General features: G+C 40.3%; 2 protein-coding genes and 2 pseudogenes across 3 annotated transcripts; 3 read left to right on the plus strand and 1 right to left on the minus strand.

Moving 5' to 3' along the window:
- Positions 1-8064: 8064 nt before the first annotated feature.
- LOC115900740 (zinc finger protein 729-like) lies at positions 8065-19966 on the plus strand. Its single transcript, XM_030942333.1, is given in 7 exon segments — positions 8065-8122; positions 15982-16077; positions 16403-18097; positions 18100-19131; positions 19207-19359; positions 19362-19455; positions 19834-19966. Coding segments are annotated over 7 exon segments (3261 nt in total).
- Positions 19967-54641: 34675 nt separating this feature from the next.
- Positions 54642-95130, minus strand: LOC104673841 (zinc finger protein 98-like). The gene is made up of 6 exons (XM_030942590.1): positions 95076-95130; positions 66712-66838; positions 66122-66217; positions 56110-56706; positions 54922-56025; positions 54642-54667 (listed from the first exon to the last, which is right to left on the minus strand). The coding sequence occupies exons 1-6, from the start codon at positions 95103-95105 to the stop codon at positions 54642-54644; spliced, it is 1980 nt and encodes a 659-aa protein (XP_030798450.1). The 5' UTR covers positions 95106-95130.
- Positions 95131-108433: 13303 nt separating this feature from the next.
- LOC115892229 lies at positions 108434-109095 on the plus strand (annotated as a pseudogene). Its single transcript, XR_004052118.1, has one exon. The product of XR_004052118.1 is annotated as a cysteine-rich hydrophobic domain-containing protein 2 pseudogene (transcript).
- A 2091-nt stretch (positions 109096-111186) lies between these two features.
- On the plus strand, positions 111187-121609 carry LOC115900741 (annotated as a pseudogene).
- Positions 121610-122878: the final 1269 nt, after the last annotated feature.

Consider the following 122878-nt stretch of genomic DNA (forward strand, 5'->3'; position numbering starts at 1 on the left):
AATGTCTTTTATTTTATCTCTTGTCTGATTGCTCTGGCCAGGACTTCCAATTCTCTTAAATAGGAGTGGTGAGAGAAAGTATGCCAGTTTTCAAACAGAAATGCTTTCAGCTTGTGTCCATTCACTATGTTTGCTTTGGATTTGTCATAGATAACTCATTATTTTGAAGTACGTACCTTGAAAGCCTAGTTTGTTGAGGATTTTAAACATGAAGGGTGATAAATTTTATTGAAATCTTTTTCTGCATCTATTGACATAATTTTTTTGGTTATCTTTAGTTCTCTTTATGCGATGAATAACATTTTTTAATTGTTGCATGTTGAACCAACCTTGCATCCTACTTGATCATAGTGGAGTAGCTTCTTGATGTGCTGCTGGATTTGGTTTGCCAGCATTTTGTTGAGGATTTTTTCATCAGTGTTCATCAGGAATATTGGCCGGAAGTTTTCTATTTTTTGTTTTATCTCTGCCAGGTTTTGGTATCAGAATGTTGCTGTTTATATGCAATGAGCTGAGGAGGAGTTCCTTCTTCTCAATTTTGGAATAGTTTTAGTAGGAATGGTACAGGCTCTTCATCTTACATCTGATAGAATTCAGCTGTGAATTTGTCTAACCCTGGGCTTTATTTTGGTTGGTAGGCTATTACTTACTCAGTTTTGGAATTTGTTACTGGTCTATTCAGGAATTTAATTTCTTTTTTGTTCAGTCTTTCGAGAATGTATTTGTCCAGAAATTTATGTATTTCTATTAGGTTTTTTAGTTTGTGTGCAGACAGGTGTTCATAGTGGACTTCAGTAGTTATTTGTATTTTGTATTTTTGTGGGGTCCGTGATAATTTCTCTTTTGTCATTAACTGTTTATTTGAATCTTCTCTTTATTCTTCATTAGTCTAGCTAGTTATTTACCGTATTTATTTCTTTCAAAGATGTATCTCTTGGATTCCTTGTTCTTTTGTATAATTTTTCATATCTAAATCTTCAGTTCTGATGTAATTTTGGTTATTTTTTTATATGCTGCTAGCTTAGGAGTTGCTTTACTCTTGCTTCTCTCATTCTTTTATTTATGATGTTAGGTTGTTAAGTTGAGATGTTTTTGATGTGACCATTTAATGCTGTTAATTTCCCTGTTAACACTGTCTTAGCTGTGTTGCAGAGATTCTGCAATGTTGTATCTTTGTTTCAAAAACTTTTAAATCTCTGCCTTAATTTTATTATTTACCCAAAAGTCATTCAAGTGCAGGTTGTTTAATTTCCATGTGATTGTATGGTTTCAAGTGGTTTTCTGTGTATTGAATTGTATTTTTATCAAGCTGTGGTCTTTGTGATTGGTATGATTTGAGGATTTTTGAATTTGCTGAAGATTGTTTGATTTCTGGCTGTGTGGTCAATTTGAGAGTATGTGCCATGTGGTGATAAGGGTGTATATTATGATGTTTTTAGATGGAGAGTCCTGTAGATGTCTACTAGGACTCTTTGGTCAAGTGCTGAATTTAGGTTTAAATATTTTTGTTTATTTCTGCCTAAATAATCTAATAGTCTCTGTGAGGTCTTTTAGCCTCCTACTATTGTTGTGTCAGAATCTACATCTCTTCATAGGTCTCTAAGAACTTTTTCTATTTATGTGTACCAGTACATTTTTTATAACACCTTTTTCTCGTCTGCTATTTTTTTTCCATACACATTTTTTCAAGTGTGTACAGTGTGCCCAAGGATACTCCTTAGATTTTCAGTGTCTGCTGAAATTCAGATGTCTAACAATTTAAGAATATGTCAAGAGATTGACTTTTGTAAGAGAAAATATAAATTAGAAATAAGAGGCTTTACTTATCCACCATGATCAAGTGGGCTTCATCCCTGGGATGCAAGGCTGGTTCAACATTCGCAAATCAATAAACGTAATCCAGCATATAAACAGAACCAAAGACAAGAACCACATGATTGTCTCAATAGATGCAGAAAAGGCTTTTGACAAAATTCAACAGCCCTTCATGCTAAAAACGCTCAATAAATTCGGTATTGATGGAACGTACCTCAAAATAATAAGAGCTATTTATGACAAACCCACAGCTAATATCATACTGAATGGGCAAAAACTGGAAAAATTCCCTTTGAAAACTGGCACAAGACAGGGATGCCCTCTCTCACCACTCCTATTCAACATAGTGTTGGAAGTTCTGGCTCGGGCAATCAGGCAAGAGAAAGAAATCAAGGGTATCCAGTTAGGAAAAGAAGAAGTCAAATTGTCCCTGTTTGCAGATGACATGATTGTATATTTAGAAAACCCCATCGTCTCAGCCCAAAATCTCCTTAAGCTGATAAGAAACTTCAGCAAAGTCTCAGGATACAAAATTAATGTGCAAAAATCACAAGCATTCTTATACACCAGTAACAGACAAGCAGAGAGCCAAATCAGGAATGAACTTCCATTCACAATTGCTTCAAAGAGAATAAAATACCTAGGAATCCAACTTACAAGGGATGTAAAGGACCTCTTCAAGGAGAACTACAAACCACTGCTCAGTGAAATAAAAGAGGACACAAACAAATGGAAGAACATACCATGCTCATGGATAGGAAGAATCAATATCGTGAAAATGGCCATACTCCCCAAGGTTATTTATAGATTCAATGCCATCCCCATCAAGCTACCAATGAGTTTCTTCACAGAATTGGAAAAAACTGCTTTAAAGTTCATATGGAACCAAAAAAGAGCCCGCATTGCCAAGACAATCCTAAGTCAAAAGGACAAAGCTGGAGGCGTCACGCTACCTGACTTCAAACTATACTACAAGGCTGCAGTAACCAAAACAGCATGGTACTGGTACCAAAACAGAGATATAGATCAATGGAACAGAACAGAGTCCTCAGAAATAATACCACACATCTACAGCCATCTGATCTTTGACAAACCTGAGAGAAACAAGAAATGGGGAAAGGATTCCCTATTTAATAAATGGTGCTGGGAAAATTGGCTAGCCATAAGTAGAAAGCTGAAACTGGATCCTTTCCTTACCCCTTATACGAAGATTAATTCAAGATGGATTAGAGACTTAAATGTTAGACCTAATACCATAAAAACCCTAGAAGAAAATCTAGGTAGTACCATTCAGGACATAGGCATGGGTAAGGACTTCATGTCTAAAACACCAAAAGCAACGGCAGCAAAAGCAAAAATTGACAAATGGGATCTAATTAAACTAAAGAGCTTTTGCACAGCAAAAGAAACTACCATCAGAGTGAACAGGCAACCTACAGAATGGGAGAAAATTTTTGCAACCTACTCATCTGACAAAGGGCTAATATCCAGAATCTACAAAGAACTCAAACAAATATACGAGAAAAAAACAAACAACCCCATCAAAAAGTGGGGAAAGGATATGAACAGACATTTCTCAAAAGAAGATATTCATACAGCCAACAGACACATGAAAAAATGCTCATCATCACTCGCCATCAGAGAAATGCAAATCAAAACCACAATGAGATACCATCTCACACCAGTTAGAATGGCAATCATTAAGAAGTCAGGAAACAACAGGTGTTGGAGAGGATGTGGAGAAATAGGAACACTTTTACACTGTTGGTGGGATTGTAAACTAGTTCAACCATTATGGAAAACAGTATGGCAATTCCTCAAGGATCTAGAACTAGATGTACCATATGACCCAGCCATCCCACTACTGGGTATATACCCAAAGGATTATAAATTATTCTACTACAAAGACACATGTACACGTATGTTTATTGCGGCACTATTCACAATAGCAAAGACTTGGAATCAACCCAAATGTCCATCTGTGACAGACTGGATTAAGAAAATGTGGCACATATACACCATGGAATACTATGCAGCCATAAAAAAAGGATGAGTTTGCGTCCTTTGTAGGGACATGGATGCAGCTGGAAACCATCATTCTTAGCAAACTATCACAAGAACAGAAAACCAAACACCGCATGTTCTCACTCATAGGTGGGAACTGAACAATGAGATCACTTGGATTCGGGAAGGGGAACATCACACACAGGGGCCTATCATGGGGAGGGGGGAGGGGGGAGGAGGGAGGGCTTGCATTGGGGAGTTATACAAGATATAAATGATGAATTGATGGGTGCTGACGAGTTGATGGGTGCAGCACACCAACATGGCATAAGTATACATATGTAACAAACCTGCACGTTATGCACATGTACCCTAGAACTTAAAGCATAATAATAAAAAAAAAAAAAAAAAAAAAAAAAAAAAGAAATAAGAGGCTTTATTCTCTTACCTGAAAATAAGAAAATATATGTTGTTTCTCTCTGTTTTAAAGCATTTAGATTATATGTAGATATTTTTCTCTACTTTTTTGAAGTATATATAAACCATATTAAAACAAAATGAACCTCATCATTCTTTGTGACTCAGGACTATTTTTATGTAGATTCATTACTTTGCTTTTGCTTTGGTGTAGGTATATATACATAAAAATATATAGTCTTTAAAGGAGACAAAGATTTGTTTAGATTAAAGTTCATATTAAAAACACATAAGGCTGGGTGTGGTGGCTCACGCCTGTAATCCCAGCACTTTGGGAGGCCTAGTCGGGCAGATCACCTGAGGTCAGGAGTTTGAGACCAACCTGACCAACATGGAGAAACTCCGTGTCTACTAAAAATATAAAAAATTAGCTCGGCGTGGTGGTGCATGCCTGTAATCTCAACTACTCGGTAGGCTGAGGCCAGAGAATTGCTTGAACCCAGGAGGCAGAGGTTGCAGTGAGCCGAGATTGCCCATTGCACTCTGGCCTGGGCAACAAAAGCAAAACTCCATCTCAAAAACAAAACAAAACAAAACAAAAAACACAAAACGTTGAGCACAAAGATAGAATGAAATTTATCAAAACAGAATGATAAAGCTAAAAAATACTGAGTACGTTTCTTTGACAGAAAACTGATTGTATAAAGTAATAATCTAATATTTGCATGCCGAAGCACTTACACTGCAAAAGCAAGAACAGTTCAGTGTGTAAACTGAACAGTAAAGTCTATAGTTGTACTTCAGTTTTATTACTTTAGAACAATTAGCATAGTTATGTGTAGTGTTTGTAGACAACCTGCATTCATATAAATTAAACAGCATTTTCTTAGTAGTATGAATATAAGGCCAAAATGTTTACTTTGATTGAATACTCAGTCATTTTAATATGGATGTTCATACTTTTGAAACATATAAAGTGTGTGTATATATATATATATATATATATATATATACACACACACACACATATAAATATATAAAGTGTTTTAACTGAATTATGGCTACAGACATTTTAAAAATTCTTACATGCCTTATAACTATAAAGTTATTTATAGTTAGATATTTATTTCTGATATCCAAATAAAATTTACTACCGAATTGTTAAAGTAGATATTGGTCTGACACAATTATTAATTTATCTAATAGGGATAACTATAGGAAAGCATAATTATAGTGTCTTTTTTTTTTTTTTTTTTTTTTTGAGACAGAGTTTCGCTCTTGTCTCCCCAGCTAGAGTGCAATGGCATGGGCTCGGCTCACTACATCCTCCACCTCCCTGGTTCAAGCAATTCTCCTGCCTCAGCCTCCCAAGTAGCTGGGACTATAGGCTCATGCCACTTCCTGACCTCGTGATCTGCCCACCTTGGCCTCCCAAAGTGCTGGGATTACAGGCGTAAGCCACCACACCTGGCCTAAAATGAGTTTTTACTTAAAATGCATTTAACTTTTTTTTTTCTCTCAGCATAATCTTGCTCAGATTGAGAGCTGTTTTTCTGTCCAATGCTTTGGGTGTCTGCACTATTAAGTATTCCCTGGTGTCTGTGAATGAGGTGGGCTGTCACAGTGAGAACTTTTGGAGCTATCTGTACTTGGACTCATCTTGGAAATCCAGCAGTAGTTTTTCCATGTCATCATTGTAAATACAAACTGAGGCTGAATTACTGTTCCAATTTCCATTATTATGAAGGTGCAGTTCTCCCCAGGAGGTCTGCAGGCTCTCCTCCTGCAGCTCAGGCTTCCCTCTCTGGGGTGACACTGGAGTGCTGTTGTGGCAGTTGTGGTTTATGTAAGATGTGAGCTTTCAGCTGTGAGCCCTATGCAGTGGGCTTGGCCTCAATGGCAGATGGGTAGTGGTCAAGAGAGGACACTAGCTAACAGGAGAAGGCAAGCAAGAGAGTTGTAGCCAAGTGCTCAGGGAGTAGAGAGCCATTGTTTTAAAGTGTAAATAGCCAAAAAGATAGCACCCTATTCAGCCATTTTTGTAGGAGATTAACAGCCTACTTTCAGCAGGCACCTGGCTTCAAGTTGCAAAATTACCTCCTTTCATGAAGATGTGAAAAGTTTATTTTGTCATTGAACACAACTGATTAGCCTACATGGCTAGCCTTCCCAATTACCAGGTGAATTTAGGATGAACTGTCTATGACATAGTGCTATACTAACTTGTGAACTAATTATGGTTACTGTCTTTCTATCTTTGCAATCTCTTAAGCAGATTGACTGTGATGCCTGTCACATTCAGGTTTAATTGTGTAATAAAACAGTTTTATGTCTGTTCTATTGTGGAGTTTCTCTGGGGCTGAAGAAAACTTATCTTTTAATTATGTTTCACAAAAACTGTCTAAAATTATCCTGCAGATCCAGTAGTTTCTCCACAAGTCACAAACAAGTAAATATAAACAAAATTAGAGTTTTAAAATTACATTAAACTCTTCTGTATTCCTCTCATCTGTCTATATTTAGCTTCTATTCTATACATTTTTAAAAAATCAGTGACAGAGAAACAAAAGATTTCTTTTAGATACAGGCTGTATCCTGTATCTAAATCCTAGGAATTATTAAACACTTAGTACCAACTCCCAGGGTGTTATGAGGATTAAGTCACATAATGTGTTATTCCCAGCACAGTGCTCTGTAACATCCTCTTGAGCACATAGTACCTGCTTAGTAAACATTGAACAGTGGAAGTGTACATGTCGTTTTTCAAATGCAGACCTATTCAGACATTGCTGCCTTCTGTTTAGTTTGTAAACTTTAAAGAGCCAGGAAAAAAATATAATACTTTATGATGGAGATTGGTTGTCTTTATTTGTACCAGAAGTATTTGTGTTGTGATAAGAGTGCTGATTGTAAGGGACTCTGAGCTGTGCCTGCTTTCTCTAACTAATGCTAAAGATGAGGCCAGGGGAAGAAACATCAGCATTGACAGGGAACTTGTTTAAAACACTCGTTTATGGACCCTTTCAAAACCTGCAGAATCACATTACATAGAGTGGGGTCAAAATTACTAAGTGATTTATAAGCTCGTTAAAGTTTCAGAGGCAATGCTTAGCTAAGTGGTTATGAGCTCAGGCTTCTAATTAAAAGGACATGGTCACTGGGTGCGGTGGCTCAAGCCTGTAATCCCAGCACTTTGGGAGGCTGAGACGGGCGGATCACGAGGTCAGGAGATCAAGACCATCCTGGCTAACACGGTGAAACCCCATCTCTACTAAAAAACACAAAAAACTAGCCGGGCGAGGTGGTCGCACCTGTAGTCCCAGCTGCTCTGGAGGCTGAGGCAGGAGAATGGCATAAACCCGGGAGGCAGACTTTGCAGTGAGCTGAGATCCGGCCACTGTACTCCAGCCTGGGCAACAGGGCGAGACTCCATCTCAAAAAAAAAAAAAAAACAAAAACAAAAAGTACATGATCAATTTGCAGAAATCTCCAGTTGTGCCCTCCCCACAGATTCTATTTATTGCCCTGAAAGCATCCATATTGTTGTAATTAAGGGCCTCTTGTGACTCTATGGTGAGGCCAGAGTCGAGTTTGAGATGTTTAAAATACATTCATGGAAGTTAAGTTCCTCTTTTTCACTAAAGGGTGGTCACAGGGCCTGAAGTGTTTGGGTTTGGTAGGGACAGGACAGTGTGGCCCATATTTCAATTACGTAGCAAAAATTGCTCATGTCTGTGACAGGGGAGGGCCCCTGAGGACAGGAAAGGAGAAACATTTTTAACTCCATAGGGCAGCTCATAGTTCTGGAATCTCTTACAGAGGAAAGAAATGGATGGACTTTCTCTGCAGGTCTTGGTCCTTCTGCCTGTGAGTGTGATGGTAGCAGGTAAGGAGGTGGTGCTGATACCTTTAAAGGCATGTTCTCTCAAGGTGCAGGTGTAATTTGTCCAGAGAATCTTATCTGAGAAGGAATCCCAGAGAAAGAGGAGAAAGAGAAAAAAAAATGGCTTTTTTTCAGCTAAACATATCTCAGATGAAGAGCTGTGTCTATTCTGCCTCCTGGAATGCCATGCGTTTAGTCCTTGCCAACCTTTACATCTCTACTTGTACTTTTCATCCCTAATGAGTTTGTTTTAACTACCTTTTAAAATTCTTATGATAGTCAAGAATCTCTGAAAAATATTTCTTTCCTATATACCAGAGCCGTCTCTATATTCTCTACATCCTGGATTTTATATGCCATGCAGGATTCTCATGATGAATTTATGGTCTACAGTATTAAAAATGTTTCACTTGTGGTTGTTGAACATGGCAAGGTGTGGATACTCAAGATTCCTATTGGGGAAAAGCTGGGATCCTTAGTGAAAAAGAAGAACATGTAGTGTTGAGTTTCCGTCTGTGTTCTCCATTAGCTCTATGCCGAAGAGCATTAAGTAAATGCTTTTTTAAGGCTAGTCGCTGTGGCTCACGCCTGTAATCCCAGCACTTCGGGAGGCCGAGGTGGGTGGATCACATGAGCAGGAGTTCGAGACCATCCTGGCCAGCATGGTGAAATCCCGTCTCTACTAAATATACAAAAAATAGCCAGGCATCGTGGTGGGCACCTATAATTCCAGCTTCTCAGGAGGCTGAGTCAGGAGAATTGCTTGAACCTGCGAGGCGGAGGTTGCAGTGAGCCAAGTTTGCACCATTGCACTCCTGCCTGGGTGACACAGCAAGACTTTGTCTCAAAAAAAAAATTTTTTTTTTAAAAACAGGATGGCAATGGCTATTAAAAATTACACAAAATGGGAATTACCTGTGTTTTGGCTTTTGCATAAAACTGATGTTTCTTTGTGGCTAAATTCAGACTATACTTTTGAGGGGGCAATATCACAGACATGCTGAGTTAGAAGACACCTCTCAAATTTTAGTGTGTACAATTAAGTGGAGATCTTGTTATGCACAGCGGTGACCGTGTGTCCTGTGTGCAGCAGCACATCATAAAAATTTGTCATGAAGGGCTGTTGAATTTTGTCAAAGGCCTTTCTGTGTCTATTGAGATAGTCATGTGGTTTCTGTCTTTGGTTCTGTTTATATGCTGGATCATGTTTATTGATTTGCGTATGTTGAAGCAACCTTGCATCCCAGGGATGAAGCTCACTTGATCATGGTGGATAAGCTTTTTGATGTGCTGCTGGATTTGGTTTGCCAGTATTTTATTGGGGATTTTTGCATCAATGTTCATCAGGGATATTGGTCTAAAATTCTCTTTTTTTGCTGTGTCTCTGCCAGGCTTTGGTATCAGGATGATGCTGGCCTCATAAAATGAGTTAGGGAGGATTCCCTCTTTTTCTATTGATTGGAATAGTTTCAGAAGGAATGGTACCAGCTCCTCCTTGTACCTCTGGTAGAATTCGGCTGTGAATCCATCTGGTCCTGGACTTTTTTTGGTTGGCAAGCTATTAATTATTGCCTCAATTTCAGAGCCTATTATTGGTCTATTCAGAGATTCAGCTTCTTCCTGGTTTAGTCTTGGGAGGGTGTATGTGTCCAGGAATTTATCCATTTCTTGTAGGTTTTCTAGTTAATTTGTGTAGAGGTGTTTATAGTATTCTCTGATGGTACTTTGTATTTCTGTGGAATCAGTGGTGATATCCCCTTTATCTTTTTTTTTTTTTAATGTGTCTATTTGATTCTTCTCTCTTATTGCTCTTACTAGCAGTCTATCAATTTTGTTGATCTTTTCAAAAAACCAGCTCCTGGATTCACTGATTTTTTTGAAGGGTTTTTTGTGTCTCTACCTCCTTCAGTTCTGCTCTGATCTTAGTTATTTCTTGCCTTCTGCTAGCTTTTGAATGTGTTCGCTCTTGCTTCTCTAGTTCTTTTAATTGTGATGTTAGGGTGTCAATTTTAGATCTTTCCAGCTTTCTCTTGTGGGCATTTAGTGCTATAAATTTCCCTGTACACACTGCTTTAAATGTGTCCCAGAGATTCTGGTATGTTGTGTCTTTGTTCTCATTGGTTTCAAAGAACATCTTTATATCTGCCTTCATTTCGTTATGTACCCAGTAGTCATTCAGGAGCAGGTTGTTCAGTTTCCATGTAGTTGAGTGGTTTAGAGTGAGTTTCTTAATCCTGAGTTCTAGTTTGATTACACTGTGGTCTGAGAGACAGTTTGTTATAATTTCTGTTCTTTTACATTTGCTGAGGAGTTCTTTACTTCCAGCTATGTGGACAGTTTTGGAATAAGTGTGATGTGGTGCTGAGAAGAATGCATATTCTGTTGATTTCAGGTGAAGAGTTCTGTAGATGTCTATTAGGTCCACTTGGTGCAGAGCTGAGTTCAATTCCTAGATATCCTTGTTAATTTTCTTTCTTGTTGATCTGTCTAATGTTGACAGTGGGGTGTTAAAGTCTCCCATTACTATTGTAAGGGAGTCTAAGTTTCTTTGTAGGTGTCTAAGGACTTGCTTTATGAATCTGGGTGCTCCTGTATTGGGAGCACTCATGCCTGTAATCCCAGCACTTTGGGAGACCAAAGCGGGCAGATCACAAAGTCAGGAGTTCAAGACCAGCCTGGCCAACATAGTGATACCCCATCTCTACTAAAAATACAAACATTAGCCTGGCATGGTGGCGTGCTACTCGGGAGGCTGAGGCAGGAGAATCAGTTGAACCCGGAGGCACAGGTTGTGGTGTGCTGAGATCATGCCCCTGCTCACCAGCCTGGGCAACAGAGCAAGACTCCATCTCAAAAAAAAAATAAAATAAAATAAAATTACATACCAGTTTCATTGTTATGTTTTTTTTTTTTTTTTTTTGAGACGGAGTCTCGCTCTGTCGCCCAGGCTGGAGTGCAGTGGCCACATCTCAGCTCACTGCAAGCTCCGCCTACCGGGTTTATGCCATTCTCCCGCCTCAGCCTCCGGAGTAGCTGGGACTACAGGCGCCCGCCACCTCGCCCAGCTAGTTTTTTGTATTTTTTTAGTAGAAACGGGGTTTCACCATGTTAGCCAGGATGGTCTCGATCTCCTGACCTCGTGATCCGCCCGCCTCGGCCTTCCAAAGTGCTGGGATTACAGCCTTGAGCCACCGCGCCCAGCCTTCATTGTTATGTTTTATATGGTTTTTTTTAAACATATTTTTTCTCATTTCTTGTTTCACTATTTTTTGTTTAATTCTGTAGTGGCACGCTTTGCTTATTTTATTTTGTTTTGCGTAGTTTCTATAAAATTTTTGTAGTTATCTTGGAAAATGGACATTATGTAAAATATCTTAAGATTAAATCAATATGTTTTAATTTCATAACTTCAGTTGAACAAAAGACTATATATTTTCCAGGTTGCTATTAATATTATAAATTATTATAATTTAAATAAATTACAAATTGTTTCATGTTGTGTATTCAGATTTATGCAGATTTATATTTTGTTTTTATATTCTATAGAAGAATTTTAAGGGTTTTATGCACTATTATTTTAGTAAGAAATTTTATATGTAGCTGTATATTTACCTTTAACAGAAAACTATATATTTATATGTTTTCTGATGGTATCTACCATCATTTTATTTTCAACTTAAAAGACTCATTTTAGCATTTCTTTTTTTTGTTTGTTTGTGTCATCTGTGATTTCTTTTAGCAGTGTTTTGTAGTTTTCCTTGTAGAGGTCTTTACCTGCCTGGTTAGGTATATTTGTAAGTTTTTGGGTTTTTTTTTTCACAGCTATTGTAAAAGGGGTTGAGTTCTTGATTTGACTCTCTGCTTGGTCGCTGTGGTGTATAGACGAGCTACTGATTTGTATACATTAATTTTGTATCTGAAAACTTTGCTGAATTATCACTTCTAGGAGCTTTCTTGAAAAGTCTAGGGTTTTCAAAGTAAACAGTCATATCATCAGCAAACAGTGACAGCTTTACTTCCTCTTTACCAATTTTGATGCCGTTTATTTCTTTCTCTTTTCTCCGTGCTCTGGCTAAGACTTCGAGTACTCTGTTGAAGAAGCATGTCAAGAGTGGATATCCTTGTCTTGTTCCAGTTCTCAGAGGGAATGCTTTCAACTTCTCCTCATTCAGTATTATGTTGGCTCTGGGTTTGTCATAGATGGCTTTTATTACATTGATGTATGTCCATTGTATGCCAGTTTTGTTAAGAGTTTTAATCATAAAGGGATTTTGTTGAATGCTTTTTCTGCATCTATTGAGATGATCATGTGATTTTTGTTTTTATTTCTTTCTATGTGGTATGTCACGTTTATTGACTTGCATTTGTTAAACCATCCCTGCACCACTGGTATTAAACCCCTTGATCATGGATTCTCTTTTTGATATGTTGGATTCAGTTAGCTAGTGTTTTGTTAAGGCTTTTAGCATCTGTTTTCATCAGGGACATTAGTCTGTTGTTTTCTTTTTTGGTTAATGCCCTTTTCTGGCTTTAGGGTGATGCTGGCTTCACAGAATGAATTAGGAAGGGCTCCCTTTTCCTCTATCTTGTGGAATAGTGTCAATAGCATTGGTACCAATCCTTCTTTGTTTTTCTTTTTTTTTCTTTTTCTTCTTTTTTTTGAGACAGAGTCTTCCTCTGTCACCCAGGCTGGAGTGCAGTGGCGCGATCTCGGCTCACTGCAAGCTCCGCCTCCCGGGTTCACGCCATTCTCCTGCCTCAGCCTCCTGAGTAGCTGGGACTACAGGCGCCCAGCACCGTGCCCGGCCAATTTTTTGCATTTTTAGTAGAGACGGGGTTTCACTGTGTTAGCCAGGATGGTCTCGATCTCCTGACCTCGTGATCTGCCCGCCTCGGCCTCCCAAAGTGCTGGGATGACAAGCCTGAGCCACCGGGCCCGGCCTTTCCAATATTTCTTTGAATGTCTGGTATAATTCTGCTAAATTCTGCCTGGTCCTAGGCTTTTTTTGTTGGTAACTTTTAAATTACCTTTGCAATCTCACTGCTTGTTATTGGTCTGATCATGGTATCTAATTCTTCCTGATTTAAGCTGGTTGGGTTGCATTTTTCCAGAAATTTACCCATTTCTTTTAGGTTTTCTTTTTTTCTTTTTTTTGAGACGGAGTTTCGCTGTGTCACCCAGGCTGGAGTGCAGTGGCGCGATCTCGGCTCACTACAAGTTCCGCCTCCCGGGTTCCCGCCATTCTCCCGCCTCAGCCTCCGGATTAGCTAGGACTACAGGCGCCCGCCACCTCGCCCGGCTAGTTTTTTGTATTTTTAGTAGAGACGGGGTTTCACCGTGTTAGCCAGGAGGGTCTCGATCTCCTGACCTCGTGATCCACCCGCCTCGGCCTCCCAAAGTGCTGGGATTAGAGCCTTGAGCCACCGCGCCCGGCCTTTCTTTTTGGTTTTCTAGTTAGTATACTTACAGGTGTTCATAGTAGCCTTGAATGACATTTTGTATTTCCGTGGTGTCAGATGTAATATCTCCTGTTTCCTTTCTTATCGAGTTTATTTGGATTTTCTTTTTTTCTTGGTTAATCTTGCTAATAGTCTGTCAATTGCATTTATCTTTTTAAAGAGCCAGGTTTTTCTTTTGGTTTTTGTCTGTTTATTTCAATTTCCTTTCATTCTGCGCTGATTTTTTTTTTTTTTTTTTTTTTTTCTTCTTCTGGGTTTGGGTTTGGTTTGTCCTAGTGTCTCTAGTTCTTTGAGGTGTGAACTTAGAGTGTCAGTTTGTGCTCTTTCAGATGTTTTGATGTTTAGGGCGTTTAGGGCTATGAACTTTCCTCTTAGCATTGCCTTTGCTGTATCCTAGAGGTTTTGATAGGTTGTGTCACTTGTGTTGTTGAGTTTGAAGAATTTTTTAAATTTTCATTTTGATTTCATATTTGACCCCATGATTATTGAGGAGCAGGTTTTTAAATTTACATGTATTTGCATGGTTTTGAAGGTTCCTTTTGGAGTTGAATTCCACTTTTATTCCACGGTGGTCTGAGAGAGTGCTTGATATAATTTCAATTCTCTTAAATGTCTTGTTCATTTTGGGGCCTATCATATAGTCTATTTGGAGAAAGTTTCGTGTGCTGTTGAATAGAATGTATATTCTGCAGTTGTTGGATGGAATGTTCTGTATATATTTGTTAAGTCCATTTGATCCAAGGTATAGTATAAATCCATTGTTTATTTGTTGACTTTCAGTCTTGATGGCCTGTCTGGTGATGTTAGTGGAGTATTGAAGTCCTCACTATTATTTTGTTGGTGTCTATCTCATTTATTAGGTCTACTAGTAATTGTTTTATAAATTTGGGAACGCCAGTGTTAGGAGCATATATGTTTAGGACTGTGATATGTTCCTGTTGGACAAGGCCTTTTACCATTGTATAATGTCTCTCTTTGTCTTTTTTAACTGCTGTTGCTTTAAAGTTTATTTTGTCTTATATAAGAATAGCCCTTATGAACCTCTTGTTTAGCGTGATATTGTGGGGTTCTCTGGCTTAGGTGAATAGCAAGCCATTTTCATGAATTACCTCACGCCATTAGGGGAAGAGGTATCCTCATTTTTTTCAATTTTTTATAGCGGTCTGTGTTCCTGTTTCATTCACTGTTATAATTTATTTGAAAATTTTAAAATTAATTTATTAATCTTCATTGTTTTATGGTTGCTTTCTAAAAATTTTATAGTTTTTTTGATTGGGCCACGTTGTCCTAATATTCTATATACATTGTAATCGTTGATTAAAATTTGTACATCAAAAAAGCTACCTGTTGCAATCTTCATAATGTAGCCTTGTCCTGGAATAGTCTGAAGCCAGTTGTCTTGGCTAGAGATTCTGGGAGTCTGTCAAACATGTTCTTAGAATGCATCTTGTCTGAAATTGTGTGTGTGTGTTATTTTCTTGTTTGTTTGTTTTGATGAAAAGCGTTATTCATGTATTCATGTTTCTTCTCAGTAGTAATCACTTGCTACATCTATTTTTTTGTGTGTGGTACTATATTTGCTGCTATAACATCTAACTTTGGTCTCAGCAGACTCAAGCTATCATTTTAAAGTATGCCACCATTTCTTTCAGCACTTTATGTCATGAGAGACAAAAACCGGTGTCTAGAAAGGCCCCTAGAAGCCAGAAATAAATATGTATGTGCCACTGTTTTATTTGTCTTTAAAGAGTAAACCAGGAGTTGGCAATTTACTTTTTTTTTTTTTTTCTTTTTTTGAGACAGAGTCTCACTCTGTCACGCAGGCTGGAGTGCACTAGCATAATCTCATCTCACTGCAATCTCTACATCCCAAGTTCAAGTGATTGCCTCAGCCTCCTGAGTAGCTGGGACTACAGATGTGTGCCACCACAGCTGGCTAATTTTTGAATTTTTAGTAGAGATGAAGTTTTTCCGTTTTGGCCAGGCTGGTCTTGAACTCTTGATCTCAGGTAATCCACTTACCTTGGCCTCCAAAAGTGCTGGAATTACAGGAGTGAGCTGCCATTCCCAGCCATCAGTTAACTTCTAAAGTCCCTATGTTATTTTGGGGATCAGGAAGAGCTGCATTGGGAAACTGTAACAGACTTCTCTTTCCTTCTGTGTGGTTCTTTGCACTGTACTGACTTGGGGTACTCTATACACTTAACTCATTTATAACTTTTCCACAAATGTATTTTGGTTAGTGTGTTTTTGTTACATTTATATGTCTATGAAGAAATTAGGGCCTGTCTTATTTTGCTGTGCCATCTTGCTTTTGTGGTTTTTATAATTTTATAGGTTAGATTTGTAAAGTATATTTGAGTCTAGCAAGTGGAATAATTTGTTACTTTTATTTCTTCCAGTTATGCGTTCTCATTTTACACAAGACCTTTGGCCAGATCAGAGCATGAAAGATTGTTTCCAAGAAGTAATACTGAGAACATATACAAGATGTGGACTTAAGACTTTACAATTAAGAGGCCGGGCGCGGTGGCTCAAGCTTGCAATCCCAGCACTTTGGGAGGCCGAGACGGGCGGATCACGAGGTCAGGAGATCGAGACCATCCTGGCTAACACGGTGAAACCCCGTCTCTACTAAAAACTACAAAAAACTAGCCGGGCGACGTGGCGGCGCCTGTAGTCCCAGCTACCCGGGAGGCTGAGACAGGAGAATGGCGTGAACCCGGGAGGCGGAGCTTGCAGTGAGCTGAGATCCAGCCACAGCACTCCAGCCTGGGTGACAGAGCGAGACTCCGTCTCAAAAAAAAAAAAAAAAAAAAAAAAAAAAGAATTTACAATTAAGAAAATATTGTAAAAGTGCCAATGAGTGTAAGATGCATCAAGAAGGTTATAATAAACTTAACTATTGTAGGACAACTGCCCAGAGAAAAATATTTCAGTGTAACAAATACATGAAAGTCTTTCATAAATATTCAAATTCAAATAGAAATAAGGTTAGACACACTAAAAAGAAAACTTTCAAATGTATAAAATGTAACAAATCATTTCTCATGCTTTCACACTTAATTCAACATAAGAGAATTCATACTAGAGAGAATATCTACAAATGTGAAGAACGTGGCAAAGCCTTTAAATGGTTCTCAACCCTTATTAAACATAAGGTAATTCATACTGAAGACAGACCCTACAAATGTAAGAAATGTGGCAAAGCCTTTAACTTCTCTTCAGCGTTCACTAAACATAAGATAATTCATACTGGAGAGACATTCTTCAGATGTGAAGAATGTGGCAAACCTTTTAACCAGTCCTCAAATCTTACTGACCATAAGAGAATGCATACTGGAGAGAAAATCTACAAACGTGAAGAATGTAGCAGAGCTTTTAAGGGGTCCTCAAATTTTAATGAACGTAAGGTAATTCATACTGCAGAGAAACCCTACAAATGTGAAGATTGTGGCAAAACTTTTAACCATTTCTCAGCCCTTAGAAACCATGAGAAAATTCTTACTGGAGAGAAACCCTACAAATGTGAAGAATGTGGTAAAGCTTTTAAGTGGTCCTCAAAACTTACTATACATATGGTAGTTCATACTGGAGGGAAACCCTGCAAATGTGAAGAATGTGGCAAAGCTGTTAGCCAGTCCTCAACACTTAAAAAACATAAGATAATTAATACTGGAAAGAAACCCTACAAATGTGAAGAATGTGGCAAAGCTTTTAATAGTTCCTCAACCCTTATGAAACATAAGATAATTCATACTGGGAAGAAACCATACAAATGTGAAGAATGTGGCAAAGCTTTCAGGCAATCCTCACACCTTACTGGACATAAAGCAATTCATACTGGAGAGAAACCTTACAAATGTGAAGAATGTGGCAAAGCTTTTAAGCATTTCTCAACCCTTAGAAGACATAAGATAATTCACACTGGAAAGAAACCCTACAAATGTGAAGAATGTGGCAAAGCTTTCAGCCAGTCCTCAACCCTTAGAAAACATGTGATAATTCACAGTGGAGAGAAACCCTACAAATGTGAAGAATGTGGTAAAGCTTTTAAGTAGTCCTCAAAACGTACTGTACATAAGGTAATTCATACTGCAGAGAAACCCTGCAAATGTGAAGAATGCGGCAAAGCTTTTAAGCATTTCTCAGCCCTTAGAAAACATAAGATAATTCATACTGGAAAGAAACCCTACAAATGTGAAGAATGTGGCAAAGCTTTTAACAATTCCTCAACCCTTATGAAACATAAGATAATTCATACTGGAGAGAAACCCTACAAATGTGAAGAATGTGGCAAAGCTTTTAACAATTCCTCAACCCTTATGAAACATAAGATAATTCATACTGGGGAGAAACCCTACAAATGTGAAGAATGTGGCAAAGCTTTTAACAATTTCTCAACCCTTATGAAACACAAGATAATTCATACTGGGGAGAAACCCTACAAATGTGAAGAATGTGGCAAAACTTTTAAGCATTTCTCAGCCCTTAGAAAACATAAGGTAATTCATCTGGAAAGAAACCCTGCAAATATGAAGAATCTGGCAAAGCTTTTAGCCAGTCCTCAACCCTTAGAAAACATGAGATAATTCATAGTGGAGAGAAACCCTACAAATGTGAGGAATGTGGTAAAGCTTTTAAGGGGTTGTCAAAACTTACTGTACATAAGATAATGCACACTGGAGAGAAACCCTGCAAATGTGAAGAATGTGGCAAAGCTTTTAAGCATTTCTCAGCCCTTAGAAGACATAAGATAATTCATACTGCAAAGAAACCCTACAAATGTGAAGAATGTGGCAAAGCTTTTAAGCAGTCCTCACACCTTACGAGACATAAAGTAATTCATACTGGGGAGAAACCCTACAAATGTGAAGAATGTGGCAAAGATTTTAACAATCCCTCAACCGTTAAGAAACATAAGCTAATTCATACTAGAGAGAAATTGTACAAATGTGAAGAATGTGGCAAAGCTTTTAACAATTTCTCAGCCCTTCTGAAACATAAGATAATTCATACCGGGGAGAAACCCTACAAATGTGAAGAACGTGGTAAAGCTTTTAAGTGGTCCTCAAAACTTACGGAACATAAGGTAATTCATACTGGTGAGAAACCCTGCAAATGTGAAGAATGCGGCAAAGCTTTTAAGCATTTTTCAGCCCTTAGAAAACATAATATAATTCATACTGGAAAGAAACCCTACAAATGTGAAGAATGTGGCAAAGCTTTTAACAATTCCTCAACCCTTATGAAACATAAGATAATTCATACTGGGGAGAAACCCTACAAGTGTGAAGAATGTGGCAAAGCTTTTAACAATATCTCAACCCTTAGGAAACACAAGAGAATTCATACTGGGGAGAAACCCTACAAATGTGAAGAATGTGGCAAAGCTTTTAACAATTTCTCAACCCTTACTAAACATAAGATAATTCATTCTGTAGAGAAACCCTACAAATGTGAAGAATGTGGCAAAGCATTTAACCAGTCTTCACACCTTACTAGACACAAAACAATTCATACTGGAGAGAAACCCTACAAAGGTGAAGAAAGTACCAAAGCTTTTAAGGAATCCTCACCCCTTACTAGGCAAAATAATACTAGAGAGAAACCCTACAAATATGAAGAATGTGGCAAGGCTTTTAACCATCCTTCAACCCTTACTAAACATAAGATAATTCATACTGGGGAGAAACCCTAAAAATGTGAATAATGTGGCAGAGCTTTCAACCATTTTACAAACCTTAATACACGTAAGATAATTTATACTAGAGAAGACCCTGCATGTGTGAAGCATGTGGCAAAACTTTTAACCAGTCCTCAAGCCTTACTAGACATAAAACAATTCATACTGGAGAGAAACCCTACAAATGTAAAGAAAGTGGCAAAACTCTTTTTTATACTTTAAGTTCTAGGGTACATGTGCACAACATGCAGGTTTGTTACAAAGGTATACATGTGCCATGTTGGTTTGCTGCACCCGTCAACTCATCATTTACATTAGGTATTTCTCCTAACGCTATCCCTCCCCAGCCCCCCACCCACTGACAGGCCCCAGGGTGTGATGTTCCCCGCCGTGTGTCCAAGTGTTCTCATTGTTCAATTTCCACCTATGAGTGAGAACATGTGGTGTTTGGTTTTCTGTTTTTATGATAGTTTGCTGAGAATGATGGTTTCTAGCTTCATCCATGTCCATCCAAAGTACATGAACTTACCCTTTTTTATGGCTACATTGTATTCCACGGTGTATATGTGGAATGTGGCAAAACTTTTAACCAATCCTCAAAGCTTACTAGACAGAAAACCATTCATACTGAAGAGAAACCCATCAAATATGAAGAATGTGGAAAAGCCTTTAACCAGTCCTCACACCTTAAATACACGTAATTGATACTGGAGGAAAACCCTACAAATGTAATAAATGTGGCAAAGCTTCTAACCATTGCTCAGCTCTTACTCAAACTGAGAGAATTCCTAAAGAAGATAAACTCCACAAATGTCAGTAATATAGCAAAGCTTTTAACCGGTCCTCAAATCTTACCAAACGTAAGATAATTCATACGGAAGAAGAACCCTTCAAATGTGAGGAGTGTGGCAAAGCTTTTAGTCCTCAAATCTTACTGAACATAAGATAATTCATACTAGATACAAACTGCAAATGTGAAGAATGGGCAAAGCTTTTAACCAGTTCTCAAACCTTACTCAATGTATACTGGAGAGGAATGCCACAAATGCAAAGAATTTGGCAAAACTTTAAAGTGTTTCTCAAAACTTACTGCGTGCAAAGTAATTCGTACTAGAGAGATACTTTACAAATGTGAAGAATGTGGCAAAACTTCTAACGGGTTCTCAAATCTTACTGAATATAAGATAATTTATATTAGAGAGAAACCCTACAAATGTGAAGAACGTGGCAAAGCTTTTAACTGGTAATTAAACCTTACTGAACCTAAGATAATTAATACTAAAGAGAAAACCTACAAATATAAAAAATGTGACAAAGCTTTTAACTGGTTTTCAGACCTTACTGAACATAAGATAGTTTATACTGAAGACAAACTCTATAAATGTGAAGAATGTGACAATGCTTTTAATCAATTCTGAAACTTGACTAGACATAAGGAAATTCATACCAGAGAAAAACCCTACAAATGTGAAGAAAGTGGGAACACTTAGCCAGTCCTCAACTCTTACTAAACAAGATAATTCAATGGGGGAGAAACCCTACAAATGTGAAATGAATAATGTTATAACCATTCTTCAATTCTTAATAAACAATTATACTGTAGAGAAACCCTGCAAACGTGAAGAATGTTGCAAAGCTTTTAACTGGTCCTCAATCCTTACTGAACATAAGATAATTCATAATGGAAACTAGCCCTACAAATGTGAAGAACGTGGCAAAACCTGTAACCATTTCTCACATTTTTCCACACATCAGATAACTCATACTGAAGAAAAACCCTACAAATGTGAAGAATGTAACAAAGTCTTTAACTGGGCCGGGCGCGGTGGCTCAAGCCTGTAATTCCAGCACTTTGGGAGGCTGAGACGGGCGGATCACGAGGTCAGGAGATCGAGACCATCCTGGCTAACACGGTGAACCCTGTCTCTACTAAAAAATACAAAAATCTAGCCAGGCGAGGTGGCGGGCGCCTGTAGTCCCAGCTATTCCAGAGGCTGAGGCAGGAGAATGGTGTAAACCCGGGGGGCGGAGCTTGCAGTGAGCTGAGATCCGGCCAGTGCACTCCAGCCTGGGTGACAGAGCGAGACTCCATCTCAAAAAAAAAAAAAAAAAAAAAAAAAAAAAAAAAAAAAAGTCTCTAACTGGTCTTCAACTCTTACTAAGCATAAGATAATTCATACAGAAGTTACATTTCATAAATATGAAGAATGTGACAACAGCTTTAAAAACATTTCAACCCTTATTACACATGAGATAATTTATGCTGCAGAGAAGTTCTACAAATGTGAAGAATGTGACAAAGTTTTTAATAAGTTTTCAAATCATACTAGAGATAAACTACAAATCCAAAAGACATGACAGTGCTCTTGAGAACACCTTAAACTTCTCTAAACATAAACCATAGTGTCAAGAAACCCTAGACGTGAGTAATGTCACAAAGCCTTTAAATGGTAGTCACATTTGATTACAAGATAATTTATACTGGAGAAAACTCCTTAATGGAGAATGTGACAAAACATTTAGCCAAGACACCTTATCACATAGGAAAGCATTTATACTTGAAAAAAAAGTACACCTATAAAGAATGTGGAAAAGCCATTAATATCTGCTCACATCTTCACAGTTTATACTTAATCAAAACATTAAAAATGCAATTACTGTCAGAATATCTTTTAGAAAATATATGTCGTATTTCTTTTGAGGACAAACATTACAAATATAAAGAGGGTTGTAGTACTATATTTGTATCACAGATCTAAATATTGTGCATATTTTGTACTATAGAAAAACCCTAAAGTTGCTCAAACTTTGTTTAATATCAGGGAATTTATATTGGAGGAAAAACCCTGCAAATGTAATAAATTTGGGCAAAAATTTATAAACTACAGCTTAGAAAAAATCAGAGTATGCTAAGATATATACTTTTTGTAGATGCAGTAAATATGAAAAATATTTAATCCAAAATTATGTACATATCAGAGAATTCACAGTAGAAATAAGGTATTGGCACTTCAGACGTTACACTAAATCAGTGTGTTGAGTGTAAAAAATATCAAACTAAAATTGTTAGATAAGTTGTTGCATATAACTTTAAAAAGAGATGGTTTTCTGGAGAATTGTAAATATATTTGAAGTATACTTTTTATATATTTCAATTATCAAAAAACTTTTAACATTGTAATACTGAAAAAAATTACTCTTTGAAAAAGAAATAAGGATGTAATTCAACTCAAATTCATCATCTTCATTCCTATTTTATTTACATGTGAAAGCATGTGATCAATTGTTGCTGCATCAGAGATATGAGATTCTTTTTTATTAGGTGGGCATTATTCATGACCTTTCTCTTAAAAGAGAAAGGATATTAAAATATAAAATGCATGATAAAAATCTAAGTGGAGAGGCTTTTTCTGGTTAACTTACAATATTGGGTGATGTATGAGGTAGGTGTTCTGCGTAATAAATTCTTGTGCATTATAGTGAAAAAAACTTTAAAATTTTAGTTAAATTAGTAGTATATTATTTTAATTGTGTTTTATGTAATGTAGTACATTCATAAATTTTTAGATTATATGTGAACTTAATTTTTTTAAAACATTTTTTGACATGTTAAGTCTATTGTACATTCAATGAAGTGTTATTATGCCACTCACTTTGACCTATTCTACCTTACTCAAGGGTGTAGTTAAGAAATGGTCACAGTTACTATTTGGTAACAGTGGCATAACATCTGTAGTCGTCTCTTTTTTCAGTGTATTTAACTTGCACATAAGTTAAAGAATATTGTTCTCATAGGTTAATTTTTATAGTTTTAATCTTATTTAAACTTTTTTTTTTTTTGCCTTGACAAACTTAAACTTTTTCTTAACTATGGTGGATACATAGTGTATATATATATTTCTGCCATATATGGCATATTTTTGATACCAGGATAAAATATGTAATGATCACATCAGGGTAAATGAGAGATTCACCATCTTCAACATTTATTCTTTGAATTACAAGCAATCCAAATCTACACTTTTAATTATTTTGAAATGTACATTTAAATTGTTGTTTATTATAAGGTCATTTTTGTGGTCATAATAAAAATCGTACAGGAATGTAAATAAAAATGTGTTACATATTTTTCTTTGAACATGTGGCCACTATGCCTGCAAACAGATACATACAGACTTTTAGTTTTGATTTACATATGGTTAAATATACACATATGTCACTCTAAAGGTATTTAGGTGCAAGAAAATTATGAAGTAGGTGTGTTTGCGTAATTCTGAGTTTATACCTATTTTCAGAAAATAAAAGTATTAGAACAAAAATTATTATAATAAAGTGACTAATTTACTAGAAAACCAAAAACCTAAAAAATGTGGAAAGCAAATCTTTACTCTCTGGTTTGCATTGAATTCATTATTGTAAAATCTTACATCTTATGGTTAAGAATCTCCCCTTGCCGGGCGCGGTGGCTCAAGCCTGTAATCCCAGCACTTTGGGAGGCCGAGACGGGCGGATCACAAGGTCAGGAGATCGAGACCATGGTGAAACCCCGTCTCTACTAAAAATACAAAAAAATGAGCCGGGCGCAGTGGCGGGTGCCTGTAGTCCCAGCTACTCGGGAGGCTGAGGCAGGAGAATGGCGTGAACCCGGGAGGAGGAGCTTGCAGTGAGCCGAGATCGCGCCACTGCACTCCAGCCTGGGCGACAGAGCGAGACTCCATCTCAAAAAAAAAAAAAAAAAAAAAAAAAAAAGAATCTCCCCTTGAAATTTCTTTGGTTTTACTTGGCTGGTACTCATGCCAGACACATACTTTTCTTTTTTCTTATTTTTTTTTTTGTTTTATAATTTATGAAGTATACATTATGTCATGGATTGTAAGAATAATTTTTATGAAATTTAGTAGTGTACACAAAACGATCTTTAGATGTAATTCCACAATTAGTGTATTAAGTTATATTTTATTTAGTTAGAAGATTCCATTTGTTTCTTTTACTTGGAGAACCCCATATAAGCTCACTTTTACTTAGTTATTGTTCCTCTGCATTTTTAAAATTGTCATAAGCTAATTTATTTATTTACTGAGCAAATTTGTTCAGGTAAGTACTAGGGAGGCTTCCATAAGTCAAGAGGATGTTTTTGTGTATAAATGCAGCAAGCAAATATGGCAGTGCTTGCTGTGTAGCAGATGCTTCATGATAAGCCGTAAGTATTCCTTCTGAAGTTAGTTTGCAACTTTAAGTCAGAATGGAAAATATGAATGGAGAAGAAATTACATTGATTCCTCATGTTGAGAGGACATTTTTATTTCCAGGATGCAAAGCTCACTCTTGCTGAATTTAAAGAGATATTCTGCTTCTTTATTTTTTAATTATCTTCAGTTTTGTTTGTCTTACGTTCATTTCAAGGATGTATGCATCACAGCTTTTCTCCTTTTTCTGTGTTACAGCTACAGTTTTCTCACTTGTCTTCCTACCATGTTATTTTACATAGTACTTTGTAGGTTCTGATGAAAAAGTTGGTGGGTTTTTGGTTTTTTTGAGACAGAGTCTCACTCTGTCACCCAGGCTGGAGTGCAGTGGCATGATCTCAGCTCACTGCAACCTCCGCCTCCTGGATTCAAGCAATTATCCTGCCTCAGTCTCCCAAGTAGCTGGGACTACAGGCACGCACCACTATGCCGGGCTAACTTTTGTATTTTTAGTGGAGACGGGGTTTCACCGTGTTGGCCAGGCTGGTCTCGAACTCCTGAACTCGTAATCTGCCCCCTCGGCCTCCCAAAGTGCTGAGATTACAGGTATGAGTCACTGTGCCTGGCCAAAAGTTGGTATTTTTCATGTGCTTAAAAAAATAGTTTTGAGTGGAGAATTTGCTTACCAATATAACTTTGAGATTAGTTAACTAATCTGAGAGGCATACACTGTCCACATTTGAAAAAGTTAAATCAGTTAGCATTGTTTTTCTTTGTTTGTAAAAGAAGAATCTTATTGAATTCTTACATAAAGTGTGGCAAGCATAAAATTTGTTACAAAATGTATCTTAGAAATTATAAGAGAGTTAATGGTAAGTAAAAATTCTAAATTTAATTTTCTTTTTTTTTTCTTTTTTTTTTCCTTTTTTTTTTTTTATTTTTTTGAGACGGAGTCTTGCTCTGTCACCCAGGCTGGAGTGCAGTGACCGGATCTCAGCTCACTACAAGCTCCTCCTCTCGGGTTCAATCGATTCTCCTGCCTCAGCCTCCTGAGTAGCTGGGACTACAGGCGCCCACCACCTCGCCCGGCTAATTTTTTGTATTTTTTAGTAGAGACGGGGTTTCACCGTGTTAGCCAGGATGGTCTCGATCTCCTGACCTCGTGTTCCACCCGTCTCGGCCTCCCAAAGTGCTGGGATTACAGGCTTGAGCCACCGCGCCCGGCCATTTAAATTTAATTTTCTATGACATAACACAGCTTACCTTTTTTTTTTTTTTTTTTGAGATGAAGTCTCACTCTATCACCCAGGCTGGAGTGCAGTGCTGCTATCTTGGCTCACTGCAACCTCTGCTGCCCAGGTTCAACCCATTCTCCTGCCTCAGCCTCCAAGCAGCTGGAATAACAGGTGCCTGCCACCATGACTGCCTAATTTTTGTATTTTTTTTTTTTTTTTTTTAGATGGAGTCTGGCTCTGTGGCCCAGGCTGGAGTGTAGTGGCGTGATCTCAGCTCACTGCAAGCTCCACCTCCCGGGCTCCCGCAATTCTCCCGCCTCAGCCTCCGAGTAGCTGGGACTACAGGCGCCGCCGCCACGCCCGGCTAGTTTTTTTTGTATTTTTAGTAGACACGGGGTTTCACCGTGTTAGCCAGGATGGTCTTGATCTCCTGACCTTGTGATCCACCCGCCTCGGCCTCCCAAAGTGCTGGGATTACAGGCTTGAGCCACCGCGCCCCGCCTAATTTTTGTATTTTTAGTAGAGATGAGGTTTCACCATCTTGGCCAGGCTGGTCTTGAACTGACCTCGTGATCCACCTGCCTCGGCCTCCTAAAATGCTGGGATTACAGGCGTGAGCCACTGCCCCCAGCCTACAACTTACATTTTCATACAGATTCCTATTTTTAAGTGTAAATGTTAAATGTTGCAAAATAATAAAATGTACTCTGGTGATGAGAAATTTGAAATAACTTTTTCATATTGATATTATAATTTGGAGACATTTTTCACTCATATAATTTTTGAAGTGGGTGAAGTTCAGTGTACAGTTTTATTTTTATTCACCTCGCTGTAGGCAACTCTTTGGTCATTTTCCCTGGAAAAATTTTGGAGATGAGGTTATAACAGCTTTCGGATTAAAACATTTCCTGTTATTTTACATGCAAACTTGTTTACTGTGTTCAAACAGTGGCTAGTCTTGAGACCATAAACAACACCTGCCCTTTTAATGTCTTTCATACCATTACGATTAGCACCAGAACCTCCTGCTATCTTAAGCTTAAAATAAAAGCCCTAATGTACATTGGCTCTTCCCATGCACTGTACTGAGTTCAGAACATGCTGTTAAATGTCAGAGCTCCTATGGTTATGACTCAAACATTAAATGACAAGACAGCACAAAACTATATTTTTGACACTATTTAGCCAAGTTAATGACAAAGACAGTATTTGAAAAAATCAATATCCTTCTATATAATGTTTTAAATATATATTTTTCAACTTGACAGATAAAGCATGTATTCTGTAAAACATGATGTTTTGAAGTATATGTATACATTGTCAAATGCTTAATTTTAGGTAATTAATGCTTTACCTCACATAGTGAACATTTTTATGGTCAGAGCACATGACATTATTCTAGCATTATTCAAAATTACATTATTATTAACTATAGACACCATGCTGTACAATAAGTCTTTTGAATATATTACTTCTATCTAACTATAATTTTGTATTCTTTCACAAACATCTTTCTAAAGCCCTCTTTTAAATATCTTGGTGTCTGGCGGTTACAAATTTATTTTCTACTTCAGTGAATTTAAGTTTTATATAATTCATGTTTAGGTGAAATCATAAAATTTTCTTTCTGTTCCTGGCTTTTTAAAAGATAAATAGTATTCCATTGTATATATACACTACATTGTTGGCATTTACTCATTAGATGTTGAACTGTTGATTCTATATTCTGGCTATTATGAAGAGTGTTGCAAACAACATAGAAGTGCAAATGTTTCTCATTCCGATTTCATTTGTTTTTAAATACATATATCCAATAGTGAAATGGCTGTATTATATGGTAGTTTTATTTTAAATTTATTGAGAAATCTCTGTTTTGGTATTCATAATGGCTGTCCTCATTTACACTCAAACCAGCAGTGTGCAAGCATTCTTTTTACTTCCAGTCTTTACCAACACTTTTTTCTTTTTAATAAGAGTCATTCTAATATGAGTGACTTTATATCTCATAGATTTTTTGGCTTGCCTTTCTCTGATAATAAGAGACATTGAGCATTTAAAAATATCTCTTGGCCATATGTATGTATGTCTTTTAAAAAATATATTTAAGCTTTTTGCTCATTTTTCATAGTAATTTTTTTATTGTATAGTCACTTTCTTACATAATCTTGACATTCACCCCTTGTCACACGTATGATTTGCAAAAATCTCCCATTTGTCTTGTTGATTGTATCAGATTCTGTGCAGCAACTTTTTAATTTGAAGTAATCTGACTCATCAATTTTTCCTTTAGTTCCCTGGGATTTTGAAGTTAAGTAAAAAAAGTCACTGCCCAAACCAATGTTATGGGGTTTTCAGTCTATATTTTTTGTAGTAGTTTCAGAGTTTCAGGCCTTACATTTAAGTATTTAATATATTTTGAGTTTATTTATATATATGGAGTAAGATGAGAGACTCATTGCTCTGCATGTGCCATAGTCTTCTCAACACTACTTATTGAAGATACTCTTATTTTCCTAAGAAATTGTCACCTATATAAAAAATCAGTTAGCTTTAATTTAAATACATGGATATACTTCCCATCTCTTTTGTGCTCCATTGGCCTATGTGACTTATTTTGTTCAAGTACCATATTGTTTGCATTACTATAGCTATGCAGTATATTTCAAAGTCAGGTAGGATGATACATTTAGCCATTCTTTTTTGCTTGAATGCTTCTGCTATTCAGGGTCTTTTGTTGTACCATGTAAATTTTAGGGTTTTTGTTTTGTTTTGTTTTGTTTTAGACAGAGTTTACTCTTGTCACCCAGGCTGGAGTACAGTTGCACAGTCTCAGCTCACTGCAACCTCTGTCCTCAGGTTCAAGTGATTCTCCTGCCTCAGCCTCCTGAGTAACTGGGATTAAAGGCACGCACCACCATCCTTGGTTAATTTTTGTATTTTTAGTGGAGATGGGGTTTCACTATGTTGGCCAGACTGGTCTTGAACCCACCTCTGACTCCCAAAGTGCTGGGATTACAGGTGTGAGCCAGTGTCCAGCCTTGAGCACACTTTTATTAGTTTTTCTCTTTAACTAGTCCTTATGTTTGTTTCTATTTTAAGAAGAATTGTAATTTCTACCTAAAATTACTAATTTGAACCCAAAGTGTCTGAGACAACACAGTGTCAGGAGGTTGTGACAATGCGTGCCCCAGGTTGTTGGGGCACGTGTTAGTTTTATACATTTTAGGGAGACAGGAGACATCCATCACTATATGTAAGAGGTACATTGTCCAGTAACGGACAACACGAAGTAGGGCGGGAGCTTCCAGGTCATAGGTAGATAAAGGACAACTGGTTGCAATTTCTCTGAGCTTCTGATTTCCCTTTTATTGGTTTTTTTCCAGGTCTGTCTTTCCTAAGCCTCCAAGTTTCTCTGCAGTCAAGAGAAACTTGACTCCACATTTGTAGAATTTTAATCTATTTTGGCCAATTTTATGTCTATAACATACAACAGGTAATTTAACCAAAACCCTTATGGTTTTCTAGCACAACTATAAGCCATGCATGTATTCTTAGCAAGGCAAAAACAACAGAAACCATGATGGTTACAATAACAACCCTTCTGTGCATGAATAGCCCTTTAGCTGGTGGCATCACACCCCACCGTAGAGTTTCTGAATCCTACACCCGAAGGCAGTCAAAAGTTGGAAAATTGACTTGCACACACAGATCTGGTCCACAGGTAGGTTGGTGACTCCCACACTATGATTCAGCACACCCATGAAATGGTGACTTTACTAAGAAGTTTACAGCAGAATAGAGGCTCTGATCAATGCACTGTTGAACTTGTGGCTCATGTACTTAGACTCAACATTCAGGACATGTTGACTCTTATACCTAAAAGTGGGACATGTATGGAATTGTTAATCTCGCCCCCGGATCTTCCTGCAGATGTTATTGTGGCATACACCTCTCCCAGCACCTGAGTGATTTGACTCTGTTGGGACCCAGCTGACACATGTGATTGTGGCATATCACTGGACCCAGCACCTAGGTGATGTGACACTATTCTTCTGTCTTGGCACTGCCTACCTGGGGCTTTGTGACATGTCTGTGCTCATAACAAAGGTGATGTGATTCCCTTCTCTTGCCTGATACCTGCTCACATGGGAGACAATGACATATCACCAGGCCCAATACCAAAGTGGCATTGCTTTTTTACCGTGACCCTCTTCTCAGAAAACATTGTGACGCATTGTTGGGGCACAGTCAATGTGACATGAGTCTCCTGCTTGAACCCTGACCACAGAGACCATTGTGACATAATCTCTGGAAGCTCAACTATTTGAAGCGATTACCTTGTTATACCTGCTCTTCGCCCATAGAGGAGAATGTGACATATCTCTGGGCCCAGGACTTAGTTGATGTAACTCTGCTCTCCTGCCTGGGCTATGCCTACAGAAGAAAGAGTTACTTATCTCTGGGCCCAGCACTCAGGTGATGTGATTCTACTGCCTTGATCCTTACATACTTTTGGACTCTTCTGCTAGATGATGTGTGTCTCCTTTTCTGTCCACAGAGGAGACTGTGACATATCACTTGACCCAGCACCTACATGATGTGCCTCATGCCTTGGCTTTTCCCACTGGGCTGATTGTGACATATAGCTGGGCACAGCTTCTAGGTGATTTAACTCTTCTTCCTGAGTCCTACCCACAGGGGGCATTGTAATATATCTCTAAGCACTTCACCTAGGTAATATAACTTTCCTGGAACCTCTGCTAATACAGTATTATGACATATTTCTGGACCAGCACCTAGGTGATGTTACTCTTTTCTCCTACCTGTTACCTGTTACTGGAAGTGAATTCACATGGGTATGAGTCTGCAGGAACCTCAATTCTTGCCTCAGAAGAAACAACTTGACTGAGGGGCATAAAGCAGGAGAGACAGAAGCAAGTTTTAGAGCAGCAGTAAAAGTTTATTAGAAAGCTACAGAATGGAAACAAAAGGAAGGAAAGTACACTTGGAAGAGGGCCAAGTGGGTGACTTTAAAGGCAAGTGCACGGTGTGACCTTTGGACTAGGGGTTTTGTATGTTGGCATACATCTGGGGTCTTGCGTTAACTTCCCCCGACTCACCCAACTCCTGAGATCTTATGGGGAAGCTGCTGATCACTAGTAGGTGATCCGCTAGTTACCCACTTGAGAACAGAGGAGATACTGGAGTGAACTGTGGCCCCCTCTTCATCCTTGGGGTTTGAGTCTTACCACGCCCACCTAACTTTTGATCTCTGTTTTATGGGTCTCTTACACCGTGGCTTTGGCCCAGCCTACATCATTGACTCCATTGATCTCTAGTGACTCTTGCTAAGAGCATTCTAGCAACAAAAAAAGTATTTCTCTTCTCAGATTTCCACTTCCCATGTTCTTTTAGTAGATGTGAAGCCTGTTTTTCAGCTAACTGCCAAAACGGGGCTAGACATCCCTCCCACTACTTTCTTTCCTATATGACCTTCAAGGTCTTGATGCATATTGAGAAGGACAGGAAAGTAATTAGAAAAATGGAGGCTACAGAAGAAAGTGAATGGAAGCAAGAGGAATACTCATGGGAAGCCTTCATATGCTCAACAAAACAGCAGCACTTGGATTTAAGAGGGTAATGTTCATCCAAAGCAGGTGGACAAACTGCTTCAAAAGTCATGGAGAAACTCATTCCGAAATAGTAATGAATAGTATTCATAGATATACTATGATATTCATAGATATAGCATAATAGAAATGAAAAGTATACGATAAGTCATAAGCTGGCAGAGCCAGAGTTGGAATTCATGTGGATTAGTGGAATTAGATTAGAGGTTTATGTCTGGACCCTACCTACAAGGAAATTGTGACATATCTTTGCGTTCATCAGCAAAAAAGTAGTGACTCTTCTTTTTTCTACTGGGAAGATTGTAACGTATTACTGGGCACAGAAAACAGGTGACATGCCTCTCCTGCCTGGGCCTTGCCCACAGAAAGTTTTGGGATATAACACGGCCCAGCACCCAGGTGATGCGACTCTGCTACCTGTGCCCTGCTTTCAGGAGGGGATTGTAACATATTCCTAGCTAAGCATCAAGGTGATGTGACTCCCCTGCCTCATCTTTGCCCTCCCAAAAGATTGTGACTTATTGCTGGGCCAGTGCCTAGGTGATGTAACTCTCTTACTCATTCCCTAAACACAGGAGGGATGTTGATATATATATTTGCCGAGATCACTGATATGATGATGACATTTATACCCCCCAAAAGTTATACCACTCCCTCACATACAGTATAAAGCTGTCAAGTGGTACAAACTGTCATCACAGAACACAGCACAAATATGAGATTGTTTTTGTATGCACAACCTGCCAACCTTTAAAATTGTCATCCTCACACATGGACAGGGTCCAATTGAGGTCCTGAAACTCACAAGTAGACAATCCAAAGTTAAAATTGTGACTGTCACATGTGAACATCTGGCCACTGTTGGGTTAGTGACTCTTTAATAAACCCAGCTTATAGGCAGGTAAAAACTTTCCAATCTGGACTCTCCCAATTGAAGAGATGTTGGCTCATACCTGGGCTTAGGGCCACGGGTACAATCATAGGTCTGTATCAGTACAAATATGTCAGAGCAGATTGTGACTTTTGTACATAATGTATAAAGCCGTCGGGTGGTACAGAATGTCCTAATAGGACCAAGAACACCGGTGAGAATATGACACTCATATGCACACTCACCCAACAGTCGATTGTCATATTTCCACATGAACACAGCCCACAGCTGAGGAACTGAATCTCAGGAGGCAGTCAAAGGGTGGACTTGCACATGTGAATCCAGTCAAAAGGAGGACTGGTGACTTTTGGACCATGACTCGGCACACCTGTAAGGCTGTGACTATGGAGACATGGTGGACAGTTCCAGTCCATCATTCAGATTGTGACTCCCGTATTTAGACATAACATACAAGAGGTGTTGACTCTTGTACCTAGAACCAAGACGTGTTAAATTTTTTTCTTTCTTTTTTTTGTTTTTTCTTTTTGAGGCAGTCTTGCTCTGTCGCCCAGGCTGGAGTGCAACGGCATAATCTCTACTCACTGCAACCTCTGCCTCCCAGGTTCAAGCAATCCTCCTGCCTCGGCCTCCCAAGTAGCTGTGATTATTGGTGCACACCACCACAACCTGCTAATTTTTTGTACTTTTAGTCGAGGTGTGGTTTCGTCATGTTGGTCAGGCTGGTATTGAACTCCTGACCTCAGGTGATCCCTCCCTTGGTTTCCCAAAGTGCTGGAATTACAGGCATGAACCACCACGCCCGGCAACTAAATTCTTATCTCTTCACTAGACCTTCCTATAGGTGACAGTGTGACATATGCACTTGGCCACCACCTGAGTGATTTGAGTTTTCTGCCTGGGCTCAAAGGTAAAACTGAGATATCTCTGGACTCAGTGTCTAACTGATGTGACTATTCTGCTTTGTCTGTAACCACAGGTGACATTGTGACATATTTCTGGGCCTTGTACCCAGGTGATGTGACTCTCCTCTCGCATCTTGGCAATGCCCCAGAGGGCACTGTGACATATTACTGGACCCTATATCCCAGATATTTGGCTCTCCTGCCTGTGCCCTGCCCACATGGGCCATTGAGACCTATTGCTGAGTCCCAACACCCATGTGATGTAACTCTCCTGCTTGGGCTCTTGTTTTTTTTTTTTTTTTTTTTTTTTTTTTTTTGAGACAGAGTCTTGCTCTGTCACCCGGGCTGGAGTGCAGTGGCCGGATCTCAGCTCACTGCAAGCTCCGCCTCCCGGGTTTATGCCATTCTCCTGCCTCAGCCTCTGGAGTAGCTGGGACTACAGGCGCCCGCCACCTTGCCCGGATAGTTTTTTGTATTTGTAGTAGAGACAGGGTTCACCGTGTTAGCCAGGATGGTCTCGATCTCCTGACCTCGTGATCCACCCGTCTCGGCCTCCCAAAGTGCTGGGATTACAAGCTTGAGCCACCGCACCCGGCCTGGGCTCTTTCTACAAGAGGCATTTGACCTATCTCTGCCTATAATCCAGGTGATGTGACTCTTTTCTCCAGCCTGGTCTCAGTCTACAGGAAAAATTGTGACATATATCTGAGACTAGCTGCTAGCTGATGTGACTTTTCCCTTTTTCCTAGCTTCTGCCCACCGGGGAGATTGAAACATGTCCCTTGTCCCAGCACTATGTTGATGTTACTCTTTTGCTTTCACACTGCAATCACAAGACATTGTGACATATTTCTGGGCCCAGCGCCAAGGTGATGTGAGTCTCCTGCCTGGATCTTGCCCACAAGGAGTATTTTGGCATATCTTTGGACCCATCAACTCATTGATGAGACCTTCTCTCCCATGAGCTTTGCCCTGGACCATCTGCACAAAATAGAGAGTGATTTATCATTGAGCCCAGCACACAGATAATGTAACTCTCCTGCCAATTCCCTGCCCTCAGAAATGATTGTGACATATTCCTGGAGAAGGAACCAGATGATGTGATTCTCCTGCTTGCTCCCTACCCACAAGTAGGATTGTGACATATAGCTTTGCTCAGTTTACAGGTGTGATGATGACTTTTATACTTCAAACTAGCCAATATGGGTAACATTGTGGGTCTTCACTTTGTTCGAAGGTAATAGAGGGTTACCACTTGGTTGTATATCATATAACGACCCTGGGTGGTACAGAGAGTCAACACAAAGCCCAGCACACAGGTGAAATTGTGTTTTACATACACACACCCTGGCAACCATTTCATTAATCACATTCATACATGGACAAAGCCCACTGGTGAAGTTTTAAAACACACAGGAATGCCGCTTACAATTGGAATTATGACTCACATATGTGAAGATTTGGCCACACTTGGAATGGCAACTCATTTCTAAATCCACTCATAGGCAGGACTTTCCTATCTGGACTGAGCCAACTGGAGTGATGTTGACTCTCGTATCTTGGCTTAGGGCCACGGGTACAATCATTGGTCCATACCAGCATGAATGTCTCAGAGTGAATGGTGACACTAATGCACACTGTATAATGCCATCATTAGATGTGTTCACAGAGAATGTGTTCACAGAGCCCAGCAGACAGATGGGATTGTGACCCTCATGAAAACCCAGCTGAAAGTAAAGATGGCCAAGTAAAGATGTAAGTCATACATACATCAACACAGTGCACTGTTGAGGTTCTAAATCTCACACCCAGAGACAGTCAGATTTATTTTTTAAAGGCTCTTGTACATAAACATGGTCCACAGGTGGGTTGGTGACTCTCAGACCAGGATTCAGCACACCAACAAGGCAGGGACTCCACTAAGTCAACACAATCTGCAATAGGAATTGAGGCTATGATGCATAGATCCAGTTCACTGATGAGATGTGCCTCATGTAGTTGGCCACAACATTCAGGATGTGTTGACTCATACCTAAAACTGGGATATGTGCAGGATTGTTAATCTCGTCCCTGGACCTACCTGCAGGTGTGACTGACATATCATGTGCTCAGCACCCAGCTTGATTTGAAATCTCCCACCTGGGCCCAGCTCACAGATGAAATTGTGACATATCACTGGACCCAGAACATAGGTGATGTTATTCCATTCTTCTGCCTTGGCCCTGCCTACATGGAGCATTGTCACATGTTTCTAGGCCGCTCACTCCGCACTCAGGTTATATATCTCTTCTGCCTCTGCCCAGCCCGTGTGGGTCCATTGTGACATACTTTTGGGGCTGACATCCATGTTATGTAAGCCTCCTGCTGGGAGTCTGCCTGTAGGGAGCATTTTGACAAATCTATGTGCCAATCGCACAGATGATATGAACTTTTTCTAATGCCTGGTTTCTGCTCACAGGGAAGATTATGTCCTGTCAGTAGGCCAACAGGTAATTGGTGTAACTCTTTTTCTCAGGTTCTGCCCACAGGGGAGATTGTGACATATTGCTGGGCTCAGCACCAAGGTGATTTGAGTCTCCTGCCTGGACCCTGCCTTGTAAGAGCACTGTGACATAGCTCTGAGCCAATCACCTAGTTAATGTGAACCTCTTCTTCTCTTACCCGAACTGTGCCCATAGGATAGATTGTGGCATATCTCTAGGACCAGCACCTAGGTGATGTGTCTCTCCTCTCTTGCCTGGTCATGCCCACAGAAGGCAGTTACTTAAGACTGGGCCCAGCACACAGGTGACAGGGGTCTTGGAGACATATCTCTCAGCCCATCACCTGGATGATGTGACTCTTCTTTTCTTCACAGGGCCTGTCCACATGAGGAATGCGACATATTGCTGGGCCCGGCATCTATGTGATACATCACTCCTCTCGTGCCTTGTCTCTTTCAACTGGAGTGATTGTGACATGAAGCTGGGCCCAGCCCCTAAGTTATGTGACTCTTCTTTTCTTTCTGAGCCCTCCCCACAGGGGGCATTGCAACATATTTTTGAGACCCTCGCCTAGGTGGTGTGACTTTCATGTGTGAGCCGTCCACTCAGTTGGTATTGTGACATATTTTTGTACACAGCACTGAGGTGATGTGACTCTCCTCTACTGCTTGGGCTCTGTCCAAGGAGGTGTTGTGATATACCACTGGGTCCAGCACCTAGGTTATTTGACTTCCCTCTACTGCCTGGGCCCTGCATACATTGTGTATCGTGACATATGGCTGTGTCCAAAACATAGGGGATGCAACTCTCCTCCATTGGCTTTGCTCATAGAGGTATTAGAAAAGATGAGTAAAAGAGAATAAAATTTCTAATTATTCATCTAGGTGATTTGACTCTTCTTTTCTGCCTGAGCATTGCACACAGCTGAGACTGGGACGGTGATATACACACCCACCCAGCAGTAACACAGCTCACTGTTGAGGTTCTGAATCTCACACCCAAAGCCAGTCAAAAGTAGTGAATTGACTCTCACAGGCAGATTTGGTTCACATTTGGGTTTCTGACTCTCCAACCAACATTCAGCAAAGCTGTGAGTCTGTCACTCTACTAAGAAGGCAGTCCACAGGACAGACTGATGCTGTCATGCATGGATCCAGTACACCATTGAGATCGTGACTCATGTACTTATACCCAGCATGACATTTCACTGGGCCCAGCACCAGACCGATGTCACTCCTCTATTATCCAGGTTCTGACTCCAGAGAAGATTGTGAAATATTGCTGGGCCTTTCACCTAGTTGATGCAACTGTCTTACCTGTGCTCTTTCGTCGAGGGATATGGTGACATATTACTCGACCCAGCACCTAGTTGATGTGACTCTTTTCTGCTCCTAGGACTCATAATCCTAAAAAAGAATTGTGTTGTACTGTTGGGCTTAGCACCAAGGTGACAATACTGTTAGCTGTGTCTGCATATCAAAGTCATAATCTCACCTGTGTGCTGTCCCCTGTAATAGAACTCTGTACCGCCAGGATGCATTATACAATATGCATAAGTTTCATAATCTGCCATAATTTTCATGCAGGTAGGAGACTCAGGACCCAACCAGTTTCCTTAATCCTAGCTATAAGGGTCAACATGTATTTTATTGTCTGGTTCTAGTTATAAGAGTCATCATTGTGCCTGTGAGCTAATATCACACCTGTGGCTGGATCTACATATGACAGTCAAAATTCCAACTGTGGACTGTGTCCATGTACAAGATGCAGGACCTTACTAGAGGTCTCTGTCCATGTGTGAGAGTGACACTCATAACTGTTGACTGGATGAGCATACAAGAGTCACAGTCTCATCTGTGTGCTGGGTGCACTTAATATGTCAAAATGCCACTTGTAGAAAAGAAGCTAAGAGAGCCACATATTTTAAGTGCTGAGCTAAAGATATGTTACAATATTCCGCTGTGGGCAGGGCCCAGGAAGGAGAGTTAAATTATCTGCATGCTGTGACCAGTGATATGTCACAATGCCTTCTATGGGCATGGCCCAGGCAGGAATTTCACATTATCTTTGTGCTGTCTCAAAGATATGTTTCAATCCCCCTCCATTGGCATGGCTTAGAGAGAACAGAAGAGTCACAGCACCTAAATTATGGCCACAGAGATAAATCACAATACCTCCTGTGGGCAGGGCCTAGGATAGAAGATTATATTACCTGCATCTGGGCTTGCTAAAATAATCCAGCCTCTTGTTGCCATGACCCAAGCAGAAGAGAAGAATCGTATCACCTAAGTACTTGGGCCTGTGGTATGTCACAGTCCATTTTCAAGGGGCAGAATGCAGGCAAAAGAAAAAAGTCACATCACCTAGGTAATGAGTTCATAGGTATGTCACAATACCTACTGTGGGCAGGGCCCAGGCAGTACAGTCACATCACTGAGGTGCTGGGCTCAGCGATATCTCACAAAGGCTCCCAGGCTAATGACAAGAGTCAGAAGACCCAAGTGCTAGGCCCAGTAATATTTCACAACACCCTCTGTGGGCAGGGTTCAAGCAAGAGTCACATCACCTAGGTGCTTGACCCAGGTATATGTCACAATCTCCCCTGAGGGCTGTGCCCAGGCAGGAAAGTAAAATCACTCAGGTGTTACACAAAAGTATATGTCACAATCATACTTGTGGGAAGGTCCAGGGATAAGATTCACAATTCCACATATGTTCCAGCCTCAGGTGGGAAAGTCAACACCTCCCGTGAATTGCATCCAAATACATGAGTCATAGTCTCAAGGAGGGACCAGATTCATGCATGAGACCCTCAATTTTACCTGTAGACTGTGTACTGGTATCAGAGTCAAAGCCTCACAGGTGTAATGAATCCTGGTCCTAGAGTTACCGTCTACCTGTAGATAAAATCTACATGTAAGGATTATAATTCCAACTTTCTTTCTTTCTTTTTTTTTTTTTTGAGACGGAGCCTCACTCTGTCGCCCAGGCTGGAGTGCAGTGGCTGCATCTCAGCTCACTGCAAGTTCCGTCTCCCAGGTTTATGCCATTCTCCTGCCTCAGCCTCCCGAGTAGCTGGGACTACAGGCACTCGCCACCTTGCCCAGCTAGTTTTTTGTATTTTTTAGTAGAGACAGGGTTTCACCATGTTAGCCAGGATGTTCTCGATCTCCTGACCTCGTGATCCGCCTGTCTCAGCCTCCTAAAGTGCTGGGATTACAGGCTTGAGCCACCACACCCAGCCTAATCCCAACTTTCAACTGTGTCCAGGTATGAGATTCAGAAGCTCAAAAGTTGTCTCTATTCATGTTGGAGGATGACAATTTTTACTGTGGGCTGAAAGTGTATATGAGAATCACAATCTCAGCTGTGTTCTGGGTCCTCTTATGACACTCTCTGTACCACCAGAGGGCTTTACATTGTTTGGGTGAGACTCACAATCCCCCGTGAGACAGTATTGCTGTATAAACACACGATGTTACCTGTTGCCCCACGCCCAGGTATGAGAGTCAACATCTCTCATATTAGCTGGGTCCAGGTATAAAAGTCATTACTCTGCCTCTTAGTTGGGTTCAGATATGAGTCACCATCCCACCGATGGCTAGATGCACACATGACATTAAAAATTCCATCTGCGGATTGCATCTGTTTATAAAATTCAGGACCCCACCAGTGGGTTCTGTCCACGTGTATGAATGGCAATTCTTACTGTTGGCTGAATGTGCATCTGAGAGTCACAATCTGAACTTTGTGCCGAGTTATATAATGGCACTTTCTTTACAACCCTGGGGGCATCATTATACAATATAAGTGAGTGTGATAATCCTCTGTGACATTTATACAAGTAGAAAACCCAAAACCTTACCTGTTGACCTAAGCCTAGGTACAAGAGTCAAAATCTATTGGCCAGGTTCATTGTGCAAGTGAGTTGGGTACAGAAATTGTCACCATCCATCCTGTGACTGGATCCATATATGACAGTCACAATTTCAATGGTGGAATGGGTTCATGTGTAAGATTTAGGACCTCACCAGTAGGCTCGGTCTATGTATAAGCATGGCAATTCAAACTGTTGGCTAGGTGTGTATAAAAGAGTCACAATTACACCTGTGAACTGGGCCCTACAATGACACTCAGTATTTCCCAAGATCTTTTATACAACATATGTGAGTGTCATAATCTTCTGTTACTTTCCTACAAGTAAAGGACCCAGACCCCGAAGCCTAGTTACCAGAGTCAATATCTCTCTTATTAGTGGGTCCAGGTATGAATCATCACCATTCCTGTGAGCTGAATCCAGAGTGAGTCACTATCTCACTTCTGACAATGTCTCAGCACCCAGTTATATGTTACAACCTCGTATGTGAGCTGGGTCCAGGCAGTAGAGTCAAATCACTCAGGTGCTGGACTGCGACATACGTAACAATAACACCTACAGGAAGGTCCAGGGTTGAGACAAACAATCTCACACAAGTCTCAGTTCTAAGTATGAGTCAATTTCTGTATGGTCATTCTAAGTACAGAAGTCACAATCCCATTGGTCCACAGGATCTATGTTTGAGAGCCCTATTCCTTCTGGGGATTGTGTTTTTTTTTTTTTTTTTTTTTTTTTTTTTTTGAGGTGGAGTCTCGCTCTGTCGCCCGGGCTGGAGTGCAGTGACCGGATCTCAGCTCACTGCAAGCTCCGCCTCCCGGGTTTACGCCATTCTCCTGCTTCAGCCTCCCGAGTAGCTGGGACTACAGGCGCCCGCCACCTCGCCTGGCTATTTTTTTTGTATTTTTAGTAGAGACGGGGTTTCACCGTGTTCGCCAGGATGGTCTCAATCTCCTGACCTCGTGATCTGCCCGTCTCGGCCTCCCAAAGTGCTGGGATTACAGGCTTGAGCCACCGCGCCCGGCCTTGGGATTGTGTTTTTTAAGTAGAGTCAGCCTCACAGGTTTGCTGAACTTAATCTGAATGTCATGAACCCACTTGTGGAACAAATTCATGTATGAGAGTCAAGTTTGCAACTTTTAGCCACCTCAGAGGGTGAGATTCAGAACCTCAAGAGTGGGCTGTGTTCATGTGGGACAATGACAATCTTTACTCTCGCCTGGGTGTGCAGATGAGAGTTACAATCTCACTTGTGTGCTAGGCCCTGTTAGAACACTCTCCATACCACTTGAGGGCTTTATTAAATATGCATGAGAGCCAAAATTTGCTCTGAAACCTCCATGTTAGAAAGGACCTTTGATCGTGCCTGTGGCCCTAAGCCCAGGTGTGAGAGTCAACATCTTTCTTATTGACTGTGTGCAGATAGGAGAGTCTTCACCTGCCTATAAGCTGGGTTTAAAAATGAGTAACCATTCCAACTGTGGCTTGACATTCAGATATGAAAGTTGCAATATAAACTGTGGACTGACTGCATTTGCATGTGAGATTCAAAACATCACCAGTAGGCTCTGTCAATGGGAGAGGGTAGAAATTCTAATGGTTTGTGGACCGTGCACACAAGAGCACAATCTCACTCATGTTCTGGGATTTGTTATGACACTGTAGTACCCAGATGCTTTATGTGATATGTGAGAGTGGTAACTTTCTATAACCTTCATACAAAGAGGAGACACAGGGTCTTACTCATTTTTCCAAGCCAAAATATGAGACTCAGTGTCTCTTCTATTGGCTGGTTCAACTCACAAGGTATGACAGTCATTATTGCACCTGTGAGCCGAACCAAGATATATGTCACAATGCCATGTCTCAGTAGGGAGCGAACAGGAGAGCCACATCACTTAGGCACTAGGCCATGGATATGTCACAGTCTTTTCTGAAAGCAGGGACGAGGCTGGAGAGTCACATCATTAGCATGCTTAGACAAAAATATTTTAAAACCTTCCCCTGAAAGCAATGCAACAGGAACAGAATCACCTCACCTGGCTGCTGGGCCCAGCAATATGTCACAACGCTCTCTCTGGGAAAATCCTAGGCAGGAGAGACACATCAACTGATTGCTGGGTGCAGAAATATATCACAATTTTCCTTGTTGACAAAGTTCAGGCAAAAAAAGAGTCAGAATTCTTAGGTCATGGATGCAGACATATGTCACAAGACTCACTGCAGGCCGGGCTTAGGAACCTCACATCACCTAGGTTCTGGGTCTAAAAATGTGTCATGGTACCCAAAATATGTTGGGCAAAGAAAAAGAGGAGAGTTACATCATCTGGAATCAAGGTAAAGTGATATGTCAATTTTTTTTTTTTTTTTTTTTTGGCAGTGCCCTGACAAAAGAAGAGTCACTTCACCTTGGTTCTGGGTCCAGGAATACATCACAATCCCTTCTGAGCCCAAACAGCAGAAGAAAGTCAAATCACTTAGGTCTTGGGTTTGGAAATATGTCACAATACCCTATAAGGAGAGTACCCAGGTAAGAGAGTCAAATCACTCAGGTACTGGGCAAAGAAATATGTCACAGTCACACCTGCGGAAAAGTCCAGGGATAAAATTAACAATCACGCACATGGCCCAGTTCTAGGTATAAGAGTCAACACGTTCTGTATGTTGGGTCTCAGTACACGAGTTACAATCTCAACAGTGGACAGGATCCTTGCATGACAGCCGCAATCCCTCCCATGCACTGTATTATTTTCAAAGGGGCACAGCTTCATAGGTGTGCCGAATCTTGATCAGGTGGGTTGATGACTCTCCACATATGACAGTCAGTTTTCCAACTTTTGACTGCCTGCGGGCATGAGATTCAGGACTTTAACACTGGTTGTGTTCATATGGTTGGAGGACAATCTTTACCGTTGGCTGGGTGTGCATTTGAGTGTCACAATCTCATTTGTGTGCTTGGCCCTGTAAGGACCCTCTCTTTCTTACTGAGGGCATTACACAGTATGCATGAGAGCTGCAATTCGTTCTGAAACCTTTGTGCTTGTGTGAACCGACAATTTTACCTGTGATTCTAAGCCCAGATATGAGAGTGAACATCTTTAAGAATGGCTGAGTTTAGTTAGAAGGGTCTTCACCTGTCTATGAGCTGGGTTTAGAAATGAGTCACCATTCCAACTGTAGCCAGGTGTTCACATATGCAGTCGCAATTTCAACTGTGAACTGCATCCACGAGTTAGATTCAGGACCTCACCAGTGGGCTCTGTTTATGTGTGAGGGAGACAAGGCTAATGGTTGGCTGGGCGTGCATAAAATAAGAAAAATTTATATTCCGTGCTGGACACACTCTCTGTATCAGCTGCACTTACACTCTCTATATCACCCAAGGGCTTTATACAATATGGGAGGAAGTGGTAATTTTTTAAGATCTTTGTACAAAGAGGAGACCCAGAATCTTACCTGTTTCTCAGCCTGGCCAGGACAGACAATATCTTTTTTACTGGCTAATTTGATATATGGACCCACCAATAGGGGAGATTTTGTCTTTTTATTTTAGGCTTGGGGCAATGGATAAAGTTCTGGGTCTCCTATGTGAGGAAAGATCACATAAGATTATGACACTCAAGCTTATCCTATAAAGCTTTTGTGTTACATTGAGAGTATAATAACAGGATCCACTACACAGGTGAGATTGTTACTCTCATGGGCACACCCAGCTGAAAATTAGGATTGTTACCCTCACACATAAGAATAGCCCGCTGGTGAGGTCCTGAATCTCATGGGCGCTCTACAATTAGATTTGTGACAGTCATATGTGGGTCCCGGGACAATTGGTTTGCTGACTTTTTTTTTGGAGCCAGCTTACAGACACTTTGATGACTATATCTGTCATACCTATATCTGGCCAATAAGAGAGATGTGACTCTCATACCTGGGCATAGTGCAGTGGGTACAATCATTGGTTCATTCCAGCATGAAGGTCTCAAAGTAGATTGCAACTGCCACTTATACCATATAAAGCCCATGGGTAGCACAGAGAGTGTCATAACACAACCAAGAACACAGGTGAAATTGTGACTCTCCTGTGCACACTCAGCCAACAGTAAACATTGTCACTGTCACACATGGAAACCGTCCACTGTTGAGGCTGTGGATCTCACACATGGAGGCAGTTGAAAGTTGGAATTGTGACTCTCATACATGGATCTGCTTAACAGGTAGAATGGTGACTCAAAGACTAGGATTCAGAACACTGTGAAGCTGTGACTCATAGATTCAGAAGTAGTTTGCATTTGGAATTGGGGCTCTCTTGCAGGGACTGAGCCCACCATTAAGATTGTGACTCATGTATTTGGAGCCAACTCAAATGAGGTCTCTTGACTCTCATACCTGAAGTCATAAAATGTGTGGAATTTTGAATCTCATTTCTCAACCTTCTTGCTAGTGTGATTGTGACATATACCTTTGCCCAGCTCCTAAGTGATCTGATTATCTGGCCTGGGTAAAGCACAAAAATAAAATTGTGATGTGTACCTGGGCCAAGCATTTATTTTACTTTCCTGCATAGGCCCTGTCCTCAGGGGAAATTGTGACATATCTTTGGGCCCATAACCTAGGTTATATAATCATCCTCTCCTGCTTGGGTCCTGCCAACAGAGATAGTTGTAGCATCATGATGTGACTTTACTCTTTTGCGTGGGCTTTGCCGCAGTGTGGGTTGTGATATGTCACTGAGCCATACACATAAATGATATGATTCTCCTGCCTTGGCTTCTCCTAAAGGAGGCATTGTGACCTATCAATGGGCCCATCAACTGGGTATTGTGACTCTCCTCTCTTATCCAAGCCCTGTACACAGGGTCACATATTGCTGTGCCCTGCATGCAGATAATGTGTCTTTCCTGCATGAACCCTGCTCACAGATGGCATTGTGACATACTGCTGGGCCCAGTACCCAGGTTATGTGACTTTTGTGTCACAGCCCTCCCCAGAAAGCAGATAGCAACATGTTTTTGGTCCAGCATTCAGGTGACGTGATTCTCTTTTCTGGTTTATTCACACAGGCTAAGTTTTGACACAGTTTTTCCCAGCTCACAGGCATTACGATTACACTCATATGAGAACCCAGACAATAGGAATGATTTTGACGCTTTTAGCTAGACTTTAGGCAGTAGGCAGTCCTGGGTTTCCTACTTTAAGAAGGGTCACAGAGATGTATAAAATTTATGCATACCTTATAAATACTTTGTGTGCTACAGAGAATGTAATAGGACTCAGCACACAGGTGAGACTGTGACTCTCACAGGCCTACCAAACCAACAATTGGGATTGTCACTTCCAAACATCAAAGAAGGACACTGGTGAGCTTCTGAACCTCACACACAGATGCAGTCCACAGTCAAAAGTCTGACTGTCATGTGTACATCTGGAAACAGGTTGAATATTGACCGATTTCTGGACCCAGCTCAGAGGCACAGTGATTAGCTACATACCTGGATCTAGCCAATAGGAGATATGTTGACTCTCATATCTTAGCTACATACCTGGATCTAGCCAATAGGAGATATGTTGACTCTCATAGGTAGCCTTCAAGCAATGGGCAAGCTCCTGGGCTTTCTACTTGTGTGAAGGTCACAGAAGATTACAAAACTCACACTGTTTTTTGTAACCAAAAAAAAAAAAAGAAGAGATATTGTATGATCCCTTCCGATGACACAGAGAGTGTCATAACAGATTCCAGCACAAAGTTAAAATTGTGATTCTCATAGGTGCACTCAGACAACAGTGAGAACTGTCACTCCCACATGTGGACAGAGACCACTGGTGAGGTCCTGAGTATCACATTTGGATACCACCCATGGTTGAAATTGTGACTGTCACATGTGGATCTGGCCACAGGTGGGATAGTGACTTCTTTCTGCAGCCAACTCACAGGCACAGTGAGAACTCTCATATCTGACCCTAGCTAATAAGAGAGATGTTAGCTCTCATTCCTGGGCTTAGAAAAATGGGTAAGATCATGAGTTCATACCAGCATGTAGATCTAAGTGTGGATTGTGGGTTTCAGGCACACCATAGAAAGCTCTTGGGTGGCACCAAGACTGTGATAACAGGGCCTAGTGCACAGGTGAGATAGTGACCCTCATATGCACTCCCAGTTCACAGTAAGAATTTTCACCCTGTTAAATAGCCATGGCCCACTGTTGAGTTTCTGAATCTCACACTCAGAGGTTGCTAAAAGTTGGCATTCTGAGTCTCATACATGAATCAGGTCCACAGATGAGATAATTACTCTTGGACAAAGATTTATCACACCTCTGAGGCTGTGACTACTACCAGAACACAATCTGAAGGTTGAATGGAGACTCTCAGGCCCAAATCCAGCCCAGCATCCAGATTCTGACTTGCACACTCGGACTGAACACACAGGAGGTGTTGACTGTTCTCCCTAGAGCTGGGCATGTTAGGGATTGTGTATCTCATCCCTGGACTTTTCTGCAGGTGTGATTGTGACGTGTGCTTTTGCCCATACCCTGAGTGATTTTCATTTTCTTCCTGGGCCCAACCCTCACATGAAACTGTGACATATCCTAAGGCCAAGGACCAAGATAATATGACTCTCCTTTTCTGCCTGAATCCATTACTTGGAAGTGATTGTTACATATTTCTAAATTCAACACCTAGGTAATGTGACTCTCCTCTTGTGCCAAAGCTTTGATTACACAGAAAATTGTGACATATCACTGGGCCCAGCACCTAGATGATGTGTTATTCTGCCTTAATTCTCCCCACATGGGACATTATGACATATTTCTTAGTCAAACACCTAGGTGAAGTGACTCTTCTGTCCTGCCTGGGTCTCTGCTTCAGAAGAATGAACACGTGACATATTGCTGCACCCAGCAACTAGGTGATCTGAGTCCTCTGCTGCCTGATCTTTGCCAACAGTGGGGATTGTGAACGATTGCTTAACCCAGCAGTTAAATTTTGTGACCGACTTCTTTTGCAAAGTTCTGCTAACAGTGGGAGTTGTAACATATTGTGGAACCAGCAAATAGGTGACCTGACTCTCCTCTCTTGCCTGGGCTCTGCCCCATTGGGCATTGTTACATATTGCTGGGCTCATCACCTAAGTGATGTTACTGTTCTCTTCTGCTTGGGACCTGCCCACATGAAGGATTGTGGAATATCACTAGGCCCAGAACCCAGCCAAAATGACTCTTCTTCCTTGATCCTGCTCATACTGAGGACTGACATATTCCTGTCCTAGGATCCAGGTGATGTGACTTTTCTGCCTGGTCCCTGTGTACAGGTGGGATTGTGACATACACCTGGGCTCAGCTCACTGGTGCAAAGATGACAATCATACCTGAACCCAGCAAATAAGAGAGAGATTGATTCTCTTTGCTAGGCTTAGGGCAATGAGTGACGTCTGGGTGTGTTTCTTATACGAAGGTCAGAGAAAATTACAATACTCATGCATATTGTATAAGGCTTTCAGTTGGTATAGAGAGTGTCTAACAGGGCTCAGCACACAGGTGAGACTGTGACTGTCACATGCACACCCAGCTGACAGTTAGGATTTTAACTTACACACATTAAGATCACAAATTTCACATGTAAATGCAGTTTTCAGTTAGAATTGTGACTTATATGTGGATCCAGCCACAGGTAGGATGGTGACTCACTTCTGAATCCAGCTGGCAGGCACAGTGCTGATTCTCATTCCTCGATCCAGCAAATTAGACAGAGGTTGACTCTCATACCTGGGCTTAGGGCATCAGGTAAAATCATGGCTCATACCAGCACAAAACTCTCAGAGCAGACTGTGACTCTCATGCATATCATATAAAGCCTTTGGCTGATACAGAAAATGTCATAAGGGTGCCAATCACACAGGTGAGACTGCGATCCTTAAATGCACACCCACCCAAAAATAAGAGTTGTCACTCTCCCACATGGACACAGCTCACTTTTGAAGTTCTGAATCTGACTTCCAGGGAAGTTGACAGTTGAAATCGTGACTCTCCTTTGGGAGGCCGAGCAAGGCGGATCACAGGTGAGGAGATCGAGACCATCCTGGCGAACACGGTGAAACCCCGTCTCTACTAAAAATCCAAAAAAATTAGCCAGGCGAGGTGGCAGGTGCCTGTAGTCCCAGCTTCTCGGGAGGCTGAGGCAGGAGAATGGCGTGAACCCAGGAGGCAGCGGAGCTTGCAGTGAGCCGAGATCGCGCCACTGCACTGCAGCCTGGGCAACAGAACGAGACTCTGTCTCAAAAAAAAAAAAAAAAAAAATTCGTGACTCTCATACATGGATCCCTTCCACAGGTGGGGTGGTGACTCGGGTCAGAATTCAGCACACCCATGAGCCTGTTACTTTCATACCAGGACACAGCCCCTGGGTGGGGTTGGGACCCTTGTGCACGGATCCAATTTACTATTGAGATGATGAGTCCTGTACCTGCCCGTAACTCACAGGAAGTGTTGACTCTCATACCTAAAGCTGGGACATGTGCAGAGTTGTAAATCTAATCACTGGACCTTTTTGGAGGTGTGATTTTAACGTATACATTTGCTGAGCACTTGACGAATTCCACTTGCCTGGGTAGGCCAAGACTACAGTGATATTAATTAAATCAAGCATCTAGGTGACGTAACTCTCCTTCCTGGGCACTGCCCTCAAGGGAGATTTTGAAGTATTTCTGGGCCCAGCAAATGAGTGATGTGATTTTTCTCCTGCCTGACTCCTGCACACTGGGGGCATTGTAACGTATCACTGAGCCCAACACCTAGGTGATATGACTCTCTTCTCATGTCTGGGACCTGCCCATTTTAGGGCTTGTGACATAGCACTGGGCCTAGCACCCAGTGAAGTAAATATCCTTTTCTGTTTGGGTTCTGTATACAGGGGCATGGTAATACAATGCAGTACCCATCACTAAGGTGATGTGACCTTACTTCATGGGCAATGTCCACAGAGAGCATTGTGACATATCTCTGGACTCAGCACCTAGATGATATGACTCCCTTCTGCCTGGGACCTGCATATACGGGGAATTATGTCATATTGCTCAGAGGGGCATTTTGACATATCTTTGGGTTCATCACCTAGATGATGTGACTCTTTTCTTCTGCCTGTGCTTTGCCCACAGGAAAGCCTGGACCATATCACTGGGCTGAGCACCCAGGTAATGTGACTCTCTTTCCTGGGCCTTGCCCACAGGGGGCATTGTGACATTTCACTGGGCCCAGCACTGAGGCGATGCGACTTTCTTGCCTGGGTCCCGCTCATAGAGAAAATTGTGACATATTCCTGGACCAGCACCCAGGGAATGTGATGATCCAGCTTCATCCCTGCTCCCAGCTAACAGGGATGACTCTTGTAACTGAACTCAGCTCACAGGAGAGATGGTTACTTTCATAGCCAAGATTAGGGCAGCCAGTGAGGTCCTTAGTTTCCTAATTTTATGAAGATCACAAAGGATCACATCACTCATGCATAATATATAAATCACTTGAGTGGTACAGAGAGTATCAAAACAAGGCTAGGCACACAGTTGAGATTGTGACTCTCCTATGCACACCCAGGCCACAGTTATAACTGTCACTCTCATACCACTGAACTCAGAACCTAGGTGATGAAACTTTTTTCCTGTGCCTTACATACAAAAAAATTACAAAATATCACAGGGCCCCAGACCTATGTGAGGTGACTCTCCTCTACTACCCAGGCCTTGCCCAAAAGGGGTTGGTGGATCACGAGGAGTTGCAGACCAGCCTGGCCAACATGGTGAAACTCCGTCTCTACAAAAATACAAAAATTAGCCAGGCATGATGGCAGGTAGTCCCAGCTACTTGGGAGGCTGAGGCAGAAGGACTGCTTGAATACGGAAGACGTAGGTTGCAGCGAGCCCAGATTGTGCCACTGTACTCCAGTCGGGGTGACAGAGTGAGACTGTCTTGAAAAACAATAATTTAACATGGTTCACTTAACATAAACTCTCTAAAATTCTAATTTCTACATTTTCTAGCAAATTTTATATGTCACTCTTTGGGTAAGAATCTAGTAAGACTTTTTCTTTCTTTTTTGTTTTGAGACAGAGTCTTGCTCTGTCGCCCGGGCTGGAGTGCAGTGGCCGGATCTCAGCTCACTGCAAGCTCCACCTCCCGGATTTACACCATTTTCCTGCCTCAGCCTCCGAGTAGCTGGGACTACAAGCGCCCGCCACCTCGCCCGGCTAGTTTTTTGTATTTTTTAGTAGAGACGGGGTTTCCCCATATTAGCCAGGGTGGTCTCGATCTCCTGACCTCGTGATCCTCCCGTCTCGGCCTCCCAAAGTGCTGGGATTACAGGCTTAAGCCACCGTGCCCGGCCAAGACTTTCTTTTTCAAACAATATTTTTTTCTTTTTACAAAGAAAGCAGCACCATAGTAACTGAGTTAATCCTCTCACCTGTGGACATGTATGCCTTTTGTCTTAATTAACTAATCTGAAAGTTATATTGATAAGCACACTCTCCAGTTAAAACCAATTTTTCAGTGCATTAAAAAATACCAAAGTTCTCATCAAAACCCAAAAATATCATGTGAAATAACATGGCATGAAGAAAGCAGTGGGAAAACTCTAGCCGTAACAGAAAAAGAAGGGCTATGATGCATACACGGGTGGAATACACATGAAAAGACAAACAAGGCTTAAGACAATTAGAAAATAAATGAAGCAGAATATTTATTTATTTTTTTGAAACACAGTCTCACTCTGTCACCCAGGCTAGAATGCAGTGGCCTGATCTCGGCTCACTGCAAGCTCTGCCTCCCAGCTTCACACCATTCTCCTGCCTCAGCCTCCCGAGTAGCTGGGACTACAGGCACCCGCCACCATGCCCAGCTAATTTTTTGTATTTTTAGTAGAGGTGGGGTTTCAACTGTGTTAGCCAGGACAGTCTCAATCTCCTGACCTCGTGATCTGCCCACCTCAGCCTCCCAAAGTGCTGGGATTACAGTCGTGAGCCACCGCGCCTGGCAGAATTTTTTAAATTCAGCAAAATTCAGCTTTGCAGCCTGAAAAAAAAATCCTCTCCACATGAAGAATCAATGTTGTTTACCTTTGATATTTTCCACCTGACTTGAAGTTGCAAGTTTCACAGGAATATTTATGCCTTATTATGGAACATCTGTTACACAGCAAGTGCTGTAGTGTTTGTTTGCTACATTTATGTATAAAAGCATTCTCATGACTTAAGAAGTTTCCCTAGTACTTACCTGAACAAATTGCCCAATTAATAAATTTACTCATATCCATCATAAAAAGTGAAAAAAAATAACATAATCAGGCTTATTTATATAGACTTATCCAATTAAAAGAACAAAATGGAAGTTTCCAACTAAATATAACGCACTAATTTTAGAATTACAGTTAAACATTACTTGGTAATGAATAAATTTATTTTATTTTGAGATGGAGCCTTGCTCTGTCTCCCAGGCTGGAGTGCAGTGGCACAATCTTGGCTCACTGAAACCTCTGTCTCCTGGGTTAAAGCTATTCTGCCTCAGTCTCCCAGTAGCCTGGGATTATAGGAGCATGCCACCATGCCTGGCTAATTTTTGTATTTTTAGTCGAGATGAGGTTTCACCATGTTGGCCAGGTTGATCTTGAACTCCTGACATCAAGTGATCCACCCACCTCGGCCTCCCGAAGTTTTGGGATTACAGGCATGAGCCACCACACCCGGCCCGTGACTAAATTTCATTAAAATCATTCTTATAATCACAGAACAGCTCACATAATGATACTTCATGAACTATAAAACAACAAATATATATAAGAAAAGGAAGTTATGGGTCTAGCATGAGTATCAGGCAAGCAAAAACAGAGAATTTGCATGGCAAGATTCTGAACCGTAAGTCTTAAGATTGTACAGTAAAATTCACTACAAAGCAGAGTATAGATTTGCATTCATTTTTGGGGATTTTTGTTTTCTAGAAAACTAGACACCACACCTGACCAGGCGTGGTGGCTCACGCCTGTAATCCTAGTACTTTGGAAGATTGAGGCGGGTGGATCACCTGAGGTCAGGAGTTCAAGACTACCTGACCAAAATGATGAAACCCCATCTGTACTAAAAATACAAATATTATCTGGGCATAGTGGCCTGTACCTGGAGTCCTAGCTACTAGGGAGGCTGAGACAGGAGAATTGCTTGAACCCAGGAGGCGGAGGTTGCAGTGAGCTGAGATCACGCCACTGCACTCCAGCCTAGGCAACAAAGTGAGAATCTGCCTCAAAAAAAAAAAAAAAAAAAAAAAAAAAAAAAAAAAAAAACAAGAAAGTAAAGAAAATTAAACACCTGGCCGGGCGTGGTGGCTCAAGCCTGTAATCCCAGCACTTTGGGATGCTGAGACGGGCAGATCGTGAGGTCAGGAGATTGAGTCCATCCTGGCTAACACAGTGAAACCCCGTATCTACTAAAAAAATACAAAAAACTAGCCGGGCGATGTGGCGGGCGCCTGTAGTCCCAGCTACGTGGGAGGCTGAGGCAGGAGAATGGCGTGAACCCAGGAGGCAGAGCTTGCAGTGAGCTGAGATTCGGCCACTGCACTCCAGCCTGGTTGACAGAGCAAGACTCCGTCTCAAAAAAAAAAAAAAAAAAAAAAAAAAGAAAGAAAATTAAACACCTTATTAAAATGATTTGTCTTGTTCCAATATTGAATATTCTGAAAACAGTCATAAACTCCTACTCAAACACACTTAATCCATAATCTTCTTACACCTAAGGTTTTTATTTAGATTAATAGATATGCATATTTAACTCTATGTAAATCCAAAGTAAAAGTCTGTGTTTGCAAGCAGAGAGGCAACAGAGTCAAAGAAAAATATACAAGAAATTATTTTTAAGTATTCAGGACTCAGAAATGTAAATTTTGTACTTGTATATAATTTTTATTATTATTATAAAAATAACCCTGCAGTCAACAATTGTATATTTTAAAATAACTAAAACTGTACAATTGAACTGTTCATAATACAAAAAATAAATTCTAAAGGTGATGGATATCTCATTTACCCTAATGTGATCATTATATATTGTATGCCTCTATCAGAATATGCCATATATAACATAAACATTTTGTGCCTGAAAAAATTAACAAAAGTAAATTTAAATGGGAAAAAAAATACAAATTTTGCCTACAGCAACAATATTCCTTATTTGCAGTTTAAAGCCACTGGAAAAAAGATTAGTACTAGAGATGTTAGTCCATTATTTTACCAAATAGTGCATTGTTAGCATTTTTTTTTTTTTTTTTTTTTTGAGACTGAGTTTCACTCTTGTTGCCCATTCTGCAGTGCAATGGCATGATCTCGGCTTACCGCAACCTCTGCCTCCTGGGTTCAAGGGATTCTCCTGCCTCAGCCTCCTGAGTAGCTGGGATCACAGGCATGCACCACCACACCTGGCTAATTTTGTATTTTTAGTAGAGATGGGGTTTCTCCATGTTGGTCAGGCTGGTCTTGAACTCCTGACCTCAAGTGATCTGCCCGCCTTGGCCTCCCAAAGTGCTGGGATTGCAGGCGTGAGCCACCGCGCCCGGCCTTGTTACCACCTTTTATCTACACCCTTGAGTAAGGTGGACTAGATTAAAGTAAGTGGAATAATGTGATTTGATTGAATGCACAATATTTAAACTGTTAAAAATGTTGAATTAAGAAATTAAGTTCAGACATAATCTAAAATTTTTAACATGTACTGCATTTTTTTCATAAAAGTACAACTAGTAAAATATACTAATTTATTTTTAATTTTGATTAAAACTAAAATATATATTTGTCTCTCAATATAATGCAGAATATTACTCTGAACACCTACCTCATGCATCACTCAATACTGTAAGTGAATCACAAAGAACCTCTTTACTTAGATTTTCATCATGCATCTCACATTTTAATGTTCTTACTCTTTCACAGGTCATAAATGCTCACCTAATAAAAAATAATCTATCATATCTTTTGGTCACATGCTTTCACATATGAATACAATAGGAATAAAAAAGCAGCATGGGCCAGGCGCAGTGGCTAACACCTGTAATCCCAGCATTGTGGGAGGCAGAGCTGGGTGGATCACCTAAGGTCATAAGTTTGAGACCAGCCTGGCCAACATGGCAAAACTTCAGCTCTACTAAAAATACAAAACTTAGCCAGCATGGTAGTGCACTCCTGTAATCCCAGCTACTCGGGAGGCTGAAGCAGGAGAATCACTTGAAACCTAGAGACAGAGGTTGCAGTGAGCCGAGATCATGCCACTGCACTCTAGCCTGGACGGTGACAGAGCAAGACCCCATCTCAAAAACAAACAAACAAACAAACAAAAAAAGAAAAACTAACTTCTTTAGCATGAAGTAATTTGAGAGTTAGTTATGACATTAACATGAAGTAATTTGAGAGCAAATTAGAACATTATTTGTATGAATATGAGAGTTAATTACATTACTTACTTTTCAAACAATCTGTACTCTTTCCAAAAAAGTATACTTGTAACTCTCCAAAAAATCTTCTACTCTTTTAAAGTTATATACAAATAATTTTTCTACCAAGTTTAGTTTTGGATTATTTTCTAACTCGGAATTCTGATTCAGTGTAAAGAATGAAGTATGAGTGCCGTATATATTTCTAATGTAAATTCTCTGATATTTCCATAGACTTACCATGGAATTAAGTTTTTTTCTATTTATTGCATCTGCAAAAATATATTGTAATATGAACTGTTTTCTAACCTGCAGTTTTTGAATAAATGTTTTTTTCCAACTTTGTTACATTTATAGGGTTTTTCTTTGATATAAATTTTCTGATGTTGAACAAAGTTTGAGCAATTGCTTCAGGGTTTGCCTCTAATACAAAATGAATACAAGATCTGTGTTACATGTAAAGTTACAACTTTGTTTATATTTGTAATGTTTGTCTTCAAAATAAATCCTCTTCAGCACTTTAAAGGCTTACATTTTCTCAAGACTCTTTTGACAGTAATTGCACTTTTAATGCTATTAAGTATAAACTCTCTGATGTTGAATAAGATGTGAGCAGATATTAATCAGTTTACTTTATATTTGTGAATTTATTTTCAAGTATAAAGGCTTTCGTGTGCAATAAGGTATGAGCATTGTGTAAGTTTTGCCACATTGTTCACACTTGTAAAAGTTTTCTCCAGTGTGAATTACCTAACCTGTAAGCAAGTATGATAACCATTTAGAGGCTCTGTTGCGTTACTCATATTTCTATGATTTCTCACCAGCACACTTTCTTTTATGTTTGGAAATATTTGCTATGTTGTCACAAGCATTGTTACAACTTTCAGGTTTGTAGAGTTTCTCTCCAGTATGAATCATCTTACGTCTGTTAAGAATAAAGGAGTTATTAAAGGCTTTGCCACATTCTTCACACTTGTAGGGTTTCTCTCCAGTATGATTTATCTTGTGTGTAGTAAGGTTTGAGGACTGGCTAAAGGCTTTGCCACATTCTTCACATTTGTAGGGTTTCTCTCCAGTATGAATTCTCTTATGTGTAGTAAGGGTTGAGGACTTTCTAAAAGCTTTGCCACATTCTTCACATTTGTAGGGTTTCTCTCCAGTATGAATTCTCTTATGTGTAGTAAGGGTTGAGGAATTGTTAAAAGCTATGCCACATTCTTCACATTTGTAGGGTTTCTCTCCACTATGAATTCTCTTATGTGTAGTAAGTGTTGAGGACTTGTTAAAAGCTTTGCCACATTCTTCACATTTGTAGGGTTTCTCTCCAGTATGAATTCTCTTATGTGTAGTAAGGGTTGAGGACTGGCTAAAAGCTTTGCCATATTCCTCACATTTGTAGGGTTTCTCTCCAGCTTGAATTCTCTTATGTGTAGTAAGGGTTGAGGACTTGCTAAAAGCTTTGCCACATTCTTCACATTTGTAGGGTTTCTCTCCACTATGAATTCTCTTATGTGTAGTAAGGGTTGAGGACTTGCTAAAAGCTTTGCCACATTCTTCACATTTGTAGGGTTTCTCTCCAGTATGAATTCTCTTATGTGTAGTAAGGTTTGAGGACTTGCTAAAAGCCTTGCCACATTCTTCACATTTGTAGGGTTTCTCCCCAGTATGAATTATCTTATGTTTCATAAGGGTTGAGGAATTGTTAAAAGCTTTGCCACATTCTTCACATTTGTAGGGTTTCTCCCCAGTATGAATTATCTTATGTTTCATAAGGGTTGAGAAATTGTTAAAAGCTTTGCCACATTCTTCACAATTGTAGGGCTTCTCTCCAGTATGAATTATCTTGTGTGTAGTAAGGTGTGAGGACTGCTTAAAGGCTTTGCCACATTCTTCACATTTGTAGGGTTTCTCTCCACTATGAATTCTCTTATGCGTAGTAAGGGTTGAGGACCCGCAAAAAGCTTTGCCACATTCCTCACATTTGTAGGGTTTCTCTCCAGTATGAATTCTCTTATGCATAGTAAGGGCTGAGGAATTGTTAAAAGCTTTGTCACATTCTTCACATTTGTAGGGTTTCTCTCCAGTATGAATTCTCTTATGTGTAGCAGGGGTTGAGGGCCTCCTAAAAGCTTTGCCACATTCTTCACATTTGTAGGGTTTCTCTCCAGTATGAATTCTCTTATGTGTAGTAAGGTTTGCAGACTGGTTAAAAGCTTTGCCACACTCCTCACATTTGTAGGGTTTCTTTCCAGTGTGAATTATCTTATGTGTAGTAAGGTGTGAAAGCCGGTTAAAGGCTTTTCCACACTCTTCACATTTGTAGGATTTCTTTCCAGTATGAATTCTTTTATGTGTAGAAAGGTTTGAGGCCTCATTGTAGGCTTTCCCACATTCTTTACATTTGTAGGGTTTCTCTCCAGTATGAATTCTTTCATGTTGAGCTAAGTGTGAAAGCACACAAAATGACTTTTCACATTCTTTACGTTGGAAAGCTTTCTTTCCAGTATGTTTTATCTTATGTCTGTCTGAATTTGAAAATTTATGAAAGACTTTCATGTATTTGTCACATTGAAATATTTTGTTTTGGGCAATTGTCAAACACTGGCTAAGTCCATTGTAACATTCTTCGCACACCTTACACTCATCCACGCTTTTACAGTATTTTCTTAGCTGTAAATTTTCAGGTCCACATTTTTTATATCTTCTCAGTATCACTTTTTGGATATAATTTTTTATGCCCTGCTTTGGCCAAAGGTCTTGGGCAAAATAAGGACATACAACTGAAAGAAATAAAAACAATAAATTACTTTACTTACTAGACTCAGATGAATATACTTTACAAATCTAACCTATAAAATGATAGACTACATCACAAGATGGCACAGCCAAATATTACATGCTGTAACATTTTCACAGCCATATAATGTAACAAAAACATACAGACCAAATTACATTTGTGAAAAATTTAAGTTAAGTGTGTGCAGTGCCCCAGGTGAGTCCAATGCAAAGAGACACATAGGAGAAAGTGAAGTCTGTTACATTTACCCTACACAGATCTTCCTGCTTCCCTATGTAACACAGTGACTTTAGAAATAAACTGCCAACTCCTGGTTTCATTTTTAAAAGACAAATAAAATAATGGCTTATACATCTTTATTTCTCAATGGCAGGGGCTTTTACAGACACTGGTTCCTGTCTCTTATTGCATAAAAGTTCTGAAAGAAATAGTGGTATTCTTTCAAATGACAGTTTGAGTGTGCTGGGATGAAAGATAAGGTACCAAAACAGATATATAGACCAATGGAACAGAACAGGGCCCTCAGAAAGAACACCACACATCTACAACCATCTGATCTCTGACAAACCTGACAAAAACAAGAGAAGGGGAAAGGATTCCCTATTTAATAAATGGTGCTGGGAAAACTGGCTAGCCATATGTAGAAAGTTGAAACTGGATCTTTTCTTTACACCTTATACCAAAATTAATTCAAGATGGATTAAAGACTTCAATGTTAGACCTAAAACCATAAAAACCCTAGAAAAAAACCTAGGCAATGCCATTCAGGACATAGGCATGGGCAAGGACTTCATGACTAAAACACCAAAAGCAATGGTGACAAAAGCCAAAATTGACAAATGGGATCTCATTAAACTAAAGAGCTTCTGCACAGCAAAAGAAACTACCATCAGAGTGAACAGGCAACCTACAGAATGAGAGAAAATTTTTACAATCTATCCATCGGACAAAGGGCTAATTTCCAGAATCTACAAGGAATTTAAAGAAATTTACAAGAAAACATCAAACAGCCCCATCAAAAAGTGAGCGAAATATATGAACAGACACTTCTCAAAAGAAGACATTTATGCAGCCAACAGACACATGAAAAAATGCTCATCATCACTGGCCATCAGAGAAATGCCCATCAAAACCACAATGAGATACCATCTCACACCAGTTAGAATGGCAATCATTAAAAAGTCAGGAAACAACAGGTGCTGGAGAGGATGTGGAGAAATAGGAACACTTTTACACTGTTGGTGGGACTGTAAACTAATTCAACCATTGTAGAAGACAGCGTGGCGATTCCTCAAGGATCTAGAACTAGAAATACCATTTGACCCAGTCATCCCATTACTGGGTATATACCCAAAGGATTATAAATCATGCTGTTATAAAGACACATGCACATGTATGTTTACTGCAGTACTGTTCACAATAGCAAAGACTTGGAACCAACCCAAATGTCCATCAATGATAGAATGGATTAAGAAAATGTGTCACATATATACCACGGAGTACTATGCAGTCATGAAAAAGGATGAGTTCATGTTTTTCACAGGGACATGGATGAAGCTGGAAACCCTCATTCTCAGCAAACTATCACAAAGACAGAAAACCAAACACTGCATGTTCTCACTCATGGGTGGGAATTCAGCAATGAGAATACATGGACACAGGGTGGGGAACATCACACACTGGGGCCTGTCGTGGGGTGGGGGCCTGGGGGACGGATAGCATTAACCACCATGGCACATGTTTACCTATGTAACAAAACTGCATGTTGTGCACATGTATCTTAGAACTTAAAGTATAACAAAAAATAAATAAATAAGAAAGGTAAGTTTTACAGCAGCATAAAGACTTACTACAGGAAACAATTGTAGCAAGTGATTATTATTTTTTTTTTTATTTTTTTTTTTTTGAGACAGAGTCTTGCTCTGTTGCCTGGGCTGGAGTGCAGTGGCCGGATCTCAGCTCACTGCAAGCTCCGCCTCCCAGGTTTACGCCATTCTCCTGCCTCAGCCTCCCGTGTAGCTGGGACTACAGGCGCCCGCCACCTTGCCCAGCTAGTTTTTTGTATTTTTTAATAGAGGCGGGGTTTCACCGTGTTAGCCAGGATGGTCTCGATCTCCTGATCTCGTGATCTGCCCGTCTCAGCCTCCCAAAGTGCTGGGATTACAGGCTTGGGCCACCGCGCCCGGCCCGATTATTGGTTATTAAGAAGAGACATGAATAGGCTGAGTGTGGTGGCTCACACCTGTAATCCTAGCACTCTGGGAGGCCAAGGTGCGTAGATCAACTGAGGTCAGGATTTTGAGACTAAGCCTGGGCAACATTGTGAAATCGTCTCTATTAAAAATACAAAAGTAGCTGAGCATGGGGTCACATGCCTGTAATCCCAGCTAAGTGGGAGACTGAGACCAGAGAATCACTTGAACCCAGGAGGTGGAGGCTGCAGTGAGCTGAGACCATGCCACTGTTCTGCAGCTTGGGTGACAGAAGCAAAACTGTTTCAAAAAAAAAAAAAAAAAAAAAAAAAGAAGAAGAAGAAGAAGGAAAATGAATAAACTCCTTTGACAAAAACTAAACACAAAATTTTAGACAAGGCACATCCTAAAAACATGTTTGAGAGACTCCCAGAATCTCTAGCCAAGATAATTGTTTTCAGACTATGTCAGAAAAAAATACATTTTAAAGACTGTGACAAGTAGCTTTTTTTAATGTCCAAATCTTAATCAAAGATTACAATGTATACAAAACAGGGCAATATAATTTCATCAAAAATATTACATAAATGTCAGACAGAAACCGTAAAAAAGATATACACATTAATTTTAAACACTAATAAACTGAATAATATCCAATGAGTGAAACAGGAACACAGTCCACTGTAGAAAATCATAAAAATGAGGATAAAAAACAAAAATATCAAAATATTAAAAAAAAAACAATTTGGAGATAAAAAATAGAAAAATAAATAATAACTGGAAAATCCTAAAAGAAAAATGATGTAGGCTGGGCGCGGTGGCTCAAGCCTGTAATCCCAGCTCTCAGGGAGGCAGAGGCGGGAGGATAGCTTGAGCCCAGGAGTTCGAGACCTCCCTGGGTAATACAGCGAGACCCCGTTCTCCACAAAAAGGAAAAGAAAAAAAAAAAAAAAACAGAAAAATGATGTAAAAATGAAGTTCAACAAACAAATTAGGATACACACAAAGATATTTATAACAAATACATATTAAGGACATTTTCAAAAATCACAGACAAGAAGAAAGTCTGAGGAGCTGCAAGATGAAAGTAATGTGTCATTTACAAACATAGTCTTATGATATAACCGTAAATTATCAACAAAAATTTTGCAAGCCAGAAAGAAACTGTGTGACACAAAATCCTGTGGGGGGGGGGGGGTCGGGGAGAAAAAAACTGTTATGAAGTGAGAATAATACCATCAACAAATCTGTCCTGCCAAATAAAAAGAAAGAAACCGGCCAGGCGCAGTGGCTCAAGCCTGTAATCCCAGCACTTTGGGAGGCCGAGAGGGGCAGATCACGAGGTCAGGAGATCGAGACCATCCTGGCTAACATGGTGAAACCCCGTCTCTACTAAAAAATACAAAAAACTAGCCAGGCGAGGTGGCGGGCGCCTGTAGTCCCAGCTACTCGGGGGGCTGAGGCAGGAGAATGGCGTGATCCCGGGAGGCGGAGCTTGCAGTGAGCCGAGATCCGGCCACTGCACACTCCAGCCTGGGCGACAGAGCAAGACTCCATCTCAAAAAAAAAAAAAAAAAGAAAGAAAGAAACCTTCCAAAACAACCAAATTCTGAAAAAGTATATTAGCACTGCATATGCCCTACATATAAAAGATGATGAAAGCAGCTCCTTAACCTGCAAGTTAAAGGATTAAAAAAAAAAAAAAAAACACATAATCAAATAAAAATACATTATTTTCTGGGAAAGATATGCACATACACAAAAACAGAATCTTGTGGCATTATCATAATGGTCCAGAAAACATTTTAAATTATTTTCTAAATTTTGAAAAATAAAAGCACAGAAATTATAAACATCTGTTAATGAATATACAATGTATAAACATAATTAGCAACATCAATCACAAATTTCAGGGCAGATGTAATGAGGAAGAATTTTTTATTCAACTGAAGTTGATTTTGTACCAAATTAAAAATATACTGTTGTTTCTTATAGAGGTTTTATGAAAGCCCCAAGGTACCACAAAAAAAAAAAAAAAATCTGTACAAATATACAAAAGTGAATTAGAAATAAGTAAAAGCATATCAATATAAAAATCGAAAAGACACAAAGACAGAGAGAAAATGAGAAACAAAGATGCAGGAATCAAATAAAATAATTAAAAACATAACAGTAAGTCTTTTTCAATTATTTAAATACGTATATATAATTAAGTTTCAAATCAAGAGACATTTTCAAAAGTAGATTTATTAAAAATTTTAAAAACCAAGATCCAACTTTTTTTTTCTACAAAAGTCAGTAGAGATCTAATGATAAAAAACACTAAAAGGGGCAAGATGGAAGAATACATTTCATGCAAATATTAATCAAAAGAGAGCAGAAGAAATCAATATTATGCAAGCTACATCTTAAGTTAAAAACTGTCGTATTTTATAAAATGTAGTTGAAGTCAAAACTCCAAGGAGACAAAAAAGGACATTAGAACTTACAGATTTAGGCTGGACATGGTGGCTCATGCCTCTAATCCAAGCACTTTGGGAGGCCGAAGCAGGTGGATCACTTGAAGTCCGGAGTTCGAGACTGGCCTAGCCAACATGGTGAAACCCTGTCTCTACTAAAAATATAAAAATTAGCCAGGCATGGTGGTGGACACCTGAAATCCTAGCTACTTGGGAGGTTGAGGCAGGAGAATCGCTTGAACCCAGGAGGCAGAGGTTGCAGTAAGCCAAGATCACACCACTGCACTCTAGCCTGGGACGCAGAGTGAGACTCTGTCTCAAAAAAAAAAAAAAAAAAAAAAAAAAAAAAAAACACAAAAAGAAAAACTTTAGATTTACTCACTGAGAACCTATGACAAATTTGTTTATGTGTGTGTGTGTGTCTGTATCTCACATTAGGGGTCCAAACATATAAAGCAAATATTGACAGAATAACAGAGACACAGAGAGAGCAACATGATTACAGTAGGATATTTCAATACTGCACTTTCTGTAATAAAAATTAAATGAGAATATTAGTAAGGGAATAGAGGGCTTCCAGGCAGTATAAGATAATTATTTCTAACAGAGGTATAGAAAACACTCAACACCAGAACACACATGGTTCTCAATAGCTAATACAACATTTTCCTTGATAGACCACCTCTTATGCCAAAAAACAAAAGAAAATAAGTCTTACCAAATTTTTTAAAACTGAAATTTTATAAATTACTTTCTATAACCAAAATGAAATGAGTATACAACAATAAGAGAAAAAAACTGAAAAATTAACAAATATATAGAAATTAACACACTCTTGAGCATGCTCTTGTGAAAGGTTGAAAAAGGTAATATTGTAAAGATGTCCATCCTGCTCAATACAATCTACAGATTTAACACAATGTTTTTCAAATTTCTCATTACATTTTTGAAGAAACAGAAACAGCAATCCCTCGAGTATACATAATCTCTACAGACAATAAAGTACCCAAAAATATTAAAAATGAAACAAAACAATATTGGAGGCATTACAGTTCCTGATTTCAAAACACATTACAAAGCTACAGAATTAAAACAATTTGGTATGAGTATAAAGGTGAAAAAGTAGACTAATAAAATAGAATGCAGGACATATATAAACTCTCACATCCATGGTCACATAAAGAGTCATTTGCATACCCACAATTATTTTAGCATTGTTACTAAAAGCCAATAGGTAAAAGCAAGGCAGATTTCAGTCACCAAATTGTTCAGCGATATAATTTGAAACATAAAAATACCAAAATATTACTCAGTTTGAAAAAAAGCAGGAAATATTCTAACAACTATAAAGGTAAATCTTAATGACTTTATGCAAAATAAAATAAGCCAGCCACAAACAAGAGATTTTATGAGACATATAAAGCAGTTATACTCTTAGAAACAGAAAGCAGAATGGTATTTGAAAAGTGCCAGGAAATGGGAAACATTGGTAGTTGTTTAATGCATATTGTAAAATTTCTAGAAGTCTTTTATAAAACAGTGTAAATATACTTCACATGCCTGAAATGTACCGTGTTTTTGAGTCAGGGTCTTACTCTGCCACTCAAGCTGGGGTGCATGGCACAATTATGGCTCACTGCAGCCTCAAACTTCCAGGTTCAAATAATCCTCCCTCCTCAATCTTCCAAGTAGATAGGATCACAGCACCATGTCTGGCTATTTTTAAGTGCTTTACAGAGATGAGGTTTCCATATGTCTTCCAGGATGTTCTCAAGCTTTTGGGCTCAAGCAGTCTTCCTGCCTTGGCCTCCCAAAATCCGGGGATTACAGATGTGAACCACCACCGTGACTGGCCGTGAAATGTACATTTAAATAGATTTAAGATGGTAAATTTTAGGTTATGTTTGTACAATTGATTTTTAGAAGAATAAATGAAAAAGATTCAGAATTATAAATCTTCCCAAAAATTATCTTTCAGTCACAAGTGTTTCTCTCTCACATAGGAAGTATATTTATTATTAAACACAAGGTGAAAATAAGAATATTTCCATGACTACTCATTTAGATAAGATAAAGCCACCATTAAAAATCAGCTAAGAAAAAAATATATACAAGATTAGCCATAACCAAAATTGGGGTTATATTTATAGATAAAAACATACACACATGTAATCAGATTGTAATAGACATATGGCTGATTTATGTCTTAAACCCCACACTGACTTCCATGTAAAAACAGAATTTCAAATTGTATAAAATTGTAAAACCACAAAACATAATAACCTTATGTTAAGAAACCTACACTGAAAAAACACACTAATATGAAACTACAAAATAATAATAAATGTTTACTCATAAAATCTGGTATGCAACTGGATGTAGCATTAATAAAGAATTTGTGTAGGTAACTGGAATACTTTACTGTAACTGTGAATTCACTGAAGGTGGCTATTTTGAATCACTGGCATGCACTGTAATGCAGTAGTTTCAGATAAAATGCAGCATAATCATCAACAGAAGGTTCTAATGACAAAGTGATAAATAAGCATTTTAACAAATAAGATCATTTCTAAGTTTTAAATATATGCTATTCTTATGCAAAATAAAACTCTAATCCAAATTTAGAAGCAAAAAATAGCCTTACATTGGTAAATAAAGAAAAAATATGTATTATTTTGCAGAATATGGTCAGGGCCTCTGAAATACAAAACAAATATTTGGGAACAAATTATGTCATTTTTTAGGTATTGGCTGACAAAAGTGAGTGAAAATCCTGTCATCTTTTTTTGCCTGCCTATATTTCCTTTTTGTCTGCCTACTAATTATCTAATTCACTTCAGACATAACATGTAAATTTTAGTATATTGTCCTAAATGTCTAAATCTAAAATTACAGACAAAATTGAAATAGAAAATAGAAAGTCAAAATGTACAGGAGAGTGACATCGCTAACATGGAAAAATAAAAGGTGCCTTATTTGCTTATTTTCTGACAGCAAGAAAATTCATCAGCCTCACAAAATGCCTTTATGAGAGAAACAGGAATCATGACTCAGACCTGTAATGAGAAATGCTTTAGCACAGAACTTCAAGATCAACCTGGGTTATGCAGCAAGAACCCATCTCCAAAATAAGTGCCCTTAAAAGAGGTTTGAGATCTAGGGAGGGAGTTGTGAAACTCTGCTAATGCCCAAGATTGAGGAATATTCTTTTCAGAAGGCAGGCTTTCATTCAGGTGGCAAACTACAGGACCTCTGTTCTTGGCTACCGACCAGAAAATGGCTCACCAAACTTGGTCACACTGAGAATTCTGAACTTACCCTGTAATCATCCCAAACTCCTCCCAGCCACAGTCTGGGAGAGGTCTTGCCCTTCCAGAGGCCTGGAGAGAGATACCCATTTATAGCCATGCAGCACACCTGCAGGCCTTGGCCCTTACTGTGGTCCCTGAAGCAGTTCCATGACTCAGTTTTATCACCCTGAGCCAAAGTTCATGGCAAGTTCTGCCTATGTAGAAACCCACACAGTGAGCATGGGAAATCCTCTCTGGTACTCAGTGAAAGCCAAACTCATCTACATCCCAATATAAAGCCTACCATATGCAGACCCAAGTGCAGAAACCTGCCCTAGCATCTGCCCTACAGAGCAAAGTCCTGAAGGATATGCACTCTGTCCAAAAATAAAATGAGAATTACAACTACCCAAGCCCTTGTAACAAGCCAACTAAAGGTGGACCCTAATGCAGACCCAGCAGCCTTTGTAAACAAGCTACTACCCCTCTCCACTACAAACCCATAGGACATCCCATCACTCTGGGGGCTCAACAAAAGATCTTTACTTTCTGAAACCAATTTACAAAAACTTGAAGAGGGCCGGGTGCGGTGGCTCACGCCTGTAATCCCAGAACTTGGGGAGGCCAAGGTGGGAGGAATATAAGGTCTAGGAGTTCGAGACCAGCCTGGCCAATATGGTGACACCCCATCTCTACTAAAAATACAAAAAAATTAGCCAGGTATGGTGGCGGGCACCTGTAAACCCAGCTACTCAGGAGGCTGAGGCAGAAGAATTGCTTGAACCCAGGAGGCAGAGGTTGCAGTGAGCCGAGATCGTGCCACTGCACTCCAGCCTGGGTGATAGAGCGAGACTCCATCTCAAAAAAAAAAAAAAAAAAAAAGAACAGAAAATACAATTCTCACATAGAATTACAATAAACTTTGAATAGTCAAAGCAATCCTGAAAAAAAAAAAGGACAAAGCAAAACATCATACTTTATTATAATTTCAAACTATACTTCAAGAGGATAAGACAGAATACAATGTGCAGAAAAATTAGCAATAAAAAACCAATGGAACAGAAACCACTACTCTCACATATTTAGGACATGATGTAAAAAGAGAACTTAAAAAACAGTTTAACACAGAGTTCCTCAAAAGTATGCAGATTATCTGTGTTTTCAAAAACAAGCAGTCAGATTTTGCAGTCTCCTATATGCCACGAAGAGGACTGTCTTGGCTGTCACTGTAAACTTGAAGGAAGGTCACGAAAGGGAAAGTAAAATCTTTAGCAATTTTACAAAGATAAGACAGAAGATGCTTCTTTGTGAGAGCAAAATAAAAAAAAAAAAATCAGGCTTCCTAGAAACTATTTCCTTTAGAACACAGATTTCAAATCATTTTAAGGACTTTTCTTTTTTCTGCTTTGGACCTCACACCTGTGATGTCTGTTGTATTCACTTTCACTCTCACCTACCTGGGGGTGCAGCTCCCATCTTATGTCTCTTCACATTCCAAGGTTCTTTTCCTTGCTCCAGACAGGTGATCAGGCCTGGCTTAGAGGCAGCAATACCTGTTTTATTAAAAATAACCTGAATCGTGCTCATATTCTCCAATTATCAATTTAGTAGTGTGTTCAGTAAAAATGATGTAATAGAATATTCTAGTAAATTAATTCCAAAATACTAATTTACAACAAAAAAATTTAAATATTTAGGAAATATTTTAATTTTGTATGTTCTTAATTTTACTACCTGGTACTACTAAATCAAAAATTGGTAGTGGCAATTACATTTTCAGATGTGGGCAACAGTATGTTATGCCACTAAATTTCTAAAATTAACACTAATCCAGAGTGAAGGACACAGATCAGCTCAGGAGTGTGGAAAGTTCAGGTCAAAATGAAACATCTTGAAATTCCTTTCTACATAGACAAAGCTTAAAGTTAAAAAAACAAAAACAAAAAACAGAGATCTGAAAGCATAAATAGCCAAAAACCATTCTACAAAAAAGAGAAATAAAACTTATAGGGTATATTAGGGAATTGTGTACTGAAGTTATCCTCACCCAGGAAGACCAGGTTTCTGTAGTTCTCTAACATCACATTCCTATATAAATTCTGCTGTGCAGTGTCCAGGCATTGCCACTCCTCCAGAGAGAATTCTACGGCCACATCCCTAAATGTCAACACTCCCTGAAAAACATACAAACACACACACACACGCATATTTATTATGTGGCCATGAACAGAATTTTTAATTTGACTCAAGGTAAAACAAGAGTAAAGAGAACTGGTTCTTACTTATAGGAGTGACTGAAAATATTTAATAAATAACTTTCCTTTGTTTTTTTTTTTTTTTTTTTTTTTGAGAAGGAGTCTCGCTCTGTTGCCCAGGCTGGAGTGCGGTGGCACGATCTCGGCTCACTGCAAGTTCCGCCTCCCAGGTTTACGCCATTCTCCTGCCTCAGCCTCCCCAGTAGCTGGGACTAGAGGCGCCTGCCACCTCGCCTGGCTAGTTTTTTTTTCTATTTATTTTATAGTAGAGACGGGGTTTCACCGTGTTAGCCAGGATGGTCTCAATCTCCTGACCTCGTGATTCGCCCATCTCGGCCTCCTATAGTGCTGGGACTACAGGCTTGAGCCACCGCGCCCGGCTAAATAAGCATTTTCTTAATCCTGTTCTGCATACAGCAAATGGAGAACAGAGATGGAACCGCAACATCACATGCTCTCCGTCTTTAGTAAGGACCCCAGCTTTTCCCCAATAGGAATACTGAGTATCCACACCTTTCCATGTTCCACAGCCATGAAATAAAAATTCTTAATATTGCAGTTCATAAATTCATGATGAGAATTCTTTATGACATATAAGAAGCCATGATGTTGAGAATGTAGAGAAGACTCTGGTATACAGGAAAGAAATATTTTTCAGATCCCCTTGACTATAATAAGAACTAAAAAGTAGTTAAAACAAACTCATTAGGAAGAGAAAGCACAAGTAGAAAAGTAAAGCTCTGCAAGTATTGAACACATGGCATTCCAGGAGGCAGAGTGGACCAGCTCTTCACCTGAGACATGTTTAGCTTAAAAAGAAAAACAAAACAAACAAACAAACAAAAATTTTTAGGGGCGGGGCAAAGATGGCCAACTAGAAGCAGCGGCGATCAGAGGCTCCTGCCGAAAAGAACCATAATGGCCTGTGCATCCTGCACTGGCACCTGAGGTATCCAGGTTCTCTCATCAGAACTGACTAGGCAGCTGGCATGGCCCATGGAGAGGAAGAAAGAAGAGTGTGGTGCAGCCACCCACCTGACAGCCGCACAGGGCAGGGGAGCCCCCAACCTCCTGCCAAGGGAGGGGGTGAATGAGTGTGCTACTTAGCTGACAAAACCATGCTTTTTCCAAGGAACTGTGCAACCCACAGACTGAAAGATTTCACTCAGGAACCCATGCCACCAGGACCTACGGTCCCAACCCCAGAGCTGTGCAGATTCTCAACAGCCTCTCAGCTAAAATCGGTTTCAGCCTGCTGAGTTCCCAGGGGAGGGGTGACCAGCACCACAGCTGTGGCTGCCTGCTGTCTAAGCCATTTGAGCTCCTGGGGGTGGGGCAGCAACCAGTACTGGGACTGACAGCTGTCTAACACACTAGGCCCCCTGGGCAGGGGAAGGGTGGCAGCCATCTCTATAGCTCCTGGCAGTGCTTTTCCCCTGCTGGAGACAGGGATGCTGGATGGCTTGGTTCTAAGAGGTGTCCCCCACAGCCCAACACACCGGCTGTGCCAGACTGCAGCTACAGCACCTCTTTAGGCCTGACTCTGACCCATCCCTCCTCACTTTGTGGGGCCACCCTGCAGGAACTCCAACAGCTTCAGCCAGAGGCTCAGGGACAGAACTCTGATCTCCCTGGGCCTGAGTCCCTAAGGGGAGAGGTGACTGCAGTCTCTGTGGACGAGCAGACTTAGCTTTTCCTTCTGCTAATTCTAAGGAATCCAAGCAACCCAGAGAAGTGGGTTTAACCCCAGTGAAGCATACCCCCTCCACCAAGGGACAATAAAAGTGCTTCATTAAATGGGTCCTGTTCCTCGTGCCACCCAAATGGGTGAGATACTCCAACAGGGGTTGTCAGACACCCTATACAGCTGTGTTCCTACTGGCATCAGATTGGTGGTCCTTGAGGTCAGACATTCCAGAGGAAGGAGAAGGCATCCATCTTTGCTGTTCTCCAGCCTCCTTGAGTATTATCTCCAGGTGCAGGAGTGAACCAGATAAATAGGGCCTAAAGTGAACCCCCAGCAAACCACAGCAACCATACAGAAGAGGGACCTGACCACTGAAAGAAAAACAAACAGAAATGAACAACAGCAACAAAAAAGTCCCCACAAGAACCCCATCCAAGAGTCAGCAGCCTCAAAGATCGAAACTAGACAAACTCATGAAGATGAGAAAGAATCAATGAAAACAACGCTGAAGCCAGGTGCGGTGGCTCATGCCTGTAATCCCAGCACTTTAGGAGGCCGAGGCGGGTGGATCATGAGGTCAGGAGATCGAGACCATCCTGGCTAACACGGTGAAACCCCGTCTCTACTAAAAACCACAAAAAAATTAGCCGGGCATGGTAGCAGGCACCTGTAGTCCCAGCTACTCGTGAAGCTGAGTCAGGAGAATTATGTGAACTTGGGAGGCGGCGCTTGCAGTGAGCCGAGATTGCGCCAATGCACTCCAGCTTGGGCGACAGAGCGAGACTCCATCTCAAAAAAAAAAAAAAAAAAGAAAAAGAAAGAAAAGTAAAAAGAAAAAAACACTGAAAACACAAAAGGCAAGAGTGCCTTATCTCCAAATGATTGCAATGCCTCTCCAGCAAGGGTGCAGAACTGGATGGAGAATAAGATAGACAAATTGACAGAAGTAGGCTTCAGAAGATGGGTAATAACAAACTGCACTGAGCTAAAGGAGCACGTTCTAACTGAATACAAAGAAGCTAAGAACCTTGATAAAAAGTTAGAGAGAGGAGCTGCTAACTAGAATAACCAGTTGAGATAGAGTCTCACTGCACTTCACCCAGGCTGGAGTGCAGTGGTGGGATCTTGGCTCACTGCAACCTCCACCTCCCGGGTTCAAGCGATTCTGCTGCCTCAGCCTCTGGAGTAGCTGGGATTACAGGCACCTGCTACCATGACCAGCTAATTTTTCTATGTTTAGTAGAGACAGGTTTCATCATGCTGGCCAAGTTGGTTTTGATGTCTTAACCTCAGGTGATCCCCCCACCTTGGCTTCTCAAAGTGCTGGGATTACAGGTGTGAGCCACTGTGCCCGGCCCTATTTTGTTAATTTTTTCAAAATACATCTCCTAGATTTATTGATTTTTTTTTTGGAGGGTTTTTCATTTCTCAGCTGGGCATGGTGGCTCACACCTGTAACCCTAGCACTTTGGGAGGCCAAGGCGGGTGGATCACAAGGTCAGGAGTTCAAGACCAGACTGGCGAACAAGGTGAAACCCTATCTCTACTAAAAATCCAAAATTTAGCTGGAGTGGTGGCTCATGCCTGTACTCCTAGCTACTCAGGAAGTTGAGGCAGAAGAATCGCTTGAACGTGGGAGGCAGAGGTTGCAGTGAGCCAAGATAGTGCCACTGTACTCCAATCTGGGTAACAGAGTGAGACTCTGTCTCAAAAAAATAAAAAATAAATAAAAACTTAAACAAAACAAAACTGGCAAACCGAATCCAGCAGCACATCAGAAAACATCCACCAGGCCGGGCATGGTAATCCTACCACTTTGGGAGGTCGAGGCAGGCAGATCACCTGAGGACAGGAGATCAAGACCAGCCTGACCAACATGGAGTAACCCTGCCTCTACTAAAAATACAAAAAATTAGCCAGGCGTGGTGGCGCATGCCTGTAATCCCAGCTACTCGAGAGGCTGAGGCAAGAGAGGCAAGAACCCGGGAGGCAGATGTTGCGGTGAGCCGAGATCACGCCACTGCACCGGGCAACAAGAGCGAAACTCTGTTCCGAAAAACAACAACAAGAACAACAAAAAACTGATCCACCATGATCAAATCGGCTTCACCCCTGTGATGCAGGGCTGGTTCAACATATGCAAATCAATAAACAAAATTCATGACATAAACAGAACTAAAGACAAAAACCACATGATTATCTCAATAGATGCAGAAAACGCCTTTGATATAATTCAACTTTCTTTCATGTTAAGAACTCTCAATAAACCAGGTGTTGAGGGAATATATCTCAAAACAATAAGACCTTTTGTGACAAACCCACAGTCAATGTCATATTGAATGGGAAAATGCTAGAAGCATTCTCTGAAAAGGATGACAAGACAAGGATGCCCTTTCTCACCATTCCTATTGAACATAGTATTGGAAGTTATGGCCAGGGCAATCAGACAGGGGAAAGAAATAGAGTACTCAAATAGAAAAAGAGGAAGTCAAATCGTCTCTGTTTGCAGATGACATTATTCTATATTTAGAAAATTCCATCATCTCAGCCTAAAAATTCCTTAAGCTGATAAATAACTTCAGCAAAGTCTCAGGATACAAAATCAATGTGCAAAAATCACAGGCATTCCTATAAGCCAACAATAGACCATCAGAGAGCCAAATCATAAACAAACATCACCACTGCTACAAAAAGAATAAAATATCTAAAAATACAGCTAACAAGGAATGTGAAGGACCTCTTCAAGGAGAACTACAAACCACTGCTCAAGGAAGTAAGAGAGCACACAATTGCAGGGGCCATTGAAAATAATATGCTGAGAATGGATAAGGCTCAAGGACAGTATCTCTAGCTAGTTGCACTTTCCATGAACTTCAGTAGTCAAGGATACTATCTCTAGTTGAACTTTTAATGAACTCTAGTAGGCGCCAAGAAGGCAGACAAAATAAGAAAGAACTTAGAAACAAAGAACTAAGCAGTAGGTTATATTTGGGTGCAGAAAGTTTGTTTTGTATTATGTCATTTTTGCTGACGTGGGATTTGTGGGGTATAAATAAAGTGAGGCGGAGGCCCTAGGGGTGGCCGCCATGTTCTCTGTTTGTCTTTGTCTTTTGTGTCTATGTCTGTTCATTCTCCACTACCCCCGGCACGGGCCCCAAGAAGTGGCGCAGCGAGCAGGGTGCACAGGGTGCAGAAGGTGCACAGGGTGCACAGGGTGAGTAGTGGGGAACAAGAAGGGGAACCCCCTAGGAGCGGGTAAAGCCCGGAAATTAATTATTAAGGGGAACCTTCTTAAGCTTTCATTATGGGGAATTCCAGTTCCTTGGCCTCGGAATATGTAAGATTATTACAAGGGCTTCTACTTTCTATTGGGGTTAATGTAGAAAAGAAATGTAATGTAGAAGAGAAAACTTTGCGGAAATTGTTTGCTCATGTGGAACAACATTGCTCTTGGTTTCAATATCAAACTGAAGTACAATTAAATAAGCGAGAGTGGCAACAGGTTGTTAAGACCCTTCATCAAGCGCATTAGCGCGGTGATGTAATGTCAGCACCTTTGTGGGCCCTTTGTGCCTCTATTACTCAGGCTTTGGAGCTCTTAGAGACAGACTCGGAAAAGGGAGAAGGGGGGAATGTAGAGTCTTTGAAGTCTCTGATAGCCGCCTCCCCTCTTTTAGATAATTCTATAACTGAAGGAGAAGGTCCTTTGTGTGATAATGTGTCTCATGGAAAGGAATCAGAGATTCAAAAGGAGCTGCAGCCGGTTGTTCAATTGTTGCAACAAATTTTACAATTGCAGTTATCTCCCCCCCAACCTTCTCCTCCACCCGCTCCTGTTTTACTTTTCCCGTGGTTCATCCACCCCCATCAGTACCTAAGGCGGAGGAGGAGGACAGTTTTCCCCCACCGCCACCGTCAGTGGAAATGCTGCCTCGTTCAGGCACAGTTTTTGGTGTTCCCGCTTCTACTGCCAAAGCTGTAATTAAGGTATTGGATTCTCAAGAGGATGAGGATTCTTTACAATTGTTCCCCATTATTAGGCAACCTTTTGGTCCTAATGACCAATTTCCTCAAGGGGGTATACATGTACAGTATAATGTTCTTTAATTTAAGTTTCTTAAAGAAATGAAGGCAGCTATTGCTAATTATGGCCCTCAATCTCCTTTTGTCATGGGACTTTTAGATTCTTTCTCTTCTGAGAATTTGTTTTTGCCTCTTGATTTGGAGACTTTGGGGAAGGCTGTTTTAGACCGCTCTCAGTGGCTTCAGATACACAGTTGGTGGCTGGAAGATGCTAAAAAACAGGCCCGCCGTATTGCTGCTAAAAATCCTCCAGGGCCAACAGAGGAGCAATTGACAGATACTGGTCAGTTTGCTACCGAAGCGGCTCAATCTGGACTCGATGATATGGCATTATCACAAGTTAAAGGACTGTTTTTAAAGGGTTGGTGTAAAGTAGAATCATCGGGGAAAGCTGCCTTGTCTTTTGTTAAGGTTTTGCAGAGTGCCAATAAACTTCATCTTGATTTTGTTGCTCGGCTCCAAGATGCTGTAATAAAGACTGTGGGTAACGGGGCAGCAGGCAAAATCCTGGTAACCACACTAGCTTTTGAGAATGCTAATCAGGAATGTCAGAGGCTGTTGCGTCCTTTAAAAGCTGCTGGAAACTTACAAATAGAAGATTTCATTAAAGCCTGTGCAGGAGTGGGAGGGGCTGCCTACAACGCTCAGTTGTTTGCTGGAACTTTATCTAAGACATTCATGGGAAAAAAGGGAGTTTGCTTCCAATGTGGAAAGGCCGGTCATTTTAAAAAGGAGTGCCGTAAGTTCTCTAATAGAAGCGACTCCTCTAAAGTAGAATTTAAAAAGCTTCCTACTGAGCCCTGTCGTAGTTGCGGTAGAGGACGGCACTGGACTAATGAATGTCACTCTAAGGTGGATAAAAATGGTAACTCTCTCATTTCCAACTCGGGAAACTTGCAGAGGGGCCCTTCAGCTTGGGGCCCCAACAACAATACAAGCCCTTTTCAATTGCAATTTCCAGTCAGCTCAGGGGTCCAGCATCAACAGACCAGTCAGCCAATGTTAACCCCCAATTTTCATTAGCTCATCTTTTCTCTGCTACTTCCGGTAGTGCCGCTGCTGATGTGGCGATTTTACAGGCTGTTGAACTTACTCCAGAAATGGGAGTTGTTAAATTGGCTACAGGTGTTTTTGGGCCATTACCTCCACATACTGTTGGATTGCTTATAGGACGAAGTAGTAGCATTTTACAAGGTTTACAAGTTCATTTGGGTGTTATAGATTCTGATTATAAAGGGGAAATTCAAATTATGGCTCAGGCTCATAAACCTATATTTCTGAAAAAGGGGCAACGAATTGCACAACTCCTTGTACTACCCTATTTTCAATTTCCTTCACGGAGGCAAGAAAGAACTGGAGGTTTGGAAGTACAGGTAAACATATTTTTTGGGAAACTTTAGTAACTCAACAGAAACCTTTGTTTCCCCTCGAAGTGGAGGAAAAAATTTTTCAGGGCTTGGTCGACACTGGAGCTGACGTTTCTATTATTGCCTCTGATCAATGGCCTTTTCAGTGGCCTAAACGGCCTGTTGCTGTTTCTCTTACAGGATTAGGTTCTGCCTCTGAGGTGTATCGAAGTTCTCAATCTTTAAATTGTCGAGGGCCGGATGGTCAAGTGGCCCAAGTTCAGTTTTATATTGTTCCAATTGCCCTAAATTTATGGGGGCGAGATTTATTGCAACAATTTGGAGCTTTTGTTTCTATTCCTCATGTCTCTAATTCTGCCAAGAATATGATGTTCCGCATGGGCTACAATCCTCTTGAAAAATCTTTAAACATGTAGCCACTGTTCAGCAGTCTCAAGCCCTTACCTTGACATAGAAAACTAATATTCCTGTGTGGGTTGAGCAGTGACCTTTAACAGGTGAGAAGCTTAAGGCCTTGGAAAACTTGGTTCAGGAACAATTATCCTTAGGCCATATAGAGCCTAGTACTTCTCCATGGAATTCCCCTGTCTTCGTGTAAAAAAAAAATAAATAAATAAAATAAAATAAATAAATAAATAAATAAATAAATAAAAATAAAAAACAAATGGAAACTATTAACAGATCTTCGTGCTATCAATGCATGTATTCAACCCATGGGGTCCTTACAATCTGGCCTTCCTAACCCTTCTATGATTCCTCAAGATTGGTTGCTTATGGTTATTGATTTAAAAGATTGTTTTTTTTTTCTATTCCTTTGGATCAAAAAGATTGTGAACGTTTTGCCTTCTCTGTCCCTGTTTTTAATAATTCTCAGCCACTTTCTCGATATCAAGGGAAGGTTTTACCTCAAGGTATGTTAAACAGCCCAACCTTGTGTCAAGAATTTGTCCATCGGGCTCTGGATCCTGTTCGAAAGTGTCACCCTTCTGTTCTTTTATATCATTATATGAATGACATTCTTCTTGCTGCACCTACTAAAGAAAAGCAGCAAGATGCTTTCGCATTGTTACAAACTCAGCTTTCTTTATACTCACTTAATATAGCCCTAGAAAAAATTCAAGTGGATTTTCCTATTCAATATTTAGGTTATGCCTTGGGACCACAAAATATTCGACCCAAAAGATTCAAATTCGATGTGATCATTTAAAAACATTAAATGACTTTCAAAAGCTTTTAGGAGATATTAATTGGATGCGTCCTGTTTTGGGAATACCAACGTATCAGTTACAACATCTTTTTTCTATTCTAGAAGGAGACAATCACTTGGACAGCTCACGTCATTAAACTCCTTTGGCTTTACAGGAACTCCAGCTTGTAGAAGAACAACTTCAAAAGGCTTATCTACATTATATCCTTCCCGACGTTCCCCTTTCCTTTTGCTTATTTCATACTTTACATTCTCCTACAGGTATGATTCATCAAACAAATCGACCGTTAGAATGGATTTTTCTATCCAACAAAACATCTAATCGCTTGACTACTTATATTGATTGTTTAACTAAATTAATCATCAAAGGACGGCATCGCTGTCGACAACTTTGGGGAGAAGACCCTTCTTTTATTATCTCTCAATTTACTCTTAGTCAAATTACTTATCTTCTTGCTACTTCTGATTCTTGGCAAGTTACTTGTGCCTCATTTGTCGAACAATTTTCTACCCAATATCCTAAGTCTCCAATTTTTTCATTCTTCAGACAGCATTCTGTGTTGCCTTTTTCACCCATATCTTTATTTCCTGTTCAAGGCCCTACCTTTTTTACTGATGCTAGTAGCAATGGTAAAGCTGGATATTGGAGTGTTCATCAATCTCGAGTTACAGTTTACTCTTATCCCTCGGTGCAACAGGGAGAACTGTTTGCTATTCTCAGGGTCTTACTTGATTTCCCTTCCACCGGTTGTAACATTGTTAGTGATTCTCAATACGCCGTCTATGTTACTTCTTATATTTCTCAAGCCACTCTACCTCTTTGTGCTACTTCTTCTCTTCAAAAACTCTTTTCTTTATTGTCTTCTACTTTGAGCCGACGTCGAGCTCCTTTATTCATCACTCATCTTCGTTTCCATTCTCAACTTCCTGGACCGTTAGTTCATGGTAATGCTCAGATTGATTTACTTTTAATCAGCCACCTACAGGCTGCAGAACAAGAACATGCTCTACATCACACTAATAGTTCTGGCCTCCTTTGAGCATTCCATCTTTCCATCCTGGGTTTAATCCACGAGGTACTCAAGTTAATCAAATCTGACAAATGGACTTCACACATGTCTCTTCTTTTGGACGATTAAAGCCTGTTCATCATACCATTGATACTTTCATTTTCAATGGGCAATTCCTTTGCCATCTGAAAAAGCTGATTCTGTTATTACTCATCTCTTAACTTGTTTCGCCATCATGGGCATTCCTCTAATACTCAAAACTGATAATGCCCCTGCTTATGTTTCTCGTAAATTATAAGTTTTCTTACAGCAATGCAATATTCAACATCTCACCGGTATCCCGGGCAACAGTCAAGGTCAAGCCATCATTGAGCGCGCAAATTTAACCTTAAAAGCTCAACTGCTAAAACAAAAAAGGGGGAAATGAGTCCCCCAGAAATCAGATTTTAAAGGTTTTGTTTACCTTAAATTTTTTGAATCAATGGAGACAATTGCAGGACTCTGCTGCCGTAACTCATCTTTCCTCACCTCCCTCGGCGATAGTCCCCGTCGATAATTTAAAGGTTTGGTATCCTAATGAAGAAGGTAAGTATGCACAGGGACAAGTTCTAAAACAGGGACGGGGTTATGCTCTTATCCTTACAGGGAGCGGACCTGAGTGGTTTCCTACAAGGCGATTGAAACCCTGTTGAAAAGAAACTGGACTCAGCATGCATCTCTTCCTTTGTTGGATGTGTTTCAGCGGGGGACTTATTTCCCTTAGTGAGGCTTTGTATGAATATTGGACTTATATTCCCTTTCCACCCTTGTATCAGGGAGTTGCCTGGGGGGAGGCAGAAGTTAAGGTTTTCACCAATGACACTACTTGGATGCCGTCCCCCTATATGGACAAGGACAACATAGAACGGGAAACAGGAATAATAAACAGCACATACCAATTTGGAGTGGAAGGACTTCCGATTTGCATGGGAAATAGTCCTCATTGTCTCCGGAAATCGCATGAAGCTTGGGCTGTTCGCTATAATTATAGCCATGTGGCTGCTAATACTGTTATTTTTGTAACTAGAAGTTTTCATTTTAATCATACTGTATATATTAATGAGACTATCCCTAGTTCTTTACCTTTTTGTCCAATTCCAGAGGTTTCCCCTAATATAGAGGTCTTGGAGTGGCAACATTGTCGGGGAATTAAGCCCCGGATTTTATAAGAATATAATGGGTTGCAAGTAATTGATTGGAGTGTGCATGGTGATTTTCAAACAAAATTTAGTCACATACCTTTGAGATGGCACCGGGTAAATAAAAGTATTGTTGCTGATGGCAATGAAACTTTAGTATGGCGTGAAGGAGGCTTGTCGCCGCCTATGCCTCATCTTAGATACTCTTTACAAGTACAAAGTCATCTTTGGAAGTTGTTGGCTGCAGGTGATGCCATTAGTACCTTTGTGGGAAATATGTCCCTTAATCTTTCTAACCCGAATAACCCTTTTCATATTCAATTACGGCGGAATGTCTCCTGATATATTATTGCTTGTGTCCGAAAGCCTTACCTATTGTTAGCAGGACATTTAACATGGGATAATGATACGGGGATTGGTAATTGTAAAGATACATGTACATTTTTGTCTTGCCTCAATCATTCTTGGTGGCGCAGTTTTACGGGGGATATTTATATCCTCAGGGCTCGTAAGGAAATTTGGTTACCTGTCAACCTTACGCGACCATGGGGGGCATCACCTCTTGAGACTTATATTTGGACTTCTCTTCAGCGGACCCGTCGTGCCCTTGGACTTATAATTGCCTTGGTGATGAGCCTTGTTGCCATTGCCTCTACTGCAGCTGTGGCAGGGCTCGCGCTACATCAAAGCATACAAAATGCTGAATTTGTGCAGCAATGGCATGAGCAATCTCATTGGTTGTGGCTTCAACAACGGAACATTGACTCTCAACTTGCTGAAAGATTGGACAACGTGGAGCAAGCCTTAACGTGGCTTGGAGATCAGCTCACTGTCCTCAGTACTCGAATAACATTGCAATGTGATTGGAACTCCACGCAATTTTGCGTAACACCTGTGTCTTTTAATGTTTCTCAAAATTGGACCGAAATCCAAAGATTATTGATAGGCCATAAAAATATTAGGTTGGACATCCAAGAACTCACTCAAAATATTTCTGTAGCGTTTCAACAACAATTACATGTATTGTCCGGAGCAGCTACCATGCAGGAGATGGGTCAACGCTTTGCTGCTCTTAATCCCTGGACTCAGATGAAAACATGGATTTCTACAATCTCTGGAAGTATATTGCTTTGGGCACTTGGATTGAGTCTACTTCTCCTGATACTCCGATGCTCCCTCCGTCGCATCCAAAAACAAAAGAAAAACCAGGAACAAGTATGGACTGCCTTTCTAAGATTGAGGCAAAACAAAAAAGGGGGAAATGCAGGGGCCATTGAAAATAATATGCTGAGAATGAATAAGGCTCAAGGACAGTATCTCTAGCTAGTTGCACTTTCCATGAACTTCAGTAGTCAAGGATACTATCTCTAGTTGAACTTTTAATGAACTCTAGTAGGCGCCAAGAAGGCAGACAAAATAAGAAAGAACTTAGAAACAAAGAACTAAGCAGTAGGTTATATTTGGGTGCAGAAAGTTTGTTTTGTATTATGTCATTTTTGCTGACGTGGGATTTGTGGGGTATAAATAAAGTGAGGCGGAGGCCCTAGGGGTGGCCGCCATGTTCTCTGTTTGTCTTTGTCTTTTGTGTCTATGTCTGTTCATTCTCCACTACCCCGGCACGGGCCCCAAGACACAATCAAATGGAAAAACATCCCATCCTTATGGATAGAAGGAATCAACATCATGAAAATGGCCATACGGACCAAAGTAATTTATGGACCTAATGTTATTCCCATCAAACTACCATTGACATTCTTCACAGAATTAGAAGAAAAAAAAAAAAAGACTTTAAATTTCATATGGAACCAAAAAAGAACCCATATAGCCAAGACAATCTTAAGCAAAAAGAACAAAGATGGCAGCATCACACTACCTGATTTCAAGCTATACTACAAGACTACAGTAAGCAAAACAACATGGTACTGCTCCAAAGACAGACATACAGACCAATGCAACAGAAAAGAGCCCTCAGAAGTAACACCACACATCTACAACCATCTGATATTCAACAAACCTGACAAAAACAAGCAATGAGGAAAGGATTTTCTGTTCAATAAATGGTCCTGAGAAAACTGGCTAGCCATATGCAGAAAACTGAAACTGGACCTCTTCCTTATGTCTTATACAAAAATTTACTCAAGATGGATTAAAGACGTAAATGTAAAACCCATAACCATAAAAACCCTAGAAGAAAACCTAGGCAATACCATTCAGGACATAGGCATGGGCAAAGACTTCATGATGACAATGCCAAAAGCAACTGCAACAAACGCCAAAATTGAAGAATAAGACCTAATTAAACTAAAGAGCTTCTACAAAGAAAAAGAAACTATCATCAGAGTGAACAGGCAACCTATAGAATAGGAGAAAATTTTTGCAATCTACCCATGTGACAAAGGTCTAATATCCAGTATTTACAAGAAACTTTAAAAAATTTACAAGAAAAAAAAAATTCCATCAAAAACCAAGCAAAAGCTGGGCATGGTGGCTCACGCCTGTCATCCCACCAGTTTCAGAGGCTGAGATGGGTAGCTCATTTGAGGCCAGGAGTTCGAGACCAGCCTGGCCAATATGGTGAAACCCCGCCTCTACTAAAAATACAAAAATTAGCTGGGTGTGGTAGTGGACGTCTGTAGTCCCAGCTACTCGGTAGACTGAGGCAGGAGAATGGCTTGATCCCAGGAGGTAGAGGTTGCAGTGAGCAGAGATTATGCCACTGCACTCCAGCCTGGGAGACAGAGTGAGACTCTATCTCACAAAAAAAAAAAAAGGCGGGGGGGGCAAAAGATGAACAAACACTTCTCAGAAGAAGGCAATTTATGTGGCCAAAAGATATATGAAAAGAAGCTCAACATCACTGATCATTAGAGAAATATAAATCAAAACCACAATAAGATACCATCTCACACCAGTAAGAATGGTGATTATTAAAAACAATAGATGCTGGTGAGGCTGTGGAGAAATAGGAACGCTTTTACACTGTTGCTGAGAATGTATATTAGTTCAACCATCATGGAAGACAGTGTGGTGGTTCCTCAAGGATCTAGAACCAAAAATACTATTTGACCCAGCAATCCCACTACTGGGTGTATACTCAAAGAAATATAAATCATTCTACTATAAAGACACATGCACACGTATTTTTATTGCAGCACTATTTACAATGGGAAAGATATGAAACAACCCAAATGCCCATCAATGACAGAATGGATAAATAAAATGTGGCACATACACACCGTGGAATACTATGCAGCCATACAAAGAAATGAGATCATGTCCTTTGTAGGAACATGGATTAAGCTGGAAGTCATCATCCTCAGCAAACTAACACAGGGATAGAAAACCAAAAATGACATGTTCTCACTCATAAGTGGTAGCTGAACAATGAGAACACATGGGTACAGGGAGGGGCACAACACACACCAGGGCCTGTTGTGAAGTCGGGGGCAAGGGGAGGGCACCTAGAAGCATCAATGTGTGCAGCACACCACCACGGCACACATATACCTATGTAATAAACCTGCACATTAATTAAGCATTGCCTCTCAAGCTTTAATGAGCTTATAAATCATTTGGTAATGTTGGTCTCACTCTATGTAATGTGATTCTGCAGGTATGGAAAGGGTCCATGAGAGGGTGTTTTAAATAAGTCCCCTGTCAAGGCTGACTCCCCCTAGGCTCATTATTAGCATTAGTTAGAGAAAGCAGGCACAGCACAGAGTCTCTTACACTTGGCACTCTTGTCACAACACAATTACTTCTGGAACAAATGAAGACAACCAATCTCCATCTTAAAGTATCATAATCTTTGTTGGCTTTTTAAAGTTTTTTGTTTTGTTTTGTTTTGTTTAGACAGAGTTTTGCTCTTGTTGCACAGGCTGGAGTGCAATGGTGCAATCTTGGCTCACTGTAACCTCTGCCTCCTGGGTTCAAGCAATTCTCCAGCCTCAGCCTCCCAAGTAGCTGGGACTACAGGTATGCACCACCATGCCCAGCTCATTTGCTGTATTTAGTAGACATGGGATTTCACCATGTTCATCTCGAACTCCTGACCTCAGGTGATCCACCCGCATTGGCCTCCCAAAGTGCTGGGATTACAGGCATGAGCCACTGCGCCCAATGGCTTTTTAAAGTTACAGAGAAAACAGAAAGTAGCAATATCTGACTGAGTCTGCATTTATTTATTTATTTATTTATTTATTTATTTATTTATTTATTTAGACAGAATCTCACTCTGTTGCCCAGGCTGGAGTGCCGTGGTGAGATCTGCACTTACTGCAACCTCTGCCTCCCGGGTTCAAGTTATTCTTCTGCCTCAGCCTCCCGAGTAGCTGGAACTACAGGCATGCACCACCATGCCTGGCTGACTTTTTTTTTTTTTTTTTGTATTTTTTGTAAAGCCAGGATACCACCATGTTGGTCAAGCTGTTCTTAAACTCCTGACCTCAAATGATCTGCCCACCTCCGCCTCCCAAAGCGCCGGGATTATAGAAGTGAGCCACCGCACCCCGCCCTTGCTTTTGCATTGTAAGTACTTCAGCATGCAAATAATTACCTTGGATAATCAAGTTTCTGTCAAAAGAACTTATGTAACTTTTAGTATCTATCATTCTGTATTGCTAAATTTAATTCTACCTTTGTGTCCAACTTTCATGTGCTCCTAAAATGAGCTTTACTCTGAACAAATCTGTGTGTAGTTTTAATGACCGAAAATTTAAAAAATAAACCTTTGCCAAAGCAAAAACAAAGCAATGAATCTCAGGTTACAAATAAAGACAATCCTGAGTCAAAAAGAATGACAAAAGGTTTATTTAGCTGTTAACATAATTTACATATATTTCAAAAAGCAGAGAAAAATATCTCCATACAATCTAAATGCTTTAATAAAACACAGATGAACAAAATATCCTCCCTTTCATGTATGTGAATAAAGCCTCTTATTTTTAATTTACATTGTCTCCTAAAACAACCAGGTCACTGGACATGTTCTTGAATTCTTGGACATCTGAATTGTGAACCTGAAAGAATGTTTATGGTAAAAAAGCAGAAGAGACAAAGGTGCTATGATAAATTGATGGGTGCACATAAATAAATCAAGTTGTCAGAGATCTATGAAGAGAATGAGATACTGACAGAATAATAGTGGGAGTCTACAACACCCACCGGCACTAACAGACACATTATTGAGGCAAAAAATTAACAAAGATATTAAGACCTAAACTCAACATGTGACTAAACAGTCCTAATAGACTTCTACAGAACTCTCCATCTAAAAACAATATAGTATACAGTCTTCTCATCATTATGTGGCACATACTCTAGAACCACACAGAGGCCACAACTTGATAAAAATGTAATTCAATACAAAGAAAATCACTTGAATCATACAATTACATGGAAATTAAACAACCTGCACTTGAATTACTTTTGGGTAAATAATGAAATTAAGGCAAGAACCAAGAAGTTCTTTGAAAAAAATGAGAACAAAGATACAACATACCTGAATTTTTGCAACACAGTTAAGGCGGTGTTAGGAGAAAAATTTATAGCATCAAATGCTTACATTGAAAAGTCAGACTTCAGTTTAACAACCTGACATCATAAATAAAAGACTGAGAGAAACAAGAGCAAATCAACCCCTAAGCTAGCAGAAGATAAGAAATAACCAAAGTCATTTCTGAATGGAAGGAGATTTTGACATGAAAAACTATCCAAAAATCAAGAATTGCAGGAGTAAAATCTTAAGAAAAAAAAAAAGACAAATTATCAACAAAATATTGGCAAACCAAATTGAGCAGAACATCAAAAACCTAACCGACTATCATCAAGTAGGGTTTATTCTGGGGATGCAAGGCTAATTCAACATATATGAGGTGGGATGTGGTGGCTCACGCCTGTAATCCCAGCACTTTGGGAGGATGAGGCAGGTGATCACCTGAGGTCAGGAGTCCAAAACCAGCCTGGCCAACATGGTTAAACCCCGTCTCTACTAAAAGTACAATAATTAGCCAGGAGTGGTAGCTGGCACCTGTAATCCAGCTGCTTGGGAGGCTGAGGCAGGAACCCAGAGGCAGAGGTTGCAGTGAGCTGAGATGACGCCACTGCACTCCAGTATGGGCAACAGAGCTAGACTCTGTCTCAAAAAAAAAAGAAAGAAAGAAAAAGAAAGAAAAATCACAGATGAATTAAAAATGTGATCATCACATAAACAGAACTAAAGACAGAAAGCACAAAATTATGTCAATAAATGCAGAAAATGATATCACTAAAATTTAACTTTTTTATTTTCTTTTTTTTTTTGAGATGGAGTCTCGCTCTGTCGCCCAGGCTGGAGTGCAGTGGCCGGATCTCAGCTCACTGCAAGCTCCGCCTCCCGGGTTCACGCCATTCTCCTGCCTCAGCCTCCGGAGTAGCTGGGACTACAGACGCCGCCACCTCGCCCGGCTAGTTTTTTGTATTTTTTAGTAGAGACGGGGTTTCACCGTGTTAGCCAGGATGGTCTCGATCTCCTGACATTGTGATCCGCCCGTCTCGGCCTCCCAAAGTACTGGGATTACAGGCTTGAGCCACCGCGCCTGGCCAAAATTTAACATTTTTATGTTAAAAAGCCTCAACAAACTAGGCAATGAAGGTACATACTTCAAAATAATGAGTTATCGGCTGGGCGCAGTGGCTCATGCCTGTAATCCCAGCACTTTGGGAGGCTGAGGCAGGAGGATCACGAGGTCAGGAGATCGAGATCATCCTGGCTAACACAGTGAAACCTCGTCTCTACTAAAAATACAAAAAATTGCCGGGCGCGGTGGCTCAAGCCTGTAATCCCAGCACTTTGGGAGGCTGAGACGGGTGGATCACGAGGTCAGGAGATCGAGACCATCCTGGCTAACACGGTGAAACCCCGTCTCTACTAAAAATACAAAAAACTAGCCGGGCGAGGTGGCGGGCGCCTGTAATCCCAGCTACTCCGGAGGCTGAGGCAGGAGAATGGCGTAAACCCGGGAGGCGGAGCTTGCAGTGAGCTGAGATCCGGCCACTGCACTCCAGCCTGGGCGACAGAGCGAGACTCCGTCTCAAAAAAAAAAAAAAAAAAAAAAAAAAAAAAAAAAAAAAAATACAAAAAATTAGCCAGGCGTGGTGGTGGGCGCCTGTAGTCCCAGCTACTCGGGAGGCTGAGGCAGGAAAATGGTGTGAACCCAAGAGGCGGAGCTTGCAGTGAGCTGAGATCGCACCACTGCACTCCAGCCTGGGCGACAGAGCGAGACTCCGTCTCAAAAAATATATAAAAATAAAAATAAAAAAATAAAAGGCATACAAACAGGAAGAGAGGAAGTCAAAACTTATTTCTGTTTACAGATGACATAATGCTGTACCTGAAAAACCCTATAATCTTGGCAGAAAAGCTTTTCAAACTGACAAAAAACTTCAGTAAAATTTCAGAATACAAAATAACTGTACCAAAATTAGCAGCATCCCTGTAAATAAAAAAAATAAAAAATAAAAATGCATGCCAAAAGACAAATCAAAAACGGAATCCAATTCACAATCACTACAAGAAGAATAAAATATCGGCCGGGTGCGGTGGCTCAAGCCTGTAATCCCAGTACTTTGGGAGGCTGAGACGGGCGGATCACGAGGTCAGGAGATCGAGACCATCCTGGCTAACACGGCGAAACCCCGTCTCTATTAAAAAATACAAAAAACTAGGCGGGCGAGGTGGCGGGCACCTGTAGTCCCAGCTACTCCAGAGGCTGAGGCAGGAGAATGGCGTAAACCCGGGAGGCGGAGCTTGCAGTGAGCTGAGATCCGGCCACTGCACTCCAGCCCGGGCGACAGAGCGAGACGTCTCAAAAAAAAAAAAAAAAAAAACAAAAAAAACTACAAAATTAGCTGGGGTGGTGGCGCATGCCTGTAATCCCAGCTACTCGGGAGGCTGAGGCAGGAGAATCGCTTGAACCTGGGAGGCGGAGGTTGTGGTGAGCCGAGATCGTGCCATCGCACTCCAACCTGGGCAAAAAGAGCGAAACTCGGTCTCAAAATAAAAAAAAAAATCAGAGATGACACAAAGAAATGGAAAACCATTTTATGGTCATGGATAGAAAAGATCAATATTGGCCAGGCAAAGTGGCTCACACCTGTAATCCCAACACTTTGGGAGGTTGAAATGGGTGGGTCACGAGGTCAGGAGTTCGAAACCAGCCTGCTAACATGGTGAAACCCCATCTCTACTAAAAAAACAAAAATTAGCCGGGCGTGGTGGCAGGTATCTGTAATCTCAGCTACTCGGGAAGCTGAGGCAGAAGTCACAGTGAACCGAAATCACAACACTGCACTCTAGCCTGGGTGACAGACCAAGACTCTATCTCAAAAAAAAAAAAAAAAAAAAAAAGAAAGAAAGAAAAGATCAGTATTATTAAAATGGTTACACTGCCAAAAAATTACAGATTTGCTATTTTTATCAAACTACCAAAAATATTTCTTAAAATGAAAAAAACAAAACAAAAAATTTTTAAATTATGGAACCAAAAAAGGGCCCAAATAGCCAAGCCAATCATAACCGAAAAGAACAAAGCTGAAGTCATTACATTACCTGAATTCAAACTATACTACAGGGCTACAGTAAACAAAGCAACATGGTACTGGTACAAAAGCAAACTCATAGACCAACACAACAGAATACAGAGCCCATAATAATGACACACACTCACAACCATCTAGTCTTTGGCAAAGCTAACAAGAGGAATCTGGAAAGAATTCCCTATTTAACAAATGGTACTGGAATAACTAGCTAGCACTATGTAGAAGATTGAAACTGGACCCTTTCATTACACCATATACAAAAATCAACTCAAGATAAATTAAAGATTTAAATGTAAAATGTCAGATTATATATTTAAAAAAATTCATGAAATACCATTCTAGACATAGAAGCCAGCAAAAATTTTAAAATAAAGATACCAGAAGCAATTGCAACAAAAGTAATAATTGACAAATGGAAGCTAATTAAGCTAAAAAGCTTCTTCACAGCAAAGGAAACCATCAACACAGTAAACAAACAACACACAGAACAAAAGAAAATATTTGCAAACTATGCTTTTGACAAAGGTCCAATGTCCATAGTTTATAAGAAACTTAAACAAGTTTAGAGAAAAAAAAAAAGACCTCACTAAAAGGTAAACAAAAAACATGAAAAAGATGTTTTTTTCAAAGAAGACATACATGTGGCTAACAAGCATATAAAAAATGCTCATCACTAATCAATCATTAGAGAAATTCAAAGAAAAATCACAGTGAAATATCATCTCACACCAGTGAGGATGGCTATTAGAAAGTCAAAAGATAACAGATGCTGGCAAGGTTACAGAGAAACAGGAATGCTTATACCAGTGGGAGTGTAAATTAGTTCATTATAAAAAGCAGTGTGACGATTCCTCACAGAACTAAAACAGAATTACCTTTTGACCCAGCAACCTCATAATTGGGGATATACCCAGTAAAACACAAATTATTCTATCATAAAGACATATACATGTTCATTGCAGTACTATTCACAATAGCAAAGACATGGAATCAACCTAAATGCTTCTCAACTGCATACCGGATAAAGAAAATATGGTATGGCTGGCCATGGTGACCTACACCTGTAATCTCAGCATTTTGGGAGGTCGAGGCAGGTAAACAGCCTGAGTTCAAAAGTCTGAGGCCACCCAGTGCAACATGGCAAGACCCCATCACTACAAAAAATACAAAAAAAAAAAAAAAAAAATTAGCCAGGCCTGGTGGTGTGTGCCTGTAGTCCCAGCTACGTGGGGGGCTAAAGTAAAAGAGGATTGCTTGAGCCTGGGAAGTTGAGGGTGCAGTGAGCTGAGATCATGCCATTGCACTCCAGTCTGGACAACAGAGTGTGACCATGTCTTCAAAAAGAAAATAAAATAAAAGGCTTAGGCCAGGCACAGCGGCTCACACCTGTAATCCCAGCACTTTGGTAGGCCAAGACAGGCGGAACACAAGGTCAGGAGTTCGAGACCAGCCTGACTAACATGGTGAAACCCCATTTCTACTGCACACACACACAATTAGCCGGGCGGGGTGGCAGATGCCTGTAATCCCAGCTACTCAGGAGGCTGAGGCAGGAGAACAGCTTGAACCAAAACCATGCCACTGCACTCCACCCTGGGCAACAGAGCCAGAAGCCATCTCAAAAAAACAAAACAAAACAAAAAATTTAATAAAAATAAAGTATGGGCCATGCGCAGTGGCTCACGTTTGTAATCCCAGCACTCTGGGAGGCCAAGGGGGGAGGATCATGAGCTCAGGAGATAGAGACCATCCTGGCTAACACGGTGAAACCCTGTCTCTATGAAAAATACAAAAAATTAGCCGGGCACGGTGGTGGGCACCTGTAGTCCCAGCTACTAGGGAGGCTGACGCAGGAGAATGGCATGAATGCGGGAGGCGGAGGTTGCAGTGAGCCGAGATTGCGTCACTGCTCTCCAGCCTGGGCACAGAGCAAGACTCCTTCTCAAAAAAATAAATAAATAAATAAAATAAAGTATGGGGTCCAGGTGCAGTGGCTCACATCTGTAATCCCAGCACTTTGGGAGGCCGAGGCGGGTGGATCACTTGAGGTCAGGAGTTGGAGACCCTGTCTCTACTAAAAACATAAAAATTAGCCAGGCATGGTGGTGCACACCTATAATCCCAACTACTCAGGAGGCTGAGGCAGGAAAATCGCTTGAACCCAGGAGGTGGAGGTTGCAGTGAGCCAAGATCATGCCACTGCACTCCAGCCTGGGAGACAAGAGAGAAACTCCATCTCAAATAAATAAAATATGGTACATAAATATCATAAAATACCGTGTGTCCGTTAAAACGTGCACGCGCGTGCACACACACACACACACACACACACACAGAAGATCATGTCCTTTGAAGCAACATGGATGAAGCTGGAGACCATTACTCTTAGAAAACTAACGCAGCAGCAGAAAACCAAATGCATGTTATTCTAAGTAATAGCTGATGATGGGCACAGTGGCTCATGCCTGTAATCCCAACACTTTGGGAGGCCGAGGCGGGCAGATCACCTGAGGTCCCGAGTTCGAGACCAGCCTGACCAACATGGAGAAACCCCATCTTTATTAAAAATACAAAATTAGCCAGGCGTGGTGGCACATGACTGTAATTCCAGCTACTCAGGAGTCTAAGGCAGGAGAATTACTTGAATCCAGGAAGCAGAGGTTGTGGTGAGCCAAGACCACACCACTGCACTCCAGCCTGGGCAATAAGAGCAAAATTTCATCTCAACAACAACAACAAACAATTAAGTAAGAGCTGAATAATAAGAATACATAAAAACACAGAGGGAACAACAGACACTGAGACCCAGTTGAGGTTGGAGAATGGGAGGACAAAGAGGATCAGAAAAACTACCAGTTTGGTGCTATGCTTAGTACCTCAGTGACAAAATAATCTGCACACCAACCCCCGATGACACAATTTTAGCTGTGTAACAAACCTGCATGTGTACCCCTGAACCAAAAATAAAAGTTAAAAGAATAAAAATCTACGAGTGGGAAACAGTGCAATGTAGGTGGAAGAACTGGTTTGTGCTGCAGATAGCAGCTCAGGTAGAGGTATACTCTGATGGATTTTGTGTTTACACAGGCAGATGAGATGATGAACAGGTGGTCCAGAACCCTCAGTTGGTGGGGAAAACAGGTTGCTGTTACAGATTTAGTGTCTGGGGGTTGGGATATGCCAGGAGACTTTTGTAGGTTTTTGTCAAGAAACACTAGAATCAAAAATGCTATTGTAAAATTTCTCAGGGTGGTATCTAGTCCTGGGAGATGTCTGGACACATTAATATCTAGTGGGTTTGCTTGTGAGTGAGTGGGAATCCTGTGGTGACAGCTGTGGGAAAAAGGGTTTGCTGTCAGAGTTTCCTTCCTCTAAGTCTGGATCCTCTCTCACTCTGGGAGACCTGGAATCACAGGACAATGGGCAGTGTGACAGTTTGTGTACAGGAGAGCAGAGCCTCCCATTCCCAGATAAACCAGAGTTTTATTCCAGGCCAGGCCCCTGTGATATCTTTTTTCTTGTACCAAATCTGTAGAGTTTGCTGAACACCAAGCCATTGTCCAACACCAATTCATTGTCTAACATTTGAATTTGAATTCTGACAGCACCCAGAGTCAGCACAGACCCTGATTCAGGGCTCATTTTCACAATAATGTCCTAATGGCAGATGCCAGTCACAAACCCCATAGGCCCATCTATGCTTCTGAGCTACTGTTTAAAAATTATGGACTCCCATAACCTCCCTCAAGTTTCATAATTTGACAGAGTTACTCACAGAACTCAGCAAAACACTGTAGTTACATTTACCAGCTTATACAAAATACAACCCCCAAGAAAGCCAAATGTAAGAAATGTATAAGACAAAGAAAAAAATGGGGAAAGATGAAGCACATAGATAATCCTGGTAAACAGCTGTGATTAGTAAAAGTCTCTCTCCTTTGTGTTCTCCAGAAACAGTTTATGGAAAGAAACATGCTTTCCATTATGGCTTAGTTGGTGTTCTTTCTTCTTACCTATCACATAGCCAGACACAGACTGCACATTTTCTTCTCGTTCTCATTTTTTTTTTTTTTTTTTTTATTGAGACGGAGTCTCGCTCTGTCGCCCAGGCTGGAGTGCAGTGGTTGGATCTCGGCTCACAGCAAGCTCCGCCTCCCGGGTTCACGCGGTTCTCCTGCCTCAGCCTCCAGAGCAGCTGGGACTACAGATGCCCATCACCTCGCCCGGCTAGTTTTTGTATTTTTTAGTACAGACGGGGTTTCACTGTGTTAGCCAGGATGGTCTCGATCTCCTGACCTCGTGATCCGCCCGTGTCGGCCTCCCAAAGTGCTGGGATTACAGGCTTGAGCCACCGCGCCCAGCCTTCATTCTCATTTTTAAAAATCAGCTGGCCGGGAGCGGTGGCTCATGACTGTAATGCCAGCACTTTGGGAGGCTGAGGCGGGTGGATCACCAGAGGTCAGGAGTTTGAGACCAGCCTGGCCAACATGGTGAAACCCCTCCTCTACTAAAAATACAAAAAAAAAATTAGCCAGGCATTTTGGTAGGTGCCTGTAATCCCAGCTTCTTGGCAGGCTGAGGCAGGAGAATTGCTTGAACCCAGGAGGCAGAGGTTGCAGTGAGTGGAGATCATAACTGCACCGCAGCTGGGGTGACAGAGCGAGAATCTGTCTCCAAAAAAAAAAAAGAAAAAAAAAATCAGCTGAATTTTTCTTCAGTGGTCAGAATAAAATACTTTTTAATCAAACTTCACTTATCTCCTCCCCACAGGGTCCTTAACATTCAGCTACACTCAATCTGTGTCAAAATACAACCCCATTTTATGTCCTTCCTAAGGACATGCTGACTTCAGGGCAAAACATTAATCTAGAATCTGAGTTTTTCACCCTCCATTTGTCATTCATTTCCCTCGCACCTTTGTTCTAATCTCGTTTGTTTCTTCCTTGTCTGCCTGAACTTGCAATTTTTAAAGATCTTATAGTAGGTATTTTCTTCTGTTACAATACTTCTTTGGAATTTAATTTTTACATTAATCTAACTTTGGTTTATCTTAAACGGTCTAGAAACTGCTTCAAAACAATAACCACTTCATCTTCACAAAAATCCTGCCAGTTCTTTTCCTTCTGAACCTTAACTGCATCTGCCTGTGGGTCCCCAGCTTTCCAGGGCTCTGTAGCTTCTCTCACTATAAAGGTTTCTTCCATGGCTGGGGTGAGGAGGCTGGGACATCTGCAAGAGAGGCTTCTCAGAAAAAAACTAATTGGGCCATTAATAATCTTCTTTTGCAGGCTCAATATTAATTAGCCTTAGCTTGGAGTCACTAGGCTCATGCTTTGTTTTCCATTGTCAGAGTTATTAACTTGGTTTTCAAAACTACCTGTGTGAAACATTCAGTAACATTACTCAAACACAATGTTCATATAAGGGAATGAAATTATAAGATGATTCCATTTTATACTTCAATGAGAAAAGCAAAAGTATCAATTTCTTTCAGGCAATACATGTCTTACTACTTCCATTAAAAATCACGTAGTAACAATTAGTCATATGGGAACATTGCTAGGAGGTACCAAGTTTTATCTCATAAAATTTAGCATGAAACTCACAAGTCATGAAAACAAGATACAGAACAGAGATATTCACTGTCACAAATTTACTCTGCAATAAAAGGAAGTGATATTTTATGAATCTATGTAACGTAACTTACCAATTACCTATCACATTTTCTTGTGAAAACGTATTCTGTTTCTTGTTTTTTGTTTTTTAAGACGGAATTTTGCTCTTTCACCCAGGCTGGAATGAAGTGGCACGATCTTGGCTCACTGCAACCTCCGCCCCCTGGGTTCAAACAATTTTCCTGCCTCAGCCTCCCCAGTAGCTGGTATTATGGAAGCCCACCACCACGCCTGGCTAATTTTTGTATTTTTAGTAGAGATAAGGTTTCACCACATTAGCCAGGCTGGTCTTGAACTCCCAACCTCAGTTTATCCACTGGCCTCAGCCTCCCCAAAATGCTAGGATTACAGGCATGAGCTACCGCGCCTGACGGGCAATGTATTCATTTCCTACAGCCAAAAAGCAGGAGAAATTTTCCCTATTGTTTTTCTTGGTAGCATTTTAAAAGCAAAGTCTTGGAATTCTGCTTGAAATCACCCAGTCATAAAAAACACCTGAAAAAATTCCTAAACTCACTTTGGGAAAGAAAAAGATAAACAATAATTTTTAACAAATGGAATACATAGGGGCCGGGCGCGGTGGCTCAAGCCTGTAATCCCAGAACTTTGGGAGGCCGTGACGGGCGGATCACAAGGTCAGGAGATCGAGACCATCCTGGCTGACCCGGTGAAACCCCGTCTCTACCAAAAAATACAAAAAAAACTAGCCGGCGAGGTGGCGGGCACCTGTAGTCCCAGCTACTTGGGAGGCTGAGGCACGAGAATGGCATGAACCCAAGAGGCAGAGCTTGAAGTGAGCTGAGATCCAGCCACTGCACTCCAGTTTGGGCAACAGAGCGAGACTCCGTCTCAAACAAACAAACAACAAAAAAACAAATGGAATACATAATTTTTTCTGATATGCACAACTTCTATGCCCTAAGTAAATACTATAAGTATTTTCCTACCTTTTAAATTTTACTAATAAAATATAATTTACAGTTAAAAAACTAAAGTCAATATAAGTGAACAAATCTTTTCAAGGTGAAAAACCCAGGGAGTAGCAGTGTTGATTAGAAAACAGATATGTAGGCTGGGCACAGTGGCTCAGCCTGTAGTCCCAGCACTTTCGGAGAATGAGGCAGGCCGATCACGAGGTCAGGAGTTCAAGACCAACCTGGCCAACATGGTGAAACCTCGTCTCTACTAAAAATACCAAAAAAAATTAGCCAGGTGTGGTGGTGCACGCCCATAGTCCCAGCTACTTGGGAGGCTGAGGCAGGAGAATCACTCGAATGTGGGAGGCTGCACATTCAGGTTGCAGTGGGCCGAGATCGCGCCATTGCACTCCAGCCTGGGTGAGAGCTAGACTCCGTTTGAAAAAGAAAAAAAAAAGAAAGAAAACAGATGTGTCTGACTCGTGTGTCAATTCAGATCATCCAATCACTTGAGAGATTCTCCCACTCCATCCTGCTCACTTAAGTGCTCAGTGACCACTCTCTGAAGAGACACTGCACTATGCTCAAGTGAGTGCCCCAAGTGTATTTTACTTTGCAAGTTTTTGAACTATCTCACTGAAGTCAGGTGTTCTCTTTCTTTTGTCTTTTGGGATACTATTTTTTCTTTCACAAATCTTAGAGCATTTAGAAGGCAGAAATTATTTCTGTTTTCCCCTCAATACCAGCATGTGAGTGGTGGACCAGCAATCTGTCTCCAAGAAACGGAAGCTGGGTTGGGTGAAGACGATTTTAATGTCTCAAGGGGTTAGCTTTTCAAAGGAAGAGTACACCAAGAGATCTGTCTTTTCCCCAGGGTATCCACTTCAGAGGCTACACTCCCTACCTCAGGCTGTCCTGTGAAAGAAAATGACTTAGGAGCTGATATTCACTAGATACTCTAGCAGACATAGCCATAGCCATTATCTTGGGTTATTCAGAAGCAGTACTGAAACCCAGGACCAAGAAAAAATGACAGGGTTGCTGAGGACAAATCACCCCATAACGTTTGCAAAATAAAAACATCTTGACACTAAAACATTCTCATAAGATCTTTGTGCCTAAAGACAAAAGAAAAAGAGACACAGAGATTTTTTACAATTCACTATCAGGGGATTATTCTTTGCTTTCTTCTCATAGGAAATACTTACAAACAGAAAACATTCCTCTTTCTTTTTCTTTTTTCAATTTTAAATAATTTTATTTAACCCACTGCATTTTCCACTTACAATATAGAGTTTATAAAGTGCAATGGTATTTCCTTTCCCTGTGCATATGTTCCATACTCAAATATTGAGAATGCCCGGTAACTTACTATAACAGCTTAACTTTTTAAAACTGCCACAGAACTTGCTACAAATTTAGGTCCTTCAAATGAGAAAACGTATCTTTTTCAATATGCCATCTAATGCTTTGTCAAAAAATGATTAATTAAAATACAGTATCGAAAATGTACATTAAAGAACAAATAATAGATTAGGGACAGGAAGTTGGCATTTGAGATTTTCAAAAGAAACTGAAAATTCAGTATTTTACTGCGAACCAGAGTTAGGCTGGAGAAATGGGGTGTGGGGGGTTGACTTGAGATCCTGCTTGGGACTCATGTGAAAAATGCAAGGGAAAATCAGTCCCATGTGGCGGCAAATAGACTGAGGTGGCTCCAGTCCCTGGATTCCTAATTTTAAAAAATCTAACTCAAATGCTTTTTTTTTTGTTTTTTGTTTTTTTTAGAAATTACTACATTGGGGGAAACAAAATTCAGGCTTAAAAAACAATAAACTGCCAAGTAAGCTCTGGTTACACAACCAGGAAATTTGTAGGCTCAAGGTGAAAATTAAGAAACTACGTAAATGTACCTAACCGATTACTGAATTTGGGCATTTTCATCATGCATCTGTCCTTCGAGATCTTTTCATGGACCACAAACTACAACCCATAGCTGGGTGCGCTACAATTTTTGAACCGCTCCTTGTTTAAATTCTTAAGTATTTTCGCGATAACTCCCATACATTTTTAATAGGCGAAAAGAGGAACTAGGAACCCCATAAACCAAACAAAAGCTTTTTCCATTCATGAACCCTCACCCCAACACTCTGAGTCAAGATTCTCCCCTGACGACCCTCCCGTGGTCCCTGCACAATCTGGGAGAGACGCGGCGCTGCGGGTGCAGAGCTGCCCAGAGAGGACTCCAGGCCAGGGCACAATCACTGCGCAGGGAAGACATAGGATGGCCGGGGTCCGGCTGTCAGCGCAGTCGCCAATCTGATGGCTGAAGGGGACTGAGGCCGAGTTGGGTAAGGAGAACTCGGGGCGCAGATTGTGGAGCTGACTGCGGGGAGGCCTGAGTCCCGCCACAGCCCCTTCTCCTCTCTCCGGATGTCGGACCCGGCACTCTCACCATTTCTAGGCTTCCAGGGGGTCCTGGCATCTTAACTGTGGATCTCCACTACTTGTAGGTCCAGGGCCACAGAGGCTGGGCCTCAAAGAGCAGAAGACACAGAACGGCGAGGACGAGACCAGGAACTCCGGCTGCAATGAGAGACAAAGACCCCGCCATATCCCGGAAGCCGCCCTTTCCGCTCCAGCTGCGTGCCTGATTGGACGGTTCCCAGGCCAGCGCCGCTGACTGGATAACGTTTAAGACCCCCCCCCCCCCACCCGTGCCGCGCCCTCACGCCCTGAGTGACAGAAGATGTGACCAAATGCTGGGCTGAATGAAGAAAGAGTGACAGCCGAAGGTGCAGCCTTTTCAGGCAGGGCTTCCTCCCGGAGGTGAGCTAAGACCGTTACAGAGGGTGTTAGTCTTTAACCTTGTGTATAAAGTCTCATGTATTTGTAAATACTATACTGTATCGCTGCTCACACATGAAAAGAATAGAATAACAATTATTTTTAAATTTCTGCTTTTTTTTTTTTTTTTTTTTTTTAAGACGGAGTCTCGCTGTGTCGCCCAGGCTGGAGTGCAGTGGCGCGACATCAGCTCACTGCAACCTCTGCCTCTCGGATTCAAGAGATTCTACTGCTTCAGCCTCCTGAGTAGCTGAGATTACAGGCACGTGCCACCACACCCCGCTAATTTTTGTATTTTTAGCAGAGACAGGGTTTTCACCATGTTGGTCAGGGTGGTCTCGAACTCCTGACCTAGTGATCTGCCCGCCTCGGCTTCCCAAAGCACTAGGATTACAGGCGTAAGCCACCGCGCCTAGCCTAAATTTCGGCTTTTATAACCTTCCTGGCTCTGGTCTTTTGAACAGGCAACCTGAGATAGTTTTGTGTTAAGATGGAGTCTTGCTCTGTCGCCCAGGCTGGAGTGCAATGGTGCGATCTTGGCTAACTGCAACCTCTGCTTCCCGGGTTCCAGTGATTCTCTTGCCTTATCCTCCCGAGTAGCTGGGATTACAGTCATGCGCCACCATGCCCAGCTAATTTTTTTGTATTTTTATTAGAGAACGGGTTTCACCATGTTGGCCAGGCTGAACTCCCAGGTGATCTGACCGCTTCGGCCTTGCAAAGTGCTGGGATTACAAGCGTGAGCCACCGCGCCCAACTAACCTGAGATTTTTAAAAGGACACAATCCTTCCAAGTAAAATGTGATCCACATGAGAATTTTAAATTTCCTATTAGCCAAACTTTAAAAACAAGAAACACACGGGGCACGGTGGCTCACGCCTGTAATTCCAGCACTTTGGGAGGCCAAGGTGGGCAGATCACGAGGTCAGGTGTTTGAGATCAGCCTGCCCAACATGGTGAAACTCAGTCTGTACTAAAAATGCAAAAATTAGCTGGGTGTGGTGGCGGGTCCCTGTAATCCCAGCTACTCAGGAGGCTGAGGCAGGAGAATCGTTTGAACCTGGGAGGCAGAGGTCGCAGGGAGCTGAGATTGTGCCACTGTACTCCAGTCTGCATGACAGAGTGAGACTGTCTCTCACATAAAAATAAAAATACTTTGGCCCGGCGCGGTGGCTCACACCTGTAATCCCAGCACTTTGGGAGGCTGAGGCAGGCAGATCACGACGTCAGGAGATTGAGACCATCCTGGCCAACATGGTGAAACCCTGTCTCTACTAAAAATACAGAAATTAGCTGTGCGTGGTAATGTGTTCCCGTAATCCCAGCTACTCAGGAGGCTGAGGCAGGGGAATCGACTGAACCAGGGAGTTGGAGGTTGCAGTGAGCCAAGATGGCGCCACTGCACTCCAGCCTGGGTGACAGAGTGAGATTCCATCTCAGAAAAAAATAATAACACTTTTTGATATGTGTGGGCTATTTATGATTTTCAACACTGACTAAAAGTAGTGTGCCTGAACCAATCTCTTACCTTGAAATCAAGTGACTAGAGACAGATCTGCTAGGAAGACATTTCATTTCTTTCTTACTTCTATTTTTTTATTTTTTAACTTCTTTTTTTGAGACGGAGTCTCGCTCTGTTGTTTAGGCTGGAGTGCGGTGGCGCGATCTTGGCTCACTGCAAACTCAGCCTCCTGGCTTCAAGCGATTCTGGTGTCTCAGCCTCTGAGTAGCTGAGAATTCAGGCATGCACCACCATACCCGGCTGATTTTTCTATTTTTAGTAGAGACGGGGTTTTGCCATGTTTGCAAGGCTGACCTCAAACTGCTGATCTCAGGTGATTCACTCGCCTCGGCCTCCCAAAGTGCTGGGATTATAGGCGTGAGCCATCCCACCTGGCCTGTATTTTGATTTTTAAAATAGCAGAGCTCCTGTTGAAGATTTCAAAGTCCTGTTGAAGCAGCCATGGGACAAATCTCAGAAGCACACGTGGAAATCACACACAGTGAATGCATCCCTCACCCTGAACTAATTGTTTTCACCCAAGTCTGCATGTAAAAATCACCTCGGGTGGGGGAGTCTTTAAAAATCCCCCAAACATGAGTTGCCACACCCCAATTAAATCAGGTTCCTGGAGTGGAAACTGGGCAACAGTGCAGTTTAAATATCTCAATGTGATGACAGTGCATCCAAGCTCAAATGCCTCTGCTGTAAACCAACACTTTTAGGTGACCTAGTTGCAAATTGTTTCTCAAACGAATGAAAAAATATTTGCCGCTAAGTCATGGCCTTTCAGTCTTACCAATATTACCAAATTAGTGTTCTTTGCAAAACTAACTTTGCTATTGGTTTTGTTCCTGAATCAACCCAGTTCCATGTATATTGAGTGCACCCTATGTGCAAGGCACTGTGCTAGGTGCCCTGACATTGATGATCATTACTGTGGGGGAAAATTTTTCTGGAATAAAGGTTTCATTCCCCCAAAATTAAAAACATGCCATGAACCGAATTGGGGCTAAAACAAAAAGACCTATGGTCTCACTCAAGAGTTAGGGCTTGGCTGGGTGCGGTGACTCATGGCTGTAATCCCAGCACTTTGGGAGGCCGAGGCAGGCAGATCATGAGATCAGGAGATCGAGACCATCCTGGCTAACACAGTGAACCCCTGTCTCTACTAAAAGTACAAAAAAAGTAGCCGGGTGTGGTGGCACGTGCCTGTAGTCCCAGCTACTCAGGAGACTGAGGCAGGAGAATCGCTTGAACCAGGCAGGTGGAGGCAGCAGTGAGCCAAGATCACGCCATTGCACTCTAGCCCAGGCAACACGAGCAAAACTCTGTCTCAAAAAAAAAAAAAAAAAAAAACAACGCTGGAGTGGGGACTGTCAGAAGTTTGCACCTTATGCAAAGGACACAATGACACACCTAGTCCTGACTGGATTTTCCCACCTTATGTAAATGAAGCTCCTCTCCTGACCAGCTTGTTTATAAAATCCCTTGGGCTTTTCACTTTAAAATGACAACTCTTTTTCCTGGGAGTCCTCTCTGTGCCAGAGAGCTTTCTTCCCTTCGCTTATTAAAATTCTGTTCTAACCTCACTGTTGGAGTGTCTGCACCTTGATTTCATTGACTGTGAGACCAAGAACTTCGTGTGACACCCCAGATAATGAGGCCAGTTTCAGTGCCTTCTCAATGGTGGCCCACCAGTGACCCTCACAGCCAAAGCACACATGGGGCAGAAACACCAGTCACCTGCCTAGGATGGTCAGGTGGGCAGGAGCAAGCAGGGACTCAGTGAGAAAACCAGAATGTGTGTTCAAGGGCAGGGACTGCGTGTTCAGCTGAGTTGGAAAATTCGAATTCTCTTTCAGGATGAGAAACTTCAAATAAGACAGGGCGTATGCTATAGAACTTCTCAAAACTTGGGAATGTGACCAATTCTCTGTGCTTCAGAACATCCTGAGAGACACAAACTAAAAGATTAAGCATTATTGACTAAACCTTGAAGGCTGCACATTTGAATGCTACTGACAATGTCAGCTACTGGCCCGAGAATGTAAGCTGGGAGCCTCCTACTGCTCTCTTGAAGTCTCACCTGTAGAGTAGATGCGCTACCCAGGGATTCTTCTAACTGGAACTCCAGATGACTGTTTCTGGAACTTCCCAGCACTGCTTGATCTGGATGTAGGTATCCTCCCAAATTTGGTGTAAATGTGTATATACATACATATTTTCCTTTTCTCCTACTTTAGTCTTTGCTAAGTTTACCATTATACTCTTGCTTCATTAATCATTAAACTTTTCTCTGAACTGCATTTGAGTGTAATATTGTGATTTCTTTTGCTTATGAATCTTTAAACCTATGATGAAGGTAAATCTTTCAGCAAAACACCCCCAGGTCATAAAAAACTTGGACTCCTCGGCCTGTCAGAAAGTGGAATTCTTTACTTACCACAGGTAAGGAACCTGTACAGGAACTGTGTAGAAGAGGTGTAAGGCCAGCTTATTCAAAGAGCTTATATTATTTCTATAAGCCAACTATGATACCTTAAAGCGGTCTATATCTGAAAGCATGCCATTCCAGGCAATACCTTGGTAAAACAACCAGTGTCTTCAATTGTGTTCTGTTTTTTGAGACAGTGTCTTGCTCTGTCACTCTGGCTGGAGTGCAGTGGTGCAATCTCAGCTCACTGCAATCTCTGGCTCCTGCACTCAGGTGATCCTCCCACCTCAGCCTCCCAAGTAGCTGGGACTACAGGTGAGTGCCATCATGCCTGGCAAATTTTTATATATTTTTTGGTAGACGGAGGCGGGGGGGGGGTGTCTCATAATGTTGCCCAGACTGGTCTTGAACTCCTGGGCTCAAGCAATTCACCCACCTCAGCCTTTCAAAGTGTTGGGATTACAGTTGTGAGCCACTGCACCCAGGAAGAAAACAGATTTTTATTGCACTTATGCAAATAACTATATTGTTATAAGTTAACAATATTCATGACCAGGCACGGTGGCTCATGCCTGTAATCCCAGCACTTTGGGAGGCCAAGTGGGTGGATCACAAGGTCAGGAGATCAAGACCATCCTGGCCAACATGGTGAAACTCTGTCTCTACTAAAAATACAAAAATTAGCTGGGCATGGTGGCATGTGTCTGCAATCCCCAGCTACTCAGGAGGCTGAGGCAGGAGAATCACTTGAACCAGAGAGTCGGAGGTTGCAGTAAGCCAAGTGAGCCAAGATTGCACCACTGCACTCCAGCCTAGTGACAGAGCGAGGCCACACCTAAAAAAAAAAAAAAAAAAAAAAAAAAGGGAATACTCACAACTAGTTTTCAAATTTTGGAGAAATCAGGTGGAGAGAATTATGCTCCAAATTTTGTTTATACTAGTATATTTTACTTAATCTAATTCTTTGTTCAAGTTGCCAAGAACCTGGACACCCTCCATTAGTAACACTTCCTCTATGTGGCATAACTTTTGTAGCACAGAGTTGTGTATCTTTTAAATAATGTATTTTATCTGACTTTTTCTGTGATACATTTTATATTTTGTATCCAGTTTGAAAAGCATTTTTATTATCTGTGCAAATAAATGTATTCTCACTTATTTTCAGCTGATAACCTTAGCAACATATTTTTAAAATATTTTTTAGGTATCTGTAAGACGATATAATAACCTTACTTTATATGTTCTGAGTGAACATGTAAGTATCTGGACACTATGTGATCAACTAACTTTTATAATACATTTCAAATGCTTCTTTTATCAGACACTCTACTTATTTTAAACGCATCCTTTTAAAATACATTCTATGAATGGATAAAGAATGACTAGACAGATGTCATAAAGGTATGTGAAGGTAAATATAGATGCAAATATACATCTGTTTAGATAATGCTGCTTTCAAAATCACAGAGAATGACCACTTTTTAACCTTTTATTGTAATTAAATAAAATAACAGATTTTCCTCTTTTTTTTTTTTTTTTTTTTTTTTGAGATAGAGTTTCTCTCTGTCACCTAGGATGGAGTGCAGTGGCGAGATCTCGGCTCACTGCAACCTCTGCCTCCCAGGTTCAAGCGATTCTCCCACCTCAGCCTCCTAAGTAGCTGGGATTATAGATGCCCACCACGATGCCCGGATAATTTTTGTATTTTTAGTAGAAATGAGTTTTCACCATGTTGGTCAGGCTGGTCTTGAACTCCTGACCTCAGGTGATCTGCCGGCCTTGGCCTACTGAGTGCCGGGTTTACAGGCATGAGCCACGGCATCCAGCATGTTTGAGGGTTTTAAAAAGCCCCCTGGGTGATTTTTTCATGCAGGCTGGGATGAAAACAATTGGTTCAGGGTGGGGGATGCATTCACTGTGTGTGATTTCCATGTGTGCTGCAGAGATTTGCCCCATGGCAGCTTCTGACTTTGGGATCTTGAAAAGCAGCTCTGGCATTTTAAAAATCAAAAGACAGGACCGGCATGGTAGTTTACACCTGTAATCCCAGCACTTTGGGAGGCCGAGGCGGGCAGATCTCCTGAGGTTAGGAGTTTGAGATCAGCTTGACCAACATGGTGAAACCCCATGTCTACTTAAAATATGAAAATTAGTTTAGCCTCAGCTACTCAGGAGGCTGAGGCTGGAGAATCACTTGAACATGGGAAGGGGAGGTTGCAGTGAGCCGAGATCGGGCCACTGCACTCCAGCCTGGGTGACAGAGTGATACTCTGTCTATAGTCACTCGATTTCAAGTTAAGAGGTTGTTTCAGGCAAAGTACTTTTAGTAAGTGTTGAAAATCATAAATAGCCTACAAATATCAAAACTGTTTTAACTTTTTTTTTTTTTAAATGACGTCTTGCTCTGCGTCCAGGCTGGAGTGCAGTGGCACCATCTCAGCTCTCTGCAATCTCCAGCTACTGAGTTTGAGCAATTCTCCTGCCTCAGCATCCCAAGTAGGTGGGATTACAGTCACCCACTACCACACCTGGCTAATTTTTTTTTTGTATTTTAGTAGGGACGGGGTTTCACCATGTTGGTCTGGCTGGTCTGGAACTCCTGACTTCAGATAATCCAGCCATGGCCTCCCAAAGTGCTGGGATTAGAGGCATAAACCACCAGGCCCAGCCTATTTTGAGTTTTTTTCTCTCTTTCTCTCTTTTTTTTTTTTTTTAAAGACAGAGTCTTGCTGTGTCACCCAGGCTAGAGTGCAATGGTGCGATCTTGGCTCACTGCAACCTCCGACTCCCTGGTTCAATTGATTCCCCTGCCTTAGCCTTCTGAGTAGCTGGGATTACAGGCACACGCCATCGTGCCCAGCTAATTTTTGTATTTTTAGTAGAGATGGGGTTTCACCACATTGCCCAGGATAGTCTCGATCTCCTGACTTCGTGATCCCCCCGCCTCAGCCTCCCAAAGTGCTGGGATTACAGGCATGAGCCACTGTGCTCGGCTCTATTTTGAGCTTTTGACATAATTGCCAAGCTTCCCGAAATCAAATTTCAGCTTAAAAATTGTCTTCTTTTTGACCCCTAACTTTTGGATGCTACAGAGCACCAATGCAGCATCTAAAAGAATGATAAACAGAATTACTTGATATGTTTAATTACATGGGAAGCACTGTCAAATTAAAAACAATTTTTGGATCAGGTGCGGTGACTCACGCCTGTAATCCTAGCACTTTGGGAGGCTGAGGCAGGTGGATCACTGGAGGTCAGGAGTTTGAGACCAGCCTGCCGAACATGGTGAAACCCTGTCTCTACTAAAAATACCAAAATTAGTTGGGCATGGTGGCCCGCTCCCATAATCCCAGATGCTCGGGAGGCTGAGGCAGGAGAATCGCTTGAAATCAGTAGCTGCAGGTTGCAGTGAGCTGAGATTGTCCCACTGCACTCCAGCCTGGGTGACAGAGCTAGAGTTCCTTTAAAAAAAAAAAAAAAACCCGCAAGAATTAAATAAAAATGGTATTTGACCTTCAACTTATATTTTAATAAATATGTGATTCATATTTATATCAAAGTCATGAAATTTCAAAAATTTTATATATCTGAGTATATTCAAGTAGTCATAATTATGGTGATTTTGATAAATTATTATAGGCCACAGATATAATCAATTTTTATTTGTTTCTTTATAACCATTTTATTTCCACAGTTAATGGTTTAATTGTGATGTAGTTTCTAAAAATCTCAAAAGTTTGCAAAATCCTAGAGTATTATGTCTCTAAGGAGGTTCATGAAACGTTGGAAAGGGCCCAGACAAATTGAATACAGGTTTCTGGCCATTTTAGGATCATATTGTTTATTCTGCATAAGGATTGTGGGAATTCTAATAAAGAGACTAACTCTTATAAAACTGCTAACCTAGGCAAATCAAAATTATTTGAATATTAGGAAAATACTCTGTGTAATCTAATGTGACAGAGTATTTTAAGATATTATGCTAAAACAGCCAGACTAAATTTTTTAGATATACCATTTCAGTAAACTGTGGTCTGAGTCAAACTACCTATGATAATACCTCAGTTTTCAGTGCTATGCTCCTAAATTGGAGAAACAAACCTGGTATTTAAGAGCACATAAATTTAATGTTAAGTGTGGACTCATTAAGAACCTAGACAGCCAACAGCCACTTGTTCATTCCTGAGTTCTTAAAGCTTCCATTATTAACAGCTCTGCATTCCATTACTCATCACAGAAGAGAGAAAATAATCTAAATTGAATATAAATTAAGTGTGTGTGGTGATTATTCTATAATAAATTACTAAAATAGGTTAATACCAATGTTTTCTCATCAAACATTTAATCCTGAGAAGACAATCAAAACTTCATGTACATTTCTGCTACCTGATGGGCCATTTAATCATGGATACAAGAATTTTATTCAATTATCATTTTAATGCATATTTTCTGGTAATATAAAAGCTTTCTTATGCAAGAAAGCTGATGTTATAACAGTAGCTAAAAGGATATAAGGAAATATATTTTTCTCATGGAAAATTTCTGAAAAGCCTCCAATGATAAAGATACTTATTTCACTAGAAAAGTTGTAAAACTGTTAAATAAGGAATTACAGATACAATAGTATTGTGTAAAGCTAACTAAATTGACTGGATTGCTTTTGTAATTGTAGATTGATGACAATCAGATCCACTGAGAGAGGAAAAAATATGTTGGCCTGGCGGGTGTGGTTGCTCACGCCCACGATCCCAGCACTCTGGGAGGCCGAGGTGCGTGGATCACGAGGTCAGGAGTTCAAGGCCAGCCTGGCCAACATGGCGAAACTCCCGTCTATATTGAAAATACAGAACTTAGATGGGCGTGGTGGTATGCACCTGTAGTCCCAGCTATAAATGGTCTTGAACTCTTCTTTTTTCTTTTTAAAGTTTGGCAATGGCCGGGCACAGTGGCTCATGCCTATAATCCCAGCACTTTGAGAGACCGAGGTGGTTGGATCACCTTAAGAGTTCAAGATCAGCCTGGCCAATATGGTGAAACCCTGTCTGTAATTAAAATACAAAAGTTAACTGGGCGTTGTGGCGGGTGTCTGTAATCCCAGCTACTCAGGAGGCTGAGGCAGGAGAATCTCTTGAACCTGGGAGTCAGAGGTTGCAGTAAGTTGAGATTGTGTCACTGCACTCTAGCCTGGGAGACAGAGCGAGTCTCCATCACAAAGGAAAAAAAAAAAAAAGAATTAGCTTGAGTCTCTCCTGCCTGGCTTATCACTGGGCCATCAGCCCAGGGTCACTGGGAACTCTCACAATCAGCTGGGCATCTTTGAGGCATTTGAGGATGTCCAGAGCAGAATTGTGCCAGGGTAACAAAAGTGGTTAATTCTGCTTCTGTCTCAGTGTAAAAAATTGAGTCATCCTGTATTTGCTCCTCCCTTTACGCAGGAGATGACTTTGGTGGGTACCCAGATGAGAGTTTCTCCAGTTTTCTGGTACTTGGGTGACAAACAACTAGGATATCTGAAGACTCAAACGTATAAACTAATTGCTTTTATTTTATATGACCATTAGAAAAACAGATGAAGTAGTCATGGTTCCTACCATCCAGGAACTTTTAGTCTAGGCTAGCACCTGAATAAAGTGTTGAATTAAGCATCATGTGGTTGATACAATGAACAGATGTGTGCAAAAAACCTTGGGCTTTATTTGGGCCACTTTCTTCATATTGTAGTGACTTCGTATGTCATCAGCTAAGGGGATATTTATGAACAGAAGAGTTGTTATTATTACATGCATTTCTATTTCCTGCTAATAATATATATATATATTCTAATAATTACCCTAGAAAGCCTTAAAACACTTATTTAAATTGCTTATTAGGGCAGTGGCTAAAAAAAATTATACAAACTCTGAGATATAACTTTCTCTCAGGCAAGCTTAGGAAAACAGAACTGGAAATACCCCAGTGGCACAGAGAACAGAATTCTACATAAGGTCCACTCCCTGCCCCAGTTCTGTTCAGATTCACTCTATTTGGGGGTCCTATTTAGATCTGGCCCAACTCTGGAGTCTTGCCTCACAGAAGAGATGAGAGTTTTGGTTGGTGAATCCTGCTGCCTTTCTAAAACTGGTGCTCACAATTTTCTGCACCCCAAAGGAGATAAATGGGAAAAATAAAGTAATATTTTAAGGTCTTCATTTTTAAATTTTCTATTAAATCAGTGCTTACAGAGACATTCCATTTAGCAACTTGTTTTCTATTCCTGCAGATTTAGTAGTTGCTCCACAAGTCACAAAAAAGTAAATATAAACACAATACAAATTTTTCTAAACTGCATTCAACTTTTCTGTATTCCAGTCATCTGTCTACATTTAGCTTTTATTCTATACATTTTTTAAAAAAAAAAAAAAACCAAGAACAGAAACAGAAGGTGAAATACACATGCTGGGCCCTTCACCTAATGCTGGGAATTATTAAACACTTAGTACCAACTCCCAGTGTGTTATGAGGATTAAATCACATAATGTGTTATTTCTAGCGCAGTGTTCTGCAACATACTCTTGAGCACATAGTACCTGCTTAGTAAACATTGCATTAGTCCATGTGTACATGTTGTTTTCCAAATGCAGGCTTATTCAGGCACCGCTACCTTTTGTTGCCTCTGTAAACTTTAAAGAGCCAGCAAAGAATGTGATACTTCAGGATGGAGATTAGTTGTCTTCATTTGTGCCAGAAGTATTTGTGTTGTGACAAGAATGCCAAGTGTAAGGGACTCTGTGCTGTGCCTGCTTCTCTAACTAATGCTAGTAATGAGCCTAGGGGGAGCATCATCAGCATTGACAGGGGACTTATTTAAAACACACATTCATGTACTCTTTGAAAACCTGCAGAATCACATTACATAGAGAGGGACTAAAATTACTGAGTGGTTTATAAGCTCATCAAAGCTTGAGAGGCAATGCTTAGCTAAGTGGTTATAAACCCAGGGTTCTATTCATTTGGTGCAAAAGTTACTACAGTTTTTGCCATTGTAAGTAATGTGGATTACTTAGGTGTGGATACTCAAATTACATTGCCAATTCACAGAAATATCTTTGCTCAAGCCTTTCCACGGGTTCTTTTTATTGTTGGACACATCCATGTTGTTTTAATTAAGTGCCTCATGTGACTCTAAGGTGAGACCAAAATCAAGTATGAGGGGTTGAAGATACACTCATGAGAGTTCAGTTTCAGCTGTTTTCTACAGGGTGATCATAGGGCCTGTTCTGTTTGGGTTTGGTGTGGACTGGGCAGTGTGGCCCATATTTTTATTACTGTAGCAGAGATTGTTGGTATCTGTGGCAGGGAAGGGCACCAAAGACAGGAAAGGAGAAACATATATTTCTATCATCATGGAGCAATTAATTGTTCCTGATTTTTTCATGTTATGAAGGACAGAAGTGGGTGGACTTTTTCAGTGGGTCTTGGTACTTCTGCCTGTGGGTGTGGCAGTAGCAGGTAAACAGGTGGTGCTGACACCTTTAAAGGCATATTCTCAAGATACAGGTGTAATTTGTCCAGAGAATCTCAACTGAAAAGGAATCCGAGTGGCTGGGATCACAGGCACATGCCACCAAGTCCATCTGATTTTGGATTTGTAGTAGAGATGGGGTTTCATCATGTTAGCCAGATTGGTCTTGAACTCCTGGCCACAAGTGATCTGCCTGCCTCAGCCTCCCAAAGTGCTGGGATTACAGGCATAAACCACCATCCCCGGCAGTGCTTTGGGGTTTTAGAGAGAAATTCCTTTAAGGAGAATATTTTCTGGCTGATTGGATCAAGTTTATATCTAATAGAAGTGTTCTTAAGACGCCTTTAGCTTTCTTTTCTCAATATAATCTTTCTCAGACTGAGTGCTAGCTGTTTTTCTCTCCAGTGCTTTGCGTGGCTGTTTCAGGGGTCCTATTAGTATCCCATGGTGTCTGCAAATGAGGTGGGCTGTCACAGGGAGAACTCTTAGACCTATCGCTATGTGACTCATGCTGGAAATCCAGCAGTATTTTTTTCATGTCACCAATATAAACAGAAACTGAGGCTGAAACACTGTTTTCATTTCCATTATTGTGAAGGTGCAGTTCTAACCAGGAGGTCTGCAGGCTCTCCTCCTGCTGCTCAGGCTTCATTCTCCGATGTGACACTCAAGTGCTGCTGTGGCAACTGGGGTTCATGTAAGACGTGAGTTTCCAGCTGTGAGCCCTGTACTGTGGGCTGTACCTCAGTAGCAGATGGTAGGGTTCAAGAAAGGGCACTAGCCATCAGGAGGAGAAGGCAAGCAGGATTGCTATAACCCAGTGCTCAGGGAAGTAGAGAGCCATTGCTTTAAAATGTAAATAGCCAAAAAGACAGCACCCTAATCAACCATTTGTGTAGCAGAGTGAGCCTGCTTTCGGCAGGCACCTGGCTTCAAGTTGCAAAACTACCTTACATCATGAAGATGTGAAAAGTGTATTTTATCACTGAATATAACCAATTAGCATACATGAATGGCCTCTCCAGTTACCAGGTGAATTCAGGATGAACTATGTATGACATGGTGCCGTATATTCTTCCACTCGTGGACTAATTATGGTGACCATCTTTCTTTCTTTGCAAGCTGTTAAACAGATAGACTGTGATGCATGACGCATTCTCAATTAATTGGGTAATAAAACACAATTCTTGAGTCCGCGCCCACGCGCCCACGCGCCCGCGCAGGCTCCCGCCCACCCGTAGGCCCGGGAAGTCTCGCGATACCGTAGCCGACTGCTCTGGCTGCGGGTGGCTCAGGCTGTTGCTGTGGTTGCCTGAGTTGGTACTGCTGCTGCGGAGGCAGCGGCCTCTGTGCTTGTGGAGGTGTCGGCCTCTGGGCGGATGTTGACATTGTGTTGTTGTTATTGCTGATGATAGTGGCAGCGACGGTCCCCACCCCATCTCTGTAGCCGGAGGCGAGACAGCGGACAGCGAACTCCGCGGACTCGGAACCGGCGGCAGCGGCGACTCCCCTCAGCCTCCGCTGCCTCGCCCGCGGGTACCCCAGTGCCAACCCCGGGAGTCAGGCCCCTTTGGGCAGGGGCGCTGGGAGGCTCAGGATGGCGGATTTCGACGAAATCTATGAGGAAGGGGAGGACGAGGAGTGGGCCCTGGAGGAGCAGCTGCTCAAGTACTCGCGGGACCCGGTGGTCGTCCGCGGCTCCAGTCACGTCACCGTATTTGGACTGAGCAACAAATTTGAATCAGAATTCCCTTCTTCGTTAACTGTAAAAGTAGCTCCTGAAGAATTTAAAGCCAGCATCAACAGAGTTAACAGTTGTCTTAAGAAGAACCTTCCCGTTAATGTACGTTGGCTACTTTGTGGCTGCCTTTGTTGCTGCTGCACGTTAGGTTGTAGTATGTGGCCAGTTATTTGCCTCAGTAAAAGGACACGAAGATCGATTGAGAAGTTATTAGACCGGGAAAACAATAGGTTATACCACAAGCTGTGCCTGCATTGGAGACTGAGCAAAAGGAAATGTGAAATGAATAACATGATGGAATATGTTATCCTCATAGAATTTTTACCAAAGACACCGATTTTTCGACCAGATTAGCATTTACTTTAGAGACTTTCCAAGTAGGTTGTCTTTCCAGTGGTGCCTGGCTTGGTGCTCCCCTGGTGGTGACATAACATTGGTTCTACAGAATCGTGTGGTGGTTTGTTGTTTGTTTTTAAATAACCGCATGTTCTAAGTGTGCATTTTTGTCAATCTTTGCAACAGTTATTTCATACAGATGTTTAATACTTAAGCTATTGTGCTTTTTTCTGTTATGTATTCAGATTTTTCAAGGATTACTTTTTTGTATTATCAAAAAAATACATTTGAACTTAGCATAAAAAAACACAATTCTTACTGTTTTGTCATTGTGGTGTTTCTCTGGGGATGGAGAAAATTTTTCTCTTAATTGTATTTTCCAAACACTGTCTAGAATTATCAGACATGATAAAAACATATAAGGTGCCAACCAGAATTTACTGTAGAGGGGACTTTTCCCCCTCAGCCTTCCAGTCAACTCACAAATTTGCTGCAAAGTGCCTGCTTTCCCTTAAATATGCAGACAAAATTGGGTCTCTGCCTGTTAGGTACCTGTAGTTTTCTATAGTCACTTCTAGAGAGACTAGACCAGATTTCTACAAACGTGACAGGGGAGCGATCAACCGTTTTACCTCTTTCAATGACTCTTGTATCTTCAGTCCTGAAACTGATTCGCAGACAGTGGAGCGCAGATACCCAATCAGAGGAACGTGTGCACTGAGTAGACATGTAGATGTGAGAATCTCGTCTTTCCCTTTTCTCCTCTTGCTAAAATGAGATCCACCCACCTCAACCTCCCAAAGTGCAGGGATTACAGGTGTAAGCCACCGTGCCTGGCTTATTTTTCTTTTTTTTAAACAGTGCTAGCAGAGACAGTCCAAGTACAACTTGTTCTCTATTTCTGCAGATCCAGTAGTTGTTCCACAAGTCACAAAAAGTAAATATAAACACAATACAAATTCTGCTAAACTATATAAACTCTTTCTATATCCCTTTTACCTGTCTTTATTTAGGTTTTATTCTATACTTTTTAAAAAAATATCAATGACAGATAATCAGAAGGAGACATAAAAATGCTAGGCCCCCTGTCTAAAATCTGGGAATTATTAAAGACAGTACCAGCTCCCAGGGTGTTATGAGGATTAAATCAAACAGTACGTTATACCCGACACAGTGCTCTGTAACATACTCTTGAGCCCATAGTACCTCCTTAATAAACATTGCATGTGCACATGTTGGTTTCCAAATGTAAACTTATTCAAACATTGCTGCCTTCTGTTTGTTCTGTAAAATTTAAGGAACCAGCAAAGAATAAGGAAATTGGTTGTCTTCATTTGTCCTAGAAGTATGTGTGTTGTGACAAGGGTGCTGAGTGTAAGGGACTCTTTGCTGTGCCTGCTTTCTCTAACTACTGCTAATGATGAGCCCAGGGGAAGCAACACTAGCATTAACTGGGAACTTGTGTAAAATACTCAGGGACGCTTTCCAAACCTGCAGGATTATATCGCACAGAGTGGGGCCAAAATTACCAATTGATTTTTAAGCTTATTAAAGCTTAAGGGGCAATGCTTGGCTAAATGGTTATCAGCCCATGTTTCTAGTTAGGATGACATGGCTAATTTGCTGAAATTTCTTTACTCATGCTTTTTTTTCTTTTTTTTTTTTTAACTACAGGTTCTATTTATAATTCTGAGTAGAAGCATTCATGTTGCTTAAATGAACTGCCTCATGTGACTCTTAGGTGAGGCCAGAATCAAGTATGAGAGGTTCAAGATACATTTATGAGAGTTAAGTTCCACCTTTGAACTAAAAGGTGGTCACAGGGCCTGTTCTGTTTGGGTTTGGTAGTGACAGGAAAGTGTGGCTCATATTTTCATTACTGTAGCAGAAATTGATGAAGTCTGTTAAAAGGGAGGTCACCTGAGGACAGGAAAGAAGAAGCTTTTACTTTTATTTCCATGGAACAGCTCATCATTCCTGAGTCTTTTTTTTTTTAATATAAAAAACAGAAATGGGTGGACTTTTTTTGCAGCTCTTGGTCCTTCTGCCTGTGGGTGTGGTGGTAGCAGGTAAACATGTAGTGCTGACACTTTTAAGGCATATTCTCCAGATCCAGATGTAATTTGTCCAGAGAATCTCATCTGAAGTGAATTTCCAGAGAAGGAGGAGAAAGGAAAAAAATGACTTTTTTTTCAGCTAAACATGTCTCGTATAAACAGCTATGTCCCCTCTGCCTCCTGGAATGCCATGCATTCAGTACTTGCAAACCTTAATCTCTCTACGTGTTTTTTCTCCCTAATAAGTTTGTTTTAGGTATGTTTTAAATTTTTTATGATAGTCAAGGTCTCTGAAAAATATTTATTTCCTATATACCATAGCTTTCTCTACATTCTCTACATCATGGCTTCTTATATGCCATGCAAAATTCTCACCAGGAATTTATGGTCTGCAGTATTAAAAATGTTCCCCTTGTGGTGCTGAACATGGGAAGGTGTGGATACTCAAGATTCCTATTGGGAAAAGCTGGAGTCCTTAGTAAACATGAAGAACATCTAATGTTGAGATTCCATCTGTGTTCTCCATTAGCTCTATGCAGAACACTGTTTAGAAAATGCTGATTTAAACAAGATGGCATTTATTACACAAAAACTTCTAAAAACTGTATCAGGAGATACTTGCTATTAGGGTGTTAAAGACAGACTATTTAAAATTGCTACTAAAAATGACAAATTATAGAGGTAACTTCTAACTCAACATATCTTTTCCACCTGAAAAATATACATAACTGATTCTGTATGATGCAAACAGAGCACTGAAAAGTGTACACATTTGTGTTGATGCCCTTAATTTTATACTTTATCATCCAGAAAAGTATTATAGATACACTGGTGGTGTGGATCTTATGCCATTCTCTTTTCTCAGGATTAGAGAATGCATTAGGAAATATTTCTGTGTAAATAAATATTTTATTGGATAATTTCAGTCACTCCTGTAAGTCAGAACCAGTTCTTTTTAACTCTCTCATTTTGCCTTTAGTCAAGTTATAAATTCTGCTGGCTACCTGGTGTGTGTGTGTGTGTGTGTGTGTCTCTATGTGTGTGTGTTTGTGTTTTTCAGGGACTGTTGACATTTACAGATGTGGCCATAGAATTCTCTCTGATGGAGTGGCAATTCTTGGACACTGCACAGTGGAATTTATATAGGAAGATGATGTTAGAGAACTACAGGAATCTGGTCTTCCTGGGTGAGGATAACTTCAACACACAATTCCAAACATACCATAATGGTTTCATTTCTCTTTTTTGTAGAGTATGTTTTGGTAATTTATGCTTTGCATAAATGAGTTTCAGATCCGTGTTTTTAAGAGAATCTTGGGGATTTGTCCATGTATAAAATAACTTCTTCAGGGTGTTTCATCTTGACCTGAACTTTCCACATTCCTCAGCTGATCTGTGTCCTTTACTCTAGATTAGCAGTAATTTCATTAATTTTGTGACATAAAATATTGTTGCCCGTACCTTAAAATCTAATTGCCAACACCAAGTTTTAACTCAGTATTACTGGGTAGTGAAATTAATAACCTACAAATTTAAAATATTTAAAATTATCTGTTAGAAATCAGTATTTTATGATTACTTTATGAAAATATTTTATTACACCCTCTTTACTGAACACATAACTAGGTTGGTAATTGGAGAATATGAGCAAAATTTACTTTATTTATTTGTAATGAAACAGGTATTACTGTCTCTAAGCCAGACCTGATCACCTGTCTGGAGCAAGAAAAAGAGCCCTGGAATATGAAGAGACATGAGATGGTGGATGAGCCCCCAGGTAGGTGAGAGTGAAGGTGAATACAACGGATGACACAGATGAGAGATCTAAAAATGAAGGAGAAAGCCACTTGTTAAAATGTGAGTTGGAAAGCTATGTTTTATAGGAAATAGTTTCTGGGAAGCCTGAGGGTTTTTTTTTTTTGTTTGTTTGTTTGTTTTGTTTTGTTTTTCTCTCACATTTGGACATCTTCTCTTTTATGCTTTTAAATTTTCTAAGGATTCTACTTTCTTTCTGGTGATCTTCTTTCAAGTTTTCAGTGAGAGCCACCATCCTCTTCATGGCATATAAAAAACTGTACAGTCTGACTACTTTTACATGCTTTTTGGGAACACACAAATCTGCATAATTTTAAGAAACTCTGTGATAAACAATTTTTTAAGTTTTTGCATCATGTGTGAAATGTGAGTAGTAGTTTCTCTTCTATTGTTTTTTTTGTTCATTTTTTTGCACATTTTATCTTGCTTATATTACTATAGTCTTCAAATATCGTTTGAAGTTAAAAAGTATGATGCCCCTCTGCTTTGTTCTATATTTTTAAGATTGCTTTGACTATTCAAAGTTTATTGTAGTTTCATGGAAATTCTAAAATTGTATTTTCCATTACTTAAAAATTTGCCACTGAAATTTTGTTAGAGAGTTTATTGAATCTATAGATCACTTTGGGTAACATGGTACTTTAACAGTATTTATTCTTTAAATGCATAGACATGAAATTTTTTTTTTTTTTTGAGACGGACTCTCACTCTGTTGCCCAGGCTGGAGTGCAGTGGTGCGATCTCGGCTCACTGCAAGCTCCACCTCCTGGGTTCACACCATTCTTCTGCCTCAGGCTCTGGAGTAGCTGGGACTATAGGCACCTGCTACCATGCCCCTGCTAATTTTTTTGTATTTTTAGTAGAGACAGAGTTTCACCTGTTAGCCAGGATGGTCGCAATCTTCTGACCTTGTGATCTGCCTGTCTCGGCCTCCCAAAGTGCTGGGATTACAGATGTGAGCCACCGCACCCGGCCATAGACATGAAATATTTTAAAATGTATTTATGCCTTTTCTAATTTCTATTACCGATATATCATTGTAAAGATTTTTTACCTCCTTTGTTAAATTTGTTCTCGAAATTTATCATTTTAATGCTGTTGTAAATAAGATTGTTTTCTTCCTGTATTTTATCACAGAGCTTGTCTTAAGTGTATGGAACCCTAACTTGTATGTTAATTTTATATTTTCCTAATTTGCTGATTGTATTTAGTAGTTTAGACAGGGTTTAATGTACTGTTTATGGTTTCATATATATAAGATCATATGATCTACAACCAGCGACTTTTTACTTGTTTTCCATTTTAGTGACTTTTTTATTTTTCGACTAATTCTTCTGCCACATACTTTTAATGCTATATTAAAAGAGAAGCATTGACAATAGGCACAATATAGTTTTGCACTGGTGTATGTAAATTTGAAGGAAGAAATACCTCTTCAAGTTTTTTAAACTGCTTTCAGTAGGTAAAGATCATCTTCTGTTGGGCCCCCAGGGTGATGGGATGCCCTTTGGGTTTGTAGTGGAGAGGGGTTATAGCTTGGTCACCAGGCTGCTGGGTCCGCACTAGGGTCCACCTTTAGTTGGCTTGTCACAAGAGGATTTGGTAGTTGTAATTCACATTTTATATGTTGGATAGATTGAATTTCTCTTGGTACTTTGCTCTGTAGGGCAGACACTAGTGCAGGTTTCTGCAGTCAAGTCTGCATATGGTGGGCCTTATGTCAAAATGTGGATGAGTACAGCTTTCACTGAGCACCAGGAAGAATTTTTCCAGGTCACTGTGTGGGTTCTTAGGTAGGCAGAACTGTCCATTAACTGTGGCTCAGGGAGCTGAAACTGGGTCATTGAACTGCTTCAGGGACCTTGGGAAAGGCCAAGGTCTGCAGGCCTGCCTGCATGGCTATAGATGAATGTCTTCCTCCAGGCCTCTGGAAGGGCAGGACGTCTCTCAGATTGTGGCTGGAACGAGTTTGAGATGGTTACACAGTAAGTTCAGAATTTTCTGTTGTGCCAAGCTAGATAGGCCACTTCCTAGTCTGTACTTAAGAACAAGGATCCTGTAGTTTGCCACCTAAATGAGGGCCTGCCTTCTGAAAAGAAGACTTTTCAATCTTGGGCTTTATCAGATCTTCACAACCCCCTCTCTGGATCTCAAAGCTCTCTTAAAGGCACTTATTTTTGAGACGGAGTCTTGCTACATAATCCAGGTTGGTCTTGAAATCCTGACCTGAGGCAATTTTCTAACCTGAATGTACCATGTAGCTGTCATTATAGGTTGGAGCCATGAGGCCTGGCTCTCTCATGAAGATATTTTTGTCAGAGATGGCTGACAAATTGTCTTGCTGTGCAGGGAGTAAGAAAATAGGGTACCTTTTCTTCTTCCGTCGTACTTATTTCACTCTCTTTATATATTTTTATTCTTTATTTTCTATTACAAATTTGTAATTTTAGATTCGGAGATTTAGAACAATATTCTAGAATTTACATGTTATGCCTGAAGTAAATTAGATAATTAGTAGACACTCCGTATTTACTAAAACAGTTACTTATACATTTAAGTTAGCTGTAGGCAAAAAAGAATTATAGGATTTGTACCCACTTTTTCAGCCTGTATCTAAATAATCACATAATTTTTTCCCGTATATTTGTTTTATATATCATAGGCTCTAACCATATTCGGCTTACATTTAGTGATGTAAGGCTATTTTTTGCTTCTAAAGTTGGATTACAGCAGTTTTATTTTGTGTAAGAATAGCATATATTTAAAACATAAAACTTATTTCTAGTTTTTAAAAAATGTTTAGTTTCTCATGAGAATCTTTTATTTATGACTATACTGCAATTTCTCTGAAATTTAACAGACATATAGTGTATTTCAATGATTTAAAATACCTGCCCTCCGTGAGTACACAGTTAGTCAAATATTGTCGTTATCTAGACAAATCCTTTCTTAATATTACATCAATATCACAAACCACAATTTATGAATAAACATTTCTCTTATTATTGTTTTCCAGTCTATGTTGGTGTTTTATAGTGTTGGTTTATTAACATCAGTTTATTGTGGGTTTTGATTTTACTTATGTACTATAATATTAGACAATTTGCAATTCTATTTGTACACTTTAAGTCAATGGGCTTAATTATAAATCGGCCATAGGTCTATCACAATCAGATTATATACATGTGTGTGCATCTATAAATATAACCCTAATTTTTGTTATGGTTTATCTTCTATACATTCTCTGTTAGCTGAATGGTTGTTTTTTCTTGTCTAAGTAAATAGTCAATGAAACAGTCTTATTTTCACTATGTGTTTAACAATGAATATATATTTCCTTTGTGTGAGAGGGACACTTTTGTGATTTGAAGGTAATTTTTGAAAACAATTATAATTCTGTATTTTTTTGGTTTTTCTTTGAAAAACATTGTTGTTAAAACATAAAATTTACCATCTTAAATCTATTGAAGTGTACATTTCAGGGCCAGGCATGGTGGTGGCTCACATTTGTCATCCCAGGATTTTAGGAGGGGAAGACAGAAGAATCACTTGAGCCCAAAAGTTTGAGAGCAGCCTAGAAAACATATGGAGATTCTCTCTCTACAAAAAAAAAAAAAAATATAAAAATAGCCAGGCATGGTGGTGTGCACCTGTACTCTCAGCTCTTTTGGAGATTGGTGGTGGAGGATTACTCGAGCCTGGGAGCTTGAGGCTACAGTGTGCCGTAATTTTACCACTGCACTCAAGCTTGGGTGACAGAGTGAGACCCTGTCTCAAAAAAAGAAGCTGTACATTTCAGGATTGTTTAGTATATTCATATTATATAAAAGAGTTCTATAAATTTTTCATTTTATGAAACTAAAACTCAATACCCATTAATTAACAACTGCCCATTTTACCCTCCCCCCCAGCCCTTGACAAACACCCTTCCATGTTTTGTTTCTATGAGTGTGACTAATTAAGATATCTCATATAAGTGGAATCATATAGTATTCATCATTTAGTTACTGTCTTATTTCAGGTAACATAATATTTTCATAGTTTATCTGAAAATATGACAAGATTTACTTAAGGCTGAGTAATATTCTATTTTGTGTGTACGTGTGTGTGTGTGTGTGTGTGTGTATAACATGGTTTTTGATGTGTTTATAAGTCAAGGACTATCTAAGTTGCTTCAGCCTTTTAACTTTTGTGAGTACTGATACAATAAACATAGATGTTCAAATGTGTCTTTCAGGTCCTGTGTTGCATATTTTAGATATAAATTCATAAATGAGATTGCTGTATTTGATGATACTTTTATTTTAATTACTTGAGGAACATTTATACATTTTAAAATAATGGCTGCATCCTTGTTTTCCACCCACAATCAACATGACTGTCATTTTTATTGCATCATCTACAGATTTGGTATTTCTAAAAATTTGATAGTTGCCATTCTATTAAGTATAAGGTGATTTTGTTTTTCAATGTAATTTTTATTCATTTCTTTACAAATGGTAATTCTGCATGTTTTTTCAAAGGGTTTTCCCATTTGTGTAACTTTTTTGATAAAAATTTAGTTCAATTATTTATTTCTAAATCAAGTTATTCAACTTCATTGTTCAAAGAGTTATATATTTTTAATATGAACTCCTATCATATGTGATTTGCAAATATTTTCACCCACTTTCTGAAAGGCATTGTCACTCTACTGAATGTTTTCATTGACATGCAGAAGTTTTGGAGTATAGTGTAGTTAAAGTTTTCTTTTTTTCTTTGTTGCTCATCCATTTAATGTTGTATCTAAGAAAATCGTGCCAAGACCAATGTCATGTCTTCTCCCGATGTTTTTTTCTAAGAGATTTGTTAGTTTTTTAATATGTAAGTATTTTATTTAAAATACTTTTCATATATGGTTCAAGGAAATGATCTAATTTTATTTTATCAGTGTTGATATCTAGTTTTCAACATTATGTTTTGAAGAGATTATCTTCTCTCTATTGTGTGCTCATGGCAACTTTGTGGAAAATCATTTGATTATATACAGAAAGGTTGATTTCTGGGCTCTCTATTATATTCTTTCGCCTGTTTATCTGTGTGTCAGTACCACATTGTTTGTGTTATTTAGCTTTTAATATGTTTGAAATCAGGAAATATAGTGCCTCCTTGTTTTTTAATGGGTGTTTGGCTATAGTTTATCATTAAATTAAAAAATTTTAAACAATATGTTTGTAAAAAATTGTGCTCTTCAGATTTTTATAGAGATTATAATAAATCTGTTCACCACTCTAGGTTGTATTGACATCTTCGAAAGATTAAATTTTTTTTTTTTTTTTTTTTTGAGGCAGAGTTTCACTCTTGTTGCCCAGGCTGGAGTGCAATGGCACGATCTCAGCTCACCACAACCTCCGCCTCCCAGGTTCAAGCAATTCTCCTGCCTCAGCCTCCCTAGTAGCTGGGATTATAGGCATGTGCCACCAGGCCCAGCTAATTTTGTATTTGTAGTAGAGACGGGGTTTCTCCATGTTGGTCAGGCTGGTCTCGAACTCCCGACCTCAGGTGACCCACCCGCTCGGCCTCCCAAAGTGCTGGGATTACAGGCGTGAGCCACTGTGCCCGGCCTAGGATTAAATTTTTTTACCCTTAAGCCAAGAATATGTTAAAGAGTTTGTTTCATTTTCAAATATATTTGGGTTTGCCAGTTTTACTTTTGCTCTTAATTTCTTGTGTTATTCAATTCTGGTCAGAAAACATGTATGATTTTGGTCTTCTTAAATGTATGTCTCATTGTTGTTTGAGGCAGGATCTTACTCTGTCACTCAGGCTGTAGTGCAGTGGAATAATTTTGGCTCACTGCAACCATAACCTCCCAGGTTCAAGTGATCCTTTCACCTCAATCTCTCAAGAAGCTAACACTACAGATATGCATTACTCTGCCTCACTAACTTTTTGATTATTTAAAAGGACAGGGTTTCACTGTGTTGCCCAGGCTGGTCTCAAATTTCTGGCTCCACATGTTTCTCCCATCTCGGTCTTCCAAAATGTTGAGATTATAGGCATGAGCCACTGCACCCAGCTGGTGTTCTCAGATTTAATAAGACTTGGTATGTGTACTAACAGAATATACCAGGCACATATAAGAATATTGTGTATTTTCTTGCTTTTGATTAAAATGGTTTGTATATACCTATTAAACCTAATTGGTCTGCAATATTGTTTGGATTTCCATGTTCTCCAAACCTTATGCTACAGTGTAATCCTCATTGTTTAATGTGGAACCTGGCGGGAGGTGTTTGTGTCATGGGGGCAAATTCCTCATGAATGGCTTGTCACTATCTTGTTAATCAAAGTGTTTATACTCTGTTAATTCAAAGATCGGCTCATTAAAAGAACCTGGCTTCTTTACCGCACACTTGCTCTTTCTCTTATCATCTGATATGCCCTGTTATTTTTTGCCTTTCGCCTAATTGTAAGCTTCCTGAGATTCTCACCAGAAGCAGATGCTGGCACACACTTTTTCTACAGTCTGCCAAACTGTGAGCCAAAAAAACCATTTTGCTTGATGAATTATCTACTCTCAGGTATTCCTCTCTGCAAAACAATTGAAGTTGGCAATTTACTTCTAAAGACATTATGTTATATTGGGGAGCAGAAAAAGCTGTGTTGGGTAAATATAACAGACGTTTCTTTTTCTTCTATGAGGCTGTTTATATTGTGCTCACTTGGGGCACTGAACACACTTATTCATCAATTTTCCACAAAAGCGTTTTGGTCAGTATCTTTTTGTTAAATTTATATGTCTAGGAAGAAATTATCATCTGTGGTATTGTGCTATGCCATCTTGCTGATGTAGTTTATGTAATTGTATAGATTAGACTTGGAAAGTATATTCATTTGAGTCTAGCAATTAAAGTAATGTGTTATTTTTATTTCTTTCACTAATGTGTTCTCATTTCACCCAAGACTTTTTGCCAGAGAAGAACATAAAAGATTCTTTCCAAAAAGGAACACTGAGAAGATACGAAAAATGTAGAGATAAGGAATTTCTTTAAAAGAAGGCTATAAAAGTGTGGATGAGTGTAAGGTGCACAAAGAAAGTTACAATGAACTTAAGCAATGTTTGCCAACTACCCAGAGCAAAATGTTTCAATTTGATAAATATGTGAAAGTCTTTGATAATTTTTCACATTTAAATGCACATAAGAAATACTGATAAGAAACCTTTCAAATGTAAAGAATGTGGCAAATCATTTTGCATGCTGTTACACCTACCTCAAAAGAATTCATGCTACAGTGAATTTTTACAAATGTGAAGAATGTGGAAAAGCCTATAACAGATCCTCAACCTTTACTATGCATAAAAGAATTCATACTGGAGAGAAACCTTACAAATGTGAAGAATGTGGCAAAGCTTTTAACCAGTCTACAAACCTTACTAGACATAAGAGAATTCATACTGGAGAGAAACCCAACAGATGTGAAGAATGTGGCAAAGCCTTTAATCATCCCTCAAACCTTCCTGCACATAAGAAAATTCATACTCGAGCTGGGCGCGGTGGCTCAAACCTGTAATCCCAGCACTTTGGGAGGCCGAGACGGGTGGATCACAAGGTCAGGAGATCAAGACCATCAGGGCTAACACGGTGAAACCCCGTCTCTACTAAAAAATACAAAAAACTAGCCGGGTGAAGTGGCAGACGGCTGTAGTCCCAGCTACTCGGGAGGATGAGGCAGGAGAATGGCCTAAACCCGGGAGGCGGAGCTTGCAGTGAGCTGAGATCCGGCCACTGCACTCCAGCCTGGGTGACAGAGGGACACTCCATCTCAAAAAAAAAAAAAAAAAAAAAATTCATACTCAAGAGAAACCTGACAAATGTGAAGAATGTGGCAAAGCTTTTACCAATCTTCAATACTTGCTAAACATAAGAATTCATACTGGAGAGAAACCCTACAAATATAAAGAATGTGACAAAGCTTTTAATTGATCCTCAAACCTTAGTACACATAAGATAATTCATACTGGTGAGAAACCCTACAAACGTAAAGAATGTGGCAAAGCTTTTAACCAATTCTCAAAACTTGCTAAACATAAGAAAATTCATACTGGAGAGAAACCCTACAAATGTGAAGACTATTGCAAAGCTTTTACAGACTCTGCAACCCTTACTAGACATAAGAGAATTCATACTGGAGAAAAAAATCATACAAATGTGAAGACTGTGGCAAAGCTTTTACATACTGTACAACGCTTACAAGACATAAGATAATTCATACTGGAGAAAAAATATATAAATGTGAAGACTGTGGCAAAGCTTTTAACAAATCCTCAGTGCTTACTACACACAAGAGAATTCACACTGGATAGAAACCATACAAATGTGAAGAATGTGGCAAAACTTTTACAGACTCTGCAACCCTTACTAGACATAAGAGAATTCATACTGGAGAAAAACCACACAGATGTGAAGAGTGTGGCAAAGCTTTTACAGATTCTGCAACCCTTCCTAGACATAGGAGAATTCATACTGGAGAAACAACATACAAATGTGAAGACTGGCAAAGCTTTTATCAAATCCTCAACACTTACTGCACATAAGAGAATTCATACTGGAGAGAAACTGTACAAATATGAAGAATGTGGCAAAGCTTTTAACCATTCCTCACACCTTACTACACGTAAGAGAATTCATACTGGAGAGAAACTGTGCAAATATGAAGCATGTGGCAAAGTTTTTAGCTGATCTTCATCACTTACTAAACATAACAATTAATACTGGGGAGCAACCTTACAAATATGAAGAATGTGACAAAGTTTTAACTGATCTGCAAGCCTTATTAAGCACAAGAAAATTCATACCAGGGAGAATCTCTATAAAAGCAGAGAGTGACAATGATTTTGACAACACCTCAAACCTTTTCTAAATGTAAAAAAATTATACTGGTGACAAATCCTAGAAATGTGAAGAATGTGACAAAACCTTTAAAAGATTGTCTCACTTATTTTTAGGTAAGATAATTTTTACTGGAGAAAACACCTACAAGGGTGAACAATATTGTGAAACTTCTAATTAATAGTCATATCTTATTGCACAGGAGAGCATTTATACTTGAGAAAAATTATACAAATACAGTGAAATAACCATTAATATCTGCTCACATCTTACTCAATGTTAGAGAGTTGGTAAATAATAAAAGCATTATAAATGCAATTGCTGAAAAAAAAAAAAGCCTCTAAAGCAAAGAAGAGGCTGGGCGCAGTGGCTCATGCCTGTAATCCCAGCACTTTGGGAGGCTGAGGTAGGTGGATCATGGAGTCAGTATTTTGAGACCAACATGGCCATAGAAACCCCATCTCTACTAATAATACAAAAATTAGCCAGGCATGGTGGTACACACCTGTAATCCCAGCTACTAAAGAGGCTAAAGCAGGATAATTCCTTGAACCTGGGAGGTGAAGGTTGCAGTGAGCCAAGATCACACCACTACACTCCAGCTTCAGTGACAGAGCAAGACTCCATCTCAGAAATAAAGTGAAGAAGAGTATTTATTTTGAAGACAAAGATTACAAATATAAAGAGGATTGTAGTACCCTTGTATCACAGATTTTATTGTACATATTTTGTACTAGAAAAAAACCCTGAAGCAGTTTCTCCAACTTTGCTCAACATCAAGGCATTTATATTGGGACAGAAATCTTGCAAATGTAATAAATTTGGAGAAAAATTGTTTTAATAACTATTTCTTAGAAAACACTAGAGGTTTCATACAAAAATATATTTTTGCAGATGTAGTTAATAGGAAACAATGTTTAATCCAAAATGAAGTCAATGTAAATATCAGAGAATTCACAGTAGAAATACCTAAGGCACTGAAGCTATAGACATTACACTAAATCAGAGTGCTAAGTATGGAAAATAAGCCAGAACTAAAGTTGGTAAATAAATTATTTGTATGTCACTTTAAAAGCAGTGAGAATATTTTAAATGTTGTAATTACATTACAAGTATACTTTGGTCCTTAAAATTAGATATTTTAAACAC

The sequence above is a fragment of the Rhinopithecus roxellana genome, chromosome 12 (assembly GCF_007565055.1).
Source record: "Rhinopithecus roxellana isolate Shanxi Qingling chromosome 12, ASM756505v1, whole genome shotgun sequence".
Lineage (NCBI taxonomy): Eukaryota > Metazoa > Chordata > Mammalia > Primates > Cercopithecidae > Rhinopithecus > Rhinopithecus roxellana.

Excerpts from the sequence above, each read along its gene's own strand:
- LOC104673841 (XM_030942590.1), bottom strand. The coding sequence starts at position 95,105 with ATGCCAGGACCCCCTGGAAGCCTAGAAATG. Across the intron at positions 66,839-95,075 it reads CCCCTGGAAGCCTAGAAATG|GGAGTGTTGACATTTAGGGA; the intron begins GTGAGAGTGCCG and ends TATGTTTTTCAG. Across the intron at positions 56,026-56,109 it reads GTCTGCAAACCTTACTACAC|ATAAGAGAATTCATACTGGA; the intron begins ATAAGAGAATTC and ends CCCCTGCTACAC.